This window comes from Cynocephalus volans, chromosome 2, assembly GCF_027409185.1.
Source record: "Cynocephalus volans isolate mCynVol1 chromosome 2, mCynVol1.pri, whole genome shotgun sequence".
NCBI classification, from domain to species: Eukaryota; Metazoa; Chordata; class Mammalia; order Dermoptera; family Cynocephalidae; genus Cynocephalus; species Cynocephalus volans.
Window position 1 is genome coordinate 82736971 of NC_084461.1, and position 144179 is coordinate 82881149.

Consider the following 144179-nt stretch of genomic DNA (forward strand, 5'->3'; position numbering starts at 1 on the left):
TGTCTAAACGCACACCAAGGTAAAACCCAGTTGAAATCTGCTAAGGGTTCCCCGCATTCAAAGGGGGTGGGGTGGGGCCGGGATTTTTTTTCTTTTCAAGGAAGGAACATAGGATAAGGTATTCCTTGTGATAATACCATTTCCCTACACTGCTGATTACCTGACAGCTTGAAGAGCACTTTGACAATGACCGTCTCATTTGATTCTTTAGACATAAGATTAATAGAGCCATGATATAGTTAAGAGTTATAAAATTACATAACAGATATCACTCACAAGAGGTAAGAACACTCATTTAAAAAAACCTTTGTATGTGTTAAATAGTTAATACAACAGATATGGCCATTAGGGGACAAATCATGTTACACAAATAGACCTAATGTGAAAAGAAAATAAATATTTACAGAACACCTACTGTGAGCCAGGTATGGTGTAGGGATCTTGACAAGCATTATTCCACTCGATCTTTACATAAGGTTAGTATTAATTATTTAGATAAGAAAAGGAAAAAAATAACAACCATATTCAGAGAGGAGTGGTTTTGCGGAGGGCATGTAGTAGTTGTGCCACCTGAGAGGTGAACTCACGACTATATAACTCCAAAGCCCACTGTCTTGCTATTATGCTGCCCTACCTCAGGTTACTTAGGATGAATGCTGCCCATCACGTCTTCTCTTTCCTTTTGACCTTGCTCTTCAACTGACTGTGATCACACTCTTGTCTAACAGCCCATAGCGCCTTTCATCATCATTGTCACTATCATAGCAAAGGTGACCCCATTCATTGACCCCATTTAGTGTATCTTATTATAGTTACAGATTTCTCTTCTTACTTATGTCACACCATATGTTCCTTGAAATTAGGTCTCGAGTCTTACTCATTTTTATATCTTTAGCAGCATCTTGCATATTGTTCGGCATCTATTATCTCCTCAACAAATGTTTTAAAAAGAAACTAAGTGAAGTACAGGGAGCCCATGAACTAGAGAGTTAAAAAAAAATTAATGTTCTAGCAAAAAGATGGTGGTGTAAAGTATGTTTTCTTTACCCCCTTCGATGAAACCTACCAAAATGATTTTTAAAAGTATGAAATTTTGATATTAAATAGTCCATTTACCATGAAACTAGAAAATAGCTAAAATCTCATCTCACATTATCTGCTAAACATGGTGAATCTGGACCATGTCTAGGGAGGCTCTAGAAAGTTGAAATACACCTTCTAGATTCCAATTAGGATGTAGATTTCTCAGAAAGTGAGTGATATGAGAGACCCCAGTGATACTTCTTACTGTGAACAAGGACTGAGGATATGAATGGCACACAGGAGAAATGCAGACCATCTCCCGAAGGTTGTTCTACTTCGCAAAGAAAGGATGGTTGGACAGATGGAGGGAAGTTATTGGGCAAGACATGTTTATTTTCCCTGAAAATAGAATGCTTATTTAGGAGTTGAGGCAGGAAGGATGAAAAAGCAGTAATGGCAACCAGTTTTGCAGTGGTTGATCAGATTTAAACAAGCAGCTGCAAATAAACATAAATAACCAAACAAAAGATTAGTGAGCTGGGAGTCTCCACCATGATCCTTACTGACGTCTTGCCTGGCTGGACGATCCACTCATTCAGGAGGACAAAGAATATGGAAAATATGGGTAAAAACTCTTGTGAGCAATTGGACCCAATTTGAAGCCTGAGACTGCTCTGGCTTACCCCAACTTCTCTCCATAATTTGTAAACAAATAGCAAGCCAGGACAGAACTCCACTCTTTTCAGAGCAGAGTCTGAGTTTTCACATAGACTTAGTCATTATCAATAATAACAAAAGCAAATAAAATAAAAAACAAAAACAAGTAAGGAAAGAAACTCTACAATCAAAAGGTAGGTAAAGAATTAATAATTCTTAAGAATTACTTCAGCAAATCAAAGAGTTTCAGACGCATATTTACCTACACTCTCAAATAAATTTAAAAAATATGTAAACTGTTTGTGAAAAGGATTTTAAAATGAGATATGTTTGAGAAATCAAAGAAAAATAGAGAAAAGAAGATAAAGTAAGCTAAAAGAGCGATGAGAGAAATTGAAGATAATAAAACTATCCTAGAAATGAAAATCACATTAGCACAAATATTGTTGAAAATATTTTCCGTGATGAAGGTCAGGCTAGAGAGAATAAAATAGTATTTAAAGGGAAAAATATCCAAATAAATGAAATTAAGTAGAGAGAGGATGACAGCTATCAAAGGTAGCCAACAGCCAGGCAGCATATGGATAATGTGCCCCTGAAGTACAGAACAGAATGGAGAGGGGGAAAAAAAAATCCACGTATAAAATTAAAGAAAGCTCCACTGAAATAAAGGCTGATCCAAGTCTGCAGATTCAAAGAGATTTCAGGAGGAAAATACCTGATAACAGAATGATCAACATAAGGTCACACAGTTACTGAACTTTAAGGCCAGTATAAGAATCCCATGAACATCTAGGCAGAAAAAGCTAGTTTTCTCAACAGAGATGTTCAATTAGAGAAGAAAAGTGAACACTGAAGTCTAGTTAACTAAGAGATGAATCAAAATAAGTCTCAGGAAAGGGGAAGGTTTAGTGTCAAAGGCCACTTCTAGAATGCTCTTCTGGGTACTCTGATTCACCTCTTACCCAATAGACACAGGCTAGAGGAAACATTTCTGGAAAGAGGAACTTTCAACTTTAGGTCATTGAAATTTATTATTTGTGGATGAGTGTCTAACTGGCACCAGTGATTACTTAAAAATCAGAGACTAACAGTTTTCAGCATTTGATGGTAAAGAATATGAACCCTGCAGCCAGGCTGCCTGGGTTCAAAGTCCAGTTCTGTCACTTTCTAGTTAGCTGGGTGGGCCTGAGAAAGTCACTCAACCTCTCTGTGGCCTACCCATAAAATGGGGATAGTATTCATGGTATATTATGAGGAACAGATGATTTAATTATTTTTAAAGTACTTAGAGCAGTGCCAGCGACATATAGTGAAAGCTATGTAAGTGTTTGTTAACTAAAATATTTGGATGTGTAAGAGTTTGTTTCATCTGTGTTTTTCCCCTGGGAATGCCTGGCTCTGTCATTCACAGATTGCGAACCCCTTGAGGGCAGGGACATTGTTTTGTTCACTGTGTTATCCTCAGTGCCTAGAATGGTGTGGCCACATGGTAAATACACCAAATACACCATAACTATTTCTTTCAATGAATGAATGATTCATCCCATCAAGGCAAGGGTTCTGAAGGCAAACCATCACACTCATAAAGGTCGATTACTTATTAGTTATGATTTCTCTCACATTTCTTCTTCTCCTTTATGTTTTCCCATCAGATGCCTCTGCCTGGAACAAGCTGTCAAAGGCAAAACCTTCACTAGAAGCATCATAGACTGTTACATCTTGTCCAGCTGGAAACCAACGTAACACTCAACAGTTGATAAATAGAAAGCTTTTCAGATAAAACAAGAATCCCAATTCTATTTTTTGCAAATAGGACTGTAGTCCTATTCCTGCAGGAGGTATTGCTAAAGGGAAGCTGTGGACCCAGGATAGAAATGTTATTTAACATCAGAGTTTGCACTTCTGAAATTAGGTTATAGAAGACGGTGACTTCCGTCTTGGGTGTGATCACTTGGGTTCTCTCCCTTTCTTCTCACTCTGGAAGCAGCCAGCTGCCATGTGTGAGGACAGTCAGGCAGCCTACGGAAAGTTCCACATGGTGAGGAACAGAGGGCTGCAGCCAACAACCACATGGACGAGCGTGGCAGTGGATTCTCCAGGGGCAGTCAGGTCTTCAGCTGAATGCAGCCCCAGTCAATGGCTTGATTACAACCTCTGAGAGACCCCGAACTAGAACCACCCAACCAAGCTGCTCCTAGGATCCTGATCCTTGGAAACTGTGTGAGACAATAAATATTTGTTTTAAGCTGCTAAATTCTGGGGTGATTTGTTACATAGCAATCGACATGCATTTGAAAAGTACTATATCCGACATTTAGTCTCTTACTTCAGAATTTCTCAGGTGGAGAAATACTCAGAATGAAACCAAACAGGAAACATAAGTCACATTTTCAGAAATATTAATCTTTAAGAATATATGGCCATTACAAATTTTAGATTTTTATCATAGATTTTATAGGAGGTAGGAGTTGGGACAATGGGCAGTTTTGGAGTTTTGCTTTGCAGTTCTATAATTCAACTTTTCTGAGTAGAGATTATGCAAGGCGTTTTTAGAGAGACACCTGCAGAGTTACCAACCTCTCTACTGTTTCTTTTTTTGCTTTTAAAAATCATACCAAAGCTATATATGTTTAATTTTTAAAAAGGGATTAGAAATAGGTGGCAGTAAATACTACTAAGTCATAAAACTATCAAAACAAAGATGAAATGACACTACTGACCACAGTTGTGGGGAGGTAAGAATGTACTAGGAAGCCCAAGCTAAAGCAATCAATTACAATTGAGCACAAAACTTAGTTTTAGGTTTCCCAAGCTAACAACCAAATAAGACAACACTGTTGTCCAAAATTCTCATTATCTAATTTAAAGAGATGCACTGGTTCATCAGGAGAGATATACTCCCCCCCCCCAGCATAAAACTCTAAAAAACCCTTTATTACATGAATTTATAAAGGAAGCTGTATAATAAAGAGTTGTTGAGAGTGATTGTACAAACAACAGGGATGTTCCTTATATGGCCATTTTTTACAGGGACCCTAGCTTTGGTAAAGAGATGGCTTAAGAGGTGGGTACTAGAGCATAGGCAATATGGCATTCTGGTGACCCGACTTGCTGCAGGAATAACTTTTAGCGTAAAATCTAAAGTAAGACTTCTAAAATGTGTGTTCCTTGGAATACTGATTCTAAGATACTCTGATAAAATGCATACACTGTGGTCTCCTTCTTGGAGAACATATCAGCATATCGAAGCTTGTGAAAAGTCCTTCACAAAAAGAAAAGTGTTAACTCTGTTAAATCTAGCATTTTCCAAATTTATTAGATTACAGAACTCTTTTTGGGTAATGTCTACAAACATTCCCTGGCATTTATTTGGGAGATGCCAAAGTCTTTCCCAGGACGCTGATCCTCACTTGCCACTGTTCGTTGGAATCACCTGGTGAACTTTTACAAAGCCCCTCTGCCTAGGCTCCACCCCAAGAGAGTCCGGTTGGTGGTGGTGGTGGTGGTAGGGCCCAGGGCAGTGGTATGGTTAAAAACTCCCCAGGTGATTCTAGTGAGCAGAGAAGACTGAGAACACAACTTTAACCTCAAGTCAAACTCACCCGGAGGGCTTGGTAAAGCACTGATTGCTGGGTCCACCCCAGATTAAGTAGGTTTGGGGCAGGGCCCGATAATTTTTATTTCTAACAGGTTCCGAGGTGCTGTTGCTGCTGGTCAGAGGATGCACACCGAGAACCAATGGTGAACAAGGTTGTCAGACTATTCCTATTGAGTATTAGTGTCAGTTGTTTTATAGCTGATAATTCAGAGTAAAGATCATGACTAAGGTTCAGGAATGGTGCAGATTTCCCTTTCTTCTGGGCCAAAGGGAGATCCACATGGTGCAGATGTCAGGAATGCAAGCAGCAATGACCGTACTTGGCACCATCAGGTGGAAACTTATTCTGGCTATGCTGGGTCACATCCCACCTTCAGTAGAATACAGGAAGGGGGAGGTTAGAACAGTGGATGGAAGCCTGGAGTGCCATCGGTGATCTGTGGAATGGCCTCAACTCAAGGGCAGTGTTAGCAGAAAGGGAGGCATTTCTGTTAAGTCTCTAGAACTGAGAACCTGAGTTTCAGAAAGCCCCTGCACTTCAGTTTCCTTTCTCTAAGTTTCCTTCTTCAAGGTCTCTGCTTCCCTAAGTCTCTGCTCCCACCAGCAGGCTGAGCAAGCTGTACCCACAGTGTAACATTGTAACTGTTTCCCTCTTAGCCCAAGGTTTCTGTTTCCCTAAGTCTCTGTTCCCATGAGCAAGCTGTACCTGAAATGGAATATCGTGACTGTCTTCCTAGGCGAGGCCAGATGCCAATCTTAACCCTATACAGGAAGACACCATTTTTCGGCTCAGCCCAGCAGGTCTGCTTGCCGCTTGCTAATAAAATCTTTTCTCCCTCTACCTGGCTAGCGTCTCCTTCCTCATTGACCTTACAATTTCCATAGCAGATTGAAGGGTTCACCAGGTTGAAGAAGCGGGCAACGAGGAACACCTGGCCTAGAGCACAGATAGGGCAATGGGAATTTTACTTCCTGTAGAAAGGGGTTTACTTCCACACTCAGGGGAAAAATTAAGTTTCAAGGAGGCTGAACATGAGTGGGCTGTGAGGAGACCCTGCTGGGTCCCCCAGTTACCAGGTAAATGGTGGGGATCAGCTGCTCAGGCTGACAGGAAGTGGGGTGCAGTGGACAGACATGACTTACATTCCTGTCTAGCGCTGATGCCATGTGACCCTTCTGGGCCTGCTTTTTCTTGGTGGGATGTCCCATCTCATGTTAAAAGTGGTTTAAAGGGAGGATACATTGAGAATGTCTGTGAAAATGTTTGGAAAAGGCACAAAGCGTCGTACGTTGTCAAGTGGTCTTGTAAGAAAATACACACTGGACTCCTTTCGTTTGCTCATTTTCATTCCCAGAAGGACTCCTTTTCAGCTTCTCTGACCTGTTGGCACCTTTCCCCCAGCCGTCTTGTTTCAGTTTCCTGCTTGCCCACTAGTAACCTCCTTAGAGTCACGCCACGCAGATGTTTTGCCTGGCTGCTGACAACGGACAGAGCTTGTTGGCAATTGCAGTGGTACAGATGTTATTTCTTTTCCTCAGAGAAACTGCCTCTGTGTGACAGGGCTCTCTCAATGTGTCTAGACTTCCAGCTTTCCCATGTGAGAGCTCACGGACCAGTTTGAGGTCCACTGGCCCCTAAAATGATCTCTATTTTGGAAACTTTCCTCAGAACTAATCAGCAACATGAGAAGATCACCAGACAAGAACCTCAAATACCAAAACACCTCTGATAAAACCTAAAATGCCTAAAATTCAAGGGGAATCATATCTGAGCTTCATCTCCCCATTGTAAGGGCAAAGCAGAAATTGAGAAAACAAGTTCAACAAAAAGCCAGACCGTAAATGGCTTTTGCTAATGACAAAGGATTTGGGTAAACATACATTCAGTGAGTGCGGAAGGCCTTCTTACCTCAGGGCCTTTCCAACAAGTTTCCCTGTCATCTCTCATCCAACTTGTTAGCCTCAGGATACTTCCCCAGGGAGGCTGTACCCCATTCCCTAGCTGCACTATGTCATTCTCACAGCATATAATTCACTCTCACTGCTAACCCTTCATTTTGCAGCATGTACCACAATTGGAATCAACTGGTATAATTCAGATTTGTCTTGTTCAATGCTGTATTCCCACCACCCAGCACAAAGCCTGGGTGCACACAGGTACTTGTGGAATGAACGCACAGATGTTATGGTGGGGGAACTTACAAACATATACGACAGGGTTTAACACAGGTCTTTCTGACAGCTTTGGTTGAAGTCACAAGACAATCAATGCCATCTACCTCCATAAGAGAAAGCTGGATCCTGAACCACGTATGCAGGACTTGCAGAGGGGCTAGTGAGAAAACTCAGTTTTGATCCCCTTAGCTTCCAGCTCCTCTCAGTGGTGTGAAGGGTGGAAGTTGAAAGTCAGCCAATGTTGGAAATCAGAGGGTTTCTAGAGAGGGGATAGTGTGCTTCTTCCTTACCACAAGGCTGACAGCAGCTTCACGAAGACCACTTAGAAAAACTGGTCTGTGACTCCTCAGCTTGGGGACACAGAGGGCTGGTATGTGATTGACACCTGAAAATAAGTCTACAGCAGAGTCGAGGATGGGAAGACACTCCACTCTCACAGACACCAGGCCAAAGTGCTTATTTGTTTATGGTGAGGGTGGGTGAGAGACCAGTTGGCATGTTGGCATGGTCATTTATAAGGGGGGCTAAGGTACTAGCTTCCTGCCTGAGAAGGCCAGGGGTATGCTATTGGAGGCAGATGCTGAGGGGGCACTGCCAACATCCAGAGAGGCCGGAAAACTGTCTGAGGCACCCAGGATGAGCTCTGACAGTGACCAAGGGAAACTGTATTAGTCCATTTCTGTTGCTTATAACAAAATACATGGGACTGGGTGATTTATAAAGAAAAATGAAGTTTATTGCTTACAGTTTCTGAGGCTGGGAAGTCCAAAGTCCATCTGGTGATGGTGACAGTGACCCAGAGGTTTCAAATTACAAGATGAAGGAAGCAGAAAGAGCTAAAGATAGACTCTTCTTTTAAAGCCCTCAGAACCACACCCCTGACCACCATTTCTAATCCATTCCGCTACAGCATGGTCCTACAGTCCAATCACCTCTTTAAGGCTCTACCTTTGAATTACCATAACAGGATTTCCCACCCCTTAACAGTGACAGTGAGGGCTAAGTTTCTAATACATGAAACTTGGGGGACACAATTCAAGCTCCAGTGAGTTTTGGGGGAACATAATTCAATCCACTACAGAAACCAAGGCTGGATTTAAAGGCTCCACCCAGTAAGTCCTCTTCTTCCCCTTTTCTCTCCTTACCCTCTGCTCCTTCAACCCTTAGGGAAGCAGAGTGGTGGATGGAGGGGCGACAGTAGCAAGAAGCATTCGGCTTCCAGCCTAAAGAAGGCCTATGTGGGAAGAGGACAGCAACTTTAAGTCATTTCAGCCTTTTGGCTATTACATGTGACTTGTAAGTTACTGAAATGAGATCCTGAAATGCTAAAAGTGACCACAGGATTTATCTAAGCGTAGCTGTCCTGGAGGAATCATGGGACCTGCCAGAAACTCCGGGGCCCATGTGAGAACAAATAGTGTTGGTTTATTGCCCTACGCAGTCCCTCTAGGTCAATGCAACAATCTTTATTTAATCCTCACATAACTGTGGTATGCAGGTATTATCCTAATTTATCAGAGATGACAGAAGGAAGATCCAGAGGTTTAGGAAAACTGCCCTGGGTCCCTAAATCCCAGAACTAAGACACAGACCCAGGTTGCAGGACTCCATTTTCCGTTGCTTCCCCTCAACCCACAGAGTATTTTCAGCCTTACTTCCCAAACTTTCTATGTCTTGTTTTTAGGTCCCTGTTTCTGAATTGGCCTACTCACTATCTATAAGCCAAGTCATCTTTAACCAAAGACAAGGGGGAAATGGGAAGAGGTGCAAGTTAATGGAAGGGAAGGGCCAGGATAGTTTATTCATGCAAGAATAGTGAGTTAAGAACAGGTAGCAGCAGGTGGGGTGGTGATAATTGGCTACCACAGCAATAAAGACTTGCCAACAGGGGCAGAGAGAGAGGAAGGACAGATGAGCGTGGATAGAAAGGTGGCTTTGCCAACAGTCCCCAGTGTCCCCTTACAGTTGTTCTCAGCTGCAGAGTTCTGGAGCTCAGGTGGCCACCAGACCCCTGGAGACCCTCTTGGTGCTCCTTTGAAAAGGGCGATTTTAAAGAACTCTATCCTTGGGAGGAGAAGAAAAAGCTTACAGGTACAGGGGAAAGTTGTTTCCACAGCAGCCTTTTCTCCAAAACACCTTACCTGTAACAAACCATGTCAACCCTCTCTAGTAACTAGGTGGAAAGGGCACTTAGGCTTACAGACAAAAACGCTCTTTAAAAGCTGTTCTCTTTAAAGACAACTAGAAAAGAGAATAAAGAGAACATTCAAAGTTAAGCTCAAGTTTGGAACAAACGCATTAGCACTATGTCTAAGTTACTGGTAGCCATGAGGCTAAGAGAAGCTAACGTGGACTTGAGAAGGTTCACAGAAAAAAACTTCTTTCATAGAGCAATCAGGAGCAGAGTCTTTAAAATGTTCTAGCTTGTGTCTTCCTACAATGGGAGTTCAATCACTGTTATGCAAAACTCTAAATTAACCCAATAGGGTTGTTCAGTTCTGGCTGGCTGCTTTGGCATAATTCTACAAAACTTCCCACATCCAAATAAAAGACGGAAAGATAGAATTTAAAAATATACAATAAACATACATATAGGAAAGTTATTAGGTACTTCTCTACATATGTGATGACAACCTCCTCAGGAGTGGGTATTGCTCCATTCATGGATGGGAAGCTGAGGGCTCTATAACCTTGCCCAGGGCCTGTAGCCTGTGAGGGGCAGAGCCAGGATTCTGAGAGAGGCTGTCTGGCTTGGCTCCATGCTCTGGCCTGCTGTGCCCACTGCTTGTGCCATGGTGCAGCTTGTCTGGCACTTCACCACTGCCTGTCTTTGTACAGTTTTTCAGTGGTGGCTGCTGGGCTGTTCTCAGCCCTATCTAGGAAAGATGAGTTAAGTTCCTGGGGTCGCAGCCTGCTCTGCCATACGCTGTCACTTAGATGTCTTTATTTCACCATCTAGGAAATGAAGGCAGCTGTTCCGGATGTTGTTGATGGGCTCTGCTAGTACTACCATTATAGGAATCCCAAAGTCCTTCCATTATCCTCAAAATGCCTGCCACTTGGAAGGTTGCACAAGGGCTAGGCAGAAAACAAATGTCAATAAAAACACGTGTTGAAACATCAGGCTAGAGATACTTTAATGAGGATGGAAAAACAATGCACAACACCGATTTTAGACTGCTGTCCTTTACTATGTTCTTGAGAAATAAGGGAAAGCTATTGAAATAAGTCCTATCTGCAAGTTAGGACAAATGATAAAAGTAACTTTTAAATCCATTTCATGTCCTATTCCAAACCATTAGGGATTGTCTAGACACTCAAATTCCAGACGTAACGAGACGTGTGAATGCTAATATTGAAGAGACCTCCTCTTCAAAGGTGTCCAGTTAGTTAACAATGGCGAAAAGACTCCCAAAGTCAAGTTGGTCCATCATGAGCACCAGTTTGCCATCATAAACTAATTCCTAACTCATGACTTTGGAAAGATAAAGTGGCAAGACACACAAATCTGAATGACACTGCAGATTCTTGGCAGTAATCCAAATCCTCTGGCTACACGAATTTTAAATATAACCTATATGAATAGTCTGCCTCATTCAATCTTTCAATAAATTATTACTGAGCACCTTTTATATGCCAGGCAATAAGCTAGGGGCTGGTGACACCCTGGTGAACAAGACAGTCTCTGCTGTCACAGAATTTAATAATGCAATTAGTATCCATTTATAATTATGATAAATGCCACAAAGGGAAAGCATAAACTAAAAGAGAGCATATACCAGGGTGACCTAAGTTAGTCTGGGAGGTTAGGAAAGATTTCCCAGAAGTGATGCTCAAGTGGAGATCGTAAGAATGTGGAGGACTTAACTAGGTGAGGAAGGGATGAGGGATGGGGCTGGTGGTGCAGAGCTGACTTAGTATATAAGGCTTGGGATAGGAGGAGCAAGGGTATTGGAGAACCTGCAGGAAGGCCGGTATGTCTGGTGTGCAGAGTGGAAGGAGCAGGAAATGAGACTGGCAGGGGAGATCATGTTGCCCATGCACACCACAGCGAATTTCTTTGAGCCTATGTGGAACTCATGAAGTATGGAGGGGCATTCAGCTGTGCCTCTAGAAGCACCAGCTTTAGAACTCAAACACGCTGGCTCATCATGAGGGCCCATCTTTAGGAAGCACTTTCCTACATTGCATAGACCTAGATATGAAGTTCTTTTTGCCCATCTTCAGATGCCCACATTGTACTATCTAATTACAGTATTTAAAACCAGTCTGGCCAGTCAGTTGAATCAGGTAGCCAGGAATGGAAAATGACACATCTCTACCATCACATACACAGAAGAATCATCTGACCCCCAACTTGAGCATTAAGCAATCATCAAATATTAGAGCCACCTACTGCCACTGCCAGCCTCCTGTCCTAATGTCAGAAAGGTAAAACCAGTGGAGCGGGTACGGGTAAGTCTAGCATTCAATAAAACAAACCCCAATCACCCCACCTTGAAACTTGAAGCCTCTCTCTGCCTTTGCCCACTTTGCAATTGATCAAAATGAATTCATTCTCACCTGGAAAATAATGCTTCAACAAACACTCATTGCATTTAGCAGATAATCTGTAATTTGGATAGCTATTCTTCATAGAACTCCCAAGTGCTTTACACACAATATGAAACCTCTTCCATCCCCCAGTAAGGAGATATACTTTCTTTCACTTTATAGCTGAGGACAGGGAGTCAAGCTAAAAGTCATGTCATTACAATGTCAAATGTCCAGTCGGGGAGGGACTGCGGAAGGCTGCTGACACAATTATAACATTTGGAACCTCATTCCTCATTGAGGCTACTCATAAACCTAATCAGGTCATTGATGGCACTAATTCTTGCAGATTTTTAATACCAATGATTAACTGAAGCTTTCTTCTTTTCTTCCTACAGTATTCCTTCAGAAAACTTTAAGAAACTGGAGGTTAAGGAAATTGTTAGTATCAACACATTTGAAAGTGAAGGGAACATAGGGGAAACAACCTTTTCTCAAAAAGTATTTGGCCTCCCTACAGATTCATTCTATCATTTCTGACAATCAACTCACTGAGAATAATCCACTAGACATTACCCTGACTCCCACCTTCTGGCCTCCTAGGAATCAAAAAGGTTTATCTACCCTGTGTGGTGTCACTGGAATTGTCACTTTGGGAAGATTAGTCTTACCCTATATCAATACATGAAGGGCAGTATGGAATAGTGGTTAAGAGCACAGATGCTGGCGTCAGGCTTCCTAGGCTCTGCCATTTCCTAGCCATGTGATGGGCAAATTTCTTAACTTCTCTAAGCCTCGGTTTACTCACCTGTAAAATGGAGATAACAGGTGGTGAGGAGAAATAGAATAATGCATGAAAAAAATGTGTAATAAATAGGAAACGCTCAATAAATGTTAACAGGATTAATGTTCCCCTAGTAGATGTTGCTTCTACACTTATAAAACAGATTGGGTTCTGGAACAAATACGCTGCTCCCACTTCCTAGAAGCACTGACAAGTACTATCTCTGTCCCAGGAAGATCATTTACATTAGGGCATCAGAGAACACTTTGTCCCTGGGTTGTTTTTTTGTTTGTTTGTTTTTTAAGACAAAGTTAAGAGCCTTGAAATGAGACAAAGGAATAACAAGTACAAAATTGTAAAGTTAACATTTTTATTGAACTGAAATTGATGTAGAACAGCAGGGGCCATCACAGCTGTGGAGCTCAGTAACAACTGAAAAGCCCCTGACATTTTACCTTTGAGAGTCCTAACGTGGTTTGGGTAGAACAACTGAGAAACAGCATAGATATATTTTTAACACTTGAAAGTAGTTTGAAATGAGCCTCACAGCCTTGTTCAATTTTCAGGTTACAAAGAACATTGATAACATCTTCTGTGGCCTTCATTTAGTAATGTCAGTTAATATCCTTCCCCAAAACATTCCTCTCAAAGTGCTGGCTATAATTTTTTCCCCATCCAGTACACGTAAGAAAAGGATTTAGTAACACTTGGGCAAGTAATAAACTGTTAAGAACTTTAAAAGTAGTAAAGGCATATTCCAAGCATACATACGTAACTTGACACTCACACTGCAGGAAAGACAATGAACTGGTTAGAGAGTTTCAACCAGGTTCCAGAAGCAAAGTGCACTGATGGAAAGAGTAAGGCACCCAAGCAGAGTGTCTGAAGTGATGGATCATTTTTGTTTAAACCACATCTCAACATCTTGCTTCCAATACGCAAATATGCATTTGTATTACATAATAAGGTGAAATACTTTAAGGGAAAAGAAAATTCCTATAAAGGGTATAAGATCAGAGAGGAAAGAAAATTAATACTGAATTTTTATAATCAACGCATGGAACAATGATATAAACTGACCACAATAATTACTTTTGTGAGAGCAAGTATGGAATATCTCTTACTACTTAAAGAGTTGAAAGTTAACTCCTATAAAGTGTTCCACGGGAAATCAACGAGACAGGAGAAGAAATCCCCACATTAAAAAAAAGAACACATCTAGTTAATGTTATTTTGGTTTGCTTTAAATCAGCTGCTCATTCAATCTGCCGTTGATTTATGGGTGTTGGTCCTTCAAATTACTGTAGATGAAATGTGATGGAAAAATACCACCACGACTCATTCTCTAATGTTGACAATGCTGTTTTACACTTACTATTCCTCCAAAAAAACCAAACCAAACCAACCAACCAAACAACTAAATAAATTCTTTCACCAGAGTAATCTGTACTAAGTGGCCACCCATTCCTGCAACAATCATTTGTTAAGAGTCTTGAAATCTTGCAGTAGGAGATGAAAAATGATTAGAAATATTTTAACTGGCTCATGCCCATCTTCAAAGGGGATGCAACCCAGGGTAATAGCAGATTCAGAGATTTACAACTCTCAAACTTGAAACTGATAGATACACATTTTGCAAGGATCTGTCCAATGTATACAACAAACATCTAAATTAAGGCTTTTACTGGTATGTGGTCAAGTCTATGGGTGTGCAATGCTGGATTTCCATAAAGCATCTCCAGCTTCCATTGTTACCCAACTTGTAAACCAGAAGATGTGCTGATGTAGGTGGGTAGGAGCTCCAACTGGAAGGCTTGTTTGTAAACAGGTTCTGAAATAAGAGTTGGCAGTGAAATAACTGAGAGGGCACCTCAGATCATGCAGAGGGGGAAGTGATTTGCACTTGCTGACAGGAATGGCCTTAAAAAAAAAAAAAAAAAGCCAATGGTTGACCTTCAAATCAAGATTACAAGATTTTAGAGACCTAAAAGTTTAGAGCTACAGCCGGGTCAATGGTTCTCATTCTTTGGCTTGCAAAAGTCAAACGTGAAAATGCAGTTCCCTGGACCCTACACCCAGAGGTTCTAATTTGGGAGATGCAAGTGGCTCAAGTACCTTGCTTTCGAGAAACACTGCTCATAGCAAATGGCAGCGTACAACTTTTGATTAAAAGGCCAAAGTGTCTAAGAAATAACAACAATGATGTCATTAACTATAGACAACTCCCTCAGGAGACTTGACTCTAATAATACAAGGACCAAATTTATCCCCAATTGTTTTCTTTTCTTTTTTCAACTTAAAGTTTGAAATAAATTAATATTTAATAATGATTGTACCAATTCTGAGGTAAAAGGAAGAGCACCAGGGATCTCAATGCTAAAAGAAATAGAATTCCCTAGGAGGTCCATGCTATATAGAAATCATATTTCTGCAGTAATGTTATAGAGTCATAGTACAAAAGGGTCTTGTTTCAGTCTTTGTATAATCTGTATACTTTTGTATACTTTTAATATATTATCTAATCTTTCCAGTTTATGTTTTTTAGAAGAACTCCAAAGAGAAAAGTTAATTTACATGCTTTCTCACATTTTCTAGATACCAACATTTTCTGGTTTACAGTGATATACAACAAAGTTATTTATTTATTTGGATGCTGGAGACAAACATCTTTATTAAATATACTACCAAAATTTTGGCAAACATTTCAAAACAGGTTTGTAAACATAATGCTTCCCTTTTCAACTGGCAGCACTTGAAAAGACAATACGATAAGACAACACAAGTTGAATCAACATTCGTTCAAAATCCTTATATTTCTGACCACACAACTTATGTTCCCACATGATAAAACAAGTGATAGTTTAAATCCGTGTCGACAGATAAACTCCATGAAATGAAAGTTTGTGCTGTTTGATGAATCACAGTATGTTATGGTTAAATATATCTGTTCTTTTTTATACTCCTGGCACCCAGGATGAAAAAAAATCTTTAAATATACATCTCATGTAGGTAATAGCTTCTTTGCATATCTCTCTTCAAAAAATACTTTATAGCAGTATATAAATAGGTTACCTACACATTTAATTTTATAATTTTGCCCCAAAACTATAGATCTGTTTCATTTTCATAACATATCAATTTTTGCCCAACATTAATAAAGCTGACAAACTGTTGAAATGGAAATGCTTTTTGTCTTCCACAATAGAAGTAGCAATTTGACAGAAAAAAAAAACACAATACAACCTACAGTAACACTCGTCAGTTGTTTAACCTGAGCGTTTGGCCTACTGAGAGTAGCAGCTTTGTTTCCTTCATGCACACTCACATCCACACCACCTCTGCACACATACAGGTCGAGCACACGCTTCAGACGCTGGTAGGCCGCAGTGTGCTTCCCACTGCTCTAATCACGTGGGAAGCAGTGTAGCTAATGATTAACCACACTAAGTACACAACTAGCAAACACCTTAAGGCAACCATTGCAATGGGGGTTAACTTGCAGGGTGGATTTAATGTTCTAGATCAAGTCAGCCTATATATACATTTGTGTATGTAAATCTATACACATACAAATGCTCATACACCTTTCTAGTTTTTAACCCTCCAAAACAATGTTTTAATTTTTTTTGTATTTTGTGCAAATTTCTAAATATTCTACCATTTAAGGCAAAGAGTTTGCATTAAGAAAGGTCAGAAAATAGGCTTATGTTTATCCAAAAGCATTTCACCTTGCACTTCACTACTGTTTTTTTTTTTTTAAACACACACAACTTTTAAGTGTGGACACTGGATCCCCAATATCTAAGAAAATTATCCTTAATGACAGACACAAGTTTTTGAGAAAAAAAAAATGATTTAAAGTATAGACACTGGATCCCCAATATCTAAAAAATTATTTCTATTAACAAACACAAATCTTGGGGGTGGCGGTGGGGGGGAGGAGAGGGAAGGACCAGAAAAAGCAGTTTTGAAATGCAGGGAAGCAAAGTAAAATGGGAAAAAAAAAAAAAAAAAAGTAACTAAAGTTTACTAATACTGAAACTTTCAACAGGCAAAGTTTCATCTTTTTAGAATCTAGAACAACTCATTTGGAATTTTAAATAAATAAGCTTAAGTTTATTCACATCTTCTGGTCCAAGCAGAGTTCTAGTGCCATGACTCTGCTTGCTGTTGGTCAAATTCACCTATTAGTCTTTTGATGTGAGCCAGCTTGTTATGAAGATACTCGCATCTGTATTTTTCTTCATGGTAATTGGGACTAGACTGTAGATGAAAAAACAGTAAGGAATTACGTTGCAGAATTTATAACACTTCTCAACTACAGGTCAGAAAACCAACAATGATGATACATACCTGCTTGATCTTCTGATATTCTTGTAAGACTTCTTCATGAACATTCTATAAAATTAAAAATTAGAAATCAGAAGAGACCAACTCTTTTTATTTTTGGCAATACAAATAGTTAACACACATTTGGCAAGGGTGTAGGAAATATTGATGAGGGGAATGTAACTTGGTACAATTTTTATGGAAGGCAATTTGGCAACAGCTATCAAAATAGCAAATGCAAAATTGACTCAGCAATTCTACTTATCCTACAGATGAACTTGCCCCTGAGTGCAATGACGTATATACAAGGTTATTCACTGCAGCTCTGTTTGTAGAGCAAAAGACAGTAAACAAAATGGAAATGTCCATCAGTCCATACAAAGAATAAGAACCCATTAAAAAATGGGGAAGCACAGTATGTACTGATATTAAAAAATTCTCTAAGACACATTGTATTGTTAAGTGAAAAAAGCAAAGTGCAGAACAGTTTGATACCATTTATTTAAAAGGGAAAAATAGAATACTATTATATTCCAAGAAATTCATTACTTCTACGATGAACACTTCTTCCCATTTTAATGAAACCAGAATAAACAATAATGTATCATAGTTTAAGTTTACTGGGACGTAGGGCCATGGTACATTTTACAACTGAAAAAAACTTAGATTCAATTAAATGTGGTATACACATGAACTTCCTGTGTTTATACATACGATTCATATACACACATGTTTACATACAGGCGTACACCAAGCACACACACTTCTGAAAGAATACATTGGAAATCAGTAATAGTGACTGCCTATAGGTGGGGAAATCAGGTGTCTGGGGAAAATATACCTAGATAGTCCTTATGTACCAGGTATGGATCTTAGCAGTTTATATCACCAACCTCTTGCACCCCAAACACTGATTCCTCTGGCAAAGTCTTCCATAACTCTCACCAGCTTGTTGAAAGATTAAGAGCCACTAATACAAGACATAATGAATCTCTAGGACACAAATGTTCTCAGACTATTTTTCCTGTTGTGGGAAAATTCATCCATTCTCTCCAGTCAGAACAATGGTAGGGAGCCAAAATAGAGGCACCATGCCATCATCCATGGCTATGAAGTGCGACAAAATTAATCTGGCCTATGCAAGGAGGGAAATATTCATTTCTACCAATCCTTTTGCTAAGAGCTATGAAAAATATGAGGACACAAGTCAGGCATCTATTGTTCTTTGTCAGTTGCAGTAATATTACCACTTAAAGTAGGGAAGTTGAAACAGATTAATACCTGTTAACAAACAACAGCCTCTGGAATAGCTTGAAGCACCAAACTTTCCTTCACTTAAACCCCAAATCTCTGTAGTATTAAGTCCCCTTTGTATCCTATGTTTCTATCTTCCCTATTCTATATAAGATTGAGGTTTAAAAAGTTTTTTAAAAATTTACTTGAAATAGCACAGTTTTGGGGAGACAGCACCAGACCTAGGAGCTGTAGTCTGAGTTGGCAGTGTAACCAAATATTTAAATGAATCCCAAGATCCAACTTTTTTTTCCTATTTAGTTGTGTTTGGTATTTTTCTCAAAACACTATATATTGTGTTATAGTGACACAAAAGTTTTTTTTACCAGTGGTGGAAATACAGGCTCACTGTGTATATTTATTTTTAAGAACTATTTCAAATAAAGTATTTGGTTTCCTAAAGCAGCAGAGAGGCTGGTCTGCCAGAGAACTTGCTCTAAAGGCTAGGGGGATGGATGGGGTTAGGTGTGGCAGGGAAAGAAAGAAGGTAAAATATAAAAGTCAGTCCATCTAGTAAATGAATCCATTTACCTGATACTCTTTTGAGCCTGGAGGAAGGCGCTTTCGTTGCGCGTCCAGTTTGATAAATCTTCTGGCTACAGTCTCCATTCTGGCATGCAAAGCCCTGTACTCATCATACTCAGCATTGAAGTCATCCTTGTAATTCTGGCGTTGCTCATAGGAGACGATAGCGATGTATTTTCTAAGAAGAAAAAAAGAAAAAAGACAAACAGCGTAGGTATACAATAAACATGACTGCTTAAGTCTGAAATTTAAATCAAGTATTTAGAAACTATATCCATGTATGTATCACTAGTATTTAATGCTACTCTGCCACTGGTTTGCTGCCAAATTACTCCTTCAAAGACCTTCCAGGCGAGATTATCACACAGGAGAGCTTAACAGCTTTAATGAAAGGAGTGAATGTGAAAAGGATGTGGTGGCAATGGAATTAAGAGCAACTATGTAAAAAGAAAACAATACTTACATAGGTCTAGCTTCCTGAACCTTTCTCTATCAAAAATAATTCAACACCATGCTAATGGCAGAGGCCAACCCATCAGTTACAAGTCACATTGAGACAGAAGGACTAGATGGGTAACATGACACCAGGAGAATATCATATAGTCACTAAGTGCTGAAGTCAAAGCTCTCTCTGGACCCACTGCTTTATGAGAGGAAGTCTTTCTTTCAGCTTTTCAGACCTGCTGTCCCTGCAGAAATCTTCAGCAAGGTGCCTCAGGCTTTCTGCCTCTATCCCTTTCCTCATGTTTCTGACTAGGCAAATATATGAAACACAAAAGGGGAAATGTTTATTATTTTTTAAAATAAGTTATCAAAAAAAGGTATATTTTTCTAGTTCTTCTTAAACATTTAAATGCCATACTATGTGTAACAGAAAGACAGTTATATAAAATGCCACAAATCTGTGTTTTACTTCAGGGTGTGTATATCCCTAGGGACCTGGAAAGTGAAGGCCACTTTCCCAGTGTCAATTTATTCAGTGGTAAATAAATTAAAACAGTATTTTAACATTAAAACAAACTTCTTATTATTTGTTTGCAGATCTGGGAACTGGCACCACATCGGGTTCTGGTCTTTGCACTCTGCTCCAGTCATGGAATTCAAAATTCTCTTGACTTAGTGAGATAAAACTATTTCAGGCAAGTGGCACGAGCTTCAGGATGCCCCCTGGGGGTCCACATATATTCTTCACTGTGGTAAAATCTTGGAGTTCAGCTGTTTCCAAATGGTTTTATATAATCATACCAGTTTTATCTAAATTGCTATATCACAGATGCCTAGCTGCAAATGTGAGAAAAGTGATGCAGTGAGCAAACTTAGTGTACTCATTAATATTTTTATTCATGCTGAGTTAGACAGTGCAGTGGTTTAATTTTCTAAGTGTAATTGAGACAGCCGTAGCATGCTGGTTTAAATCAGCCCTGCTGGTGTCTTAGCTGTAAGAGGAACACCACCAGCCAAGCAGTGAAGCAGTCCTCCCTAGACTTGGGCTGTCTTGACTGCGCACCAGAGGGAGCCCCGAGATAAAAAGAGGTTCCTGGGGATAAGCGTATATAAGCAAAATGGTTCAACCAATCTGGAAACTCAGATTTAATTTCTTATATATTTATCCCACTTTCTCAAAATCACACCAGCAGTATTTTATTCAATAATTTCCTTGGGGGAAACTACCAAATTGGCCAACAATTGTGTTGCTATTATAGAAAACTATGTAGTCATACTAGCATTTTAATAAAAAACATTTCACTATTTTTAACAAAAACAGTTATGGTTCTACAGTTAGCTCTTAATGCAGTGATAGAATAAAATTTTTAAAAGTATGGATAACTTACAACCACAAGTAACAAAAGTATTCTTACTACATAAAAATTAGGAATATTGTGCTTAAGTATGAATTATTCAAAAGCAGATCATTCAGGTTTGATAGCATGTCTTTTTGGTTTTCTTATGAGGCAACTGAAGTTCTGTATTTTTGGTGGTTTTTCTGAAAATTCACGCTTTCCTGTCATTTTTTGAAAACGTACTGTATTTATATAAAACTTAATTTTTGGATAAAATAAATTGCTTTACATAAACAAATTAAGCAAACAAGCAGGCAGCACTAGAAACATGACAAACATATAGAAATGCACTGAGGCAGATGCAGCAACCATCCTTAGATCAGTAACCTAAAAAAAGACTTCTAAATATAGAATTAACTAAGTTGGCATAACATAGCAACAGCCTTGAATCTATGGGGAAAAGTTTAGAATTTTTTTTTAGTCTCCCCCCACGATTCTGTCATATCTAACAAGTATATATCCCTACTATAAAAAAGAGGAATTCGAAATCCATCACAAGAGGATGAGAGCACTGTACCGGTAGCTGTTACTTGAGGGTGACGACTTTCAGAAGACTTTGAAGGAGAAGTGGGTTTGCAGATGGAGAGGTGAAGCTCCTCAGCAGTGGAGCCAAGGGCTATCCTGGGAGCCTGGCTGCAGACAACCGACCCTTCCTGGTCCAACTCAGTGTAACTGCTCTTCAAGGTCCCCCCACAGAACTCTAAAACTACACTACCTCAAAGGAGACAGTACTCAGCACGGTTTCTCGGGTTCCTGTTGGTTAAGAGATGATAACCAGCATCATGGTTTCATGCTGTATATCATTCCCTAGTAAATGTAGCTTTCACATCACTGTTAAGCAGAAGTGACACATTTTAAATCCAAAGTGTCCTCTACTCTGGAAACAAGCAGGGCTAAAAAGCATAGTTTAATGTTGTCCACCATGAGATGCTACTACTAGGAAAAAAAACAGTTCATACAGCCCATGCTCCATTCTCCATTCTAGTTATTTGCACATGTGTTCATTTTCAAAGCTATCTGCAGTCAGATCTGTTTTCTCTTTCACTCTCCGCTTTTCTAGGCTCTTGCAACTTAATTATTTTCTTCTCACAGAAGCCTTTTATTCTGTAAAAAAGCTAGAATTATGTGTCCAAGTTATAATTTTCGTGATAACCAGTTGCAAAAATGTCCCCAACTCAGCATTTAGCAACTTGTTGTCATAACAAGAAAAACATTATAACCAGTACTAAAGTAAAATGATCAAATTTTATTATTCTGTCCTCTTAAAATTGTGGGCAAAACTATATTTAAATAAAAATCAGTCTATCTCTACTTTGTATTATTAAGGGCAGAGGTTCAAGCACTTTGTCAGTAAAAAACCATCCTTTTGGGGTAACCAAGTGAGTGAATGTGCATTGATAGACTATCAACTTTGAAAAGTCAGATCCCTGAAATATTCCATAATCAAATGGTTGGCCTGGCCCTGGAACAAAGGGCAGGCTTCTCTATACTTAAAGGCCAACGAACACAGCGCAGAGCAGGAGGAAGCACAACGTGCTTATGCAGACAAGGGTGGATTTGGGACAAGCAGACTTAATGGCAACCTTTCAATTGCAGGGGTGGCTCCAGGACTCCTCTATTTCAGGAACTTCTTACTTTTCTGATTTGCAAATTATGAGAAAAGAATTAGCAAACTTTCTAAAATTAAACAGTGCTCCCCATTGGCAGACATATAAACTTACATCAAATAATCTGGGAGTTCAATTGTTGAAGGCTCCGTGGAGGCAGTGCAGCCCTCTTTAACTCCTAGGAACAAAAAATTCAGAGCATTCATCAAACAGTATGGTTATCAAATGCCTGTAATTCTAAAATAGATTAGAAACATCTGGAACCCTTTTCCTCAAATTCTATTTTTCCATCTCAATAAGCAACAGTGAGCAAGGAATACAATTGAACATGAACAATAGAGGCCCTATGACTAGCGCCAGCAGAACCAACGCCAGGCATTTAAAGCACCCTGGCTACTGCAGTGTCTGCACAATAAAGGAATTCCATCTTAACCCAAGGTCAGTCTTCTATTCTTTCAACAACAGTTGTGGCATCTGCCCAGCAATTCAAAGATTGTGGTGGCAGATGCAGCCAGACAATGGGAGATACAAACTTTACATCAACATCTACTTTTCATGGGATTCAAACAAGGCAGATGAGACAATAAAGTCAGGTAGTAGACTGATTTGGTCACTGTATTTTTACTGCCACCCTTTTTTGTATGCAGATAGTGGAACTGGGTAGGAAGTTTTCCCATCAGTTTAAAGTAATTTAAATAAATAAGGTATTATTGAGTGTTGATTTATACTCCTCCAATCTCTAGCCCTCATAATACCAAACAAATTTATTTTTTTAAGACAAAAAAATATAAAAAGGGGCCAATCACTCGGTACTATGCTGTGAAAGTGTGTAAATCTCTCAGTATTTCATTTGTTTAAACGCACCATTTCCAGAGGGCGTGTTTAAACTTTCCATTAGGGTATTCTTTATCATTCAAAGTAAAGTTAAACTAATAACTCAAATCCTAACCGTGACTGCTGGCAAAACATAGGTTTGCTATAAAAGTGAATATTTGATCATTTCTCAGTTTAATATTTTAAAGGACAAAGTATCCTAAACAAATTATACAGATTCTGTGGACTTACTGTTCATCTATATATTTGATTCAGGCTTGGATAAAAGAGCATGCTTTTTTAATAACCTGAGCCCTACAGGAAAAGTGCAGGTCACCTGACTTCCCCTCTTCCACAGATACCAGATAAGTTCCAAAACATGCAGGGGATGTGGGTCTGGATCTGTCCTCAATTTGTGATAATCCCAATTGGCTCTGAAAGGTACTATATCCTCAGTGAAGGATTCAAAGAGAATATGTCTGCTTCTCCAGGTCTCCACCTCTGAGGACACTCAAAACTCTGTTGTAGGTCTTAACATCCCAGAATCCAGTCCTATGGGCACTAGCCTCTGACTCAGGATCATCATGAGGGTGGGAAGTGTGGAGAGTGGAGTACACCCTGGAACCTCGTTTATTATCTATGGACGTGTAGTTTTACTTTTTCAAGCCTTTTCCTGACCTGACAAATTCAATACAAGAGTGTTGGAGAGAAAAAGTTTACATTTACCTCTTGAGCTGTTATATAGTATTATACTAATCTAAATATTTCAACAGATATACTTTGACATGCAATATACCCAATCCAAGTTAATAAAGGTACTGTATCATACTATTCTACAAATCTATCTTTGGAAGTACTACTAAAAGAAAACAATCAGCTAGATGATAAGCAAATACTCACTGAATGTGAAGGTCTTAATTAGCTCTAACTGATTTCAGGAAAAGAAAAAAGAAAAAAAACAATCACAGCTTGTCTCATATGGCAAAACAAAAATGGCTGGTTACATCTAAGAATTACAGACTTTCACTGTTAGGGGCAAAATACAGAAAGACAACACTTAAAACTCTATTCATTAAAGTAACTTTTCTAAAGTTGTATTTTTCTGGGGAATTTTGCCTTAGTTATTTTGGGTTTAAAATCAGCAGCAATGCTAAATGACGGACTTGGATCTTCTATGTTCTGGCATGTAAGACATTAAATTTTAGAGGACTTTTTTTTTTTTTTTTAAATAAGAAAAATGTAATTTTGTCATTAGTTTTTAAGTACACCGCAGGTAAGCACTCTTTCTACTGATTAGCTTTTCTGTAGAGATAAAGCATTATTTTAAGCTTCTTTGGGTCTCTAGATATTTGGCTTTTAAGCTCCTAAAGTCTGAAATGGTTAATTTTAGAAATAACCATCGATGTTAGTTTACTAAAACAGGACTCTCGAAACTGAGAAAAAATAAAACAAAAACTTAAGACCTACAAAACTAATAATAGCCAATAGCCTTGCAAAAGACAAATTGCTTTCACTTCAAATGAAGATGATGTTATGGATCTGCAAATGTAATTTTACCTTTCCTGTTTTATAAAGCATTTGACATTTCCTCTGTGCTAATATTAATTATGTGCTTTAGCAAGGGTGACTGTTTCTTTGTGAAAGAAGGAAATGAATATTTTTATTGCTAATTGTGTGTCTGGTTAAAACAGCTCAAGAATGGCATACAGTAGGTCATGTTGAGGTTGCACAATATCACAACAGATATGGAAAAGTGCAAAGTCTACCCTCTGAAAGTGAGTCTCTGGAGGATGACAGGGTCATTTTCAAATGACATTATCTTATTAAAAAAATATAGAAACCATGTTTAATGGTTGGGTAAAAAGAGGCTGAAAACAACTGCTGAAAATGAAAGAAAAAAATCTCGAAAGCACAATACTAAAATTAATAATTAAACAAGATCAGTTGCTTAAAAAGCACTATTAATTATAAACAGCATAATCTCAGATTCATTATAGCATGCTCTTCCAGTTCATTTTTCACATGTCATCAGTTTTTTTATAAATGTAAAATACCTTCATTGGAATTTGGACTGGAGTTATTCAGCTTGGCAATTTCCTCTTCTCTGTTAAGGTCCTCCTCGTTTTCCTCAATAGTCTCAAAGTCATGCTTTTTTATTTGGTCCTTTTCCTTGTGTTTTTTAGACTTCTTTTTGGACTTTTTGTGAGACATTGAATGGTTTTCTTCCATAGGCTTTGGACACTTTAGTAGGTTTCCAGGGGTTAAGGTTTCCAGAGAAGTCCTAGAGGTATATTTGTCTTGCTGGTCCTTGCAGATACTACCATTTTGACTAAAACTGTCAACAGGTAGGTCTTGAGTCCCCCCACCTTCTGGAGTGCTAGGGGAATTGGAGTTAGAATTTACAGTCTGAGGAGGATTTGAGATAGGCAGGTGAGTTGAAGGCAGCGGTGGGTGGGCGGGGATGGCAGCAGCTGCAGGGGGCGGTGGGAGGCCTGCAGCAGATTTTTCACTGATGGGATTCATATGACCATTTAATGTTGGCGGTACTCTATTTGTCAGGTGAGATATTCGAGCTTTTTTATTCATTAAGGGATCAATAAAATCTGAATCCAAAAGTCGTTTCTGGGAGGGGAAAAAAAAGAAAAAAATGAGCAGGTATGCACTAAAATTCAATAAATTCAATATATGTGTGACTGGTTAAATGAGTGAGTAACCTTACGCATACTGTAGTGAAGTCTGTTACCAGGGTTGTGCTTACTTTACTCCAAGCTTAAGCAGAAAACAAACCAACCCCAAAACAACAATAAAATGAAACCAAAAGTGAAATAAGGGCCAGCCCGTGGCTCACTTGGGAGAGTGAGTGCTATTAACACCAAGGCCGCGGGTTCGGATCCCATATAGGGATGGCCGGTTAGCTCACTGGGTGAGCGTGGTGCTGACAACACCAAGTCAAGGGTTAAGATTCCCTTACCAGTCATCTTTAAAAAAAAAAAAAAAAAAAGTGAAATAAATGTTTATGTCTAATGTCAAAAAGCAGAACCTGGCAAATACACGTTTCTTTCTGATCATATAGCCTCACCCTGAGTTCCTAGAGAGACTGTGCTAATTTATGTGGATTGTAACTCATGAGAGTATTAAATAGAGGCGGCTGCCCTCCACTGCTGGCCATGGTTGACCTAGTCATATTAAATGAGAGGAGAAAGCAATTTGTACCATTTAACCATGTGAGAACTAACAAGGCTAGGTAAAAGGCAATAAGCCTGCACTTATTTAATCTCTAATGTGCTAAAATGCTCCAGTTATGAATATTTTGGCTGTCATTTATCATTTCACCTGTCTTAGAGTGGGAATTGCCAGAACTTTCAGAGTAATTTCTCAAAGTACCTCTATCATTGTTGAAATGTTATTACATATCTCTTCACCAGATAGGAAGATAAGTCTTAATAACTGGTCCATTAAAATGATGTGGAAGTACTTTTTAAAAAATCATGCTAATATTAGCCCAATCCTGCATCAACGATAGTAGTATTTAAGAAAGACATTGAGACAGTTAAAAAGTACAAAACTTAAAGCCATATTTATGTTTAAATGTAATGCTGTGGCTTGTACTTGAGCTTATAAGAAAATAATAGTTAATCAATCCATTAATTTATTCTGTTTTTAATTCAGCAACATTTATTTGGCATCTGGTATATAATTTGATCAAAGTGGAAGTAGCTTCATAATAGTTGGCATTAATTACACTGATGCTTCCATAGACAATGTACATGTTAGGATAGAGTTTTTTTTTTTTTTTTTTTTGCTCCCCCACTGTTGCTCACAATAGATTTCTAACATTTTCTGACATGTGAGTAGTCTTTGGCCCAGGACATGCTTACTGCTCTCCACACATCTGTCTGCTTCTCCCTAATCCTTGAGAGTAAGGTCCAGGGAGAGAGAGGACACTTGTGTCAACAGTACTGGGGTGGGGAGGTCTGTCCCACTGTCCGTCCAAAGTACCCAGGACACAGAATTCCAAGGCTGGTCGGTCGGCTGAGAACAAGGCAGGCTGGAGCTCTAGTACCGTCCAGGACCTCCTCATCTTTTTCTAGGATGGGCTGAATATCTTGGGGGAAACTCTAAACTGGAGTGGACTCTGATGAGGAGTATTCTGATTGGGATACAATTGAAAAGGGCTTTAAGAAAACATGTATACAAATGCCATCATTTTTTGTTTAGGTACTTATTGCAAATACATTTTCCCCCAAGAGTATTTTTCTGGAACATGTTTCAGACAAAATTAAGTATCTTCAATTTTCCATATAATCTGAGAATTGTATGGGACTGGGTAAATCTTCTAGTTAGTGACCAAATTGAAAAGCAGATAATCTTACACCACATAACTTTAAAAATTTTGAGGAAAAAAAAAAGCAAGGTATACATTATGTAATCTATAAACAGTGCTGTGTAGTGGAAAGAGTCCCTGGGCTGAGACCAGAGACCTGAATTGGACATTGAGCTCAACCATGAACTAGCTGTGTGGCTTTGGGCAGGCAAACTGCACAGCTTCTCTGGGTCTCATTTCCCTCACTTATAAATCAGAGTACCTAACTAGCTGGCTCCTCAGGTCTATGTCAGGTCTAAGATTCCAAAACTTTATGAAATACCTGAGGAGAAGATGCAGCTTCTCTACTAGAACATACAGGTGATTCTGAATGGCTGGTACTGGCAGCATTCTGAGATGGATTAAGTTTTCTGTAAAAGACACACATGTTCCAGGTTATGCACAGAAATTTTAAAATGTTCATGATAGAAAGCACACCCTTGCTTTTCTTTCCCTCAACACTAAAATAACAATGACTAAAATAATTACTTATTTCTGTTATTTTGAAAGGAAAAAAGAAAAAAAGAACTTACCTAGAGAGCACAGACTCCAATGATCGTCTGTCTGTTTCACTGTATCCAGGCCAGTCTCTTTGAAGCTCTTTAAAAACATAATCCTTTAAGGTATATGAGAGGTCCTTAGGATTCAGATTGGCTACCTGGTATGAAAACAGAGCATTAGATATTTTTGCTAACTATCTCTGAACCTAAAACAGGTAACCTGTTTAGGATTTATACTGAAAATGATTACGCCATTTGTCCCCAAAGGAACTGCTAGTTTTCCATATGCCAGATCTCAATTAATGCCATTCAACTTCATTTTGAGAGTTAAAACTTTACACACGGCTAAATGTTTTTTCCCTGATGGCCACTGCATTTGTCATATTTCTAACCAAATAATAAGCCCACATTAGAAAAAAAGTGGATCCTATATATCGAACAGCCTAAAACCTCTACAAAAAAACTGTTGGAATTGATAAATGATTTCAGCACAGTAGCAGGATACAAAATCAACACACAAAAATCAGTAGCATTTCTTTTCTCCAATAGTGAACATGCAGAAGGAGAAATCAAGAAAGCCTGCCCATTTACAATAGCCACCAAAAAAATAAAATACTTAGGAATTGAGTTAACCAAGGAGGTGAAAAATCTCTATAATGAGAACTACAAACCACTGCTGAGAGAAATTAGAGAGGATACAAGAAGATGGAAAGATATTCCATGCTCTTGGATTGGAAGAATCAACATAGTGAAAATGTCCATACTACCCAAAGTGATATACAAATTCAATGCAATCCCCATCAAAATTCCAAGGACATTTTTCTCAGAAATGGAAAAAACTATTCAGACATTTATATGGAACAATAAAAGACCACGAATAGCCAAAGCAATGCTCAGCAAAAAAAATAAAGCTGGAGGCATAACACTACCTGACTTTAAGCTATACTACAAAGCTATAATAACCAAAACAGTATGGTACTGGCATAAAAACAGACACACTGACCAATGGAATAGAATAGAGAATCCAGAAATCAACCCACACACTTACTGCCATCTGATCTTTGACAAAGGCACCAAGCCTATTCACTGGGGAAGGGACTGCCTCTTCAGCAAGTGGTGTTGGGATAACTGGATATCGATATGCAGGAGAATGAAACTAGATCCATACCTCTCACCGTATACTAAAATCAACTCAAAATGGATTAAGGATTTAAATATACACCCTGAGACAATAAAACTTCTTAAAGAAAACATAGGGGAAACACTTCAGGAAATAGGACTGGGCACAGACTTCATGAATACGACCCCAAAAGCACGGGCAACCAAAGGAAAAATAAACAAATGGGATTATATCAAACTAAAAAGCTTCTGCACAGCAAAAGAAACAATTAAAAGAGTTAAAAGACAACCAACAGAGTGGGAGAAAATATTTGCAAAATATACATCTGACAAAGGATTAATATCCAGAATATATAAGGAACTCAAACAACTTTACAAGAAGAAAACAAGCAACCCAATTAAAAAATGGGCAAAAGAGCTAAGTAGGCATTTCTCTAAGGAAGATATCCAAATGGCCAACAGACATATGAAAAAATGCTCAACATCACTCAGCATCCGGGAAATGCAAATCAAAACCACATTGAGATACCATCTAACCCCAGTTAGGATGGCTAAAATCCAAAAGACTATGAACGATAAATGCTGGCGAGGCTGCGGAGAAAAAGGAACTCTCATACATTGTTGGTGGGACTGCAAAATGGTGCAGCCTCTATGGAAAATGGTATGGAGGTTCCTTAAACAATTGCAAATAGATCTACCATACGACCCAGCCATCCCACTGCTGGGAATATACCCAGAGGAATGGAAATCATCAAGTCGAAGGTATACCTGTTCCCCAATGTTCATCGCAGCACTCTTTACAATAGCCAAGAGTTGGAACCAGCCCAAATGCCCATCATCAGATGAGTGGATACGGAAAATGTGGTACATCTACACAATGGAATACTACTCAGCTATAAAAACGAATGAAATACTGCCATTTGCAACAACATGGATGGACCTTGAGAGAATTATATTAAGGTGAAACAAGTCAGGCACAGAAAGAGAAATACCACATGTTCTCACTTATTGGAGGGAGCTAAACATTAATATATAAATTCACACACACACATACACACACACACACACAAATCGGGGGGGGGGAGGGAAGAAGATATAACAACCACAATTACTTGAAGTTGATACAACAAGCAAACAGAAAGGACATTGTTGGGGGGGAGGGGGGGGAGGGAGAAGGGAGGGAGGTTTTGGTGATGGGGAGCATTAATCAGCTACAATGTATATCGACAAAATAAAATTAAAAAAAAAAAAAAAAAAAAAATTATACTGTTTTAACAACTTTAAAGTGTAAAGTATCTTTGGTTAAAAGGAAATAAAATATTTTTCACCATCATCATAAAAAAAAAAAAAAAAAAAAAAAAGAAAAAAAGTGGAGGAAGATATATTTTAAATCAATTTATTCTCGTCAAAAGAATCTAAAACAGTTATGTAATCAACATCATTATTTACTTCTGGTCATTAACTCTATTACTTTTGAGTCGCAATAAAAATCCTTGATCAATTTTATTAAGTAGAAACCAAACAGTACCCAAGTGTTGAGTTACAAATTTTCCTCTCTGTCATCAACAGAAATTGTTTTCATAACTAGTACCAATTCTGATGGCTTTGTCTTTTTTATTTTTTGGATAACCAAGCTTGCTCTTTTTTCTCCTGAAGAATCACTTATTCAAAGTCCTTGAAATTCCCCAAAACCAATAAATGCAAATATAAACCAAAGGAACTCCCAAAATACAGTTACTAGTCAGACAATTTATTCCCCAGTGTGATCTTTTCTTATCCCTTAACTACAAGTGCTAGAGTGTCCAGACCTAGAATTCATTAACTATACAAACATATGGGTTCAGGTGCCAAACCAAAAGTAATTTTTATGGCCAGGAGAAAGGTATTCCTTCCTGCTGGAATGGTCTTTTTAATAACTTGACTTCTTTCTGTGTCTTTAAAAGTACTATCAAATATAATATGAGACTTTATGCTTCTCTCACAGCTCAGCTGAATACTAATGTAACATTAATGCTGTTATAAATAGAAAATAGTAGGCTTATCTTAAATTCAAATTTCAAATAAATTAATATAGGATACAAGCAGATTTCTTGAAGAGGAATAAATACAGCAGTCCTTGGATATTCTACTACTCTGGCATATACATACTAACACTTCATCTCCACAGCAATCTCTTCTCTACGTTTCTGTAATAGGATATTCTTCTTGTTCCCTCCTCCTCCCTCAGGACCTTTGTTTCTTAGGTCTCCTCTGCTCACTCCTCTATATGCTGGAGTGCTTAGTCTTCTGCTGTTTTCATTCTCCTCATCCCCTCCCCTAAGATGATTTCATTAGGCTTGAAGGTTTTCAACACCCAGTCTATATGATGCTAATTCCTAAATTTATAACTCCAGCCTCAACAATCCTCGGAACATCAGACCCTTATATGTAATTAGCTACTGACATCTATCTCCATTTGGATATATGCTAGTAGACATTTTCCAAATATGAGGGTACTTCAGAAAGTCTGTGAAAAAATTGAATTAAAAGATAATACAAATCCTTCCATGAACTTTTGAAGACTCCCTCATAGAATCTATGTAAGACAGAATTCCTTATTCCTGCTTCTCCCCCAAAGCCTATACACCTGTTCCTTTTCCATCCCTCCCCATTTCATTCAATGGCTCAATATTAGTTGCTTAGGCCAAAAACCTAGTCATAATCACATTCCATTTTTTTTTTTCCCTCACCCTCTCCCTAGACGCAATCCATTAGTGAATTTTGTCACAAAACATATCCCCAATCTGATAAACTATCTCCATTGTTCCCAGCAGGTCAAGCCACCAACACTTTACACCTGGATTTCTGTATTAGGCTCTTTTAAGTAGTCTTTCTCTTCTACTCTTGCCCTCCTAAGCCATTCTTGCCACAAAAGTCTGGGTGATTTTAATAAAAGTATAAATCAGATTACAGCATATCGTTGCTTAAAACTCTGTAATAATTTCCCATCTCATGCAAAATAAAATCTAAACTCTAAAAATCTAAATCTAAATCTAAAATCTAAACTCTTCGCCCATGGGCTATAAAAGTTGTCAGGGATTTGGCCTCTGCCTCCCTGTTCCCTCTACTCTGGCCTTCCTCTCCCTTGCTTATCAGTTCAGCTAAAATCTGAGAAGAGATTCCCTGATCTCTTCACTCAAAGTAGCTGATCCCTCCCCCAGCTCCTCTCAGCCCCCCATTCTACCTCAAGTTGTCTCTCATGAATAAGCTCCACAAGGATGGGGATTGTCAGTTCAGGTCACTTTGGGATTCCAGCATTTAGGAAAATGTCTGGTACATCCTGAGTAATTAATAAATTGAGCTGAATGAATGAATGTTGAGCTTGAGCCAAATAACCAAAGTTAAGCTTGAGAAGAATATTATTCAGCTTTATCTAGTTGGTTTTCTGATTTTTAAAATTTATTTCTTCCAGGAAAACAGTCCTTCTAAGAAAACGCAAGTTTTATAAATATATACCAGCTTAGTAATAAACAGCATTAAACCAAATTTCATGGTGGATGTCAAACATTTTTAAATTTAGGTACAATCTTTCAAGTTTTACTGGGAGCTAACGTGTTACATTACACATTCATATCCTTTGATAAGATAAGTGACTGATCTTAGCATACCCAGTGGCAGAGAAAGGCAGAATAATAAGGGCAGTAAGGAGTATGCAGAGTAAGATATTCTGAACTATTTAGTAGACAAAAATATTCTGGCTAATATCAACCAAAGACTGATAGAATACATTGCACAACTTCATCTATACAAACCAATGAAAATTAAGACAATAGTTTAGGTGATTCCAGACTAAAAACAGACAACCAAAACTTGTTGCCTACTTTTCTATGGAATTTCAGGGTAAAATTTAACCCAAATGAAGATAATGCCCACAGTTCAACGAGTTTTTAATTAAATGCTTACAATAAGACAATTTTACCCAATATTCAGGAGGATTATTTCACATGCCATTGATCAAAGTGATCCTGAAATTTCACTCTCTCAATAATGATGATAATAACCACAACAAGGCTTCTTAAATGAACTTTGCAACAAAAAGGTAAATGGAAGGACCTCTCTCCAGCTATCCTCACCTGCTGCAGAATTGCTCCCAGTGAGTTCTTGTCTTTTTGATTGACGCCATCTTTCTGGAGTCGAGCAAGCAGCTCAGGTTTCTTATAGGCCTTCAGTGCCAGTAAGTGAATCACCCTGTCCCTATATGGCCGCTGAGAAACACTGCTGCTGACATGTGTCTTTCGAATCGTATTTGCAGGGTTCATGGGGGTTGACCTCTTTCTCTCAGGCACTGCATCTGAAACAGCTTGAGGTGCTTTCCGAATTTGCACTCTTTTCCCTAAAGTCCAGTGGAAATGACATTGTTACATGTTTGCAAATTACAATATTATGACTATCTCAATTTCCACAACTCTGATTTAGGTTCCTCTTCATTTCTGGAGGGAATAAAGGTCACTTTATTTCAGTTACTTTTGAAGACATGAAAACAGAAAGCATTCTACATAAATGGCCTAAAATATAAATTAGGAATTTTTTTTAATAGAATCATTTATTGGAATAAATATGTATTATAGATTTATTTTGGCCACTTAGCTACATGTGAATAATAATTAGTGACATAAACTGTAACAATAAACTGGAAATTTTTCGATTGTAGGTTATTAGATGTTAAATGGAAATAACGTAATTTCCATGCTCACCTAGAAATTTGAGCACGGAAACCACCAGATTTACAGAACTTAAGTCTACATATTATATGCCATTTCTGAAAAGCAGACACAAATATGGTGAACATGGTGAAATGTGAGAAATACCTGCCAGAATTCACTAAGAATACACTCTTGGCTAAGCTGGGCCATTACCTTAATTTCACAGATTCAAAAGCCACTAGGAGGCGAGTCAACATCCACTAGGCATCCACTAGGGATATTCCTTTTTGGCAGGCCAAACTTTAGACGTCAAACCCCAAACCAACCAGTAAACAAAATCAACCAACCAACCAACTAAAAAATCTCAGAGGGCCAGACAAACACATCTCTCCTCTGAGGCACTGAGCCGCCTAGGCCAGTGAGTTAAGAGGTGAGAAAAATGGTACAAGGAGGTCTTCACACCATTTCTGACAGCTAGAGGCATTCATGTAGTTAACCCATTTTCTGTTTGACTGAACACTGACACTTGGCAACTGGCTACTTCTATGGGAGCTAAAGTGACCTGGATACTGTATGCATATGCAAAACTATCCGGACATGGCTGGTCACTGATGACCCCAGTAACCATTCTTTGCTGAAGGAACAACAGAAAGTAGTGTGAAACTCTATTTTATGATTTCTGAGGTGGAAGCTTTTAGATTATTTCACACGCACTAAACTCCATCTCTATGCCCTCTGGTTAAAGTGGAGAAGAACTGGCAATGACAAACAAAGTGGAGCAACTCATTAGGAACAAGACTAGCAGCTAGAAACAACGGGTAAGTAAAAGCAGTCTCTACCAGCTCTGGTCTGGGTTTAAAACAGCTTACTGGGGCAAGAGCTTCACTGAATCATAATTCTGTCCAGGCCGGGCTCCCCAGGCCTTGCCAAAGGGCCTATTTGTTTTGACATCATTCTACCTGAATAAGGGAAAAAGATGAATGCTCTCAGGAAACCTCCACAGGCGGGTATGTTTTTTTGCTCTCTGGACATAATCAATTGCAAATACCAGATCACACTATTGGACAACAAAGGTACTCAACATTAAGGGGACTCTGTCTAATGATAAGAAAAACTATGAAATTAAGTTACAATTAGAGATTTGGGGATAGATTTAGATCTTGTTTTTGTATTTTTCTTAGAGACAGCTGGATCAATGTCAGATGGGAAGGGAACTAATATTTATCATGTACTAATTATGTGTGGGGCACTGTGCTAAGAGCTTCACACACATTATCTTATAAAGTCCCACAGTAACATGAATTGGTGAAGATTGTCCCTATTTCACAGATGAGAAAGCCGAAGCTTTTGAGCGATACACTGAAAATCTCTCAGCATTTGGAAGATTCTGTGATTAATATCCAAACTTTCCTACTTGTACTTCTTAGGGGGAAAGGTTTTATGAACAAATGCCTAATGTTTGCTTTTGCTTCATGCTAGGCTGTAAGCTCCATGAAGGCAGGGCCACCAGCAGACATGACATCAGTATTTGATGACTAAGTGAATGACAGCAGGAGAGCAAGTAAACAGAGGAAAAGGAATCAACACAGTCCATATTTTCCCACATTGCCAGGCTGCCAGAGTATGAAGACACATTGAAATTTCTAACGTGGCAGAAACAAACCTTCCCATCCACCATTACTCAGTTGTAATAGTGTTAACAAACATTACTATCCTTGAAATTTTAATAGGAATTTGTGGAAAAAAATAGGGTCAGGGTCACAAAAGTTTAGGAAATGCTATAAATTCCATACTCCTCTCCCCTGCCAAGTCTTACAAAAAGAAACCTATTTAACTCACTCTTGTTCAAACCAAGCTGATTGTGGAGTCTCTCTCTCTCAAGGTGGATGAGCATAGAATGTTTTTTAACTAAGATTGCACATACTCTGACTGGTCATTTAGAATATATTCAAGCCAGCAAGGCAAACACAAATGTGCTGCCCTACCTCTCCTGTACCTCTGATCCACCTCTGATCTTGGACTCCAAGGTCTACTGGGTTTATTCCTATCCATTCCAGGAGCGGGCACTGGGCAGACAAATAAGGGAGGCTAACTTTTTAAAAGGGGTGTAAATATGACATTTGATAAGAAATTAGAGTCTGGTCAGAGATAGTAGAGAGTTGGAGTCTTACCTGGGGCCTAGTGCTAGTTTGTCATATCCCCATGAATCTCCACCCTCAAAACACCCACTTCACCATGTACCTCACTTTTCTTTTAGACAACCAGTCATGGGATAAACCATTTCTTCGAAATGCTTGAAAGAACAGCCCAGCCACAGTGGGCCACTGAATTATACCCCCAATCACTTACTCACTGCCTTCCCATCCCTTTTGTGCCCATTCAACAAGAAAGGAGTCCTCTGGTTTTTAAAGAAAGACAGGCTATAGATGAAGAAAACATCAGTGATATAAATATTTACAGAATTGAGATGCTAAAGAAAAAAAAAGTAAAGCAGGGAAATGTTAGGTTCAAAGTGGGCACAAAAACGGCTTTATTTTTATTTTTTATATTTGCCTCAGAAAAGCTCTTTTAATAAAGCCTGTGGGAGAACCTAATTCTCCTTCCAGACTCAACTGCTAATCAGTTCCCTGGGCTCCTTATATAAACAGCACCAGTGGGTTGACAGGGTTGAGTAATCTGGGACTATATCTGAATTGTTGTTTCATAACAAAAAGTCCACTTCTAGCTTCTCCATTTAATATGAAATGATAGAAGTATTTATCCCTCGGTCTAATGGCTCTGAGTAAATAATCTAAAAGGAAGGTGTAAAACAGTCCATCAGAAAGAAAGTAGGGACTGTAGCCGTCTTCTGCAATTGTTTTTCTGTTCTGTGGAAACTGACCAGAGGCCCTGGCAACACAGATGCAAGGCTTTAAAATTTAAAAACATCAGCAAGGATGTGTCGATGATGTGACTCTGTCATGCTTAAATACATAATCCGTTGTAGTGAAACCCATCTCCACCATTTGGCATTTGTGATCACTTTTTGCAAAAGGTTTAATATCAAAATATATACATCCACCAGTCATAAAATGTTAGAACTACAAAAACATCAGATGTTATCTAGTTCAAATACTCTTTCTTTAATATTTGAGAAAATTAGGATGTTATATGATTTTTCTGGTCACTCAAACATGTGCTCATTCATGAAAAATAAGGAGGATGGGGGCAGCAGTTGGGAAAATTTGAAACAGAACCCTAAAAATTAGATTGGTTGGGTTATTTTATACACATAAGTAAATATTAGTATATATGAAAATTTGCAATTCAGTAAAATTACAGAATTAAGGTAGGAGTCAATGAGCAGACTTAAGATACTGGTAAACTGGAAGCAGTGGTGATGAGCTATTTTTTTTAAACAAAGGGGAGGGATTATAACAATACAACATGTTTACCACTGATAAAAATGTCATGACTAGAAGTGAGAAAATTACTAAATAAATCATAATATTTTCTAGGTTAAAGCCTTTCCTGCTCCTTTCTAGGCAAATAGGTTTTGGTTTTTCAACCCACAAAAGGGTTGCAGAAGCTCATATTCCTGAGTGACTAGGCGAGGTGACTCTTAGGAGCACAATCTTCATCCCCTTTAACTGGGTTTGTACTCTAGGTTCAGCTGTCAGAGGCCTGGCCTGGCATCAAGCCCATGAAACACCAAGGTGGGACTAACATTGTTCTCATTTGTCCTCCACCCAGGCTGACACTATTGAAAGACACCTTGCTCTGCAGGTACCTCTAAGCTGGCATGGGTGATCTTTTTGTGTCATTTTATATGGTATGGTCAATTATGAACTAAAGCGGTATCTCCTACTGTCTTAAGAAAAGAACTTTTTTTTTTTTTTTTTAAAGATGACCGGTAAGGAGATCTTAACACTTGACTTGGTGTTGTCAGCACCACGCTCACCCAGTGAGCTAACCGGCCATCCCTATATGGGATCCGAACCCGTGGCCTTGGTGTTATCAGCACCACACTCTCCCGAGTGAGCCACGGGCCGGCCCGAAAAGAACGCAACTTGCTAATGAGGCCATATCCCTATCATTTGCAATGTGCCGATACCAAAAACTTGATATGTAAAATGGAGAGCTAATCATAACCTACTTCATAGGGTGATTATGAGATTCAGACCAGTTACTACATGTAAGGTACTAACTGGTACCTTGTGTACAGCAAGCACTCGATAAGTGCTGGGTAATATTAATATTGAGGGGTGACTGACTAGCATTTCAAAGAATGCTACTGATACTGAAAAAAGCAGGAAGGTATAAACTGAGCACATGGGAAAGGGCTGGCAATGGATAAGGTCAAAAGAAAAAGATCAAAAGTGACAAAATGAAATACAGCAAAAAATAAAAACAGACAACGGAAAAGCCCAACAGGATACTAGAGTCTTTTGCTCCCCTGTATTGAGAATTGATCAGACTTTTATGTAGAGTAGTATGTCCAGTTTTAAATTCTGAGGGGAAGAACTGGAGGCAGTCCAAAGGAGAGCAATAAAATAATAAGAAGGTTGGGATATAGGCCATATTAAGAAAAGTTAAAAGGAGCTGGTGTTACTTGACCTAGAGAATAAAAGGCTGAGGAAGTTAATGACAAGATTTAAGACCAGAGAAGCACACAGTGCTGTGACAGTGGGCATCCAGGGCACTAAGGCAAAGCAAATAAGAAAAGGTTAAACAGAGTGCCTGCGCTGGTAGAGATCACTGCAGGGCTTTGTGGGGAAGACATACATACATGTGGAGAGAGGGTGGTCAGACCTTCTTGGAATGGTGGAGATATAATTTGGTTCCCATTAAAACTTTCATGGCCTCAAATTTCCTGTGGTCACTCTGAAAATGTATATAAATTATTTGTCGTTCCTACAAGAAACCTGCAAGTTCTAAAATTCCCAGTACCATTAGCAAGTATATGGTTTGTGGGATTTGGGGCGTTGAAAAGACTGTTGTGCAAGCTATAAACACACTGTGCCTGACCCTACCAAAACAAACAAAAACACATGAATATAGGGGACACCCAAGAATCACTCAATGGAAAAGTGCAGTCAACATGACTGATTTTAAAGCTTTGGAATAAATCAAGGTGAAGGTTTTCAGTTGGTTATGTTGGGAGGAAAAAAAGTATTTTGATGGTTTTAGTCTTCTATTCCTTTGTCAAACACACCAATTTGCCTCACTGTTTATAAAATGGTGGTATTGGACAGAGTAAAACAACACTTTCAAAGCAACAGGGACAGATAATTCATAGTTTGTACTTATATGTAAGTGTGGCAGATCTTGTACATCTTAAAAACAATTTGAGATTTAGCCTACTAGCAAAGAAAGTTAATTAAGTTACTTGTGAGGGTAAAGGAGAAAGAAAGGAGATTGGAAGTAGTTGCCTCACTTAGAGGAAAGAGAAGGTGAAAAATCTCATTGCTGGTAACTTACCGGGCAGGGAACTGGGCCCCATGGGTACAGATACCTGGGGAAGCCATGAATTGTTGTTAAACCAAACTAAATGTATCTAAGCTAAGCACCAAGTCCCAGGAGCACTGGCTTTGTTCCAAAGAAATAGTTATTAAAGATGCTAGTGGCGCTTCTCAAAGCTGAATGTATTGCAGCTGGATCAGCAATGGGAAAATACAGAAGTAGTATACCAAACCTTAGAAAGATGTTGATTAAGGCATTTGGTTTCTCAAGAGACTGTTTTTGTGAGCATTTAAATTTCCAAATATCCTTTCATCATTTACAATAGAGTTACTTGTGTTATTAAACTGACCAAGGACTCAAAGAGCTCATCCTTACTCTTGATAATTCTATTACTGTTAATAGTCACTGTGAATTGACTCCTTAAAGTTGTTAAGGTCACTGCTCACAAAAGAGAGACTCATCTGCTCGTCTGGTCTGACTTCCCTTCAATCAGGTGGATATTGGAGTGAGCTGATGATGAAGATGACACAGGGGGAGGGGCTGGCTCTTAATTAATGGATAGATGAGGATGAAGATCACAACTGAGGTACCAGAGAGGCATCACCCTAGTGCTTTCCTGTAATGCTTTGCTATAAGCATATTTCATACTTTTGCAATAGAAATTTTTTCTCGGGCAAAGATCCTCTGAAAATGTAAACAAAACCCGCAACAATGAGGTTATCAATTCATAAATCCTACAAATAGATTTTACTGTAAAAATAACCCTACAAAAGTGCAAAACAAGAACCATACTGTCCATCACTGAAATTACATCATCTAGTGACAAAATAAACACAATGGTACCACTATTACAACCTCATGTAGTAAAATGACCAGTTTCCAGTACTGTAAAATAATAATAAATAGGCAACAGAGGATTTGGGATTTAGGAAAGGCAGGAAACTTTAAAATCTGTCTTCAATTTGCCAGCAGTCTGAAGAGAACAAATGACTTTTTTTTTTTTTGGACCATGGTATCCAAAATGTTCTTCATTAAGTTGATATTACCAGTATTTACCTACAGTGATCCTGAATTACTCCAATCAATCAGCGAGAGAAGGATATCTATACAAACCTACATATGGTCCACCGGGTTTGATAACTTTTGTGCTTCGGTTGCGGGATTCCTCCTCTGCCTGGGTCATTCTTTCTCGTGTCATCTGATACGAGTCGTTTGTTGCACACACTGTAATTTTATCTTGTATAAATCCCAGGCAATTGAGCTGGGAGGCTCCAGAGCTGTCAAGTAAGACAGTGGCTTTGTTAGAGATGAGCCTCGTTTGCACAATAAAGGCAAGCAAGAACTGTATATTCCTAAAATCAGCAGCCCAAATAATGAGTTTGCAATCCTAGAATAACTAATATTAATTTTTCTATGTAAGGTTAGTTAAAATATTTAAGTTCCTCTTCTTCATTTCATATCCCTTTTTTTCCATATTCTGATTAGAATGGGTAAAATGAGCTCTTAGAGACCAAATCCGTGAAATCTGGAAAAAAATCAGTATTTGGAGTGAAGACCAGAGCCCAGATGGGCATTATAGTTGTATTTCATTTAACAGTCAACTATTTTTAAGAATGACCTACAACTGATATGAGAAATGTTAAAAAGTTTATTTTTAGTGTAACTACAATATGGATGCTTTAGGCTGACTAGATGGAACGGACCCACCTGTTCTTTTTATTTTTCATAAGCTATTAATTTTAAAGCTAAAATACTGACAAACATTAGTTTGCTTTAGCATTATTAGCTCAATTTTCCAAAAAATGTAGAATTTGTATTTACCACTTTGTTAAATCTCTATATAAGATGACCTATTTATATAGCAAATATTGGAGAAAATACAGGGCAAATAATTTTTGCAGAAATATATATATTTAAAAATTTTTATTGAAACAATCATGAATGTTAACATTAACATTAACCCAGAAGTTTCAAAGTAATATGCTAATATTAGGAGATCACAGTAACAATCATAACTGGTGTTCTAACATGAAATTATGGGGCTGGCCTGTTAGCTCAGTTAATTAGAGCACTGTGTTATAACACCAAGGTCAAGGGCTCAAATCTCTGTACTGGTCAGCTGCCAAAACTCAAAATAAAAAGAAATTACTGTAACCTTAAAACAAATTAGAATATGATAGTAATAAGAATGATACTACGGCTCAGATCCTCTATTTCCAGACTTAATTGGAAGTAACTTTGTTATGATTCTAAGAAATATGGGTTGGTAAAATTTTTGGACATTGCTAATAACTGTCTTTACGAATGCTATTTTTTAAAAATCAGTTCACTCATCTCATAAACATTTGTTGAATAGGGATTGCACACCAGGTAACGTGAGAGACACGGAGGTTGCAACAAGGTCTAAGATGTGGTCCTTCCTTCAAGGAGGTCTCTAATGGGTGACAAGAATGGGCAAAGTTACAACATAGTGTGATGAATGCCAGGGAGCAGGGGACCCCAGGAAGGGTACCTCATCTGGACTTCCCAGAGGAAGTGATGCCCAAGCTGATCTAGAAAAATGACTGGACAAGAGGGAGGACGGACAAAAGTGTTCTGGGAGGATACCCAACCTGTGCAGGCCCAGGGAAGCAAGAACGTTTTCAGATTGGTCAGAAAAAGCTGGAAAGGACAATTAGAGGTGAATCTGAAGAGGGAATAAGAAATATATCACACAGGCTTCAGGGGTCATGTTATGGATTTTGGACTTTATCCCAAGAATCACAGGGGGTAGGAAATATCTCATTTGCATTGCAGAAAGCAATCCGGATGGAGAATGGATTGGGAGGAAGGTGGACCCAAGAGTTAAAGCAGAGACCAGTTAGGAGGCTGCTGAAGGATTATAGGCAGGAAGCAATGGCTTGAACGAGAGTAGGGCAGTGAAAATAAAGAATAGATTCCAGAAAGTGAGGAGGCAGAATTGACAGGATTTGGTCAGTGATTAGCTATAGAGGGAGAGAAAGGGAGAGAAGTTAAAGATCATGCCCAGGTTACAAGGCATATGGAGCTGCCATTTATTGAGACACTAAACACACAACAAAGGGCAGGTTAGGGATAGATGGGAGAAAGAAAATGAGCTCAGTGTTGGAAATGATGACTTTGAAGGAATGAGGAGAGACAGGATCTCAGGAGGGAATCAACTGTGAAGAACACTAATATTTAAACAAGAGGAGGAAAAGAAGACCACATGAGACTGAAAAGCCGTACATACCCAAAGAAATAGGAGAGAAACCAGAAGAGTATTGTGTTATGGAAGCCAGTAGACTAGAATGCTTCAGGTAGAGAGTGGTGAACAGTGTGAAGGGCTGGCAACAAGTCCAGAGCAATGAGGAATAGTAAGGAAGAATAAGGAAGAAGCATCCACGTGATTTAGGTGCAAGGAGGTCACCGCCCCCTTGTGGGAGCAGTTTCAGTGGAATGGTGGAGGCTGAAGCCAGACTCTGATCTGGGTTAAGAAGTAATTGTAAGGGAGGTTTTTTAAAATTGTATTTTATTTTTTTATGAGACAGACGAGCATGTTTGAATGCTGAAAACCAGTGAGAGAAAGGTGAGAAGAGAGGAAGATTTAACCTCAGGGAAGCTGGATGGGGGGTGGGGAAAAGTCGGAGGAAATGACTGCAGTACAGTGAAGGTCTGATGGCAGGAAGTTTGTATTTTAACATCTCTCCCTGTTATTCACTAATTTACATAGTGAGAAGGTCAGCAAACAGATCTTTATTGGAAGACAAAATGGAGCTAAGCCCTGCAGGCAAGAAAGGTACTCTCTAGAATCTTCACTCATCCCTTCTCTACCGAGTTACCTTGGAAGTTTAAATCCTTGGACACCCATGTATAAATGTTCCCTTAGTCTGTCTCTAGACTAGCTCACTATTTCCCACACTCGAGTGTGCAATACTGTACAGTGTATGCCCCAAACTATATATTTTCACTTAGTCTGTGAATGGGTAGACTTAAGGAATTTTTGAAAAGGTAATTTTGACTATTTCCTCCATTTTTTATGTGAGAAAAGTGAGGTTCAAGGAGGTTTAAAAGATAGATAAAAGAGAAGACTATTTGATCTGTATTTGTTGAAAATCTATTTACTGAGCATCTATTTTGAGCTCAGCCAGTACTGTGAGATTAGAAAAAGGGCATAAGAAAGCCACTGACCTTGAAGAGGAGCTTGCATTATTATAGAAGAGCCAAGATCCACAGGAAAAATAAAAATTAAGTTGAATATAAAAGGTAGAGCCAGATGATTGACATGTTTGCTTGACAGGCTGAGAACTGAAAGTTTGAGTGTTTTTGTTTTCATAGTGGCAAATTTCAATCTCTACCCATACCACACCATTTTATAAAGCACCTTGAATCATACTGAAGGGATACTAATACATTTGCCCAAATTTTCTCATAATTTATCACTGTTTCTGTTCTCTTGCTGTATCATGTGTAGTTTTGTAAGTGACCTTAAATCCTTTTCCAGACAAGTAGGGTAGAAATAACACACATAGTATTTATGATGCAAGAGTGAAACCATACTACTTATGATGATGTGACTGGTTTTGAAGAGAGGATTGAGTTCTTTAATAAAATTCCTAAAGGGACATGGTTCAATTTTATGTCAAAATGTTCTCACAATAATAAAATAACTATAAAAAGACAAGTATCACAGGTGATGGCACTACAATTACAAATTATTATGCCCCGTGGCCTGTAAAGAATACTGGGCTGGGAGTTAGGAGAACTCAGATCTCATTTAGCCCAGCCACTAACTGAACAGCTACATAACTGTGGATAAGTCAGCTGTGAAATGAATGGGTTGACCTACACAATCACTAGGGATCCTTAAACTTGGTGAATCCATAATCTATAGCAGTGCTGTCCAACAGAACTTTCTGCAAGGGTGGAAATGTTCTATATCTGTGTTGTCCACTGTGATAGCAACATGTGGCTATTGAGACTGTAAAATATGGTTAGTGTAAATGATCAGTAGAGTTTTAAATATTATTTAATTTTTATCAGTTGAATGTAAATAGCCACATGTGGCTCTTGCAGTGGACAGAAAAGTCTATATTATCTATAATATATGCAGTTTATACCAAAAAATATAAGTTTGGGGTGGGCAATTTTCAGAAAGCAAAATTAATATATATTTAGGGAAAATGGAAGATTAAATAAAACAAACGAAAAGTTATTTGGTCATCTTAAATGGGAGGAGAAATTTAGAACTCTTTCAGTGAAGTGTCTTATTTTGTATTCTGCCTCCTGTGCCTGGTTGAAACACAGCTTTCCTTACTTTCCCCACATATAGCAAGTGCTTACACAGTTTCAAGTTCTGCACAGATGAGCAATAGAGATGGACTGATCCGGGTATCTTAGCCCTACACACTGAGGAAATGAAAGAGCCCCCAACCTCCCTTGTCTCTATCCAGGGACAGAACAAACTCCCCCTACTCAAGGGCCCATTCTTTAATCAGAAACAACCAAAGCAAAGAAGATTGAGACAAGTGGCTTATTGTTTACAGAGGATCTAAGTAGATAAGAGTTCCATGGTACCCTGGGGTGTTAGTGTGTGTTCCTGTCTTTCTCCCTACTTTTCCCTTTTTTTTTCAATCAGAAGAAAAGGTGACTGCTATACTGAGGTTAATTTTAGTTTCCATGATGCTGTGGAATAAAAATTCTTAAAAATCTACCTTAAAACAAGGTTTGAACAGGGAAGAAGGAAGAGGACATGCAACATGTGTAATTTTTCCTCCTTTACCCTTGATGTGAGCTTCACGTATGCTGTGAAACAGTCTTATTTAAATGCAATAAATAAAACCTTTTAAAAAATCCTCAAAATTGTCTTTAATTTTTAAAAACTCCTTATTTTATAGGTAAAATATCTTCTATAACTTAATATCTTCTTGCCTTTAAGAGCAAGAATCTCAGAATTTTTGTGATTATATCCCACTGACAAATACAACTTCTAGTACATAGTGGGTGCTTAACATTTTTCAAATAAATAAATAAGCTCTGCAATTCAATTTAATAGATATATTTATGGAATGACTACCATGTATTTCATTGTTTAATTTTTTAAAGCCCTCTTAAATAAAAATTATTTTCTCTTCAGCATACCTTGAAAAGTACTTACCTGGAAAATGTTTGCTGAATGCAGTCAAAGCTGCCCTGAGGGTTGTCTTTGCCCACATTTGACAAATAGAAGTTAAAGTTATGCACTTCATTGAGGGGATCATTTTTGGGAATTTTGACAAGCTATAAAGAGGGGAAAGAAAAAGAAATACCTCAAGTTATAAATTTGCTACAGAAGATCTTAGTGGTTTTTCAAGTGACAGTCGTTTACACACCCTCTTTGTATACATTTTTATAGCATTTAAATGGCCAAATAATTCAAGGAATCTGGCAAGCATGCCTATAACTTATCACATTCTTATTTCCATTTTCTATGCTTGAGTGTCAGTAATCACTTCCGCTCAATAATTAGTTTATAAGAGGAACCCTCTCCATTTCAAACTAACAAATGATTACAGTTCACATGGAAGCGTTGTTAGTGAATTTGCTAAAAAGTTCTTCCTCCTTTGAACTACACAAGTTTTGTCTTTGGATGACAGGATCCCTTGCTGAATAGCTTCTAAATATTTAAATGGTCTCTGAGATACAGTCCATATCCCAATCTTTTGCTCTCTTAATAAAAACACATTTCATTTTAATTCTTGCTTCTTTGAGTGGTATTTTTGAAGAAGAATAACTAGCAGCATAGGTTAATGCCTTAATTACATTCACAGGCAAAATGCAGCTGGGTGTTTCTCCTTCTGCTATGATTCCCTTGTTCATCTCCATGTTTATAGGACAGGGTCAGCAGCCTACAAAGATGATTGTTCAGGCCACTCAAATACTGACCCCCAGGCAACACTGTGCAAAAGGAGATGTGTTTTCTGTGTTCTTGCTCAAGGTCTGTTCTCCCTACTAGATGGGAAGCCCTATGAGCGAAGGGACAGGGTTGTTCCAGATGACCGAGGCTCTGCATCAGGCATATTTCCTGGCACATGGCAGGAGCTCAATAAATGCATGTGAACAAACTGGAGTCTTTTCATTGACTTTCAACTGTTCCACCTGTCCCAGCCTCTTACATCTGCAGGGGCTGCCATGATATCAGGTGATAATTTAAAAAAGGATTTGTTGGCAAGAATGTAAAATATGACTTCCTACCCTCCAGCCCCCAAACCCACAGTCTCAGTAATTTAGTAGAGAAGTAGGGAGGCAGAAATTGTTTTATAATCCTCTTTCTTCTCCCCCAAATCTGCCCTTTCTATTATTGGAAGATTAAGACCCAGAGCTAATTGGCTGCCGTGTGTGTGTGTGTGTGTGTGTGTGTGTGTGTGTGTGTGTGTGTGTGTGTGTGTGTGTGTGTGTGTGTGTGTGTGTGTAACACTCATAAATGTGCTAGTGAGTACAAGCATGTATGATCCCTGCCTTTGCTGTGCTCTTCATTCTCTGACCTGCTAAATCTAAAAGACTTCTTACCTAAGCCTTAAACTATAGGAAATAATTAGAACCAATTCCAACCCCCCCCCCCCAAACCCCTAGAAAAAATAGTAAAGAAACATAGGAGGGAAACAATTTACAGTGTCTGGCACATAGTAGACATGTAATGAATATTTGTTGAAGGAATAAATGAACAAAGAGAAGAAATAAGTCAAAGAAAAACATCTTTTCAAAGGAGATTCAGAAGAGCTTGAAAGGTCAAGTTTCAAAGATACTGAATATTAGATATTATTCCATAAAGCCTCCATCATCAATGAATTTAAACTGTCTTTGACTCCCTATTTTAAATCAGACAGAATTTCTAGAGTAAGAAGTTCCTATATTTATTATCTATTGTACTCACATTAATAATAACTTCTGGGGGCCCTACAACTAGTTACTCTTTAATTCCATCAATTTTCCCCAGTTCTAAAATGCTGTAACTTTGTGAACAAGTCTTAATTTACTCTGTAGGTACTCATCAGGCTGTCTTATTGGGTGTGCAAACTCAACACCTAGTCAGCCCCCACACATTGGTGACTTCTTAATCTTGTAGCAGAGGGGGAGCAGAAGCCAAAGGAATGCTTGCATCAGACACAAGAGGACATAAAGTCCATCTGTGTGCTGGTGCAACAGCACTCACTGATATCTGCTTTCGTTTTTCTGACAATAGGGTTTTGCTGACAGAGAAGGGATGTGCTCTATAGCCTAAACCTTCCTATGGCCTAGGAGCAGAGGTGGATAGGTAAGAAAGATGTGGACACTTCAGTGAAATTCCCTCCGAGCCATGACTCACTTAACTTCCATCCATCCTCCCCGCAACCCTCCATCTAGATCTGCAGAACCTAGCTGGGGAGATTTTCATAGTGGTTGAGGTCTCATCTCCATGTCAGGCTCTGGCTTCAATTTAGGCCTAAGGTTTTCCTTCCTGTGCCACTCAGGTTCAGGAATACAGCAGCACTTTACCCATTAGAGTATGGAAAATCATCCTGTTTGGGAGATTATAAATTGCATGCGTAAACAATAGAATCATATAGGTTATTTTCTATTTTTCAAGGGACTAGAGTTTGTACCAACTTCTGCAAATATGCAATATTCTTTTATTGAAAACTTTTAACTTCATTACTTGAGTCCTTTAGCTCAGATGTCTACTAAACAGAGTGTTACAGGAAAGCTGATAACAAACCTTCACTTTACTTAAATGTAGATTTTTCCTTTCTTATCCTCCAAACTGCCCAATCCTAAACTTCTTACGTAACATTTATATTTTTGAAAGTGAAAATATTATCTTTCTATACATTTTTTTTGTTTCTTTTTTTTTTTTTTGGTGGCTGGCTGTACAGGGATAGAACCCTTGATGTTATCAACACCATGCTCTAACTGAGCTAATCAGCCTCATTTCATTTTTTAAAACATACATACATGCAATAGAGTCCTGTTTGAGTTCAATAACAAAAATATCTTGTATGAATTAATTACTGTGTATGCCCCTCAAAGCATTAGTGTCTGACCTGATGGTAGACACAGAAGACTTTCATATTCTCATTCTTTAAAAGTCTCTTGAATAGGAAAAAAAGGTACAATCATTTAAAAAATATGAGCATGACCAGAATAGGAAAGAATCAGATGAAAAAGAAACAGTTTTTTAAAAAAGCATATATAAACCATGCTATGTACCCACTGAACTGTTTTGAAGCTTGTGTTACATACACATAGATTAGAAAAGAGATTCTCAACAAGGGGCGATTTTGTCCCCCAGGGGACAATTGGTCTGAAAGGGTGCTATTGGCAGCTAGTGGGAGAACTACCCACAACAAAGAACTACCCAGTCTGAAATGTCAGTAGGGCCAAGGTTGAGAAATTTTTGATTAGACATAGAGGTAGGCCAGTCCTTTAGAAGAGAAGTCAGAATTCTGACTTCACTGACTTTTGAAAATCAATGAAGAAGAGGAAAACATGGTGTCTTTAAAGAAGTAAAAGTACCCATTTTATTGCAAATGAAAGATGCCATTTTAACTTACTTGAAACACTTATTCCAGTTATATAACTTTCAATCAGAAGAAATTGAAAAGCAAGTAAGGTAAGTGCACATAAGCCATATTTAAAGAATATGTAGATATAGAGTGAATGTGAAGATAAGTTCTAAATGTAAATTAATTTCTGCAACCTCTCCTAAGTATCACAAAGCCAACAAATGGCTTAATGAACATTACATTAAAAAAACTTTTTTTGAGCACCTACTCTGGATACCAATTTTTTAAAAAAGGAGGTCTTGAAGAGATAATAACTTACAACACACTCAAAACGAGAAAAGATCATTTGAGGATAAAGAAAGTGAATTTTTGTAGAGTGATAGTCTCTGAGAATTCTGTTCTACGAAGTTCTAAAAACTTCATTGGCAACAACAATTAGAAAAAACTAGTATGTTTTCAGCTTAAAAAAAATACTGAGTAATTCTTATCTGGAGAATGCTTTTTACTCCCTACCATTTCTCCTTATTCTTACATATAATACACACCCCAATAAGATTCTCAGGTTTCTAACTATCAGTGACAAACCATCTCTGTCCTCAATTCTGTGGAAGAAAGGTATGGAATAGCAGGACTTGTCAACAATCTCTCCTACCCACTTATAACACTCTGTCGGTGTGTGTATGTGAGCAGTGTGCAGACGAGTGCAGGGGCAGGCAGCAGGACAAATCGTGTTCACTCTGGGATCCAAGGGTGAATCTTGGTGTCTATCATGGTATTTTTTCTGACTGTGTAGTTGAGGTGGAGGTTGGAAGTGAGGGAATGAGAGAACATGGAGCCCAGGCCAATATGACATCGCCTTTTCTAAGTGGTTTTCAGAGCAATGGCAACGCCAGGCTTTTTAAGATTGAGATATCACCAGGCAATTTACATATCTTTAAAATTTCAAAAGCTGAAATTAAACGGTCTATAGATTTAGTATATTTAATTTCCTGAAAATGGTACAAATTAGATAAAGTTGATTTGTATCAATATCCAAGTATACTCTTAAGAATGAAACAAGTATACAGTCTGGCTCATGGGCAGGAAAGCAGGAGACTTACTGGAAAGAGCAGGTTGTGCATGACATTAGAGCAGGTGAAAGAGAGGGGGGCTTCAGAACTAAACTATAGGGACCACAGGATGGGCCAGAGCCTATGGGACTGTTGAAGGCTGTAGCTAATCTAGAACCACTTCAGAGAGCTAGAATTTCAAAGGAACTTGTGGATATGCATCACTCCTCTCTCTCACACATAGGAGACTGTTTCACAGCTTGTCTAGATAGTACTTTCTTCCAAAATGGTTGCAATGCATTTTCTTAAGAGCTAGCCTTTGGATTTACGGAATATAGGGAGGGGGAGGTGAAAATGCACTGCTACTGGTGAGCCTAGGGTCAGCTTTTGACGACTGGGCTAAGCACCATGAGAAAGATCCAAGGTGTGATTTAGAAACAATCTTGGAAGAACATCCCTTTGTGAGATAGGAACTTCTCAATTTTAATAATAATATTTAAGATTTTCCTACAGGTCAGTGGGAATATCTTTACATTTAAGGATTCATGATCTATGTGAAATTTTTATCTAAATGGCTTAAGAATGAAATATTATTTAAAAAGTATTAAAAGACTGATTCCAAAGAGTTTCTTATTCAAGATGAAGGATATAAAAATATACCAGCCTGTCTGGGCAACTGAAAAGTAGATTTTAATTTTCATTCCAAAAATGAGAGACTGAAAATCAAAGGCTTAGGACCACAATCCACAAACCTTCTCCCAAACTCCAGTCTGTCTTTGATAAAAAGCTACAAAGAAAAAGTTTCAGGAAACTTTCAGACATTTATAATTAACGTAAACACTGTATACCAAGATGCATAAGTCAAAGCTTCTAATTATTCTGGCACACAAGCTCAGGCATGTGGCAATGGAATACTGTCTAAAAGGTCATTTCAACATCAAGTCACGGTCCTTCTATTTACACAAGAATCTAGGGCAGAAGCGCAATGTGCACATTGCTGCAACTCTCTCAGCTGTGTGCACTAACATCTGCTTAAAGGCCCTTGACACCTTTACTGCAGTGGTTTCCCCCCCTTAATTTCTACTCAATATTGGATTAAAACTAAAACACTAGATTAAAAATAAGACCAGTAAGGTTTTTTTACGCTTATTTAAATGCTTTGTTCTTTTGTGGGGATGTTACAAATGATTTAAACTAACAGAGCTCTTCTTTGACAGTAATTTTATGAGCATTAATATCTAACCTTTTCTGCTAATGAGATTCTTATGAACAAGTAGCACCATGGTTTGATGTGACAACCCCTGGTAAAGCAGAACCACAGGGCTGGGAGGGCCAAGATCATCTAGTTTAATTTCTTCATTTTATGGCTCAGTGACTTGCTTAAGGTTATGGCCATATTTAAAATTGCAATTCCTGTGCTGCCAGCTCCCTTACGGTGCTCCACAGTTGTCTAAAAACACTCATTACCTTGTAATACTTACATATTATGTTTATGGTTTTTCTACTCTATTGGAATATAAGCTCTGCAAGGACAGAGGCTTTTGTCTGTTGTGTTCCCTGAACACACTGACAGCACCTCAAATAGCGTGTGGTGTGAAGTAGTCATCAATATATATTTATTGAATGAATGAAAATGTTGGTTAATGCCTGAGCCAGGACTAGAACTGAAGTGTCTGCTTTCTTTCCACCAGCATTTCCAAAGCATGCCAAAAAGTTTCCTTATGTGAAAAGGGAGTTCTATCCTCAAGTAAATTTGGAAAATGTCAGGTTAAAAGAAGTGACTTTCTTTGCTATAGGTCCTTTCATACTAAACAGTAGTTTCCCAATATGTATGACCTCAGATCCCACATCCTTCATCCCTCCAGTATCTCAGGAGGCCAGCCTGTCCTCTTAATATTATTTGACTATGTGTACACATACACATATATACACACATACAGTAATGTATATTTATAACTATATATATATACACATATATAGACTTTATCTTAGCTTAGTATAAAACTTGCTGCAGTTAAGCATTAGAATTCTGTGCTGTTCTTAAATTCTTTCCATACTCTTGATGATTCTGTGATTTTTTTTTTAAACAATCTAGAAAATACAGTTTAGCTTGAAAAATGTATTTGCATGTACTATTCAGGTTCTACAGTTTAGTGTAAGAATAAATAATACAGAATCAGAACAGAAAATAGAAACCTCAACCTGAAAGCTATAAGTCCTATTTTTTCAAACTAGAGCTACAGTTATGACTTTGAACTCAACATTATGGGCTTAGAGAAGGAAAAAAAAGCTTCTCAGATCAGCCCAGATGTGCCAACAAAGGCTGGGGGATGGAGGAGTAGGAAGGGAAAGGTTTCCCTCATTGGCAATACAAAAAGTTAAGTATTAGAAAAATCAGTAAGAGCTACATATTCCTACTGACAGGGAAGGGCAATGGGTGGAGAGGATACAACACATACTAGAAACATCTGATATTTCCATGATAGATACTTTACTGAGGAGAGTGGTATGAAATGCCAAATTTATCTAGCACAAAGAGAAATATTGGCAGTTATCCAAAAAGTTCAGGTCATGTAGCAATTAACATAAATAATTCAAGACAAAATAAGTCCATTTATTTCCTTGAGTCCTTCCTCTTTAGCAAGATGTATATTAAGGAAGAAAAAAAGGAGAGTAGAATAGCTTTCCCTAGTATTATTCTTCATATGGTTTCACTAGATCCAGTATTAGAATTTCTTAAATAGTTCTGGATTAAAGAGAAGAGAAGCCCAATATTGAGTTTTCCTATTTCGGTTAATTCTGTAGGATACAGTCTTACCGAAAAAATAATTCCTTAGAATTGCATTCTCATCCCTAATGTATTCTTTTAAATTTATGACCATTTTGGAGGAAACAACATTGATGGCAACATCTCGAAACTAATTTTAATGGAAATTACAAGTAAGCGATAACATCTATGGAAGTAAAGCACTATTTTTTAAAAATCAAATACACCCAAGCTATATGACTGAAACTTAAAAAACTGTCTTGTGGGCTGGCCGGTTAGCTAAGTTGGGTAGAGTGCAGCCTTATAACACCAAGGTCACAGGTTTGGGTCCCGGTACTGGCCAGCTGCCAAAAGACAAAAAACAAACAAACAAAAAAACCCACAACAAACTGTGTTGAGTAATCTTTGGCTCTCTTAATATGGTTTCTCTATTAATATGAAACCAGCCTTCTAAATGTAGGTATGTCTGGTAAGGCGACTTTAATTAACTGATTCATTCATTTAATTAATTTATTCCACAAATATTAACTGAGCTGTACTGTGACAGGCACTGCTAAGGTTTATTTTGAAGACAGAGGCAGCACAGTTCCTAGACATATTGAATGTGATTCAAGAAATCACAGATGACCCCATTGTGTTTTGCCTGGAAGAATGGAATTGTTAGAGTGTGTGTGTGTACATACATATAAACATATACGTATATACATACATACATATATATATCTTAGTGATGATGAACACCTTAATGTAATTGAATCTATTAACTAGCTAAGTGCGCTTCTTATTTTTAAATACAATTCACCAATATTGGTTTCGTTGGCTAAAATGGGGCTTCAAAGTGAGTTTTGTTATGAGTCATTATGTAGCTTCATAGCTAAAAATTATTTAAAGAAACCAGGTGGCTGGGCATAAGTTGGTTGGTAGCTGGGTATTTCCAGGAAAAAGAAGGGGTGGGGGAGGGGTTACGACAGTTATTGGCAGGGGAAAGATGCAAATAGCAGATACTAGAGATACCGTATCAGGGAAAAGGTATACAGAGTATGGAGCATGAAAGAACAGAAAACTTGTGTTTAAAAATGAATGCAAAATTGAGCCAAATGCCAAAGTGGCTTTTGGAAGTAATGTGAGAGAGCCATCAAGAGAATCTAAGTAGTTTGTTCAAAATGTATTCATGGCTGGGCTAAGCTACAAGTTTTTTGGTGACAAAAGCTAAAATCTCCCATTGAGTTCAGCAACTCTTATCATAAAGCTGCATTTTATTTTTATTTTATTAACCAGTCCCTTCCAAAATTTAAATATACTCCATAGAATCAACGCTGATGTAGAAATGAACTACATTATCATCTCATCACATTATCTATCTCCTTGTTAATAAATACCACTCATTTAGTTCCTGAGGTTACTGGCATCCCGAGGAGTCAACCTTGACTCTTCTCTCTCTCACACCACTCCATACCCCTCTACATCCAAATAGTCATTAAGTCCTATTGCTTTTGCCTCCAAAATTATTTCCTAAATGTATGTTCTCATCTCCATCCTCTGCTTTGGCTTACACCACCTCTAGGTTAGAAAACCTGTCTTTTGGCCTCCACTTTGCTCCCTTTTTGATCTCATCCTCTAATCATTTAGCTACCATCCTCTAATCATTCACTTTTTATCAAAACTTTTCTCATAAAATGCTAATCTGACCATGTCAGTCCCAAGCATCATTTATTTTTTCATGGTTCCCTATCACTTATTAGAAGAAGGTCTAAGCTCCTTAGTTATTTTTATTTTTGGTGGCTGGCCAGTACAGGGATCTGAACCCTCGACCTTGGTATTACAACACCACGCTCCAACCAACTGAGCTATGCAGCCAGCCCTAAGCTCCCTAATAGGACAAATAAGGTTCCTTCCCAATAGACCAGCACTCTTGCTCTTAAACCACATTAACTGGACCTCACTCTCTGACTTCTATTTTATGTTCCAGCAGCAATATTGTGCCACTGAATGCCAGAACACACTGCTCTGTGCACCCACTTCTTGTCTTACCTAGTGCTAACTTATCCTTTAAGTCTCAGCTCAGGAGTCCTTCCCTCAGGGAGCCTCTGCTTCCCCAGAGAGGTGGGCTTAGAAGCCCCTTTCCTAGGTCCCCACAGTCCCTTCACCTCTAGGAGCTCACCTCTGCTGCTGCCTTCACTACACTGTATGCGAAGTGCTTGTTTATGTGTCTTTCTCTCCCATCAGACTGTGGGTTCTTTGCAGGCAAGTACAATAGTCTTACTCACTTTCATATGTATTTGGAACATAGTTGATACCTAATAAATGTGTGTTAGCTTTACCTGAAGAAAGTTAGAAACAGATTAAATTCACTCAGGAGGTGCTTTATGCCAGGGATAATAAAAAATTATAAACTCATTGGAAATAGATCACATAAGAGTCTGTGGAAAAGCAGGGCTCCCCAGAGCAGACAAAAATAAACAATAAAATAAAAGGAGGGGAGGGAAAAAAAAAAAAAAAAAAAAAAAAGCCCACAGCTGCTTTCTGTGTGGTACAAATGTCAGGATGAGAATGTTTCTGACCTCTCTTGTGCTATGTTTAGCCCCAAAACCTAGGCAAAGTGGCTTCCTGGGTTTGTGGGACTTAAATTTATAATACATGGTCTTTTTAAAAAAAGTATCGTCGTCTTTAATAAAATACTCACAGAATACTCTGACCTCACAAAATCCCATATGAAAATATAACCCAATCTCTTTAAAACCACTTTGCATTTTAAAGGACTTTGCATTTTAAAGGACTTAAAGACCACATTAAATAATTCTAAATTTAGTAATTCACTTACTAAAGTCAAGTAGGACGCAGGATTTTGTTTAAAAAATGGGTTGTTTCTTGGAAACAAAGCCCAAACCTGAATTCTACAAGGAAAACAAATCTTAAATATGAACGGCAACTTCTAATTCATTACCAATCTTCTCTCCTCTTTGCTTCCCTAGTCTTGAGGAAAGTTTTTTTTGTATGACGCCAGGAGTTAACTACTGGCAAATGTGGGTGAGCCTAGAATTTGTGCCTGGCAGTCAGCAGCAGTTGTGTAGATCTAGAGGAGAGACTGGTACTTGACAAATATAAGTCCTCAAGATTAACAGAAGTTTAGAAAAGTGGCCCGGGCCCTAGATTTTGCAAAACACATGGTTTTATCCCAGCCCAATCAATGTCACCATTAAAACTTGTAAGCTCAATAAAATAAACAATAGTTAAGTCTGAAGAATACTTTCAAATTGATTTGAAAGTATACTTGGCTCTTCACATTCTGTTTTCCAATATCAATTGCTTTCAATGCCCCCCTTTAAAAAAAAGCTACAGAATGCTTTCTTCAAAATAAATCTGATAGGGAAACCCACCGTGTATTACAAATAAGTCAAAGCCGCTCTGATTGAAGAAAGGGATGATGAGGGACTGGGACTATGGAGGCAGCCATTGTGATATATCACAGAATCCCCTGGGAACCAAATGCGCAAAGCCACAGACTACGCTAAGGAAGGAGAAACCACAACAAGACATACAGTATTCAGGAGATATTGCTTAATTAATTAAATTATAGTCACATCTTAAATGAAAATTACAAAAGAGTGCATATAAAAACATGCACATTTATGTGCCATTTTTTAATGGGAATTACTGCCAACTATTTGAAGGATACCAAAGACAGTAAATGGTGTCCTAATATCTTGTTCTCTCCTTTTGAAAATGCTTTCTTTAGTATTGGATCTCTTTGTATTTCCAGTTCTAAGTTGGTTTCTTTCAATGGTTTGAGAAGAAAAAAGTGAGAACTTCTCTTACACGAGATGAAAAAGGAGCAGCCCAACAAACCACATCTAGTGTGCTAGTTCATGGGCTCTGGAGCAAACTGCCCAGTTTCCAACTCTGGCTGCAGAAACTACCATCTGTGTTACCTTAGGCAAATAATTTAACTTCAGTAATCCTCAGTTTCCTCATCAGTAAAATGGAGATAATGATATTACCCACCTCACGTGACTGTTGTGAAGTTTAGAGAAAACCTATCTAAGGTACTTGGCACAATGCGTGGCACATAGTATGTGACAAAAAATGTTTGCTATGATGACACAAAGACAATACTGGGGCGCTCCCACTCTGATTTCCACCTGTTTGATTCAAGTACACACATGCCTTCTTTAGCTTGATTTTTGTTCTTTTGTTTGATTTTTAAAGTAACTTTCAAATGGTTAATAATAAGTACCCTGTAGATTATCAAAAGTTGCCTATATTATTCTGTGTCCTCAGTATTTACAAATGGAAGGGGCTACAAGCCTTTTAGGTCAAAGCTTAAGAGTTAGGGTAAATGGAAGCCAAAGAAGCTATCTGGGAAAACAGACAAACAACTAGCAATGTTTCTAAGTGTCCCAAACTCAAAATACAGAGAGATAAGATGCAAGAACGAATCAGTGGCTGGCCGGCTGGTCAGTTAATTCAGTTGGTTAGAGAATTGCCTTATAATATCAAGGTCAAGGATTTGGATACCAGCCAGCCACCAAAAACAAACAAACAAAAACCAAAAACCAAACCAAAAAAGAATGAATCAGCCACAACAGATGTCTGTGGAAGGCTGAAAAATTACAGATGCCTGCTGCTATTCTAGAAGGGTAGCAAACACTGCTTCCCAAGTGCCCTATCCATAAAAAAAAAAAAAAAAAAAAAAAAATGCTGCCTTTAGAGCCCCAGAGAGCCCCAGATAACTAGCTACAGCAAACAAAGAAACAAAGAAAATAGAATTAAGGGTTCTCTTGGGAACCACAACTTCGTGATTTTAAAGCATTCAATCTTCACAAATGCAAACAATATTTTTAAATTTGTGGGTTTTTTCCTTGTCTCAAAGCTACAGGTAGAATTAAAATTAAATAAAGCCTATAGTATTTTAATTTCTATACATCTCTTTCCAAACATCTACTCTATAAATATCTTCTTGAGGTAGGGTCCATCCCATAAAATTTATTTTACTGAGTCTTCATAAGTGAAATTCACTTGTTAATTTCTTATTTTCAAGCCTATAAAAGATGTAAAACTACTCTGGTTTTGCACATATAAGGCTATTGATATGCACATTATATCAAAAGTTAACTTAGAAACTACAGTTCTGATTTCTAAGAGACTTGGCAGTCTGATGTAAATAAAAGGGTGTGTCAAGTCTTCGATAAATTGATTTATGATTATAAAAAATATAGGACTGAAAAGATTTCTAAGGATGGTATGGTTGGACTATTGGCAAAGCCATCAAACCTATGCCTTTGCATAGAGAAAAAGACAAATCAACAAAGAAAGGGCAAAGATTTACATACGAATCGTTAAGGAAATTACTGTATTTGGTTAATTCATATCATAAAACTTTTGCCCGATTATCTTCTAGACAGTTTTAACTCTAGTGGGAGGTAGAACCGCATACCACAGGTTCCCTTCTAGAAGAAGGAAACTATATGAGATAGTAAAACATTTTATCTCCTTGCCAATAACTCAGTGCACTGCCCCATGAAAAAGAGACATGTATCACTAGGTTTCATGAGAAGTTTGTAATGTTCTTTTAAAGATGATAGGCATCTAAAGATGAGAGTGGAAATTCAAAAGTACTAAACTATTAGGACCATAAACAATGGTAGAGAAATGTCAAAATAGCAAAATATGTAAAAAGTTACATGAACAGTGTAATTATTTTAAAAGTTAGAGAATAAAGTAATTATTTCAAAGACAGTCTATAAACTACTAAAATAAAAACTCTCCACCATACTGGGAGAAACATGAATATAAAGAAATAAAAAATGCAAAACCTCTCCTAGCAATATCAGATGGAAACAGTAAAACATTGGATGCTACTTTGTATCTTAAAACATTGCAATATTTTACCCATGCCAGATATTATCAAGCAAATCACACTGTCAGTTTTTAAACATTATCAAATGATTAATTTTGAAGTTCAAAAAACATGTATTCAATATTGGCCAGGGGAAACACCTTGGGATAGGCACTTTCAAACAGCTGTTCAAGTACAAAGCAGCAACAGCTTTCTGGGGGTGGAGGTGGGTGGGCAATCTGCCTGTACTTATTGAAAACTTTAAAAGTGTTCATACTTTCTGACCTAGTAAATTCTTCATCTAGGAATCTATCCTGAAGAAATAATCAGAGATGGAATTAAATATTTATGTCCAAGGATGTTCATGCTACTGTACTGTTATAATAGAAACTATGTAAGCAATAGGAGAATGGCTACATAAATGGTAGTATATCCATAAAATGAAATGTTAAGCAGCTATTATTACAAGTAACTTTTATTATTTAATGAAATAGGAAAATGCTCATGATATATGCTAAATGTTGAAGCAGAATATAAAAAAGCAATAAATACTGCCAACTGCAAATTTTAAAATGTGTGAGCATGAAAAAAAACACTAGAAGAAATCCATCAAAACTAACTGGTTTTCACTATTAGGGACACTTTTTTTTATTCATCTTTAATCTTGTATGTACTTTATACAATTCTAAAATGTTCATTCACTTTGTTTTTCAATCAGAGAAATAATAAAGGCTGTGTAAAAAATAATAACCAGGTTTTAGGTTAGCACTATGACACTTGCTCTTCATGACTGAATTACCTTACATATTTTTGAAAGAAGTCAGATATATTTTTTACAGAATCAGAAGTTGTGAAATATAAGACTTCATCCAAAATTAATCCTGACTTATAATTATCATATTTTTAAGTTCTTTAAGAACACTATCCTCCTTAAAAAACAAAACAAAACAAAAAACACCAAGCATCCCTTGCAGAAAGTTTTCCTTAACAGCCAAATACAGAACATTCAAATAGCTGTGGAAATAAGTTAGCATCATCTTACTGTTCAGTGTAAGTGGAATACTCTCAAATATCTTCGTTCCTAATTCGTGAAGAGTGACATTAATGGATTACCAACACAACTAGATTAAGAGAAAACTAAAAAGCATTCAGATTAGTCATAAGAAAGAACTTCTTAGTATTAATTAGTACAGCATTACTACATTCATAAAGATGGCTATGCCTTATATTCTCACTCTAAAATAAGATAGCCCTAACATAATTTATTGAGTGATTATTAAGTACTCTAAGCTTTTTAAGTATTATAAAAGACTGCATGTTTCCTATGACTGCTTAGGTACCAACCTTCTACTGGTGTGGGCCCAATTTTGTTCTCCTTAATCAGTTCTCTATTGCATTCTAAATTTTATTACCCTAAGCCCCACTAAGAACTTCACCTTTTTAAATGCAACCCATTGCTACTTTTCATTCCCCTAATCAGTACCTTCCAGATTGAACTTTTTCCCAGGACATTTCACAATATCATTGCTCCAAAATGTCAAGTGTTAATTCAGGAAAGTAAATGGCCTCTCCTCTCACACCCTTGATAACACTAGCAACTCTGCCTGTACCTTCTTTCCACTGGGGAGAGAGATCACAGACGGGGAAAACGTTCTTTCTCCACTGATAGATGACAAAGCAACTTTTAAGTATTTGACTAGTAAGATAGTCTGGTGTCTGGCTATAGATAACTTCTCAAGACCTGCCTTCTCTATTCTCCTTGTCAACCTGTTTTTTAAACTTTAATATTCAGCTTTTCTCCTAGATTCTTGTCATATTTAAACTTGGCATCTCCAAAAATTTCTTCTATGTTTATAGAACTAGGAAATATAGATAAAAATGCCTTTTTGGCATCTATTGAAGTATGTTCTGGTTTTTCTCATTTAACCCATGAAGATGACAAATTTTACCTAAAGTTAACAATGAGGACTTTTATTTGTGTAATATTTGTTTTAACAAAATAAATACAGCTTGATAGTTATAAAGCTTGAGGATATAATGAACACCTGTAAACTTACCACTCAAGAACTAGAACATTAGAAATAACATGTCTACTCAACTGCTCCTCTCCTTTTCCCTCTGCCTGCCTTTTCCTACCAGAGGTAACGACTATTCTAATTTTCAATATTATCATTCCTTTTTTTGGTTTTTAACAATTTTATCACACAACATATTGTTAGATTTTGCCTGTTATTAAACTTTATAACAATGGTGTCAAATCATATGTAGTCTTCGGCCCACTTAAGAGTTTTTGCAGTCGTGTCGTATACAGCTATAAGTCACTGCTTTTCGCTATTGTATACTCTCCCACTGAATGAATAAAACCACAGTTCATTTCTATTAGCCTGCCATTGTTCTTAATTAGTGTGAACGAAATTTGGCAAACAGAGCTTCAAATTCTCCCTATGTTGGTAATTAAACTAGTATTCTTGGCTAAGAAAAATAACTCTTTAGCTTCACACCAGAATTCCATCTGAAAGTCCACCTTTTCTTTCTTCTCACTACTAGACTTCCAGGTATAATTAAACCCAGTAAAATGTCCTTTGGAGTGGCTTCTTGAAAATCCTTTTGGTTCCAAATCCCCAATGCTAATGCCTCCTGGATAGCTCCATCTTGATTAAGAATGAAGTTTGGAGTGTTATCGGAACATCTGATGTACAGCATGTCCCTAACCAAACACACCCAATGTCTCCTTCCTCAACAGGCTCTTTCATTTATTTCAAATCTTGAATAATGGCCTCACCATCCAACCAAATGCTTAAGTAATGAATACACAGCCATCCCTGACTCTTCCCTCTCCACCCTTCTCATATACATATGGAATGACTAAGACAGCTACTGAAAAAGCATGTTAAAATACAAACCTGACCACATGACTCCCTGGCTAAAATTTTTTAAACAGATGATAATCTGTAGTTTTTCTAAGCTATAGGTTGTGACCCACTGGAAGGTCAAGACATTAATTTAGTGGATTGTGACCAGGGTACTTTTTAAATGAAAGGGAATAGAATAGAAAATACAGTACATTGATGGAGTAAGGGTAAATATTGTTCGTGGGACTTTATTTCAGCTGTGTGAATAAGCACACCTACATGTTTAAAGGGTCACAATGTAAACTGTTTTTTTTTTACTGTGAATTATTTATTTGTAAATGTGCTCGAAAGCCATTCATCTACTAAAGCAGTTTTCTCCCATTAGAGAGGTCAGAGGTCTTACTCAGAAATTGATGAAAGTCAAGAAACTTCTCCTGCGAGAATGTATACATACCTATACGTATGTATATTCTTCTCATTCTTATGATAGTGAATCTAACTATCATAAGAAAACCTGGGGAAAATTTTTAAAGTCCAGATTCCCAGATCTCATCATAGACCTCCAGGAGATTTTATAGATAAGAAGCACTGACATCCAAGGTGAAATTCTAACTCCTCAGTGCAAACACTGCCACTTTGCTCAGGCTGCACCATAAGCCAAAAAGCATTTTCCCCTTCTCCAATCAGCTAACTCCTGGTAATCCTTCAAAGCTCAGCTCAAATATTACTTCCTCCCTGAGGCCTTCCTGACTATCCCTTTCCCCTTGCTAGTTGGGGAGGAGCTCAACAAGTGTCTACATGAATGTGAGGATGAGTGAAAATGTTCACTGAACATTTGTCACAGGGAAGTGGACCAGTAAAGTGATGAGAACAGGCTCCGGAATCAGACACCTAGATTTGAGTATAGGCTCCTTCACTCACTCACTGTGTGAGCTTCACTGACTAATATTTTCAGAGCCATAATTTATACATCAGCAAAATGGGAGCATCTGCTTCATGGTATCGCTGAGGATTAAATGAGAAAATATATGTAAAGTGCTTAGTATAGGGTTCTTAGCATATAATATTCAATAAATTTTAGCTAAAATTATTGAAAGATAATTGGAAGCTATAGAAAAATAATGGATAATAGATAATTGTGCATTTTATGCTAAATATAGTACAAATTATAAGACTTTAGAGGGATTTGAAAGTTCTTAGGCTGATAAAGTAAATTCAATAGTCTCAAAGCATATTTGTGGGCTTTTTAAGTCCTTAAGTCAGTAAAATTCTTTTCTTCTAAATTTGTCTGCAAAACAAATTATTTTTATAAGTAAACATTTTTGGATCAAATACAAATATTTTTATTTCATACTCTTGTCTCTTCCAGTATAAATCGCAATTCAAGAATGGCTATAACAATATACCTTTTCTGTAAATTCTCTAGTTTACCTAATATATTGAGCTAATAATAATCAGTAAATTAGTCAAGTGTAGAGTCAGGAAAAAAATTTTTTAAAATTATTTTATTTAGGTAAAATCTTACTGCAGCAAACAGGAACTCTCTAAATACTTCCACTGTACTGCTGGAATTCACTGAATCTAAGATGCCAGAAACTGAAACAATTCCTGATTTTATGAACCACTACATTATATAAAATACTGACACACTATGACACAAGTAGCAAGAAGTCACTGGATAGTGAGATGTATTCTAAGTTCAAAAAGAAAAAACAACACACATTGGAATCAATGACATAGTATTTTTTGTTGTTGTATTAAGTGTTGTTTGAACTAAGATCTGGGGCTTGGACATGTTCTGCTAAGTTGCTTTTTTTTTTTTCTTCCCTGCTTTAAATTTTGACTTTTTTGAAAAATAAAGCTCTTCAAAGCTCATCTTGTGTGCCTAGGATAGTGTCCTGCACACAGTAAGAGGTCTATAGATATTTAAATAATGATCATGGTTCAAATTTAAGAGATGTTTTATCTATAAGAACCACAAGGTATCACAGAATGGTAAAAGATTATTATTTTCCAAGCTTAAATGAGTGTTATTAAAGTGACATTGTCTGCAATGCAGATGACTCAATTTCACAAGTTTCAGTTTTCAATGGGAAACAAAAAAGGAAAAGCCATCAGTGGCAAATTTTATTGATAGACAATGACAGTTAGGAATAAGAGCTGGCCTTTCCAGGTCATATTTACCTTTGTCTACACAGTGTCTACCATGGTGCCTGGCACAAAATGTGTATTCATAAATGTTTGCCAAATGAAGATAGTAAGCTTAAATCACTGCTGAGAATACAATTTGTGGTATTTGTGACAGCTCAGATTTCAGTCATAGTTCCAGTGGCTGCTTTCCAAAGTGATGCAGTCTGGTGAAGAACAGAGCAAGATGGGCATCCCTGTTTGTACTCATGTTTTGGGGGGCTTGTCTTGCTGGAGCCCATGCTGGAGCCTTTGGAATGCTGTGGTCAGTGAATACTTTAAGTTAGTTTCCTCAGGCATCACAAATATACATCAAAGTCACCCTCCCACCCTTTACCATTCTGAGCTCTTTGAGGGCAGAGACTGGGCGGGGTCCTCTGTGTCACTGGTGCCTATAGGTACACAGCCACGGTATAAAGACAAGATGGTGAATTTAGCTCACTGCTCAGCTTATTTAGGAAACCTTGCAGATAGCTCTTATCCAGAAGGAAAAGGAGGTGAGAGATAAGTATCAACATAAAATAGAAAATTTGGTCAATTTACAATAGCTTCAAACTATGATTAAATTTGGATGATATTATCATAAAATTATAAATAATAAAATAATATGAGTTTCCAGAGTTTCTAGGGGCAGCCCATACCCCTGGCTAAAATGAGATTAAAAACTGTGTGTGTTATTCACACACACACACACACAAACACACACCATAGTTAATTTTTTTTAATTAGGTAATTTATTTTATTAATATCTTAGTAAATTAACATGTGGTTAAGAGTTGTAATTAATGTAAATATTAAAATAAATGCTATCTACGTGTCAACCACTGTAATATTAAAAAAATTAAAACAGAACTGCCATTACAAAAAGATATAGTTTTAACATCTTTCTAGTATTAATTACTTTCAGAGCCAAGAGTATAAAGGTAGCTGTTAGTCAGCAACCTTCTAAGCAGACAGACTAAATACAACCATTGGCAAAACCAGTGGGCTAGCCAAATCAAAAAGGGCAGGGGAAAGAAGTCAGAGGGAAGGCATACCATCTAAGAAGGAATGGCAGTGGTGGGGACTTATTTTTATCTTTGCTGCTTGTTTCAAGCTGATAGTTATCTTTGCTTCTCAGGTACCAAGTAGGGTAGCAGTCTGCGGGAAGCATTTTCCCAAGTTGAAATTGCCTACTAATTTCATGTACTGTATAATTTAGTTTTTCAGATCCAATCTTCTCCCCAGCCTCAACAAAGTAAAATAAATAATTAACAAAGTATTTTTGAATGCTTTGCTAAGTTTGGAGATTTAAAGAAAAAAAAGAAAAAAAGAAAAATCCAACCCTCTGTTCTTTAGAGTTAATGACTCTACCACAAGAGTTTTATAGCACTATCCAAGTCTTTAAAGTTACTATTTAAATGCCGATTTAATCTTCACAAGGTCACTCTGCCTTTTTGGAAGTCATACATTTAGAACTTGTTTGGCTGGCTATTCCTTGTTCATTCTTGGAAAAGTGCATGTGACTCAGTGTTTCACAGGAGACACTGCATGGTACTTATAGAAAATATTTTCTATTTTCGGTAGGGAAAATAATTTCTAAAAATTATATATGCAATACTAACTTCTATTTTCTAAAGCCTCTGGGAATGCTAAGTCTGAAAGTAAGTAATTAAATTAGAAAGAATTTTGGAACAACAGTCTCATAACAAATACTGAGTTAATTCTAGGGTCTAAAATCTCATATACTATGACAAAATTAACATTATTTCTTACTGTCCTGGGGCAATCGCTTCCTAGACTTGAGTCCCTAGGCTACAGGCAAGTGGACTCTGCAAGGCTGCCACACACCAGCAGCTATGGCCACTATTTACTGTTAAAAACTTTGCCATTTCAGATTTTATCATAATTATAAATATACCACAGATCTACCTCTGTGTGTGTGTGTGTGTGTGTGTGTGTGTGTGTGCATGTATGTGTGAGTGTGCACGTTCACAGCTCTTAATAGGCCTTCTGAAATTTTACATACTTATTGCCAAGATATAATATTTCGTATCTACTAAAACCTTTGTTTAAAAATGCTGGTTCATACCAATCAGAGATAAACACATAAGCCTAATAGTCTCCTGTTTCAATAGAAGTTCTCAGTGGAGGGTTCTGGATAAATCCTACATTATTAATTCTTCCCTAAGTATTAGTCTGTATGTGTTTATAAGTCTCTTGAGTTCCCTCAGAATGAGCCCATGTCTTACCCATCCCTGTATGTTTTCACAGTAAGTCAGAGCTGAAAGAATGTTTATGCAATGAATAAGAAACAAGCAGAACAATAAATTAACCTATTAACACATTCATTAGAGTTTATTGTTTAGAATAATTATGTTAGTTGATAACTACATCAGTAACAACTGCCATCACGTGAAAACACTGTGTTAACTTGCTTCCAGCATCTCTTCTTTCAAAGCAGATCAGTACGGCATGAAGAACTTTTCCCTAGTCAGTCGTATGAAGACTAAGACTATAGTTATAGCTCTTCCTCTATCAACTGTGTATCTTTAAACAAAAGGCTTTCAACATGTGTGAAAATAGTTTAGTTTTTAAAAATTGACTAGAACACACATCTTTGGAAAATTTTTACCTGCCACATTTTCAATATCTGGTCAAAATACAGAGATGGCACTATCCTGATTTTTATAAAGCTTGCTTGACAATAAAAATGTCACTTTTGGAAACTGGGTGCATTATACCAACATACCCCTCTGGATGTTGTAACTTAAACCTCAGTGCAATAGCCTACATGAATCTTATCAACAACCTTTTCTGTTCAAATATACTGGTCTATAGATACTTATAATCCTGATAAAATTTTATTTACAAGTATCCTAGGTATGGATTAAGAAGTGTGAGGATAATTGGTTGACCCACACTCTTCAGAAGCAACAAGGCATTTCTGGATGATTTATTTATTCAGCTCCTGATATTCATGAATTTAGAAATCAAAATCAACTGCTTCCATAAATATTTACTCATTTTTCTGAATACAGATAATGCCCTTAATGACCACCCAGTTTCCTGAGCACCCTCTTCTACTCAGAGAAAGGGTTGGGATGAACTGTGAAAGATAAATTTTTTATGCTATAGAAGCTGCTGCCCAACTGTGATGATAAAAATCCAGATAATCAACGATTCTCAGAATTTGCACTCTTTAACAGCATATTGCAATACTTAAATGTTTCACTCTGCATTTATTTAGGAGAAAACTTCAACCTCAGAAAACATGTTCAGGCACAAAAGTAAATATGCTTAAAAGCTAAGCTTCCAAGACCCAAATTCTGGCCTTCTAAAGACATTACTGAGGGAAAAAAAAATCCTATAATTAGTAAGAAGGAACAGCATAACCATGCAGTGCTTAGTATGAGCCTCATCAGGGAAGCAAAATATTTTAACACTACATGTTTACTTTAAAATGATATTTTAACAATGTTTCAAGTATATCTACACTTGCATATGACACTATCATAATAGTTAAGGTACATTTTCAATCACGTTTGATATAAAAAGACAAAATTTCTCATTAAGGAAAAGTATCTTTTGTGACAAATCTAAATTCAAGCCTTCCAATTTAAAGCTCCCAAACATTTTCCACATAGGAAAACTCTATAAGCATACTTCAGAGAGGCAATCAGGACAGGCAACGTTAAATTATCACGGCTCTTGAAAAAAACAGAGGAGCACTGTACAGAAGACCCTCACATTTGTGGCTCTGCGTATTCCCTGTGGGCTGTGCCAACCCACTCTCTCCCCTGTAATGACTCTTTGTTTTTACTAAGTCCCAAAGGGCTGGAGAGAGCTCCGTAAAGAGAAGGGGGGGAGGGGTGGGTGGAATGCAGCTGCAGGCCCTATAACAATGCTGAGTCCATATATTTTGCTCCCAGTTACAATAATAAAAAGGGTGGGGGATTGAGGAGATAGATCCAGAATAAGCAAGGTAGGGCCAAGCATCCTATAAGCTCTCAGTCTGCAGCATCTCCACCCCCATACTACAGAATCCAGTCACCATTCATTTGGGTTAAAAAGGTTATCTGTTAAAATTCAAAAACCCATTAAGATTTAAACTTATCAGTCATGTATATCTAAATTACTTTTATCGGTGAACTATATGTAGGCAAGGAACAAAGTAGGAAGAAAGTGAAGTAGGCGAAGATAAAACTGGGGGAGCTTGGAAACATGGGACAGGAAAGCTGCTGGGGAGGTCTCAGGTAGGAGAATTCGGAAAATGCCCAAGGTTTCAAATATTGCTTTGCAACGGTGCCTAGGGTCTGCGGGCAGCAACTATGCCAGAGAAAATAGTACTCCTTTGGGGACTGCTAAAAGCTGCAAGGGTCAGAATCAAGTTTGGAACCTGCGCATATTGGTTCCCTGTCATTTAATCTTTCAGCCTAACTAGGTACCTCCTAAGAAAATATCCATTACTTGGATTTACCTGGCCTCAATGTCTCAACTGGGAGAAAGAATTCAGGGAAGCAGCAGCCCCGGAACAAGGTGATTTCCCTACAGCTTCTCCTGAGAGAAAAGCAGTTCAAACCTTACTCTCCCCTCCCTTAGTTGCCCTCTGCTTCCAGATAACCTTTACTGAAAATCCAAGGAACCCTCTAGGGCTCATGGACTCAGGCATGCCTCTGGAACATCCCTTCAGATATTACTGACATCAATAAAATTTGCAGAAGAACTCAAGGAGACTTAAATAAACAACTGAACTAACTCCTCAAATATAGGATCAGAATATGCTAAAGATTACCTAAAAAGCTATACAACAAAATTCAGAAGACAGCTTGTTTTAATTAGGATCCCATTCATGAACACTCAATTACTGAAGGCGGAAAAAAAAAAAGACTTCATTGTAAAGCTGTCATGTAGAAGCAAAGCCCTGACATCCACACAAATATCTCCTTCAAGTTAGCACTGCACAACAGATTTAGTACTCTTAGTCCTCATTGAATGATATAATTAATTTACTCTAGAAATGTTTTCAAGTTATAAAGTTTAGAAAGATTATACTTATTTACATTGACGTTTTTGCATTTTGTGACATAACTAAACAAAAATTCACAAGTATGTAGACTTACAATAATCAAGAATTATAGGGCTGGCCTGTTACCTCAGTTGGGTAGAGTGTGGTGTTGATAACCACAGTGCAGGGTTTGATCCCTGCTACTGCAAAAAAAAAAAAAAAAAAAAGAATATGATTCTCCCCCAGCTTGCCTTTCTCTATAGCCCTAAAATCCATTTACAGATATTCCAAATCTCCATACTGTAGCCAGTTTATAGGGACACATACAGAAATGCACATTAATTAAGTGAGGAGGCAAAAAAGAATGACAGTCTATTTTATATTGACAGTAATAATTAAAAATAATACTAACACTATTCCTGTAAATTTTATCATGTATTATAAACACAAAATTCGTAGGTCCATTTTATTAGCAGTTTTCATTTGTTATGCTTTTAATGGCAGCAATAAAATAAAGAAAATTTTATCCTGGGTTTAATTCATTTTTTGTTTATTCTATGTACGGGAAAAGCTCAATTTCTATTTATTTCATTCCTAGTATGTACAATTAAAAAAATTAAGTGTATACACAGCACACTTTTGTTAACAGTAACAATAATCACATAAAAACTTGCCTGAAATTAATAATTCTTTATGGATGTTTAGTTGGTAAACAAAACATATTCACATAATACTTTGATGTTTGGTATACTTCAATAAAATGGTTCAAACATACAACTATCCATGATTTGGGGAAAAAACACTCGATGTCAATTCTGTATCTGAATTTTTTTTTAAATAAACTAAGAAAAGAAGACAACTCACGTGTCTTAATTGAAGATACCAGAAATCCTCATTTAGTAACAAAGTTCATAAAATATGAGTGACATTATAGTAAGAGGCTCAGATAAAAATAAACTTTTAAAAGTTTAATAGCATGTAAGAAGAATACTAGATTTTTCTAGCTAGATCAATAAGAGTACTCACCCCTTGGAGCCCTTGGAACTGAATCGAAGGTCGAAAAGGAATTAAATTCTATTGAAAGAAACATAAGAAACAAACAGGTAAACCTTTGTTACAGTGATGCAAAACTAAATGTTTAAACTTTATATCTATGCATTTGGTTAGTGCCATAGTGTGGAAAAATCTCTTTTTATTATATACTTACTTACGCATGTCATTATATCACACTGTTTACATTTCTCTGAACCACACAATCAAAAGGTATATTTTGGCAGTGAAGCTAATCATGTTTTTGAAACTGACATGATTTGACAAAAAAATGATTAGTATACTAAAAAAAAAAAAGAGAGAGAGAGAGATTAGTACACAAATTATACTAATTCGATTTTACATTAAAAAAGTTATCTTGCTTAGCCCCCTGACATTATTAATAGGAATGAGGAGAAGGAAGAGATAATTGGAGGAACTTTGCAAAACTCTTATTAGGATGCTGGAGATATAAAATTAAACTATTTTGAGAATGAACTGCAGCTTTCCATTTTCTCACATTTTATCAGAGATTAGGTTTTTCTTTGAGGGTCAAATAAATTACTAACTTTCTCACAGGATTCTCACCAGGAGAATGTAATTTCTAGAAGAATCTTTTTGTTTTATTATGAGCTTTATCTTCGTCTTAATTTCAATATTTTATTATATAGTTGTGCATGTGGAACAAAAGCTGTAATTATAAATATCTGCTATAGTCTCCAGCAGGATTTCCTGTATACAGTCACCAGTATGATTTTCTATGGGAATGCTTTTCCAAATTGCTAACAGAAATTCATGGAGAAATCAGATTTGGGTAATGTTTAACAGTAACACATCCACCTGTAAACTGTTCTTCACACTCTCGCATCTAAATCCGACGTACAAAAACAAAAACAGTGGTTTCTGGTTTCATCTCTACCCCAAATAAAAATACAGGGGCGCTCATGTGTCTTTCCCCTCAGCCAGGGCACATCACCTTCCACTTCCAGCTATGTCCCAAGACTTTTCTGCAAATTTAAAAGTTTACTAATCAGAATTATAATAAATGAAAGAGAAATGAGGAAAGGATAAGAAGTTCTTTAAATGATAGACTACTTGAATGTACAATTAAGTGGTAACATTAATCATCCTATTATTATTTACAAAAATAGATAAACATCTTCTTGGAGAAAATATTATAATGGATATTGTTATTGTTCTACCACCATAAGAAGATCATTTAACTTCAGCCTTGTCAACAGAATCAAAGTACTACTGGGTGACTAATTCATTTCTTGGTGTGGGAGAAGAGGATTTTTAGAAAAGGAAAGATAAAATGGTAGTACTTAAAATTTTAAAACCCAGTTTTTAGTAGCGATTCATTCTAATTCATTGCATTTTACAAAAACATAAAATATAGATTAACTTTCTTTAAAGGGGAAAACCCCACCTTAATTTACTCTTCTTGAAGAATGAAAGCATGCCCGCAGGAGCCTAGGAAGCCCCTCTTTATGTGGAAGTAGGATGGCCCTACAATTTATGTAACACAGATTCAGGTTTCAGCTTTCACAGTATTTCCATCAGCCCTGCCTCCTGAATCTCCCTCCAAGTTGCAAACACTGAACATCTCCTTGGAGACATCTTACACTTCCCTCTTTGACTCCTTGCAACCCGGAGTCTATCTTCAATTCACCAGTGGAATTTGAAATTCTCTCTCCATCAAGTTCATCGATTCTTCTTGGTCAAATAAATGTAAACATTTACTCAGTTTTCAAATTGCTGACTTTTCCACTAGATATTAGCTTGTCTTCTACTTAGGGACACCAGTCATCTCAGCTCTTTGATCAAGCTTTTCATTTAAAAAACTAGTGCCCTTCCTTTCCTCATTCTAGATGCACTTTTTCCTGAAGGCTCACTGTACCTGTTTGGTGATGACTGAATCTCTTCTCCATTCCTCAACTCACATCTCTCCATAGCCTGCCCCTTACTACTGCCTATAGAACATTTTGCATTAGAAACTCTCAATGACAGGCAAACTCTAAACTAACTCCCTCCACCGCCAGCCTCCCCAATCAAACTGGCACCTCTTTCCTACATTTCTGGCAATGACTTCTATCTTCTTGGTTTTCCAGGCTCACAACCTTAGAATTAAAGTCTCTTCTCTCTCCTCCCCACCAAAAAAAAAACCCCATTAGTCAATTACGTGTCACTAGACTCAAAGCATTCCAAATTCAGAAGAGGCCTTAGAAATAATATAGTTGATATCCATCCCCCACAGATCGTGTCCCAATAATAACTAAGCTGACAGCAGAACTCAGGACTCAATCTTCCTATTTTGCTATGTTGCTTTTCTTCTACTACCCTTGTGTTCCACACATATCGGCTACGGGAGACACGGAGACACGAGGGTGGATGCCTAATCCCTCATGCCAGAGTTCACATTGTAGTTGGAGAAAATTCAAGTAGTAGGCAAAGTACTATCAGGAAGTGCAGTAAGAATTCTCAAAAAGGAGAGGAGTATATGTGTTAGAAGAGAGACTAGAAAAGTCCAAGAGTTTATGGAAAAGGTGGATTTTGAATAGCAGTAGAAAAAATAAACTCCAGGGAGAGGAAGTGCGCTGAGAAGAAAGGCGAGAAGATAGGAATGGTCACTGGGTAGGCACAGGCCAGGTCTGTGTGTGTACAGAATTCTTCTGCACTTGAAATACAATATAAAGAATGAGAACTGGACCTGGTGATTCCTGCCTAATCTTTCCCTGTCTTCCAAATTTGTCTTCATTTTTAGTTTCTATCTGCTTCATAATAAATAGGACAATAATTTAAATTTCAGACCTCAGGATGTCTGTTCAAAAGGTGAAATAACCCTGCTGTAATCCCCTCCTTACCCCCTCACTGATGGTCTTTAAGGCACTTTGACATGAGTCTCTTCCAATTTTTTGAATAAGAAAGAGAATTGCTGAAAGAATTGTTTTGGGGGATGGCAGCTCTTCCAGTCATGTATAAAATAGACGGACAGAGATGGATTGGGGCAGGGCAGGGCTAGGGAAATGGATTAGAGAACAGCTCCAGCAGATGCTTTAGAAATACTCTGGAAGTGGTGATAAAGGCCTAAGTTAGTAAGACTGCATCTGGAGCCAACAGGAGATGGTGGGCGGAGCAGATATTTCCAAGGAAGACTGATAAGATGTGCTGAAAGCACCAAAGAAAAATGATGCCAAGGTGGCTCCGGGGCTCCTAATCATCAGCTCCAGACTCCCTCAAATTAAGCTTCCAGTCTCTGCTTTGAAAGCCCCTGGCCCATTTCAGTCCCTTATCACTTAGCACCTAGATAAAGGCCTTCCTCCTTTCCTTCAAGTCCTTCCAAATGCTCAAATAGCTAGCAGAACCTCTCTCAAACACCACTCTCAGCAGGTCACACAGTCAGCTGTGGGTTCCTTCCCACTGTCTATCAAAGCAAAGCAAATTCTTCCACAGAAAACATACCCTCAATTATAGGACCAACCAATTTCACCTTCCATTTCCTCCCAACAGTGGCTCAGCCATGTTAACCTTTTTTAGTTTTACAAACACTTTCCTCTCTATTTCTACCTTTTTCTTATTCCTTCAACCTGGCATAACTTCCCAAACACTATTTTGCCAGTCCATACTTACTGCTTACTTAACATTCAAATTCAAGATTAATATCCTCAGCAAGGCCTTTCTTTGGATAAACCAGGAGTCAAAGACTCAGTGTCTTCAAGGAGCCAAGGCAGACACATGTGGAATAGATGTGTAAAGCAACAATGAGTGGTAGGTACCTGGTGCATGAATGCCCAAAGGAAAAAATTCAAATTTAAAAATGTCAAATCTTGGGCCGAGCCCGTGGCGCACTCGGTAGAGTGCTGCGCTGGGAGCGCGGCGACGCTCCTGCCGCGGGTTCGGATCCTATATAGGAATGACCGGTGCACTCACTGGCTGAGTGCCGGTCACGAAAAAAAAAAAAAACGACAAAAAATAAAATAAAATAAAATAAAAAAATAACATGTATCTTTGTGAACTCTTTAAAAAAAAAAAAAATGTCAAATCTTTTTCTAACCAAACAAAACTCTGCTGCCACATTATGCCCATTTTCACTTAAATTGTTTTTCTAGATACTAGTGCCTACTGTTACACTACATTGGGGTGTATTTTTTCATAGTTTGTCTTACTCCTAGTTGTTATGATACAGAGGACTCATGCATATTTAACGTACAAGTATTTATCTGCATTGTGCTCAGCTAAAAAAAGTACTGTAAATCATTTTGGATAAGTTCACTTTATATATATAGTACTCCACTATAAACATTATACACTTATACAGATTACTGTTCAGGGTTGTATACACAAAACAATATGTATTGTGCATTACATCAATTTAGAGACTTTCAAGAACAAATTTGACTTTATGCAACTTTTTATCTCATTCCCTGAATTTAGAACCTACCCTCTTGATATACTTATAGTTCGACCTATATTGCTTGACACCTCAACTAATATGATCATTTTTATTTACATAGTTTTGTAATGTACAGAACATTTTTATATCCATTGTCTCAAGTGAGCTTCCTCAACCAGTCCTGGGTGGTAGACGGCATCATGATCCCCCATTTCGGAGAGAGAATAAAAATAATGAGTCTCTAAGAGGTGACTCTAAGAGTGCATTTCTCAGAGTCACAGAACTAGTGATTAGCAGGGATGGACTTTAAACCCAATCCTCTGAATCCCAAGTACAGTACTTTTTCCTTCTCTTGACTCTGAAATAGGTTATCCATAGTGATAAACATTTAAAAGACCATAAATGCTCATTCAGTTCTTTTGCATTTTGTTTCCAAAGGAAATGAATTTCATAAACTCATTACAATTTCCAATTCTGTTTCTGATTAAATAAAAACTAAAAAAATTTAGTTTTTGTTTTTGTTTTTTGCTATAAGGGCCATGTATAATAAAGGAACATATGTAAATACTTGTTATCATTTTCACTTAAAAAAACAATGAAACCTTCACCTATGGGATAGCTGTGTGTATGCATCTAAACAAGCAAACTAAGCTTACTGTTACTGAAAAACTCCTTTAAGATATCTGACAACCTAGAAAAATACTTAAGAGTATCTCAAATGCTTTACTGATTTTAATCTCAATTTTAGACAAGAAGATGTTACTAAGCTATAACTCTTGAGTGTTTTAAAAAATGCCACAGGAGAAAACAGCTAAAACTCTGTACCAGTTATTATGCATTTGAACACTGTTAATAGGATAGCTACCAGGAATAATAAGTTCTAAAAGTCAATACCATTATGAGCAAATATCTCAAGCATGTTAGTTTTTTGTCCAAATGTTTTTTAGCCTAAGTTTAACTGTACAAACAAAACTTCAACTCATTGTATCTTAAAGAATTTATTAAGGGGAGTTCTGGTCAAGATGGCAGAATAGACGGTTCCCAGCGTCACTCTCGCCCACAAATCAATGAATTTACAACTATAAAAATGTAACATCAGCCAAGCTGGGGCCGCTGGAGCTCAGGTGAAGAGGAGGAGAGACGTATGGAACTCATGAGGGTAGGAGAAACCATGATGAGAGACAGAAAAAACTGCTCTAAGTGTTTCGGGCCATTGCCACTTTAAGGTTCAAGCTGATAAGTGCATGGTGCAGGAACCGGCAGCTGCAGCTGTGCCTTTTAGATGGAGTTACTTGGATGTGGAAGGGGAAAAGAGGACTTTGGCGGCCCCCAGGACAGCAAGACCACTAATAGAGTTCCCATGGACCCACACAGGAGCGAGGAGCCGGAATAGCTGAAAAAGGGGAGCCATTCAGATGCCAGTGAGTCAACACAAGGAACTGGCGCAGGGCCCATCCCATGTGTTTGGAAGATGGGCGGTGGGGGAGAAAGGCCCACTGGGAGAGAACTGGGACACAGCAAAGACAGCCGATGCACCCCACAATCAGCGCAGGACCACTCAGAAGAGACTGGTCGGGAATGCAGAATTGAGTGGGGTACAGTTTGATGAAAAAACTGAGGTCCAGATCAAAGTTTCTACACAACCCAGGTGCACCGACTATCTGGAGAGCTGGAAGTACCTATAAGGTCAACCATTAAACCCTAAGCTGCACAAAAAGCCTTCCCTAGGGAAACAGCAGCAAAGCAGAAATGTAGCTCAACCACACAGCTCAAGTACTGGTTCCCACAGGAAGTTCTCTGGTGTTAGAAATAAGCAAAGGACAAAAAATCGGTTCTGGCCCAGGCACACCACCAATGCCTTGGGGCCCACCAGGGGACATGAGGCATGGAGCCAGGGGCAGGACCCCTGCCCACAACCACTCACACTGCCAGCACCTCAGGGGGCTCCACCCAGGAACCTGAGGATTGGATCCAGGGACCGAACTCCACTCCCACATCTAGGCACACTACCAGTGCCTAGAGGCCTGCCCGGGGACCTGGGGCTAGCAGCTGGGGACCGAACCAGCTTCCCACACCAGGCACACCACACCAGCACCTTTGGGCCCACCCAGGGACCCAGGGCATGGATAAGGGGACCAGACCACCCTCCCACAACCAGGCACACCATGCCAGTACCTTGGGGCCCACCTGGGGACCCGGAGCATGGAAAAAGGAACCAGACCCCCCCTCTTACAACCAGGCACACTGTGCCAGTGCCTTGGGGCCCACATGGGGACTCGTGGCATGAAGTGGACTGGACCCCCCTCCCACAACTAGGCACACCATGCCAGTGCCTTGGGGCCCTCCTGGGGATCCAGGGTATGGGCCCAGGGACTGGACCCCTCCTCCCACAACCAGACACACCTTGCCAGTGCCTTGGGGTCTGCCCTGGGACCCGGGGCATGGAGTAGGGGATCAGAACCCCCTCCACAACCAGGCACACCTTGCCAGCATCTCAGGAACCACTCAGGGACCCAGGGCATGGAGCTCGGGATCAGACACTCTCTACAACCACGCACACTGCCAGCACCAAGGAGCAGGCCAAAAACATCTCCCTGTGGGTGGTCCAACACAGCCACCATGATAACCATGGCCAAAGTGAAGGCAGCTAGATGCCATAGCCACGACACAGATGGCCCACCAACCACTGGAGTGCGTTGACACGAGACTCACCAGCAGAGATAAAGAAAGGAGGAGGATGTCTCTCTCCACAGAGCCCATTTCAGAGTGACAGAAGAAGCATCTGCTCTATGATAGTATTGGGGGACCTGATCATGTCTCTCAGCATTGGACGATCATTTGGGCAGCAAATCAGAGTAACCATTATTCTTTCAGAGGGAGAGAAGAAATCTAGGGTGATTAGAGGGGGGGAAGAAAAGGGGAATGGGGAGGGATTGGACAAGGGGCATAAAGAGTAATTATGATTTGTAACAATACATATGCTAATAATACTGATTTGATCAACATATCTCAATGTTGAACCCCCAAAATATGTATAACCAATTTTGATTCAATAAAAATAAAAAAACCCAAAAAACAACAACAAAATGTATTAAGTACATTCCAATTAGAAATGAGTTTTGGTAGGCCTTCAACTTTAACTTTTGCTTCTTAGCTGTAATTAAATATTTGCACCAAGTACTTCTTTTGAAAATCAAGTAACTCTACTGAATATTTGAGCTATAGGTAAGATTATGATCTGGCATCTACATCCTGCGGAGAAACACAACTGTAGAAACTTGTTAGGAGAAAAAAAAAAAAAAAAAGAAATTCACAAGGGAAACTCCTTTTTACAAATGTTTCAACACCCTGATAAAGGTAATGGTTTGCAGTCAAGAGATTCTGTTAAACTCTTAGTAGTTGCACAGTTCTTAGAGCTCCTTGAATTAACCCTCTATACCTTTTATGAAATGTACGGCATTCTTAAGCATAGAACTGTAGGCCATAATAAAATGCTGATAAGTTTGGTTATACTCTTGACATCTGCAATTAGCAGCCAATGCTACTGCAACAAAAATTGCTCTATGACCAGAGAGATGGATGTCCACTTATTTCCAGGAACTATTCCTCATAATACGTTAGAACTATAAAAGTAACATATAATTTACTAAGTAATACTAATTTCTGGCATGATTCCTTTAGGGTGGGAGAGAAATAGTAAAGGTCAGGTTTCTCTGGAGTTGAAGAAAAGGTTATTTATCCTATGAAAGTCATTTATAATCATCTCTTGATTATTTACATATTGCCTATCCATGTAAACAAATTAAATCTATAGTTACTTTTACTTCACTAAACATCATTGGTTTTGTGAATATACAAACATAAGAAATGGCATTCTGGGCCTAGAGAAGAGTAATTTCTCTAAGAAAAAGAGATGTTTCCATCTTTATTCTCTAAGGTGAGAGATGTACTTGAAATACCTTTAGCTTCCCTTCTGAGTCCATCACAGAACTTTGAATTAACTCACAGTTAACTCTTGAATTATTTAATTAAATTATTTAATTCAAGAATTCTTGAATTATTTAAAATCAACCAACAATTATTTCTCAAATACTTGATATTTACCTGGGTAACTAAGATGCGTTATAAGTCATGATAAAGGTACTGCAAAAAAAATTCCAAAGTCAAATATAATTTTGGAATCCACCCCAAACAAAAAAACTTTCTATAAATGGTAATATTAGGTTCAGGTGACTGCTTTAAGTGGGATGATTTTAAGCAACAATTATAGCCAACCAGTTACTATTAATTGAGTGCTTAAAATGTGTCAGGCACTATAACCATTTTTACTGCCACCTCCAGGAATTCTCAGAAACACCCCTGTGGGGTACACACTATTATTCTCATTTCTGAGTCCTATGAATTACCTAAGACTACACAGCTAATAAGTGACCTGGGACTCAAACTCAGTAATACTTTAAGAACTATGTTCTTATCCACTATTGTCTCACTTTAAGAACTGTGCTCTTACCCACCACTTTATATAGCTAGCCTTTTCTTGCCCCTCTCCAACAATAGTTACATAAAATTAGAAACATCTGAAAGCTACAGAATTAAGAACTGATAGCAAATCACTTTTTTGTTTTTGTACTCTGGCTTAAGGAAAATATGAGGCAATTAAAAGAATTTGTTTTCACTTGTGCAAGTAAATAGTAAAAAAGTAGACATGATTTTCCCTGGGATACAACTTGCATAAAATAGATCATCTTTCTTTCCTAACAAAGTCATCATACCATTTAAGAACCTGTGTTTATGATTTTTTATTTCAAGAGTCATTTTAGGAGGCTGTCCTATTAGCTCAGTTGGTTTGAGTATGGTGTTATAACACCAAGGTGAAGGGCTCAAATCCCTGACCAGCCAGATGCCAAAAAAAAAAAGTCATTTTATTCTTTGTTTTTTACAATGTCACCTGATTAGAGAATCCAAAGACCATCTAATAATTATATTTTAACCACTGTAATAAAAAATAGGCAAGGAGAGGGGAGGAAGAAAGAAATGGAGCTAAAACCATAAATAGCACAGGAAATCGGACAGTTGGTCCTGAAGAAATCAAATATACTCATCTCTTGTCAAAAGCCAGTAATATGCTTAGAATGAAACATGATGTGAAATTTAGAAATAATCCAAAACTACTTTTATAAACGGATCTCCTTCTTTACTTCAAACCTTTTATTAGATGCCAAAAAGAGATTCATTAAGCTTCACAGAACCAATCTAGTATTTTGCCTTGTGAATCAATCCAACATTAGATTAAGACAAACACCTTTTCTGCATATTTGGAAGAACCAGATTAAAGAGCATATGGAGTAAAGAATAATTTATTTCTAGCATTACAGCATATAAAAGAGTGAAATATAGAAGGGATTACTAAAACAGTAAGAGCGCAAAAATCTAATTTTAACAGAATCCTTGTTTTGAAAGATAACTTCTGAAAAACTGTAGCTATCTGATGCAGGCCAAATTAAAAACAAAATTATTGTTATCTTAAATCTCAGGATTCCGAACAGCTCTTAAAGGATCATGGAAGGCAAAAATATAAATGAATAATCAGCAAAAAAGTTAGGTACTGTGAACCAGCCTTTAAATCAACAACACTTGTGGCATAATATCCTATCAGTTTCTCCCCAAGAGCTTACTATAGGCCTTATAATTGTATAATAAACTTTTATGTCTAATCTGACTATAAATGCAAATAGAGATCTGTTCCCTGGGATCATGATCTCTAGAGGAGAAGTATAAGAAGTGGTAAGAATAAGCTTAGATTGGAAATGGAAGGTATTTATTTTTGGGGGGCAGCTGGCCAGTATAGGGATCCAAACACTTGACCTTGGTGTTATAACACTGTGGTCTGAGCAATATTTTTAAAAAAACTAGAAACTGATAAAACGTAACCTCAAAAACACTTTTTTACAAAAGGAACCATTAGGGGACTTTAAACTGAGAAACTACATGATTATACTTAATGTTTTAAAAAGATCACTCTGGCTGCTGTGTGGAATGGGTTACGGTGGGGAGGGGTGGAGTAGAAACTTAGAGGCTAACTGGGAGTCCATGGCAGTGGTCCTGAAGAGAGATGATGGTGGCTGGGACTGGAATAGTGGTAATGGCTAAGGTTAGATTCCAAATATTTTGAAGATTGACAGGATTTGCTGATGGACCAAATATGTAAAGAAAAGATGAGACAAATAAGAGGTTACTGGTCAATTTCTAGGCAGCTGATGGAGAGTGATGCCACTGACTGACAGAGATGGGGAGCACTCAGGTAGATGAAGGCTTGAGGTGTGAAGTCAAGAGTTATGTTTGTGTATGTTAAGTTTCAGTCTCCTATTAAACTTTGATGAGGTGATAATGTGTTGGAAATAAGTGCCTGGAGTTGGAGAAAGGTCAGATCTGGAGATAAGTATTTGGGAGTCATTAACATACAGACAGCATTTAAATCCATAGAACTAGATGAGCTCACCTAGGGAGCATGAAAAAAGAGAAGAGAGCTGGGATCTCCACCATTCAGAGGCCAGACAAGCAGAGACCGGCCAGCAAGGGAGATGGAGACAGAATGGTCAGGGAGGTAGGAGGAAAATCAAGAGAGTGTCTCTAATAGGAAGAAGTGGTCAATAGGATGTAATGCTGCTTCTGAGGCCTGTTAAGACAGAAACAGAGTTGACCATGGGACTTGGCCACACAGCACCTTGTGAGTTGCAATCTCAGGGGTTTGGTGGGGACAGTCGGCTGAGCAAGGATGGCAGGTGAAGAAGACAACACTATTTCTCAGACACCTCTTCAAACATAACCTCTCTTTCTTTTGATGTTCCCCTTAAACACAGACTTATTGCATTTGTGTTTTGTACATCTTTGCCTGCTTCTACTAAATGACAAGCACTTTCTTGAAGGCAGGCACCATCCATGACTTATTCGGCTTTATATCTCCAATGCCTAGTTTTATGACTGGCACGTAAGAAGATGAATAAATGTTTGCTGAGAACAAATGAATATTTGGCAGCTGTAACTCTGCCAAATATCCTACCTCTTAATCTTTTTTTCCATCCTCTTAATCTTTTATTAAAGAAAAAAAAACATCTTAAGGTACTTAACTGAGATTTTACTACATGAACAAGTTTTCTGGTCCTCTGAGGCATCATGGTTTCTAATAATGGAGCCAAAAGCAATGATACTAAGTAAACATTATCTTAAAATATGTTAACACTTAAGTTTCCAGGTAAGCAAATTTAAGTCTTAAAGTATTTCAGTGAGTCTTATAAGAAAGTTCAAGCCTGGTTCCTCCCTTGAATAAGCTCACTTGTTCAGTGAAAAAAAACCTTCCAGCCAAGGTTACCTCCATGGATCATGAACCAAGCACCCATATTATTAATCCATTACAATGTACAATGTATAACAAAAGCTTTATGTATTCTTGATTCTTTTGTTTTGTTTTGCATAGGGAACTGTTGACCAAAAAAAAAAGAAAAAGAAAAGAAAAGGGGAATCCAAATACCAAAATAATCTGGAAGAAGTGAAAACATCGACCCTTTCAACACCTTTAGGAATTATGCTATTTTGAAATGGTATTTGAAATGTAAATCTAGGCACATTATACAGTTACTTATATTCCAATAATCACTAGGGGCAGAAAAACCATAGAAAGTCTGATTTTCATGTTAAAATCAAATTAGATTTTCATATTATCTGTGTTCTATGATGGTCTTAAGAGCAATTTATAGAGCAGGATATTCAATGAAGGAAGTCATTAAAAATACAAACAATTTTAAAAGTCCTGCTCAAAACAAAATTTTTCCCAAACAATGTCAACTTCCCCCAAATTATCAACAATCTCCAATATTTCCATCCAAATGGAAGTTTATGTAAGACATGGAAGCAGGACTGGGTTGATAACACTAAGGGTTTGGAATCCCTTACCAGCCAGCTGCCCCCCTCACGACAAGTAAGCAATATAGGATTTTTTAATGTCTGTCTCTACCTCAGACTCCCAAATATAATTCTCAAATATAAAACATCTAATCAAACCCAAGTGACTGAACATCTTAACCTTCATCATCAACATCTTTATCTCCCCCACCTCCACCCTTCTCCCTCCCAACTGCTTCTGATTTTCCTTTTTTTTTTTTTCACTAAGGTTACCCCTCCTAAGGCCAATGGCTAGAAATCTCAATTCAATCCTCTTTCTTTAAAATATGTTGTTAAATTCCATAGATTCTATACATCTCTAATGTCTCCTATCAGCATTCTAGTGTAGACCCCAATCATCTCTGGCCTGGATCACATATTTCTTCCTAACTTACCTACTTCCTTCCAGATTCACATTATAGTCATCCTGCACACCAAGACCAGAATAATCCTAAAGTATAGCTCAAATCACCTTAAATTTCTATTCAGTGTTGACAGAATAAAATCCAAACTTCTTAGTAAGATAATCAACCTGCTCCAACCTGCTTTTCCTCTTTTAAACCCTACTGTATTTTTCTCCTGCACTCCAGGTTAAGTGGAACAGAGTCTTGACCACAATTCTCAGAGCCTACCCAGCTTTTCCACCACTGTTCTTTCCTTACCTATGCTGGAGATGTGGTCCCTCTTAGTCTCTGTCTGCTAAAATCCTTTAAGACCCAAAGATCTTTTTTAGACCAATATAAGATCCTCAAGAAGAAAAGAAAGTCATACCATTTGCCCAATAATCTAGTTACTGTGAAACTAGTAGCTAAATGCTTTGATTGTAGAGGTCAATTCAAGGTGTTAATTTGATTCATGAATCTTTAAGGAGCTTATAGCTTAATTAATAAGATTCTCTCTTCTAATAGCTTATACTGCCAGCCATGGAAATGCTACGTTTGGCCTTGCTGGCAAAATATTATTGGAGATCCTTAAACCAGTTCTTCCTCAAGATTCAGCATGGCTCTCAAGAACCTAACACCAAAAGAGAAATCACAAATGGATAAACAGGAAGGAAGGAAGGAAAAAAGGAAAGAAGGAAAGAAAGAGACAGCAATTCTCTATTGTAAATCTGACCTGAATTACGCCATGTTTTTCAGCTTTCATTTGGATATGAAGACATGGCCATTAATTTATTGTATTCTATTCCAGACCTGCTTTTCTAGATTTTTGCATAAGTCATAGGAAGTGTTATATGGAGCTGAGGCATGCAGGAGAGTCAAATGTGGGGTTATATACATGCTGTTTCCTTTATTGTAAAACTTAGCTCATCTTAAATGCAGAAATGCCCATAATATCACATTTTAGGAACAACATCTCAAATAGTCCAAATACATTTGGCCCAAACTGGCAAATAGATGGACTGTACTACAGTGCCAGGCTCCTGGGCCTCTTTGTGGCAAAGAAAAGGGTCACCACAAATTATTAAAAATGACCCAGTGCTGGTTCAGCTGAAATTCTCATTTTCCTCCCTCTGCTGGCTTTATCACCAATTACTAATAAGCTCTATGAGCACAGCTTCTGTAATTTTTTACAAGTGCAAATGGAGCAAATGGAAAGCTGAATCTGGTGATTGCCTTTGGTAAGCTTTCCTGTAAATCACTCCAAGAATTCTACACCCCTTTCCTTTTAAATTCTGTTCTTGAATATGTTCCAACCCTTCACATATGTTCTTTCTTTCTCCTCCCAATTCTGGTGCCAAGGTTCCTTGTCTATCTTTTGAGGCAATCTGGCTACTACTTTTCTCAGGGAGGAGCACACTCCTTTGCATTGAGCAAATGAGCACTTGAATAAACTTTTTAAACACTGCAGCATGGGGCACATACTAGACTTTACTTGATAAAAAGCATTTTAAGATCAAGTGTGGACTGTAGATGGGTCTAAGTTAAAAGTCAGTAGGATGAATTTATTCAATTTAAACCTGGTTACATTTTTAAAGTAGAACAAATGGAATCTGCTAAAGCAAACCTCCTTGTTTTAACTAATAAACATGTTTAACAGTGGCGGTAGTGCTGTGCTGGCAGGTCTGGATGCTCAAGTGGTGCCTTAAGGAGAAGATTATTGAAAACAAACACACACAATTGTTTGGGGGCAGGCAGAAAAAAAAAGAGATAAGGAAAAAGCAGAGTATGAGTTTTTTCTTAAACCATAATGAATCAAATGCTGAAAAGTTTACCTGGTAGAAAGAAAGGTCAAGGTGAAGAAATCACCTACTCCATGACTGGTGGAAGCAGTGATTAAAAAAAGATCAAATAACACATTTAAAAACAGCGACTATGAAGGACAATAACTTTGAAGGCTTAAATAAGACCTTATGTTTTTTAATACTGAGAGAGATGAGTGCTTAAGGCAAAATTAAACAGAAGAATATCTGTACAAATTTTTTAAAACACCATCATTTTCCTAGAAGACACTAATTAAGGCCGGAATTTATTTCAAGCCAACAGAGTTGACAGAGAATGTGTTAACAGAATCCTACTTAAACGCATCTGTTTTCTGATCTTCAGGGATAGAAAATGAACAGCCCCTGCCCCCAAACACAACCATGAAACACTCTTTATGTAATAGTTGGGTAAACATGATAATATTATTTGAGCCACCACCTTTGAAACTTTGTGTAAACATTAAAAAACAAAAAACAAAACCTAAATTGACAGGTTCAGCAAGGACAAAATCTGAAAATAATACTTTGGTAAGATTTTTATTATACAAATGAATTACTAAAATGTCAAAATATAATCAGCTACATTACTGAGGAAATTAGATAAAATATTTTTTAAATGTTGAATTTTAATTTTAAATACCATTTTATATTTAGAAATATGTAATTATAGTAATACATGCTCATTTCAACTATGCAGAGCTTGTTCAGACCACACAATCACAGACACCAATTTAGAATGACTATAAAGTTGTAAGTTGTAACTTATGATTTTATTTATTAAATAACTTGTCCCCTCGTTCAAAATAAACTGTATTTTTAAAAAAGCTCGATATCTTAGATGTCTGTATTAGCATGTCTAAATTTTCCTGAAAATTATGAAAATAACTTTCCAGTTAACACTTCATACAATCAATCTGTAACTGTTTCTGTATTCAAAGTGAGTGGAAAACAACTTTTAGGAGATATTTACTACAACAATAACATCCCATTCCTGAACACACAATGTCCTCCCTTGCCCACTAGGAAAGCTTCTTCTCTGTTCTGCCTAAATCATAGCTTCCTAAAATTCCTAAATTCACTTCTCTGAAACCTTAGGTCAAATGGATTAATTTAGAAGAGCAAATCCAATGGACAAAATAATCTAGACAAAAAAGAACTCTCTGATGCTTAATTTAGCAAATTAACCTGATGAAATTTCTGGCTCTTAGAAAGTCATTACAAGAAAAGGCATAATAGTCATCACTCTGCATAGGCCAAAGCTGCTTGAAAGCCACCTGTCATCAAGAGAATCCTGCAGTAAGTACCAACAGTGCATACAGTCACCCAAAAGGTCCCTCATTTCTTCAGTCTCTTCTCATTTTTTATCCAACTAGGGTTGACAGTTTTACCCCAATTCCCTTGAATAGCGTTTCCATGGCTGAAGTGACAGTGTGGCCTGAGGACAGGAGCTGATTAAGTCAGAAACAAGACAGTGTCCAATTGAAAAGGCCAAGTCAACTTATTCCTCCCCCTTCTCCCGCACCCCTTCATGCTATTGCTTCTACCACCAGTTTTTCAAGAGAAAAAGAAATCCTAGGAGTAACTTAGTCTACCTGGCTCCATACTTAGAAAGGTAGAGGGACTTGGAAAAAGTCTTCTCCCTTTCCCTTTGCTGCCTCTGTACAGATTGACCAGACCCATTAATTGGCATTCACAGAGATGGAAAAAGACAGTAACGATATTAATGGGCAATACAACCAGTCAGGAGCAAACAAAACCATTTTCGGTACCTTTAACTAAAAAAGTAAAATTAGGGCTGGCTGGTTAGAACATGGCGTTATACCACCAAAGTCCAGGGTTCAATTCCTATACTGTCCAGCTGCTGAACAGAAGAAAAAAGTTAAAAAAAAAAAATCAACTAAGTGGTGGGTTGAGAGAGAAAGGGAATCTTTTCTTTCTTTCTTTTTTCTTTTTCTTTTTGTCTTTTTCGTGACCGGTACTCAGCCAATGAGCGCAACGGCCATTCCTATACAGGATCCGAACCTGCGGCGGGAGCGTCGCTGCGCTCCCAGCGCTGCACTCTCCCGAGTGCGCCACGGGGTCGGCCCAGAGAAAGGGAATCTTGATCTCCTGTCTCCTGCAATACACTGGTACAGACACGTAGGGGCTTTTGAAGCATTCTAAGCTTAATCACAAGCATGAAAACATAGGGCATAGGAGGCAGAAATGAAGGCTACACAAAGGTAGGAAAACGAATAGCACTCTTCCTGGGCCCACAGCACTCATGCAGATCATTGGGCACTGTGGGGGCATCTCTTGTCAGGTCACTCTCCCTGGGCACTACCATCCCCCTTCCCTGAGTGGTCCTCCTCACCCCTCCCCTCCTGGACAAGTGCACAGTATCAATCTTGCTGTAATCAACTGTACAGTTTGCCTGTTGTTTCCCCAAGGGGACTGACTGATCAACCGTCCCCAGAGATGCCTCTCCCCTCTCACTGTGTCAGTCTTTCTCTGCTTCCTGGGTCTGTTTCTGACTACAGGCTGGCTTCCTCCTTCTGGCTTCTTTCTCTGGGTCTCTGTATGTTTTTCTCTTTACATCCCTGACCTACCTTTTCCCCACTGTCATTCCTTCCCACGCCCTTCTCTTGGAACAAGCAAGCTTATCTCTGCATCTTGCAAGGCCAAGTTTCTCTCCACTGTCTGCCTCTGTCCCTCTGCCTGTGTATCTGGCTTCCCCCATGTGGGCCTCCCACTCCATTCTGGTGCTGGTCTCTTCACTGCAGGTGCACCTGTCTGAAAGTAGCTACCTGGCACCCGCAGTTTCATATTTCTTGTATCTCTCTGCATCCCTATTGCTGGGTGAATACCGACCTCCCAGCCATACCTGAGCCTTTCTCCCTGGGATTTCATTATGTATAGGAAGTTATCTTTCTCCCTGTGCATGCACACACCCCTCCCCCTCTCCCCCCCAGGTTTGTGAGTGTTTTTCACCATATGCTTTTCTGGTGGGTAACAGGTGCATCCTGGCTTGTGCATCAATATGTCCACCCAATTCTGTGAGTGTCCTCCTGAGAGTATGCTCACCTCTATGAGTCTCTCCTGTTTTGTTAACACATACCCTACAATGTGAGTTCACATACTTCCCAAGGTGTGCATAACTGCGTGCCTCTCCCTCTGTGCACGCTCATGTGGAAGGCCTCTGTGAACAGGAGTCTCAGTTGGTCCAGGTTCACACCTCTCCCGCAGCTCTGCCTGGGTTCTATCTTCCATTGACGCATTTAAAGTGCCCGGCACTAGTACGAACTCAACAGAAGTTAATTCTTTTCTTCGCTTTTATCTGAACAACTATGTAAGTCTGTGTCTGGGTGTCCCTATGTGCCTGTTTTGTGAGATCGGTTGAAGGAGGCTGTGCTATTTGTCAGGATGTCCTTTGGTTATGTCTCCCTCTGACTCTCTCTCTCCTCGCAGAGTAACATGTTACGGGTCCCCCATATGGTATATTCTCCCTCGTGCAATGTGTCCACTCCTGTCTCCCTCATCCACACACAGTCCTGCATGTCCCATAAACGGCTTCCCCATGCACTCTGGTTGCCGCGTTTCTTCTCAGTACCCCCTTCCGTCCCACTCCTTTTCAACGCGAACGCGTTCCTGGATCTGAACTCCAACTGCGGTGTTAAGTGCGTCTATCTGAGGCTCTCCCTGTCCTCGAGATGTGTGTCCGTGGGTTTCTCTCCAGAACGCTGGGTGGGAGGTGGGAGTCTCTGCCGGGGAAGAGTGTATCCTCCCCCCACCTTCAAGCTCGCCCCCCTGTCTTTATGTCCACGACTCAGCCCGAGATGCGGCGCGTCTTTCGGTACGCGGAGCGTCGGTGAATCTCTCCCCAGTGCCCGATGTCTCGCTCTCGGGTGAGCGGTAGATGTGTGAGTCCTCGGGTCTCTCTCCAGGACGCGGTGTCGGTTTGTGTCCACCCCCAACGTGACTTCTCCGGGAACACGAAGCACCTGTGTCCCTGAGAGTACAAGGTGTATCCCCCCTCCCCGGTACGCGGAGCGCTTGGGTTCCAGCCTTTGAGAGTACATGATGTGCGTCCCCTCCCCCATATGCGGAGCGCCTGAGTCCTCAAGTCCCTGGGAGTACAAGGTGTGTCCCACCGCCACACGCGGAGCTCCTGTGTCCCTGTCTCTACGGGTCCACAGCGCCTGTATGTTACCCCGAAAACGCGGACAGCTTGTGCCAGCGGGCTCTCCCTGGTTTTTACCGGTAAGCTGCCCACCCTCTCCCCCGCCGTGGGCAGCGTGGTCATTTCACTTCTCTCCCCGGGGCGTCTCTCCCTCATTGGGACCGAACAAGCCAGGAAACCCGCGGACGCCGTCGGAAAGTCCCGCAGCGGCGACGCACCCGAGCCAGGGCTGCGGCTGCCTCGGCCCCGCCGCCAGGGGCCGCCCGCCTCCCGACGCCCCAGCGCCGGGCCAGCCAGGGACCGCGGCGTCAGCGACCCTGCCCGGCCCTGCCCTGCCCTGCCCTGCCGCCGCGGACGCTGACGGCTGCGGCGGCGAGCCACAGCTCCGCCGGCCCCGCACTCGGTGCCCCGGGCAGGGAGAGGCGCGGCCGGACGGCGAGGGTGCCCTCTCCCTCCCTGAGCCCGGCGGGTCTGCCGGCTGTCCCCGCTCACCTTGTGGCTCTGGTAAGTCTCGAGCGCCCGGATCGCCGTCTCGGTGAGCTTCACATGCAGTACGGTGATGTTGTCCTGCCCCAGCCGCCCGCACGACAGTCCGTAGCGCTGCTCCTCCCGCAGGCCCGCCGCCCCCCCTGCCGCCATCTTAAACTCCCCGAGGTGCCGCCGCCGACGCCACTCGGGCTCCAGCCTCCACTGCGGCCGCGGCTGCTCGGGCTTCTGCAGCCGCCGCCACAGCTACGGCCATCCCGCTGCTGACGTACTGTCATGTACTGCGCGCAGCCAGACCTCGAGCTGCCACCGCAGCCGTCCGCCCCACCCTCCGGCCCCGCGCCCCGCCCTGCTCTCGTCTCATTGGCCTCGTTCCCCTCAGAGCCGCCCTCATTGGCCGCCCTCCACTCTTCACGGGGGCGGGGCCCAAAGTCGCTGGAGTTTTGCTCTCGGGACGGGACGTCCGAGAGGTGAGATGCTGACGCCGAGGTGACGCGCCGGCTTAATCACATCTGACGTCACGTCTGGTCGTCTTGGCTCGTCGGCCGCGATTGGCCAGGCTGGCTTGGGGTCCCTTGCTAATTGGGTGTTCAGGGTGCCTGGTTTGGTTACCTCGGGCCGGAGGCCATCCCCTTGGGAGGATAGTAGTGGAAAGTCAGGAGAGAAGAGGAGGAACCTCACCCCAAATGTGTGAGTGAGGGCATGACTGTGGCCAAGTAGGCTGCGGAAGCTTGTGGAGCTTGATGTGTGTCTGTAAAGGAGGATGCAGAAGGCGCAGTCACTGGAGACCCTCTCCTCAAAACTCACTTTTTGTACTGGAGTCGAGCAGATGGGATTGGGAAGACGTCCTTCTTCGTCATTTCACTCTCAACTTGAAATTAGGGAGTCGACTCTAGGCTTTAGATGTGTTAGGTGCTGAAGATTTAAATCCCTTTTGTGTGGTGAGAGTAGTATAAGAGAATCTCAAACTTTATGGCCTTTCCCATGCCATGCCTGGTTTTGATCCCAGAGGAAAGGAATACATTCCTCTGAATATGGCTGTATGGGCAGGGTTGTGCATTTTTATGAAATATGGAGAGGCACCCCTGGTTGGGGTGGTATCTCCTTTCAAAGGACCTTAGAAGGAGAGTAGAATCCCTTAAATTAAAAGAAACATCGACACCTCATTCTCTGGTTCTATTTGAGTTCTGTTTTACTTGATAGGGCTGTGGGAAAACCTAGCTAGGGCTTAAGGCTAGGAGATAGGCTATTGAGATTAAGTGGAGGAGATAGGGGCACGAGGGGTGTGCCGAGGCTTGCCATACTTTCCATTCCTTGGGATGCTCCGTGTGTAGGCGTGGCTAAAGGAGGGAGCCTAATTTAAAGTCTTCTTCAGGCTGTGTGTGGATAGACTGGCAAATAGGCTTCCTGGAAGACAGGATGCATTCATTGGTGATCAGAAACACCAGATAGAAACAAACCATTGAAAGGTTTGAAACTGTCGAAAGACAGTTAAAAAATTACTTTTTTTTTTTTTTTTTAAATTTGTTGTTGTTACCCTCGGATTGTAAAACCTTATTGCGTTTTACTGGGATTCCACAGGAAAATTTACAGATATTTAATCAGTACTTCCCATCCATTTACATAGGATTAGGGCTATGATATTCCATAATTTCACCCCCCTCCCGAATAAATCCCTTCCCCACCCTGCAGGTACATCCCTTTTGATTCAGACCCTTGTCAAACATTATATGTGTACAATGTGAATTACAGAATGAATTCTCTCCATAGTATATGGATTAAGTGGAAACACCTGTATTAAGAATTTATTTCATCACAGGAGAGCAGTTTGTAAACTGCCTTAATTTCAATGAACTAGAATTGGCTAGCTGTTAAGACATGATTAACACTTGTTAATTTAGTTTACTTGAGTGTTAATTATCTTAAATTCACTGAATAGGGAAATTAAGGCAATCACAAAAAATTGAATTAAGAATTTTACTTTTAGAAGGGAAATAGAGGCTTTACTACCTAGTTTTCTTTGCTTTCCAAAAGTAAAAACCTTGCTCAAATAGTTCACATCTAAGTGAACTATAATCTAGAAAGAATTCTATGCTTGAATTATTCTTTTCTCTTATTTGCTTTAGTTGGATAGGGAAGGGCTGACCACATATCTAAAGGCTTAATTATTTGGGGGCGGGGGGTGGGGGTGGGGGGGTGGATGTGACCAGAACAAGTAAAACCTGTATCCAATTGCTTTTCCAGTGAAGATGGGTAAATCCCCACCCACATGACATCTTAACTTGGCCTCCACTTACTCAGAACTTCCGGTGACATCCAAGAGGTGGGGAAGGAGCAAGGGTGGTTTTCACTATAGTTTGCAGATATCTGACCTACAGCCCCTTACTAGTACAGTAATTGATTTTTTTTTCTTAATTGTGGTAAAACATTTTTTTCTCATGTCCTATTTTAGTGGGTAACACATCTTTAATGGGTAATATATTATTGTAGTGAGTTAATGTTTCTATTTTTCCCCTTTTGAGCTTTTTATCTATGGAAGAAAGCTGTGATCATGTACAAAGTAATATGGTAATCTAGTAGTGTCTCTTCATTGATGTCTCACAGGCCCATTACACATTAAGCCTGTCTGAATCAGATGGTCTAGTTGTGATGCTGATAAAGATAATTAATTTTGAGGGGGATGATGAAAATAACGCTTTGGAAAGTTTGTCATTTTTCACATATTTTTTGTAACTTTATTCAGTTTAAATAATTAACAAATAAATGATTCAATGCCAGCTAAGTGTAACATGCTGTGGAGGATCCAAAAATTAAACTGTATCATCTCTAAATGAATATTCAGTTTAAATGTGGTGAAAGAACCAATATACTCAAAGCAAAGAAATTAGAGAATTAGTAAATACTAATTTTGATGGTATGAGTGATAAGCTGAAAAATTCAAAAACAGGGCAAGTCTGAAGAGTTTTTGAGGAGGTGATGGAACTTGAGCATCTCTTGAGGGCTAAGTGGATAAGTGGAGGTATATAGATGGAGAGAGGATGACTAAAAATTATCTTAATGATCATTCTAGCTGTCCATTCATATTATGAATGAGGAAACAGATCCTGTTAATTTGAAAACCTTCTAACCTACTAGATCCAGAGTCTGAATTAGCTCGTGTCTTTCTAGTCCGTATATACACTGAGTAGCTATTGTTTGGATTTTATAACTGAGAAGAAATCTGGCTTATAAAATAGTTCAATCCAGGGAAAAGCAAAAAGGAAGTAATCTGATGCAGGGCCTGCTCTATCTCTGATGTCTAGTGCAGGCAGAGTATGTGTGAACATAAGGACTTTTCTGGCCTTCAAGTGCTAGGCCACCCCTCATTCCTGCTTGCTATAGATTTAATGAACATTTTGCACGTTTTTGGTGCTGAGGTCACCAGTTTAGATGCCTTCAGGGACAGCTGGTTACCCAAAATGAGTGAAACAATCCAGACACAGTGCCACAGAGACTAAAGGTGCTGAACTGTGGTGAGCTGGGGATGTTTAAGGGGCTCATGGTTTCTTGGTCCAGCTGATTGTTTCCAGGTGGACATTCAGGGACCCTGTGTTTGCCAGATCTTTTAATTTTTTAAGAAAAGGTGGAAAACAAAGATTTTTATGTGAACCTCCTGATTTTTACATGTTAGCATGTAACTCAAATTTTGAATAATCATTTTCTGGACATTATAAAAAGTCTTTGGGCCAGAGTTAGCCCACAAATTTCTAGTTTTCAATATGTGCCTTAGTGGTTTCCAATGCAGAAGGCCATTCTGTCATATACATATTTTAGCAGTTTTGTGAGTTATTTCTTTAAACTCACCTATGCAAAAAGTTAATGCATACTAGTACCTTAATACAAGGCAATGGCTTCTGTCATGAAAAGAGAAGATAGAAACTTATAGAGTTATAGCAGAGAAAGTCTCTGGATGGAAAATTTTCAAGTGGAAATTATTTCCCCTTGGAATTCTCTCTCCCGGATGCCTTCTGCCCCCATTGTGTTTAATCCTGCACCATTGCACTGCTCTCCTTTAAAGACTTTGCCCAGCCCTGTACAAAAATCTTTCCTTGGACACAACTGGAGTAGGAGCTTGATGGTTTCAAAAGAACTTCTCTAGTTCCCCAACTGCAGAAGCACCAGGAGGGTCTCTGAGTAGCTGTCACATGGCCCTTCTGTGTATTTAATGCTATTCACTTTGCTCCTGGTTTCTGTACTTAGTCTCATTTCTGATTGGTGAGAGATTGCTTGTGCCTTGTGTATGATATACCAAACTGTTAACGCTGCAGGCTTTTGGTGTATGTTTTTATTTGACACTAAAGGAACAATATGAAGATTAAAATATTTATGTGAATTTTAAAAAAAAACAAACAAAAAACAAAAAAAACAAAAAAACAAAAGAACTTCTCTAAATGTTTATAGAGAATGAAGGTGAAATGCCTACAGGAAGGGCATAAATATTTGTTGTGAAACACAGGTTTTAAGCTGAACAATTGTTATTATATCATGTATGCATATTCTTTAATCCACTCCATTTAAGTATAAGCAATGTCTCCTTATATTATTATTATTATCATTACTATCATTGTCATCTTGCTAAATCTGGCTCTGAGTACCCCCATCTCACTGAGTGGTAGAACAATAAATTCATAGGTCATGCACAAGTTCCAGGACATATGGGAAGGACTCTCTGGTCTGCGTCCATTACTGCTGGTATAATCCATTAGAAGCTCAAGAATTTTTCTTTAGAAAGAGTTTGGGATGGAGCACAAACTAGATAGAAGGTACCACCATGGGACCTGAATTGAAGCTGCATTTGCATAGCAAGTATACTGTTTTTACTTACATTGTGTATTTATTTGGAGGTAGAGTTAAGAGTGGCTCTGATGGGGATTATGAGAAGGTAGGCTGAAGCTCTCTGTGGCTATGTATATGATGATGCTCCAAGTCTACATGAATCACTGAAAGGGACAGATCATCTGGAACTTTGCTGAGACTGGTAGCCTTGGGGTACCAGGTCCAGCCTCCCTCTGCAGGTGTGAATTTTCCTGGGGTGCTGAAATGACACTGGACTTCAGCTGTACCATTCCTGGAATTGGCAGCCTCTGTTTTCTTCCCAGTCTTGGGAGAATCTATCTCAGCTCCGGACATCTACCTCTACCTTCTCTTAGTCTCCAAAGTTCCTTCCTCTTTCTAGGATAGTCTGTTCTCAAAAATTGTGATCTGGGAGTAAAGAAAGTCCCTCTCCCTCCCCCACTGCCATCCTCCCCTCCAGTTCAGATTCCTTCTTCACTCTTGGTTGGTCTGAGTAGAAGGTTAGGTAGGCAGGGCTATCTTTCATTCTTTCAGATATGTCAAAAACACAACACACACTAACTTCCACAAATGGAGATACTCAGTCTTCACTAGCACCTTTCTGAGTTTCTCTCTCTCTGTTCCTTGCCTTTCTCCACTTGAAGAGGGTCTCTAGAAAGCTGTATGTCCTTTGGAGGCAAAAAGACTCAGATTTTATTTTCCTGCACACACACAAAAACTCTTTCCTTCTTTCTTGATTGAGGGAAATGTCCTGTCCACAGAGTTGTGCAATACAGTGACCAAAGTATTCCTTTTTCCCAGCATGGTAATTCTTTTATGGCTTTCCAGCATAGTACAAAGTACCCAAGATGTCAGATAAGCTCTGAGAGGAGGAAAGTGATAAATAGTGACCTAACAACTCTTACCATTTCCGTGCTCTTTTGTACTGAGAAGGAGCACATGGATTTCTGAGTAAACTGAGGAGTTAGGAAGAATAGAGGGGATGGGGAAGGAATGTCTCTTCAGCTAATAGTGGACCAAGTGTCATCAACATCAAGAACAATATGATAATTAAGAATAGCTTATTCTTGATGGGGCTTTGCAGTTTAAAAGCAATTAAGTTACACTATCTCTGAATTTTCTCTATAACTCTGTGATTAGCCATTGTCTTATATTCCTGTTACCTTTGAGTTATCTGAGGCTCAGAGAGGCTGTGTATCACCTAATTGATAAGTGACAGAGCTGGGCCAGAACCTAAAATTTCCTTTTCCAAATCTAACACATCTATGTTTGAACATGGCTCTTAGAGCTGAGGAATTATTCCAAATATCAGGTTGTCACAGTGAAAAAATAAAGAGAAAATGGTTGGTTCTACTTCATTGGGCAGGTTGGGAGTGGTTTTGTTGTTGTCTGGAAAGCAAGACTTAAGTTTTTGTTTTTTTTTTTAATCACCTCCTTTACACAAACACCAAATATCCTTCTAAATAGTGGAGGCTATTTACTAAATTTAATAGTAAATTTATAATTTTAAATTATTATAAAGATTTATAGTTGTTATACCTTAGCTTTTATTGCATGTTCATATCTATGATTTATTTGATAACGAGTCTCTGATCAAAAGTACATCCCTAGTAATATCCTTGTCCTCATGGGAAAATATCACTTACTTTATGACATGGTTTCCAGAACATATGGCAAAAAGTAGAGAATAAATATAAATAAATATATATGAACACAGAGGACTTTACTGTTTTGACTTAGAGAGTTAGAATTGCAGTTGTAGCTGATCCTATTTTGTTTTCAATCAACCATTTATTCAAGTACATATTTATCATCTTTGATCTTTGGATCTCTTATCACCTATTTTGGGAGCTTTTGCTGTTGCTTCAAATTTTGGAAAATTAAGAATCACATGACCCTTATAGGTTAGACTATATACAGAATTAGGAACAAGTCAGTATAGTACAGTAGAAGATGTAAAGTATGAGCAGAAGACGTCTTAGGTGAGAAGAACCATACATGCACTAATTCAGTGATGTAGGAGTTTGGGATTGCTAGAACACATTCAGCTCAGGGTTTGGGTAAAAGTTTCAAGGAAGAGTTAGCACTGGAAAGTCAAAGGTTTGTAACTGTGATAATGGCAATTTTAAAACATTCTAAGTTTAAGGATCTTATGAGCTATATCATAAGGTGTCTTGGGGGAAAAACAGTAATGTAGCTTATTTGGCATATGGGGCACATAAAGGTGACAGATGGAGCCAGAAAGATGGGTGACAGATTGTGAAGAGAGCTTTCAATATTGGGTTAAAAAATATGGATTTCTATCTGTGAACAATGGGGAACCATCGGAGGCTTCCGACGGGGAGGTAGCATGAGCTAATCCATATGTTAGGATTATCCCGGTGACAGTAGTATGAGTAATGGATTGGGATGGGGGCATACTGGGAAAAGGTTGCTGAGTTAGAAAGCAAACAGTAATGAGGCCCTGTGTTAGGTATTTATAATGGGAATAGAGAAGAGGAGGACGTGAAAGTTTCTATGAAGGTAGCGGTGACTGATTTGGCAGGTTTATTTGGGGATGAGAGGTGAGTGAGCATGAGGAATCAAAAATAACCACTAGCCTCAAGCTTGTTTTACCAGAAGGTAATATGATGTGAATATAAATAAGGAAACTAGGAGAAGGAGCTGGTTTAGGTCAGAGGTACTGGTGGATTGAATTTTTGGCGAGCATTTGAAAATGTGGATCTTAAGCCTCAGAGACAACACCATTGAGTAATAGTAAGAGTTGTGGAATTGAACGAGTTTTCTGAGGGAAGTTATGAAAAAAGAGAATGAGAAAGGAAAGAACTGGGCAGTATTCCCAAATCTTACACTCACTCTAAGGGCTATATACCTCCTTCCCATTTAGAATTCTGGCTATTGTGGGCCACTCTTACTGATATGGGTATCTTATGCCTAAGTGGTAGAGGGGTGTGTATGTGTGTCTGTGTTCCTGTGCATATTTCCATGATTTTCCTAGTAGTAATATTACTTTCAGTCACTTGCATTCAGACATGTTTTTTTGGAGTGTGAGGAAAAAGGAGTATAATTAATTGCTCCTTAGGCATTGCACTTATTTGTTGCACACCCATGAAGATGCGTTTACCTCATACATCTCATCCATTGAGTATGTTATGGCAAAAAGTAGGTGGCCATTCACTGTTGTTGACAGTAATTGGGGAGAATGAGGGCACTTTGACCTGGAAAGTACAGGAAACAGAAGAGATTATTGAGGAGAAAGTAAGCAGGGAGACCAATGATCGGAGGAGGCTTGATATCATTTGGGAGTTTGAAATAGGGTATGACCAATGGAAATAGTGAACAGTGTGAAGCTCAAGTGATAATTTGCAAAAAGCATTTAGTAAAAGATCATTGCTATTGGTAGTAGCCATATACTTACTGGATAAAGTTTGCTAGGTGTACACTGAATGTTTTTTGTTCTAAGTAGATCAAAATTGCAGTTCAATCTTAAGGAATATTATACAACTGGATGAGGAAATGAATACATTTATCTCTAAGTGCTGGTATTGTTGCATAGTACTAAAAGTGATAAAATTCTTATAGCAAATTAATTTTAATGATGATTAATTAACAGAAATGTGTTTGATAATCTGTAATCTGATCTGGAAGCAGGACCATTAACTGAGAGTAAGGAAAACTGCTCTCTGTTTCTGATTCTATCCATCTAATCCTTGCCTTGAATAAATCACTTCTCTTATGTATAAAATGATTCTGGGTGATTTAAAAACTTTGGGTATTTAAATTGTGACATTTCTCTTTAATATTTCTCAATGGAACCAACATAAAAAAATGCAAAAAAGAATGATATGATTTGATTTACCTGTAAAAAGACCATTAGCCTCTAACAGGAATATCCACATTTCTTAAAAACGACAGCAGTCCGGAATGACGATGATCTATTTATTATGACTCTGACCTCTGGTGAAAATGCTGAGACGAGTCAGCAAATTGTGTTAAACTTCAGTAGTATAGAAAGCCAAGCAGCATGATTTAGCTTTGTCAAATGATGAAAAATCTTGTATTTGCATGGAGGAGGAAGTCTGTCCTAAATAGATTTTGACTTGGCAAGTATCTTTGCCTCATTTTTAGGCTCTGGAATCTTTTTTTTTTTAAATGTTTCTATTTTGTGGTTTAGAACTTAACCTATTTTTTACATATTTACTCTGACCATATAGGTTTGAACAAATGGATTGAATGCTATTTTTAAAAAAAAATTTTCATAATATCATGTACTTGGGAATCAATGCTATTTTTGAATATTTGCCAAAATACAAATATGGCATTGAAAATTTACAGAACAATCTAAAGGCATTTTTGAGTTTGCACTGAAAATAATTCGAGAAAGCTTACTATAAAGTACTCAAATATTAGCTCAGAATAGACTTTTTAAAATTCATTTTTAATTTACATAAGAGTAAAATTTACTCTTTTTGTTATATAGTTTTATACATCTGACAAACAAAAGGTTCTAGCACCCCCCAAAAACTTCTTGAAAATACACTGTTCTTTGTGGTCAGATCTTCCTCTCATCCACTCTTAACCCCTGGCAACCACTGAAATGTTCTCCATCACTGTAGTTTTGCCTTCTCCAGGATGTCCTATAAATTAAATCATACAGTAGGCAGACTTTTAAGTCTGGCTTCATTCTCTTAGCATAATACATTTGAGATTCATCCATGTTGTTGCATGTACCACAGTTTGTTTCTTTTTATTGCTGAATAGTATTTCATTTTATAGATGCTCCAAAGCTGAGTCACCAGTTAAAGGATATTTATATTGTATCCAGTTTTTGGCGATTATAAATAAAGCTGCTATAAACATTCACAAAAAGATGGCTTTTGTGTGAACATAAATTCTATTTCTTTAGGGCAAATACCTTAGAGTGGGATTATTGTGTGTGCGTATTGATGTGTGCGTGTGTGTGTGTGTATGTATATATACATAATATACACGTGTGTGTGTGTATATATATATATACATATATGTATGTGTATTTATAACTTTAAATAAACTGCTAAACTATTTTCCAAAAGAGCTGTACCATGTTGCATTTGAGAATTCAAGTTTTTCTGCATACTTGCCAGCACTTGGTATTGTTTTTTTTAAAAATTTAATAACTCTGAGGGTCAATAATAATATCTCATTGTGGTTTTAATTTGCATTTCCCTAATGACTAATGATATAGAGCAAGTTTTCATGTGCTTGTTTGCCATACATATATCTTTTTTGTTGAAGTGTCTTTTCAGATCTTTTGTCCTTTTGAAAAATTGGGTTGTTTTCACATTGTTAAGGTTTGATAATTCTTTATATAATCTGGATATGAGTTCTTTGTTGGATATGTGATTTGCAAAAATTTCCCCTCATCTGTGACTTGTTTTTTCATTCTGTGAAAGTGTTTTTTGCAGAGCAAAACAAGTCTTTATTTTTGATGAAGTCCAATTTATCAATTTTTTCCTCTTATGGATAGTGCTTTTGATGTTGTATCTAAAAACTATTTGCCTGGCTCAAGGTCATAAAAATTTTCTCAGTTTTTCTCTTAATGTTTTACAGTTTTACATTTACATTTAAGTCTACGGCACATTTTGAGTTCATTTTTTATTAGCACAAACACATTAATTTACTAACCAAAGAGATGATCCTAATTAAAACAGCACTTTGAAATAGTAGCCTGTAAAATGTTTGTGATAAAGATAATTAAACACAGTAATGAAAAAAAAGGAGCAGTATGGCAGATTTGCTCATTGAACTGAGCTTGTTCATTCTCTCAGCTAATTCCCATCCAACGTGATCATGGAATTTTTATTCTACTTTTTTCATAGACCCGAGTATAGGTGACATTGTTCATGATGCAGTCCACCACTAATTTCCCATCTTTCGATTTTCTTGATATCATATTTTCCTTCCCATCCCATTCCTAATGTTGAACCAATGTACCATTTGTAAAGTCACAGACAGTCTGAGTTTTTCTGCCATCAGCTGTAGTTTCTTCAAGCTTTTCTCCCAGGGTACAAGAAAACTGTGTTGTTTTCAAAATGCTCTTTGTTTTTTATGATGAAGTTTTTGTAGTCACAAGAAATGATACAATCTGGTTTGGCCATTGCATCCATTTTTCACTGAGCTATTCACACTCCTTGTTCCTTCGTGTATTAATCAAAGCCTTTGCTGTCCACCAGGCATCTTCTTCCTTCCAGCTGCTGAACCATGGCCATAGTGGACATGGGGACTGTGCTTTGACAAGTTAATTTTTATATAAGGTGTGAAGTATGTGTCTAGGTTCATTTTTTGGCATTTGGATTTGCACCATTTGTTAAAAACAACAGTCTTTTCCCCAATGAATTGCCTTTACACCTATGTTAAAAGTCAATCTACTGTAATTATTTGTGCATCTATTCTTGGACTCTATTCTTTATTGATCTACGTGTCTGTCCTTTCACCAATACCACACTGTCATGATTATTGTAGCTTTATAGTAGAATTAACTTTTGAACATCTCTGCTATACAGAAACAAGTTCTCTGAAGCACTCTAGTCAATTTCCTTTTCCATTTTCTTATCCAAGCAATGGATTTTTTCTCAACAATTTTAATGTCTTTAATCTTCATTCTGTTTATATGTTGATTATAAACTCAGAATAGGTTATAGCCTTACTTCCCTTCCCTGGATTAAAAAAAAGATCCTGGTGCACTATGACATTTAACTTGAGCTTTCTCTGTATCAAAATCAAAATGCAAAAATTTGCAAAAGAATTATCTACTAAGCTACCATCTGCAGACCTTCCCTTGAGGGGTTTCCCAGGGAGCCACCACCTCTTCCAGGCCCCACCACTCTGCCTGAGTTGCCTGAGCAGTGGTGACATTTTACCACTCATTGATAACCAGCTTCCTGTCTGGTGGAGTGGCAGTTGGTGGGAACCAGCTGTTATGATTCATCCCATTTAAGATTTCTGCGTTTTGAGAAGTGACGCTAATAGAGCCAGGCTGAATAGTGTCTGATTGGGAGAATTTTCTTTATAAAAGCGGTTTGATTTCTCGTGTCTCTGCAATTGAACTTTTTATTTTTTTAACAGGTATGCTTCAGTTTCCAGTTTCTGAGTGAGCTTAGTAGATAGGTAAGTGTTGTTTTCATCAAGTGTTTGTACCAGCTGTTATTTCTTCCTGAAAAACAAACAAGCATAGCAACTTCTGTAAAAAAAAAAAAAAAAAAAAAAGGAAAAAAAGATTCTTGCATTATCAATTCTTTAATAGTTTTATAAGCTTTTTGGCTTTTGATATTTTCCAAAAGGCAAAAATGTCCTATCTAAGGTATGACTTGTTACATCTGGATTTGGTGAAAGAGTTCTTGATATGCCTGGAGAGACAGCTTCACGTACCCTGAGGGCAAGGCCTTTCTCTTGGGTTGCTGAAGCCACTTTCAACCCATTTTGTTTTGTTTTTGTCATTTTCTTAGCTGTGATAGACTTATGAATATTATTTAAAAATAGAATGTTTGTTAGGGGATTGAAGCAGTTTACAACCATAGGGTCAAGCTGCTATAAATACACCGAACAATATAACAACAATAAAATTTAAAATATTGATAAGGGAAAGGTGTACTGGTTTTTATGAGTTACCCCAGATTAACAATATCCTTACTTTAGACAAGATGAGAGAACATGCCAACAAAGGAGAATGAGTGTGATTAAGTTTGGGAAATACCAATCGTGGTACCTGTAGCATCCATGGAGGGAAGGGTAGCCTATTGCCAGCAGCCTTGTACAGGATGGGCCGGATTTCTTCAGTATCCCTCCAGAAATCTTTGCTATATAGAGACTCACACCCCCAAATATGAGAAAGTCAAATTGTGGCTGGAATTTTTCTAATACTGAGAAGTGCCGGTTTCCTATAGCCAACTAAAGTTGAGCTAGAAGTTCAACATTTTATAACACTTGGTAGTAACTAGTGATTTTTAGCTTTGGGTGGGTGATGCCCTAGGGCAGAAGTTCTCATGCTTTAGTGTACATAAGAATCGTCTGGGGAGCTTGTTAAAATTTAGGTCCTTGGGATCTAGCCTTCAGAGGTTTGGATTTAGTAGGTTTGGGGAGTGGCCAAGAATCTGCATTTTAACAATACTGCACTCTGTTTGGCAACCTGAGTCAGTTCTGAAAAGATTGCAAAATTCTACTAACGAAAACTATTGCCCTTCTACTGAATTTTTTAAATACTATTTCATTTAGCACAGGTAAGTGTTATGATTAAGAAACTTAATGATGATCAAGCTTCAGAGTTCCATAGAGGCTAGCAATAACTAGTTTAGAATCCCTAGATGTGAATTAAGATGAAACATGCAATGAGCAGGATACATAGACTTAGGTTAGATTTCTTTCAATTAGAAGTTATTAGTTACACAATTTCCATTTCCAGGTCATCTGTGCATCCACAGATGGTATTAAATAAGGGAGGCAGACCTAGGGATACCTAGGGAATTTCACAAGTTTCTTTTATAATCATTTATTGCCTACTGTGCTGTTAATGATGTTACTCATGATCCCATTAAGTTAGCTGTGAAAATAGTAATTGGTCCCCTGACAATAGCTAGGGGGAGTCAAACCTTGTGGCTCCACTCCATTCTGGTCATGTTGGAGACAAGATAGATATTGTTGCTTGTAATCTTCAAGGGCACTTCCCTTTCTGGGGATAAGATGTGAAGTGCTCCAAAGGACATTTCTGAAAACACAGCAGGAGTCCCAAGAGAATCCTCCTCCTCTAATTCAGGCAGGCACTTATGACCTACTTTTAAAAGTAATTTGAAAATTCCATCAAACACAAGCAATCAAAATCCAGATTCTCCACTAGCTATTCCATAGACCTAGCACTGCAATATTTCCATCTGGTCACAACAACAGCTTAAATTTGTTTTGAACAGGATATTTCCCTACCTTTGTTGATACTTGGGTGAAATGGAGTATTTTTATTGTTTGTACTCAAAGCAACTGCACAAATTAGTATGATGTAAGTTAATTCTTTCTGTACATAGCAAAGGGAATCAGATTTGCTGACCTGGTGTTCATAATCAGACAAAATACTACAGTTTTCAGAATTAGAATCCCAATACCTCTACTCCAATGTTTATTACAGCATGTGGTGCTACGGCAAATGTTGGAATCCTGCCGACAATACCAATTGTTGAGCTCTTTTACCTGCCCCTAATCCTGCACTGACTGGGCCAATTGTTGAGCTAGGGCTGGGCTGGGTCTGGAGCTCACAGACCCCTCAAGCCTGTTAACAGACTGGGTCACAAACCCTTCACATGCCAGGCTGGGTCCCTAGACCCCTCACATGCAGGTCTATGAGCTAGGTAACTGGCCAACAGGTCCTTGGAAGCTGTAGGCTGGAAAGCATGGCTGCGCGGGCAGATGCCCAAGGCAGACACCAGCCAAGGTGGTGGTGCCGCACATGCTCACTAACTTCACCCACACACAACTTGCTTACAAAGAATGTTGCACCACCCCCAACCTGCCCCAAGGGGAAGGAGCCTGACCAAACTATTCTGTTTTCCCAACACAGCACTATTTACAATAGCCAAGAGTTGGAACCAGCCCAAATGTCCATCATCAGATGAGTGGATAAGGAAACTGTGGTATATCTACACAATGGAATACTACTCTACTATAAAAAAGAATGAAATACTACCATTTGCAACAACATGGATGGTCTTAGAGAAAATTATATTAAGTGAAACAAGTCAGGCACAGACAGAGAAATACCACATGTTCTCACTTATTTGTGGGATCTAAAAATAAATAAATAAACACACAAACAAATAAAGGGTGTGTGGGGGAAGAAGACACAACAATCACAATAATTCCTTGAACTTGTTAAGACAAGTGAACAAATATGATGTAGTGGGGGGGGAGGGAGGAGAGAGAAGGAAGGGGCGAAAGAGGAATGGGTAAAGGGTCATGAAAATAAACTACTGTGTATAATGAAAAGTTAAAATTAAAAAAAAAAAAATTAGAATCTCAACCCAGAGGTAATTTCTCTCCTGTTGGAATGAATCCCTGTGCTTGTTGTGTTTCATGTATGTACCTGGATTATGAAGTTTTTCTCACTTTTCATAGCAAAATTTGACAAAGCAAACATTTATAGAATCTTCCAGATATGGCGGATACTTTAAAGACCATCCAATCCTTAGCTAAATTTTGAATCTCATCTTGCTTCTACTTTAACTCTCCCACTAATCTGTCAGCTTCTTAAGGGGGAAGTTTCTATGTCATATGTATTTTTAATCACCATGAGATTATATTAATATTCAAGTTTAGCTTCTTGAGGAAGAAGAGTTAATTTTGCACAACTGGTTTGAATAAATATTTGTGAATTTGATCATTAGGTTGATAGATGTCTTTTCTTATTCCTTATTTTCCAGTTGCGTGGGTTTGGCTGCCACATTTCCTCAATTCAGATCCCTACCCTATCACTTACAAATGTGTGACCCAGGGCAAGGTATTTACCCACTCTGTGCCTTAGTTTGCTTTTCTGTAAAATGGTGCTGCATAAATAGTAGCATGATGATGATGATAACTATTGTCTTTGAGAATGATATTATTGAACATGATTAATATTTATTTGTGTGTCTAGATTAAATAGACACCAGTAATAATAACTGTGACATTCTGAAGACTGTCTTAGTGCGTTTATGCTGTGATAACAAAATACCACAGACTGAATAATTTATAAACAATAGAAATTTATTTCTCACAGTTCTGGAGGTTGGGAAGTCCAGGGTCACAGCACAAGCAGATTCAGTGTCTGATGAGGATCTGTTCCATAGATGCAGTTTTCTCTTGGTGTTGTCACATGGTAGAAAAAGTAGAAGGGCAAAAGGGCAGAAGGGAACAAACCTACTCTCTCAAGCCCTTTTATAAGGCCCTAATCCCATCCATGAGGGCTCTGTCATCACGACTTAATCACTTGCTAAAGGCCCTAGCTCTTAATACCATCACATTAATTATTAAGTTTCAACATATGAATTTTGGGGGACATTCAGACCTTATCAAGGACTTATGTGCCCCAAAATAAGATTTAACCTCATAAAAACTCTATGAGGTAGTTGTTATCCCCATTTGGCAGAGAGGGAAAGCAAGGTTTAGAGAATTTAAGTATCCAAGCTCCTAGAGCTGGTAATGGAGACTTGATTCAAATCCAGATTTGTCTATTCTACTTCCATTGCTCCCTCCACAAAGATTCTCTTGTCATCTGTGACCTGAGAGCAGAAAACACAGTAGGGGATGGTGGAAAACTAGAGAGGTTATGCTCCATCTGAAAGGAGCTGCTACCATGCAGGAAACCATGGGTTGCCTGATTTTCCCATTTTTCAAGAAAAAGTGGGAACCTGGATTTTAATGTTTTTTATGTGTATGTGTATATATATATATATATACACACACACATATATGTATATTTATATAATTTATACTTATAACATATTTATATTTATAAAATATAAATATATTTATGTGTATATTTTATATTGACAATTTAAAACATTTTAAAGTATTGGGTGGGCCAAATAAAAACTATAAGAGATGGCTGGATTTGACTGTGGGACCCCAGGTTGCATCCTTTAACAGAGTCTTTCAGTCTTATGGCCTAAAGGACATCTTGTTTCAGCTGAGTACTCTTTCCTGATTACCACCAGCCAAACAGTGCTGTACTGAGTTTAATTGTTTTAAGATGTCTTTTACACAATTCTGTCATCTATCCTATTTGTACTGGTGGCTTTAGCTCTCCCTAAAATCAGTCTACATTTTCTGCATTTATTTATCTCTGGCTATATTTCATCCAGCAGAATTCTGCAGTACCAAGAATTATATGGTGTTCTGTGGGTTCTGAGAAGATGGTCTGAAGGGTTGTGAGAATGGATAGCATAACCCAGGCCATAATAGAGCCTGTGTGTGATCCTGGTTCTGCTGCTTACTTTATTGTCTGACTGGGCCAAGTCAATTTACTTTGATAAGCCTCACTTTATCACAGGTACAGTGGAGGTGATGATAGTACCTGTGTCACAGGGTGAACTATTAAATGATTGGATATATCTAAAAGCACTCATAATGGTGACTAGCCCATAAAATAGATACCATTCCCAAGCCCCATCTGAGATTTTGATCAAATTGATCTGGGCATCTGTATATTTAAAAAACTCTCCAGGTGACTTTATTATTATTATTTTTTTTAAATTTTATTTTGTCGATATACATTGTAGCTGATTAATGCTCCCCATCACCAAAACCTCCCTCCCTTCTCCCTCCCCCCCTCCCCCCCAACAATGTCCTTTCTGTTTGTTTGTTGTATCAACTTCAAATAATTGTGGTTGTTATATCTTCTTCCTCCCCCCCCCCCCGGTTTGTCTGTGTATGTGTGTATGTGTGTGTGTGAATTTATATATTAATTTTTAGCTCCCTCCAATAAGTGAGAACATGTGGTATTTCTCTTTCTGTGCCTGACTTGTTTCACTTAATATAATTCTCTCAAGGTCCATCCATGTTGTTGCAAATGGCAGTATTTCATTCGTTTTTATAGCTGAGTAGTATTCCATTGTGTAGATGTACCACATTTTCCGTATCCACTCATCTGATGATGGGCATTTGGGCTGGTTCCAACTCATGGCTATTGTAAAGAGTGCTGCGATGAACATTGGGGAACAGGTATACCTTCGACTTGATGATTTCCATTCCTCTGGGTATATTCCCAACAGTGGGATGGCTGGGTCGTATGGTAGATCTATTTGCAATTGTTTAAGGAACCTCCATACCATTTTCCATAGAGGCTGCACCATTTTGCAGTCCCACCAACAATGTATGAGAGTTCCTTTTTCTCCGCAGCCTCGCCAGCATTTATCGTTCATAGTCTTTTGGATTTTAGCCATCCTAACTGGGGTTAGATGGTATCTCAAACAACTTTACAAGAAGAAAACAAGCAACCCAATTAAAAAATGGGCAAAAGTGCTAAGTAGGCATTTCTCTAAGGAAGATATCCAAATGGCCAACAGACATATGAAAAAATGCTCAACATCACTCAGCATCCGGGAAATGCAAATCTCCAGGTGACTTTAATGTGCAGCTAGGCTTGAGAGTCACTGGACTAAGTGATTCTCAAAGTCTAGCCTCATTAGCATTGGTATAGGCTCCCATGCTTATGCTTCCCATCCTTTCATTTATAGCCAAAGTTCTGTCTAGAAAATACTATGGGAAAACAGAAGTTATTTGAAAGCTGTTGAAAGTATGACACATTAACAGTTAAAATTATTTAGTAAGTACATACTGGGTTCACTTTGTTCTGTTAGATTCCCCATGGTTCTAAGTCAAGCTATTTTTCAATTGAAAATATAACAAAGTGTTTTTAGGCTGCTTCTACTCACTGTCCTACAGCATAATATGGAAATCATTGTCCTACAACATAACATGTTAAAAAAAAAAAAAGACTTCATGATTTGGTTAACAAAGACAAGATATTTATGCTCGTGTAGAACAGAAGAGTAAATTATTTGGGTATTTGGAGTCTGAAGAGTTGTAATGAATTGGGTTATCAGGTGGTGACTTCATTGTGCTATTGAATGAGTTAACTTTCCTTAAATGTGGGAAATTCGCACACAGCTTTATCACTCCTGTCAGTGAACTGGTGGCAGTCTCCAAAAGATCAAAATATATTTCTAAAAAAAATCCAAGTAGTTCACATTAAAGAATTATAAATATCAGCAGCAGTAGGGCCCTATCATGCAATGTTGCTAATGTTCCCTATAATATTCACTGAAGACAAACTGGGAAAATGCAGAGAAACAGAAAAAAGAAAACTGAAATCACCTGTAATCCCATACCCTAAAACAACCATTACTGAGAACTTTATATACCAATTCATTCCAGCCACAATTATATATTCACATGTATATGTACATATAATTATATATATGTATAATTCAAAAAGTTCTTGGAAAAATGAAATTAAAAGATAATGCAAATCTTTCTGTGAACTTTTTGAAGACCCCTCGTGTGTGTGTGTGTGTGTGTGTGTGTGTGTGAGTGAGTGAGATTAAATTGGGGTCATACTATAGACAAAGATTTGCATTTGTCCTATTAAACAAGCTCACGGAGAACACCTTGCAAGACAAAATAACTTGTAAGCTTTTGCCTTCTCTTCAGTTATACATGACATATGCTAAATAATAATATTATCTGTTCAAGATAAAGGGTGTAAGTAAAGTGAGTAATTATTGTATGAATGAACTTGAGAAAAGCTAAACATATAAGAATATAAACATAGTCCCTAAAACCTTAAATCCTTTTTCTCTTGCTCTTCCAAGACTCATTCCAAATTCCCACTTTTTTCTATATTTTCTGCTGCATAGGAATTTTAATTTTTAAGAAAGAAGTAGAGTTACTGCTAATTACTTCCTTTGTAGATATAAGTAGAAAATATGGATGTGCATTTGGGTACTAGCAGGTGCAAATATAAAGAAATAGGAGATCTGTGTTTACAGTTCTTGGTGCTGGCTTACATTTTCCATGGTTGAAAGTCCCCTTTATTTATTATTATTATTATTATTTTAAATTTTATTTTGTCGATATACATTGTGGCTGATTATTGTTGCCCATCACCAAAACCACCCTCCCTCCTCCCTCCCCCCTCCCCCCACCAATGTCCCCTCTGTTTGCTTGTCATGTCAACTTCAAGTAATTGTGGTTGTTATACCTTCTTCCCCCCCCCAGTTTTTTTTTTTTGTGTGTGTGTGTGTGTGTGAATTTATATATTAATTTTTAGCTCCCACCAATAAGTGAGAACATGTGGTATTTCTCTTTCTGTGTACCACATTTTCCGTATCCACTCATCTGATGATGGGCATTTAGGCTGGTTCCAACTCTTGGCTATTGTAAAGAGTGCTGCGATGGGGCCGAGCCCGTGGCGCACTTGGTAGAGTGCTGCGCTGGCAGCGTGGCGACGCTCCCGCCGCGGGTTCGGATCCTATATAGGACTGACCGGTGCACTCACTGGCTGAGTGCCGGTCACGAAAAAACGACCAAAAAAAAAAAAAAAAAACATATTAAGAAAAAAGAGTGCTGCGATGAACATTGGGGAACAGGTATACCTTCGACTTGATGATTTCCATTCCTCTGGGTATATTCTCAACAGTGGGATAGCTGGGTTGTATGGTAGATCTATCTGCAATTGTTTGAGGAACCTCCATACCATTTTCCATAGAGGCTGCACCATTTTGCAGTCCCACCAACAACGTATGAGAGTTCCTTTTTCTCTGCAACTTCGCCAGCATTTATCGTTCAGAGTCTTTTGGATTTTAGCCATCCTAACTGGGGTTAGATGGTATCTCAATGTGGTTTTGATTTGCATTTCCTGGGTGCTGAGTGATGTTGAGCATTTTTTCATATGTCTGTTGGCCATTTGTATATCTTCCTTAGAGAAATGCCTACTTAGCTCTTTTGCCCATTTTTTAATTGGGTTGCTTGTTTTCTTCTTGTAAAGTTGTTTGAGTTCCTTATATATTCTGGATATTAATCCTTTGTCAGATGTATATTTTGCAAATATTTTCTCCCACTCTGTTGGTTGTCTTTTAACTCTGTTAATTGTTTCTTTTCTTTTGCTGTGCAGAAGCTTTTTAGTTTGATATAATCCCATTTGTTTATTTTTCCTTTGGTTGCCCGTGCTTTTGGGGTCGTATTCCTGAAGTCTGTGTCCAGTCCTATTTCCTGAAGTGTTTCTCCTATGTTTTCTTTAAGAAGTTTTATTGTTTCAGGGTGTATATTTAAATCCTTAATCAATTTTGAGTTGATTTTAGTATATGGTGAGAGGTATGGATCTAGTTTCATTCTCCTGCATATGGATATCCAGTTATCCCAGCACCATTTGCTGAAGAGGCAGTCCCTTCCCCAGTGAATAGGCTTGGTGCCTTTGTCAAAGATCAGATGGCAGTAAGTGTGTGGGTTGATTTCTGGATTCTCTATTCTATTCCATTGATCAGTGTGTCTGTTTTTATGCCAGTACCATACTGTTTTGGTTATTATAGCTTTGTAGTATAGCTTAAAGTCAGGTAGTGTTATACCTCCAGCTTTATTTTTTTTGCTCAGCATTGCTTTGGCTATGTGTGGTCTTTTATTATTCCATATAAATGTCTGGATAGTTCTTTCCATTTCTGAGAAAAATGTCTTTGGAATTTTGATGGGGATTGCATTGAATTTGGGTAGTATGGACATTTTCTCTATGTTGATTCTTCCAATCCAAGAGCATGGGATATCTTCCCATCTTCTTGTATCCTCTCTAATTTCTCTCAGCAGTGGTTTGTAGTTCTCATTATAGAGATTTTTCACCTCCTTGGTTAACTCAATTCCTAAGTATTTTATTTTTTTGGTGGCTATTGTAAATGGGCAGGCTTTCTTGATTTCTCATTCTGCATGTTCACTATTGGAGAAAAGAAATGCTACTGATTTTTGTGTGTTGATTTTGTATCCTGCTACTGTGCTGAAATCATTTATCAATTCCAAGAGTTTTTTTGTAGAGGTTTTAGGCTGTTCGATATATAGGATCATGTCATCTGCAAACAGGGACAGTTTGACTTCCTCTTTTCCAATCTGGATGCCCTTTATTTCCTTCTCTTCTCTGATTGCTCTGGCTAGTACTTCCAACACTATGTTGAATAGGAGTGGTGAGAGTGGGCATCCTTGTCTAGTTCTTGTTCTTAAAGGAAAAGCTTTCAGCTTTTCCCCATTCAGGATGATATTGGCAGTGGGTTTGTCATATATGGCTTTAATTATGTTGAGATACTTTCCCTCTATACCTAACTTATAGAGGGTCTTTGTCATGAATGAGTGCTGAACTTTATCAAATGCTTTTTCAGCATCTTTAGAGATGATCATATGGTCCTTGTGTTTGAGTTTATTAATATGGTGTATCACATTTATTGATTTGCGTATGTTGAACCAACCTTGCATCCCTGGGATGAATCCCACTTGATCGTGGTGAAAGTCCCCTTTAAAGAGAGGGACAAACACTCCTTATCTTGCTGAAGGATTCCTGGAGCCATCTTGTAATGAAGGCTGCTTTGGGCGCCCACTGGAGTTCACCATTGGGACCATGCACCTGCTAAGCACATGCTGGAAGTTCATCTTTTGATTCCCAGTGACTTCTGCAGTGCTGGCCACATAATTTGTGGGATTCAGTGCAAAATGAAATGTGGATCCCTTGCTTAAAAAGCAAGAAAATTAAAATATGAACCTTTTCTTTTCTTCGACAGTCTTTTTCTCAACTTGTCATGGCATTTTTATTTGCTATTTAATATTGTGTGTCCTTGGACATAGGGATACCTGCTGGGCAAATGCAGATTCTCACAGGGCCTCACCCTGGAACTACCCACCCACAAGTGCTTGTTTCCCCTCCCACCATCCACTGGCTGGTAGCAGAGGAGGTGTGTCAGGCATCTCCCCTCTGTCTGTGCCCATCACCTATGGAAACCCACAGTGGCTAGGGACCACAGAGGATAGTACAGCCTCCATGGCAAATGTGCTAGGTATATGGATCAGAGGTGGGTAAGAGACTCTCACACCTACCAATAGGTATGAATATGCCATGGTGCTGGCAGTCTGGGACAGGGATGACTGCCACTGTGCCTTGCCCTGAGATGTCACAGAAAGCAAGACAACCTCTTACTGGGGCTGGACTTCAGCAACAATGGCTGGGTGAGAATGGGGAGGAAGAGGAATAGGGTTCCCGAAGTGCCAGGGTGTAGGCAAGAGGGCAGCTGAGAACCTATGCCAGCCAGGTGGGAGGTGGGTGGTGGGTGAGCTGAGGCTCCAAGCTCCCTGTGCATGCTCTGTTGTCCCACTGGATTTCACTTACAAAATACAAACTGAAAAATAAGATGATTGAGAATTTTAAGACAGAGTATTAAACGTCACGGGGAAAGGGAGTCTCTAAGGTCAGTAACTGGTGCAACTGAACTAGTTAAATACCAATGAGCAGGCCCCGGGCCTCTGTAATAACCTTTCTGCCATTGATGAGATCGGGCGCGTTCAGGGTGGTATGGCTGTAGACCCTTTCTGCCATTGAAATGAAGAAATTGTTATTATTATTATGTTTTGACGTAATGAGAAATACTTGAATATCACTTTTATTTCGTATATAGCAGTGCTTCTAAATGTCAATGTGCATATGAATCATCAGGGATTTTTTTAAGATGCAGATTCTAGTTTAGCGGGTCTGGGGTGGGGCCTGAGATTCTGCATTTCTCACAGGTTCCCAGCTGATGCCAAAGCTGGTCCTGAACCTCTGTCCCCTACCCCTTTAAAAATATTGTATTTGGAAATAATTACAGACTTACAAGAGATTGCAAAAATAGTACATCGATTCCCATGTACCCTTTAACCAACTCCCAATGGTGACATCTTATATGTCATATAAAACAATATGTCATACAACTGTAATACAATATCAAAACTAATAAATTGACATTGGTCCAATACTGTTAACTAGACTACAGACCTGATTTTATTTTTACCAGTTTTACATGTATTCATTAGTGTGTGTGTGTGTGTGTGTGTGTGTGTGTGTCTGTCTGTCTGTGTGTGTGTGTGTGTAGTTATATGCGATTTTAACCCATGTATAAATTTGTGTAACTGCCACAATCAAGATAGGGAACCATGCTATCACCACAGAGAACTCCCTTGTTCTACTCCATTATTCAAGATTATACAATATCTTGGGAATTCCTAATAATTCATTCAATATTCCAAACAATGCCTATTCTCTCATAATGAGAGTAGTCTCTAGAACCCAGCAAACCATGAGCTTGGCAGTTCCAACTGCATGAAAGTAGTGAGGTGAGATGAAGCGTGGGGCAAAAATAACACTTGGCCTTGGAAAGAAATACAACATTCTTTGTCCTACTTCCACCTACTCATCCTGGAGCATCCCTTGCATGGCCAAACTCAAATGTAAATTTTGGGGAATCTTTCAACTCAAAGGAGCCACGATGAAAATAAGAAACAGACACACACAGTCCATCACCATGACTCAGTGTGGAAAATAAGACCTTTTAACCTAAGAAATGCCATGTAAAAAGGCAAAACATATCAGAACTTTGGTAGATATGACTCATAATTATCAACATCTTTTGCCTCTTTGTATTCTAGTGGTATAGCCTGGGGGTTAAGTGCATTACTCTTATCAGTGTGTGTGACCTTGGCTAAGTGACTTAACATCTCTATGTAAGTTTCCTTATCTGTAAATTGGACATGATTATAGGATCTAACTCATAGAGTTGCACATGTAAAGCACACAGTAAATTGAAAAACAAAAACAAGGAGTTGATGACTCTGAAAGTCAGGATAGTGGAAACCTTTGAGAAGGAAGATGGGAGGGGTTAGTGACTGGGAGGAGTCATGAGGACGGCTTCTAGAGGACTGGCAATGTTACACTCTTTAATCTGGGTGATGATTGCAAGGGAGTTCACTGCCATTTTGTTCATTTACCTACTTGTGTATTAGATTTCACGATAAAAACCATTTGAAAGCATATTTCATAACTGTGTTAGCCATATTCTATATATATTCATAGAAAATTTGACAAAGAATCTATATATGCAAAAATGAAGAACTGTGGACATTTGGGTAGTAAGAATGTGGGGTGGGAAAAATTTTACTTTGCATTTTACAATTTGCATTTTCTCCACAATCATGTGTTACTTTATTTAAAAATACTCCCTCAAATATCATATATGAATATAGATTGCTCCACTTTTACATGCTTCTGTATTATTTGGATTTTCTTTCTTTCCTTCCTTCCTTCCTTCCTTCCTTCCTTCCTTCCTTCCTTCCTTCCTTCCTTCCTTCAAATTTTATTGGATTTTCTTTATAATCACATGTTACTTTAAGAATATTCTCTTGGGCTGGCCAGTTAGTTCAGTTGGTTAGAACATGGTGCTGATAACACCAAGGTACAGGGTCTGATCCTTGTACTGGCCAGCTGCCAAAACAAAACAAAAAAACAAACAAAAAAGCTTCTCAAAATTTTGTATATATTTTTATGTGTGTACATATTTATATATACTTGGAGAATTCTGGAATAACACTTTAACAGTGGTTACTTTTAAGGGGGGCACCTGGAGATGATGAAGGAGAGAGACTTTTTATTTTATAGACTTCTGGTTTCTTTCAATATTTTCTTTTATAATAAACATGTGCCACTTTAAGATTTGTAGCATACACCAGAAGTGGTATATAGCACATTTCAGCATACTTTGTCTTCTAGGCAGAATAGATTTGGAAAGATAGATTTGGAAGGGGTCCTTTTAAAACTGTGACAGATTTAGGGGGAAGACTTTTCAGGAAAAGATACCCTGTAATACAAACCTATATCTCTGCCCAACACACACATGCCAGAGCCTCTGATAATGGGCAAATCTGAAGTTAAACAATCAAGGTATCAGACAGGAATCCTTCACACTAAGCACAGTTGCTGGTCTATGGAAGGTATTCAAGAGATATTTGCTAAACTTTTTGAAAAACAGTGCAGTGTTTAAATGATATTTAACTTACTAAACTTTCACTGCTTGTTGTTGTGTTAGGTGTTTCATTTTGTTTTGTTTGTTGCTTTTTAGTGAGAGGGATAAGAGGCACAGAACATGATTAATAGGATGCAAGTGGGTGATTTCTGGAAAAAATGAAGTAAAATGTTAGCCCTTTAGGTCAGCTAATATTTTAGTCTGTTTTCTACAAGCATAGGATACTTTGCAAATTGTGAGTTAACAATGATACTGTATCCTAATTGTTCTGTGAAGCTCAGAGTAAATGACCTAAAATTCAATAGGAATGACTCAGCCAGACAAAAACAAAAACAACAAAAACAAAAACAAAAAAAACCCACTTGAAGACCAAATGCATTACAGAAAAATAGCTCTGGTATTAATCAAAGGTGTGATACTGAAACTCTCTGAGTAATCTAAGTAGATTCTATAGTTTGTTCCTGATAATTAGACATTGCCAACAATGTCTAATAGACCAACAATCAATAGTAATGTGGTTTTTTTTTTTTTTTCTTTGTAGAAGAGGCAATCAAGTATAGAAATGCAGAAGTGAGCTACTCACAACAATAGACCTTCTTTGGAACGATGTCCAACACTAATATAAAACTGTACTGCCCCAAACAGTAGTGACTAGCCACATTTGGTTACTGAGTACTTGAAATATGGCTAGTCTGAATTGAGATGTCTTGGGTCAAATACACATCAGATTTTGAAGGCCTAGTTTGAAAAATAGAAGGGAAACTGCTAATAATATTATCAAAATATTAATAATGTGTTTATATTGATTACTTGTTGAAATGATAATATTTTGAATATACTGGGATGAATAAAGAACATTATTAAAATTATTTTTACCCATTTCTATATATTTTTTAAAAAGTGGTTACTAAAAACTTTAAAATTACCTATGCGGCTCGCTTATGTTTCTGTTAGTGCCTTAAAAGAAGGTTTGAATTAGGGGCAAACTAAGAATCAGTGCCAAACTGAGAATCAGCAGCTTCACCTTCCTTACTTTCCAGAAAAGAGAAAAGCACTGGGCATGTATTAATATTAAGACAGAAGAAAAAGAGGCCTGGGGGAGCAAGGGAAGCAGAGAGATAAGAGTCAAAAGAAACCATGGTTTGAAATTCAAGTCTGGAGATATTTGAAGTGGCTTTTTCTACCATTATCTTCGTTCACATCTTTAAACACCCTCAGCTAATTCTTCCAGTTCTCTTTGTTTTTTTTTTTTTTTTTTTTACTTTTTACATTACTAAAGCAAAATCAACTGGTACAAACTAATTTTTGAATCTGCAGCTGTAGCTCAAAAAACCTATGTTTTCCCTACTTTGGTAAGCAGCAGGCCTTCTAAGAATGATTGGTGATTTAGTTTTAAGAGAATTCAAGTCCTGCCTTCTAAAGGGTGCTTGCCAATAGACTAGAAGTTTCTATTTGAAGCCATTTGCTACATCATCCTTGTTTTTTTGTGAATGGCTTTGTGAGCTGTTACTTCTAAAGGCAGATGCTAAGAACACAGGTTCATTTGGCTTCAGGACATACACAGGCGCCACATTGTAGCAGCTGTGCTGAGTTCCTGAATGGAGAGATGATTTCCACAGTACATTTTATAGCCATGCGTCAGTGCTAAGGATAATCTAAGACACAAATTATTTTTATTTTTATTCCTTTATTGTACGAGAGAAAGAAATATGTGGCTATCCTGAGGGGTAGCATTTACAGCAGCATTTTCTATTTTTGTGGCAGTTTCCTTCAAGTACTTACTTTCTCAACCCCCTGACCTCAACTTAGTGGTCTCCTAACCTAAGACAGAGACAAATGCAGGTTGCCTATACTTAACAGGACTCTTGGAGTATGTATGGATGTGGTATAAATTCCTTCATTTAACTTTTTGTCAGTATTCTCATTTTCTTTTCTTATTGCATCACTTTTCAGCGCCTGAAACAAATAATAAGCCTGTCCTAGAGACTAATGTCATCTCTAATCACTTTTGTGAGACAAGTGCAAAGGCTCTGAAGGGAGTTTTTAATATGATTTTTAAAGAGTTATTTATCAAATACGTAGTCAGATATCTGTACCCTCTAGAAGCTGAGTAATCCCAGTCTCTTAAATTCCAAAATGTGCTTTCATTTCACAGTCATAATTTTAAGCACCTACTTTGTAACAGGGTGGGGTTACATCCATTGAAAGTAACCTTGGCAGAGTGAAAAATGCTGCACAGGGGCCCTTGGATCCCTCCTAAAGACCTTTGGAGTAGCAGGAGGAGGGGATGGAGAGGATGAAGCTGACAAGCTAGGAGAGCTGAGTGTTTCTACCTCTAGAAATAGTGAAGTGCTACACAGTCAAAGCTTGTGTCTGCCCTTGGGCTTCTGATTGCTGCCTGGGGCTTTAAATCACTGAGCTGAGCTTTCCCGACCTTTGGCCCCTTGCTGCCCCCACAGCTCCAGAAGCTGGAGCATTTACCTGTAGGCCCTGGTCTTAGCTCTATCACAAACACCAGCTCTGTGACCTCACCTTAGCTCAGAGTAGCTGCTCTAGACTTCATACTCTGATGTGCAAAACGAAATGGCTTTTTTTTTTTTTTAGCGTTAAACTGTTAGCCATGCTTAACAGAGGAGGTAAGGGTAGAACTTCATCACAGCTCCCTTTTGGAAATGGTTTCCTACTGCTAGAGTAGGGGACCTCAGTCATACTGGTGGTGTTGCACAGTGGGGATTTCAGAGATGCACATGCCTGGGCCCTGCCCCAAACCAATTAAATAAAACTTTCTGGAAATGAGTATTTTTGAAAATCACACCAGCCAATATGCAGCCAGTGTTTGAACCACTAGTAGTGGAAGCTTCAAACCTTGAGAGGGGTAGACATAGGTAGACAAAGTGCAGAATTTACCATTTATTAGCTGTATGTCCATGGGAAAGTCACTTGATCTCTCTGTGCTTTAGTTTCCTTATCTGTAAAATGAGGACAAAATTGTACCTTCCTCAAAGGTAGCTATGCAGCACATTGTAGATACTCAACGAATAGTAGCTGAGATGAGTCTATTGCCGTTCTGTCCAATACCATAGCCACTAGCCCCATGTGACTATTTAAATTAAAACTAGATAAAGTTAAATGTTTGGCTTCCAACTTGCACTGCCAACATTTCAAGTGCTCAGCAGCCACATGTGGCTTGTAGCTACCATACTGGTCAGCCGAGATGCCAAATGTTTCCTTCATCATAGCAAGTTCTATAGACTGAAAAGCACTAGTCTATAAAATCTACTTTACTAAGACCCAAGTTTATTCAGAGAAAATTAATTTTAACTCTATTCTGGAAAGTCCTGTACATTAGCTTCTGTTAGGTAAACAGGAGGCCTTTTGGCTTGGGAGAGAAATGAAGGAAATCCAGGAACCACCCCTTGTGTGGAAACTTTTTTTTCTTGTTCCCATATATCTATGAATGAGTTTACCTAGAACAAGCAAGTGGGAACATCAAATCGATTGTACAAATAATGATTTCTCCTCTCCTCCCCACCCCTCCAGTTCTCAGGCCACTCTCACCACTTAGTCCATTTGTTGAAATAGAACATTAACTTGTTTCCATTTGTTACTACCACAGGCACTATACAGTGAAGCTGCTGGTGTGTGTGTGTGTGTGTGTGTGTGTGTGTGTGTGTGTGCGTGTGCGTGTGTGTGTGTGTATGTGTGTATGTGTGGGTATCGTGGAAAGTGGAAGAGGAAAGGGCAGAAGGGGGAAGAAGGAGATGGCACTGACAAGGGAAGTCACTAAATAAATATCTGTCAGTGGGAAAGGAAAGTCCATAGATAGAATGTGTTTTATGATTTTATTATGTGTAATGTTTATTTCAGGTATTTTCATAGCTCTTCTATTCTAAAAAACCTATAGTGTCATTTTGATTTTCCCATAGTGGGTAAGAACACAAGCTCTGGAGTCAGACAGCCTAAGTTCAAGTCATGCTCCAGTATTTACTAGCTGAGTGACCTTGGGCAGTTTACCTAACTTTTCTAAGTCTCAGTTTCTCCATTTGCAAAATGGGGATAAATGTTGGTCTCTACACCTCACAAGATTATTGTAAGGATTAAATGACAAAATATATTGAAGTCCTTCATACAGAGTCTAACATCACATAAATGTTCATTGAACTTAAAAAAATTATTTAGAGATAAGAAAGAATATTTTATTGTCAGTAAACAAATGATGTGATACTTTTAACTCTATCAAGTGTAAGATATATATATATATGGAATATATATATATGGAATATATATATATATATATTCCTCCCAGGAGTTTTAAATCTACTTTAAAATGTAGCGCTCTTATCCCTTTGTCCTATCTTTTAGAATGAGTAAGCCTGTTTCTCAAAGAACATTTATAGTTCCTGTGTTACATAAATGTTCCACTTGTGCTACTGTACTTGTTTAGTTAAGCACAGGCTTAGCAGCTGGAGAAGTGTCAAAGTCTGAAGAGCAAGTGGATTATTGATTTGAGCTACTGTGAGTTAAAAATTGCAAACATAACCAAACAGTCTTAAAAGCAAGGAAGGCTGTGATTCTTGATGGAAACAACCTACCTCTTAAATTCACTTTATATGTGTTTTGTCTTCCTGAAATAATGTTTCTGTTGGCAAAGTTGCTTTATTATTTTTTTAAAGTTGAAAACATGGCATATCTTTGGGGTTTTTAATTATTCAGATGCTTCATAGTCCTTTATTTTGTTATGCAGTGTGACAGTGTGACATACTTGAAGGCCTAAAAACTAACTCCCCAGTAAGTGGAAAGTGCTATCATTTATTTTTAGTAGGGAAGCTGTATTGGTTCATATATCTGCTTTCCCAGCTGAAATAACATAGCAGATTGGTGCTGTTTGAACACTGTTAATTGCTGAACATTCTTAAACTAGTAAATAGGTCTGATTAGCTGGAATCCAAACAATAACCCAAATAGACCAGACCACTTTTGATAAGATAAACACTCTACTACCCTTTAACATTCCCATTGCATTATCTGCCAGTGATGTGAAAAGTTAACCTAAAAATGTGCTGTTGTTGTTTTTAATTTAGAAAGACTTTAGGAAAATTTGAGATATTTGAAACTAAATTAAAGGTCATTATGTCCAATGTATGATTTAGTAGATAATTATCAGCAGTACTGTACTATACAATTAGCTCATGAGTGTTGAACAGTAAAGATGGACCAGTTTGTAACAGAAAGTTCTAATTTACAAGATCATGTTGTACCCTGTCATTTTTGTTTGTGTAAATGCAAACAGTAATAACTCTAACTAGGGAACAATGAGCTTTTAATAAATAAAATATAATATGGGTTCTTTATTAGGTAACTTAAATGTCAGAACTGGAAAGTTTTCTAGAATAAAACTCCACTTTTACTAAGCCTTTCAAATATTCATTGGAAACACAACTCTAAGATTCCTTCCATTTTCCAGGTTCTAGAGAATTCGTGTTAAATTAAGTTTGAGACATTTTATTTAGTAATTTTAAAATTATTTTAATTAAATATTGCTGATGTGAACCATGCCCATCCCCTTAAGTCTAGAAATGGCAACTGGAAAATAACAAAAATGACCAGAATATGGTGTCATGTCCAGAGTCAGAAAATGTCAGTTTTAGAGTACTATCAATAAGCTTTGTGGGCTTGGACAAATATTTTGAAACTCTCTGTGCCTCCGATTGATAAGGAAATTTTCTTATCAATAAAGTACAGGGGTGAACTAGTTTTCTAAAGTTTTTTCTGGCTCAGAAATTCAATAATAACGCAAGTTTTTACAAAGTTAGAAAAAATTATTTTCTTGGCTCACTATTAAAAAATAGCACATAAGAAAAAGGAAAAAAAAAATTATAGTCCCACCAGCCACCATTAAAATTATGGTATATTATCTTATAGTCTCATACTTTAAAAAAAATTAGAGTTGAGTTTAGATAGCATATACTTGTAAATATACTTGTAAGCATATACGTGCTTAATGTTATAACGTTGTTAAAAGCTTTTCATAAACATTTAAAAATGACTGCGTGAATACAAGCATTTATTTTCGTATGGGACATTACAGAATATCTTTTTTTTTTTTTTGTCTTTTTGTGACCAGTAAGGGGATCACAACCCTTGGCTCGGTGAGGTCCGCACCGCGCTCAGCCAGTGAGCACACCGGCCATTCCTATATAGGATCCGAACCCACGGTGGGAGCCTCGCTGCGCTCCCAAGTGCTGCACTCTCCCAAGTGCGCCATGGGGCCGGCCCTACAGAATATCTTTTTAAAAATATTATAAACAATGGTTTAGTGAAAATATATGTGCATAAGGGTCATTCTCCTCTCTGACTCTATGTAACATTTTTTATTTCGATAGTATAGAATTCCAGAAGTGGAATTAGTAGGTCAAAGATACGAATAATTTTAAGGCTCTTGTGCATTTGCTTTCCAAACTGTATTACCATAAAAAATTTATTACTCTTCAGAAAGATGCCCATTTTACCACTATCTGGACAAAATTGAATAATTGAATGATTTTGCCAATAATTAAATATATAATTTTCCTATGTTTGGTCTTTTAAGATTTGAAATTTTAACCAAACGTGAAGCCACCAATTCCTTGTAGTCAATTCATTTCACACAGAGAAAAGCTCTGTTTCATGATCACAGACTATGTCTACCAAATGTTGATAAACTTTAAGATTGTAGGTTGGCTTAGCACAGATTGTGATTATGACCATACTTATTTTAGGGATAATAATATAAATTTGTCTTTGTTTTTCTGTTTACCTTTAAAACATATTTGAAGCAATGTTGGGTTCCATTCCCAGTAATGGCTGAGTTAGATCTCACTGAACTGACATTTTCCAGATAATAACTATAGGCTCTAGGATATTATACTCCTACTAATGATAATAATAATAATAATCATCATCATTTGCTTGAAGATACAGGAGAGTAAACAGAAGCATACAGATCCTGGTGAGAAATCCATGCTTGAAGAAGGTGAGGGAAATTAAAAAAGACCTAAATAAGTATAGAGACATACCGTGTTTATGAACTGGAAAACTCCATGTTATTAAGATGGCAGTTCTCCCAACTGATATATAGAATCATTGCTATTTCAGTCAAAATTCAGGCAGGCTTTTTAAAAAGAAATTGACTTCAAGTTAACATTATCAGTGACGCAATGTAGATCTCAAGTACCCTCTGGTATTATGTGATGAGAGGGGCACTTCATTCTTTCTGAAAACTCATGAGCTCAGTCTAATCAAGAGAAAAACATTAGATAAACCAAGTTGGGGGACCTTTCACAAAATGTCTGACCACTTCTCTTTAAGACTGTTTAGGTCATGCCTAAAAAACAAGGAAAGTCTGAGAACTATCACAGACCAGAAGAGATTGGGGAGACCAGATGACTAAATGCAATGTGGTATTCTAAATCAGATCTTGGAACAGAAAGAGGACATTAATTGAAAAACTGGTGAAATCTAAACGAAGTCTTGAGTCTAGTTAATAACAATATACCAGTGTTGGTTTCTTAGTTTTGACAGATGTACCACAGTAATGTGAGATGGTAAGATTAGGGGACACTGAAAATGGTGAGTGGTTTACAGGAACTGTGCTGTCTTTGCAACTTTATTGCAAGTCTAAAATTATTCCAAAATAAAAAATTTATTTAAAAAAAGAAATTGAAAAGTTTACTCTAAAATTTATAGGAAGGCAAAGTATCTAGAGTGGCCAAAATAATTTTGAAAAAGAACAAGGCATTTAGATTACCTGATTTCATGCTTATTATGAAGCTACAGTAATCAAGACCATGTGTTATTGGCATAAGGACAGACATATAGCAATGGAAAAGAATAGAGTGCTCAGAAATAGATCCTCTCTTATATGATCAACTGATTTTCAACAAAAGTATCAATGTAATTCAATGGGGGAAAGGATAGTCTTTGTAACAAGTGGCTGTAGAACAACTGAATATCTGTATGGAAAAAAAAATGAACTTTGATCCTTACCTCACTCCTTACACAGAAATTAACTCAATATGGATTGTAGATCTAAGTGTAAGAGCTAAAGCTATAACCCTTCTAGAAAAAAAAAACAAAAGAAAATATATGCGGCATAATTTCTTAATAGATCACAAAAATCATGAATCATATAAGAAAACAATCAAAAAAGTGGACTTCATCAAATTTAAAGCTTTTGCTGTAAAAGACATATTAAGAAAATGAAAAGGCAAGCCACAGACTGGGAGAAAATATTTGCAAAACATTTATCTGGCAAAAGTCTTGGATTTAGAATATATAAAGAGGTCTTATAACCAATAATAAGAAAACAACTTTGAGCAAAGGATTTAAACAGACACTTTTATTTTTTTTTCTTTTTTCCCTGACCAGTAAGGGGATCGCAACCCTCCGCACGCTGTGGTCCGCACCACGCTCAGCCAGTGAGTGCACCGGCCATCCCTATATAGGATCCGAACCCACGGCCTTGGCGCTGTCACAACACCGCACTCTCTTGAGTGAGACACGGGGCCAGCCCTAAACAGACACTTTTAAAAAAGAGCACATAAGTATGCCCAGTAAGCACACGAAAAGATGCTGAACATCACTAGTCATCAGGGAAATGCAAATTAAAACCACAATAAGAATCCATTACACACTCACTAGAATGGCTAAAATTAAAAAGGCTGCTGACATCGAGTGTTGACAGAGATGTGGAACAACTGGATCTCTTGTACTTTGCTAGTGGGATTGCAAAATTGTTCAGCTATTTTGGAAAACAACCTGGCACTGTCTTGTATGGTAAGCACACACTTACCACATGACCCATCATTTCTACTTTGAAGATATTTGCCCAAGAGAAATGAAAATATGTGTCCATACAAAGGGTTGTATGTGAGTGTTTATAACCACGTTATTCATAATAGCCTCAAACTAAACAATCCAGTTATTCATCAACTGGTTAATGGATAAACAAATTGTGGTATAATCACACTATGGAATACTATTTAGCAATAAAAAAGGAATAAAATATTGATACACAACAAGAACATGGATGAATTTCAAAAACTTTATGCTAAGTGAAAGAAGTAACAACATTTTATACTGTATGATTCCATTTATATGAAATTTTAGAAAAGGTAAAATTATAGTGACAGAAAGTAGACCAGTGGTTGCCTGAAGCTGGGTTTTGGGGTGGTGGGGGAGGATCAACTGCAAAGTGGGAATTTTTTAGAGTGATGGAAATATTCTATAAGTTGATTGTGGTGATGGTTACAAGATGATCCAATTGCGATAACTAATGAAACTACATATTTCAAATAAGCAAGTTTTATTTTATGTTAAATTTAACTCAGAAACATAAATTGAGAAAAAAATTTGAGACTAAAATTGATAGCACATTATTAAAAGAATATGAACCAAATAATAGAGGAAAAAACTTAATTGTACCTAAAAAACAGCTAAATGTAATTATTGCAATTCACTACTAAATTTAGCTTCAAGTCTGGTAGATAATAGAAAAATGAAAACTGTGTGTGCTGTATACTTTTCATTATGTCATAAATGAAAGAGTATTTGCTTTTCAGAAGACTATACATTCTGACAAGCAGGAAAGAGTAATTTGCTGTGAGAATTTTCACATAAGAACATTAAATACCATACTGGGCAATGTTTTCTAAAGGACGTTAAAAAATTTAGAAATATTCTTTGCATGGCTGAGTCTTACACTGACCATGATAAACCATTTGTTCCTGAGGAGCTAAAGTACATAGCTTCCTATGGTTCCACCCTGGGAGCAGCTTTTCAGATGTCAATAACCTGAGCAAGATGATCAATGTGAGCTCAAGAACAAAGGAGATGTGGTCGAGGGCTGAGGAGAAAGACTGAGGTATGATTTAAAATTAGGTTTGTACCTGTTAACCGATCTTTATTCATTACTCTTCCTACCTTTTCAGCTTCTGGTAAACACTATTCTATTGTAAACCTCCATGAGATTGACTTTTTTTTAGCTCCCACATATGAGTGAGAACACGTGATATTTCTCTTTCTGTGCCCAGCTTATTTCACTTAATGTAATGCCTTCCAGGCTCATCCATGTTGCGGCAAATGAAAGGATTTCTTTTTTTTTATGGCTGAATAATATTGCATTGTGTATATGTACCACATTTTCTTTATCCATTCACCTGTTGATGGACACTTGGGTTGATTCCACATCTTGGCTATTGTGAATAGTGCTACAATAAATATGGGGGCACAGATATCTCTTCGATATACCAGTTTCCTTTTCTTTGGATATATACCCACCAGTGGGATTGATGGATCATATGGTATTCTAAGTTTTTTGAGGACCTTCCATTCTGTTTTCCATAATGACTGTACTAGTTTAAATTCTCATCAACAGTGTACAAAAATACAATTAGATAGAAGGGATAAGTTCTAATGTTTGAGAGCATAGTAGAGTGATTACAGTTAACTATAATTTATTGTACATTTCAAAATAGAAAAAATTTGGAATGTTCCCAACACAAGGAAATTATAAATGTATAGGAATAGATATTCCAATTACCCTGATTTGATCATTATACATCATATACATGTATCAAATTATCACATATATCCCCTAAATATGTACAATTATATATCAATAAAAACATTTAAAAAAAATAAAAATGAGACTTGTAGGTGTTAACATTTTCATAAGAATAAAATAACCTGACCCCAGTGGAGTTCATCCTACTCTGCTGGGGTTTATCTGCTTGAATGTTTAGACAAGCATTCTGTTGAATTCCTAGTTTTATATTATAAGCAGAGAAGAAAATGCTTTGACATGACAAATTCCATTGATGAGAATCAATAGTTACTTGCTTCTTCTATCAAGCTTTAATATGGTTCAGATATAATGTTTTGATTTGAGCTGGTCTGCAGCCTGGTAAGCTTGCCAAGTTATCTTTAAGATAAAAGCTCAAATAATTACATTAGCTGATCTATTGAATTATTTACTATTTTTCATGTGAATACTGCTGAAATTTGTATGTGGACAATGAAGATCTGGGTCCTGGCATACATGATGTTGTATTGTCATTGATTTTGGAAGCAACTGATCAACAGATTCAGTTATTTCATGTGGTCTCAGGTCATTAGCAGAGGAGAAGATTCTTGCATTCCCATCTACAGTGCCTGGATCTGTTCAGACTGTCTAGGAATGGTAGGGAGTGAGCTTTGAAAACAGTTATATAAATCCCTTTGGGGGATAGAATTTGCTTTATGAAGTGCTCAACTCTTTCCACTCCAAACACCTCCTACGTCCTAGCATGACCCAGATCTGGTCAATTAAAATACTGTATACCCCTGGCTGCAGTAAGAAGCAGTGGAGCAGAGTAGCTAAAAGTCTAGACTCTAGAGATAGACTGCGTGTTAGACACATGATATTATAGCAGCACCAGATTTTTTGACTACACACTGCATGTTTTCGTAGTTCCCTGCATTATGAATTTCACCTTCCCACGATAACATAAAACAAAAACAAAAACAAAAAGCTATGTTTTCCTGTCTCCGCATAGCTAGTGTCCAGTTATGTGATCTAAGTGACACTGGTCTGATGCACCAGGGAAGACTTTGACTCAGAAGTGAGATATGGGAAGAAAAAGGCTGGTCACAAGGCATCACTTTGCTGGCTCCAGAGTGGATGGCAGAAGCCAACTGATTTTAGAATTAGCAGTGGCAGCAACTTCTTCATTCAGCCAGTTCTTCAGTGTGATACTGAGAGAATCCTGACTAAGACGTGCCTCAAAACTGCCTGACTGGGCTTAAAGCTTTAGCTATAAGGCTCAACTCAAGTATTTCCTCTATGATAACTTTCCTGACTCTGGTGAGTCAGCCTCATCCTCCTTTGTGCCTTCCTTTAACAGTAATAATTATTTTCATGATACTGATAATTTTATAGTAGTTTCTTTGGAGACTCTTTTTTTCTAGAAGCTTGTACATAAAAACTATCAGCACTGAGAATGTTATACAAGAGCACTCTGGCATATAATTACCACTGAACCAAATAAAGGTGTCTATTATTATACCGTGTGACACTTGTTTGTGATGAGTCTCTCCTACCAAAGCAATGATTCTCAAACTCAGTGTACATAAGAATCAGCTATAGAACTTGTTAAGATGTATATTCCTGGGTTGTCCACAAGGATTCTGATTCGTCTGGGATGGGGTGGGGCCCAGGAATCTGCATTTTAATAACTTTTCAGATGATTCAGGTACAGGTGGATCATAGATCACTTTTTTAAAGAAAATGTGTATGTGTCTTTTAAAAATTTTATTTTATTTTTGTACTGGTGTGTGTGGGGGGGTGGGGGTGGGGGCTGGTGGGTATGGGGGTCCAAAATCTTGACCTTGGTGTTTTTAGCAACATGCTCTAACTGAGTGAGCTAATCGGCTAGCCTCATAGGTCACACTTTTATAAACATTGGACTATCTTTAACTCCTTATGCATCTTTTGTCCTTATTTTTTCTTATTCATCAGTGTTAGTCCAGTACCTGGCACATGGTTAAGTATTTGCTTAATGGCCAAATTTGTCCTTTGCATGATAAATTGTAAGGAAATATTAAAGACAGTGACACTTTACATATTCACATTGCTCAAAAATCTTAGAATGCTTTGGAACCAAGGAAGCAAATTTAGCAGTTCCTTTTTATACAGTGATTCAGCAGATCTGTAAGGGTCAGGCTTCCTGGGTCAGTGGGTTTCCCACTAAAGCCGGGATTCATTTTTTTGCATGGTCAAACTTAAGATACTACATAGTGATTTTTGATTCACATATTTATCAGGGGAAACTGTACCCATCTGGCTGACATGTTTATCACTAAAGAGGATGTCATTTTCCAGAGCTTTAGTGCTTGGGTTCTGGCAGGACTTCCCCTACTGTTCTTCTAGCCCTCTTCTCTGGGACATTATCTCTGGGTGTCAGGAGCTTAAATTTGAGAAAAACATCATTTGTGAAATAGTACCTTCTAAGACACAATTATGCATTGATGATGTGGAGATAACTTAATCACAGGGCTCCAGATGAAAGACCATTTACATCTCCAGCTTCTGCTCTTTGTGTGCCCAAGTTTGTTTGAGTAGCCAGGTATGATAACAGAGCTAACAGCAGGTGAACAGGGTTTGGCAAGAGAAGAGAAAGATCAGGAACAAAGATCGGTAGCTGAATGCACTCAGAACAGATGTATCCACACACTGGCCCTGGTTAGGGAGGTTTGTATCACTCATTTCCACTGTGGGCATTCTGACTGTCATGAACTGTCTTGTTCAGATGACATTTCCTTCAGGAAGACTTTCTTGGTCTTTCCCCACCTGCATCCAGTAGGATCTTGCCATCCACAGGACCTCTGTTTCATAGTTATTTCTCTGAATCCATCTCTTCTGTTAAACTGTCAGCATTCTGAGGGCAAGTTACTTGGACTGAATAAGGACTCCTTAAAAATGCGAATGAGCTGCTGTCAAGGTGCCCGCGTCTGTCTGCTATGAATGAAAGGACTGGAACAAATATGTTAAAATATACTATAAGCTTTTGAAAGATTTTTTTTTAAGGGGGTTGGGTAGGGAGAGTAAGAATCTTAAGGAGAGGAGAGAGCTTCTGGAAATTGGTAAAATGTCCATATACTGGAATACTGAATGACAATAAAGAGAAGGGTCTTCTTAAGGGGTATAAGTTGGCAATAATTTATTAACCTATTTTTTAAAAAACAATTCTAGTGAGGTATATTTTACATATTATAAAATTCACTCATTTCAAGTGTACAATTCTATGACTTTTAATAAATTTACTGAGTGGTGCACCATAAATCAGTTTTAGAACATTTTCATCCTTCCAGTAAGACCCCTCATGCCCATTTCAGTTATTCCCATTCCCACACTCAGGCTGGGGCAACTACTAACCTACTTTCTGTCGATAAATTTGCCTTTTTTGGACATTTACTATAAATGAAATTATATAGTATATGGTCTCTTGTGTCTGGTTTCTATCTCTTTGCATAATGTTTTTGAGGTTCATGTGTCATGTATTATTTGTTGCTGAATAGTATTTTATTGTGTGGATATGCCACATTTAGTAAATCCATTCACTGGTTGATTGACATTCCAATTGTTTATAGTTTGGGGCTATTCTGGATAATGCTGCCATGAATATTCCTGTGCTAGTTTTGGTATAGACATCAGTTTTTATGTCTCTCGTGCATATACCTAGGAGTGGAATTACTAGGTCATTTGGTAGTTTTATGTTTAACTTTTTGAGAAACTTCCAAATTGTTTTTCAAAGTGGCTGCACCATTTTTTATTCCCACTAGCAATATATGAGGGTTTCCATTTCTCCACATTCTCACTAACACTTGTTATTGTCTGCCTCATTTTATATAGTCATGTTAGTGGGTGTAATATTGTATCTCATTCTTGTTTTAATTTGCAATTTCTTCAATTAAATGGTGTTGAACAGCTTTTTATATCTTTATTAGCTATTAACCATTTGTGTATCTTCTTTAGTGAGATTTCTGCTCATATATTTTGCCTACTTTTTGATTGGATCATTTGTCTTTTTTGTGTGTGTGTGTTGTAAGAGTTCTTTGTATATTGTTGATACAAATTGTTGGTGTTCATCAGAGTTGTGCTTTGCAAACATATTCTTGCAGTCTATTGCTTCTCTTTTTATTTTCTTCATGGTGTCTTTTATAGTGCAAAAGTTTTAAATTTTGATGAGATCCAATTTATTGTATTTTTTCTTTTATGAAATGTATTTTTGGTGGTTTATCTAAAAAAATCTTTGTCTAATTTAAGGTCTCAAGGATTTTTTTCTATGTTTTTTTCTATTTAGCTCTTACATTTAAGTCTATGCTCCATTTTGAGTTAATTGTTGTATATAGGGTGAAGTAAGGGTTTAAGTCAATATTTTTGCATGTGGTTATCTAATTGTCCTCACTCATCTCATAAACTGACATCTGGTGAGTGCTTGGCTTTGTTTTAGGCACTGAAGATAGAAAGGTGAATGATACAATTTCCAGATTCAGGTACAGTCTGGGGAGATATATGTTTGTAACCAAAGAGAGTAGAACACAGGGATAGACCAACTCAGAATCTGGTGACTTCAAGAAGAATGAATCTGGAGTAGAATCAAGGTGAGTGCCTTTGGCGTCTCAGGGAAAAGATCTGTAAATGTTATCCTCATCTGGTATAACGGTCTCAGGTTCTTTGGTCCCTTAAAACACTAATTTGTCACCATCTGTTTTAAGGTATATTTTAAAAATTTTATGATTAATAAAGAGTTCAAATATTGATGTTTGCTAATGATTATTTTTTAATAAAACACCTGATATGCTTAGAGTGGGGACTGTAGTGATATCTTGGAATTGATACCCCAGATTATATCTTTTTTTTTTTTTTTTTTGTCGTTTTTTCACGACCGGCACTCACGTGCACCGGTCAGTCCTATATAGGATCCGAACCCGCGCCACGGGCTCGGCCCTATATCTTTTTTTTTAGAGGCTGGCTGGTAGAGGAATTGAACCCTGGACTTAGGTATTCCAGGTTATATCTTGAGAACATGTCTCCCTTGTGGACATTATAAAAAATGGCTAAAAACTCTGGTCTAGTTAATGAGCATTGGATTAGGAATTAAGAGACTTAGTTTTGGGATGGCCACTAATTAGCTTTGTGTTCTTGGCATATCACCTAACTTCTGAGACCCTCACTTTGCTCCCAGTGTAAGGTGGCAGTTCTTTCCAAGACCCTTTCCAGATTGAATATTCTATTCTTTCGTTCAGTTAACATTTACTGAGTATTCATTTTGTGCAGGCACTGTGAGGCTGCTAAGCAAAGGTAAGACAAAGATATCAGATATCTTTTATAGAAAGACATGTGGAAACAAATCATTAGAAGATGTCACACATTTTGTGCTAATTCTATGATTCCCTGGGTCTAGAAATGTACATCTCTTCTGACTAAGGAATTAATCAGAGAAGAAGCTGCAAGAAGGAAAATGATCCCAAAGATCAGCTTACAGAATATGCCTGCAGAAGAGAATTCACATGTCAGACGTGTGACAGAGGAATTCCAGCTTGTGTAGCCGTGTCCAACCTTTGGACAATGAGCTTTCCTCTCACTGTGGCAAAAAAGTGTATTTACTTCCCTAAGAAAAGTAAAAGGGAAAGGTATATAACACTTTGGACTCTATGAAGAACTTGGCAGATACTGGGTGTCCAATTCTCTTTATTAAACTGAAAATCAGAATGAATATTTCAGGCTTTCCCAAGGAATAAACCTACCGCATAATATATTTTGTTGAGAATAAGAAGTGTGTTTTTAATATATTGTAAGAATCTGAATCTGGTATAAATGAACTTCACATCTCCCTTCCCAAGACTTGTGATTCAGATTCTGAGGCACATTCCTGAATACATTTTCTGAACTACCTTTTATAACTATGGCACCTTCAAACTTGAATCTGCAAGTCTTTTGTGTAATATATAGACACTGAACCTATGACTTTTGAAAGCTTTTCAGACCAGTGGAGTCTGTGCTCTTTTGGCTTGAGTTTCCCCTCTAATTCTGCTGTATTTTCCTATACATACACATACATTTTCTCTTCCTGGCAGTAGACTGTCTGGGGCTGCTTTTATGTGAGTGGTGGAACTGTTTGCAAAGTTATAAAAAAAATAAGCTTACATTACACTCATATAACTTTATAATCTTTATTTGGCAAATGTACCATTTAGGATCAACCATTGTTTAAGTGTACTTATATATGCCTTAATTATACATTGTGTTTTGAAAAGGTCTTGCGTTGATCTATTAGTCAGGATGCTTGGTTGCAAGTGACAAAAATTCAACTCAAAGGAGCTCAAGCAAAAAAGAGAGTTTATTGGCTCTTTTAACTAAGAAGTCTAGGTGTAGAACTGGCTTTAATGTGACTGAATCCAAGGGCTCAACAGGATTCCTTGCTCTCTTGCCCTTTGTCACTCAATTCAGCATTTCTCTGGGTATTATAGTCATTCTCAGGTAGGTTCTCTACATGTGGTAGTCAAAGATGGCCACTGGCAGCTCCAGACTGACCTGGTTTTTATAAGTCAAGATCAGAGGAAGAGAGACTCTTTGGAGTTCATATACTGGATCTTATCAGGGGACTCTGATTGGTCCAGCTTGTAGGCTCGCCCCTTGTCACCAACCTTTGTGAACAGCAGAAGAAAGTATAATGATTGACTGGCTCAGGGGCTGTCCCAGCTCTTAAAGCCAGCGGAGAGTAAGGCCCTCTGACTGACAAATTCTCCATATTCACATGGGGCAAAAGAGGAGCACATCCCTAGGTGATTTGGGCAGACACAAACAACAGACGTCCACTACATTTGGGAAGGTGTTAGTGCACACCTTTTAGTGAATGGAACACTAGCTTTCATTTGCCACAAAAATGTGAAGCTGCTATTAATAATATTGCAATATTTATTTTGAAACCATCTCAGATATTCTTGAGACCTATTTAACTCATTCTCTCTTGAGCATTCTTATGGTAATATACTATCTTTTTACTGAATTGACATTCATTTTCTTAATATTAATTTTCAAATTTTATCAAATTTTTATAAGTATTCTCATTGTGATTCTGTGTACAAACCATGTTTATTTCACAGTAAAAATCACAAGTATCCTAGTTGAGAGAGATCATTTAAAAACTAGTTCCTCTTTGATAAGTTAGATGGGTTTGGTTACTTAGGATTAAGAAAAATGTTGTAGTGGAATTTATCTAAAATCCTTCCCAAGGACTAGAAAAGAATTTTTAAGTAACTATGGTTATAAGCTTTAGGTAAACCACATTTCCCTTGTATACAACTTTTGTGATTCTCGATTCCCTGATGAACTTGGTGATAGGGGAAAATTCCGAAACACATATGAAGGAGAGAATTAAATTCAGGTGTTTTAAATAGCAGTCAAAATACAGTAAACTTTTTTTCATATTTATAAATCAGGATAGACTCCAGCATTTAACACAGAGTAAGAAGAAGGGGTGACATACATACAGAACAAACCAACATTTCGAAATAGCACATTAGAAGTCTTTGCATATCAAAGACTGGTAATAAAATGTAAGTTGATTTTGGCTTTAGAAAACATTCTGGATGTTGGCTGGTCATACTATGGGCCATGCTCTAGAACTTTATGGGGCCTCTGTCTTAGGATGAAAGAAGAGGTACAGCCATATTATAAAAAGACCCTGCTCTATTGTTATCATTACATCTCTTTGGACCATGTCTGGTGAGATACATTATGTACAGAATTACTGTGCTTATGGTTAATTTTAGCAAGCGCATATCTTGTTCCTTCAGTCTTCTCCTTGTAAAATTAGAAGCATTATGTGAGAGGATGACTTGTTCCTAGGAGATACACACTAAAATGTTTAATAGTAAAGGTCATGGCATCTCCAACTTACTCTCAAATTGTTTAGAACAATGATTAATAATAACACAATATTCTATTATATAAATGTTCCATAGTTTATTTAACAAGTCCTGTGCCAGTAATTATATGTGGAGGCAGATGAGAAAACTGGATTACTTCAACTCAGGTGATTAGGTTTTCTTCAAGTGGCTTTATTATTTGGCTTGAAATGCTATACATTTCAAAGTTTCAGACCATATTTCAAAGTCACTATGCATGCCATTAGTGTTAATGATTGAGTTGACTATACAATATTGAGTTAATATTTTAATGATTGAGTCCTTAAAATATTACCTTAAAGGACTTCTGGTAAAGTGTAGAAATGAAGACCTTAACAGATGAGCTATTTCAACAAAATTTTAGAAAGTAGAAAGCAGAGAGGAAGATGCTAGGACACAACTCTCCAGTTTGAAAGAGCCCACTGAATGCCTAGCACAGTGTATGAAGAGACACTTGTAAAGCAAGTCTTCATAAAATTTCAGCACCCTAGGATTAAAGAGAAAGTGCTGAAAGCTTCCAGAGAGGCCAGGTCACATACAACAGGTAATAGACTGGCAAGGATGTCCCAGTAGAAACACTGAAGATAGAAGACAATGGAGCAATGCCACCAGAAGCTGAGAGAAAATAGTTTCCAATCTGGCATTCTGTACTCAGCCAAACTATCAATCCTTTGTGAGGGCAAAATAAAGACAGTTTGAGATAAGGAAAGCTTTAAAAAAAAATCACCTCCCTTGAGTCTTTTCTTAGGAAGCTACTGAAACATCTTTTCTAACAAAACGAGGACACAACCCAAGAAGGATGAAGTCCTGAGACCTAAGGGGCAGGTGATTCAACACAAAAAATTGGTGAAGGAAATCTCGGGCATAAAGCCTAGAGAGCCACCAGTTGCAGACCAGAGCCAGAGTATGGAAGCTCCAGAAGGGAAATTGAGGGAAGAAATGAAATGGATGGATTATTTGGTAACACTAGACTGCTCAGATTTAGTAATCACTAGACTGTGTGATAGATCTGATGGAGCATTTGGAAAAAAATGATCAGAACTTCTAATACAGTCATGTGCTACACGATGATGTTTGTTCAACAACAGACCACATGTATGAAGGTGGTTCCATAAGATTATAGTACCGTATTTTTATTGTATCTTTGCTATGTTTAGACACACAAGTACTGCTCATTGTGTTACAATTGCCTACAGCATTCAGTACAGTAACTTGCTGTACAGGTTTTGTAGCCTAGGAGCCACAGGCTATACTGTATAGCCCAGGTGTGTAGTAAGCTATACCATCTAGGTTTGGGTAGGTACACTGTGATATTTACATGACAAAATCACCTAACAACACACTTCTCAGAACATATTTCTATTGTTAAGCAATGTGTGACTGTACTGATAAATTAAAGAATTTCAATATAAATGTTATTTAGAAACAGAGATTAAATAACTGGAAGAAATAGCTATACAGATGAAAGTGATTACTCAATGAGAAGAGTGCAGCAGAGACTGATGAATTTGATTATCAGCTTTTTAGTACTATTTGATTATATTATTAAGTATATCAATTATGTTGATTAAAAATAAAAAGTCAAGTAAAAATAAAAACAGTCCAAACTAAAACAAGCCATTTAAATATGTTAATAATAGGGGAAACTGGGTGTGGGGTATATGGGAACTTTATCTTCACAATTTTTATGTAAATCTAAAACTTAAAAAAAAAAATCTTTTAAAAAAATTTAATTGGAGAAACAAGAAAAATGAAAGAGAAGAGTATAATATAATGCATAATAGAGAGCATATTAAACATAGTACAATAAACTTAACATCAAAATGTATAGAAAATTAAATCAATTTTATTACTGATTTCCAAAACAAAATAAACTATTAAAATAAAGTATTGCATCATTGCTAATAAATATCTTCTATACATATACTGTATGTCCTATATTTTGAATTTTACCAATGTTGGTTAATTCTTTTTCACAGAAACTTATGATTTTAAAAATAATGAATGAATACCTATATTTAAGTGGTTGACAGATACATTTTTTCTATTAATGGATCAATATAGTAATGGATTATGACTATCCCCTCTTCACCCTTGTTTAAGTATCCTGAGCCACATTAGAAGTTATGCAGGACTGGTCGGGGACAGGGTGGTCAGTGAGTATATCATATCTGACTAGGCCACATCTTCAAAATGTTATACTCTCTGTTGTTGAGCATGACTGCCTCACTGTCCCTCTTCATCAGTTTGGCTAAATGGTGGTCCTGTTTCACAGGGATTAAGTGATTTATCTGCTGACCTAGTCATAGAGTGGGGCTTAGAAATTAAGCCTTCTGATGCCTGGGGAAGGAGTGTAGCTTTGTCCTGGGGCACCAGAGATACGTTTCTACTGTTGCTGTCATCGGAATAGGCCCTAAACTTAAAAACTCCAGGACAGTGGGACTGACCTTGAAGCAAAACCATGGTGAATATATGGTGCTTGGATTGAGTTCCATAGTATGTTTTAAGGCAGGCTTATTTATTTCTTTATTACTTTCTATTCTTTTAAATCTCTTTTTCAATTTTAAGGACTAGACATTACAGGAAACTCCTTTCATACGCTGTTTTCACTCTGTGGATCCAGCAAATGAAAATGACAGCCCTGCAATAGCTAAATATCTAAGCTTTAAAAACATATTTTAAAAGCCCTAATTGGCATAATAACCTGTAATTTTCTTTTCTTTTTTGGCATTACCCATTTTATATCTTGTACTTCCAGTTTTCCTCAATCACATAATTATCAGATATTCTTGTGGATTTTAAAAGGTGGTTTTAATGTCGTATTCTTCAATTAATTGACCAGTTTGCTTCCATTAAGTGTAATCTCTTGTGCTTGGACTTCCTGCCTATGGGACATAGTTTAGTTCAGTAGTACCCTTTGAGGCTTTTTTCTTTATTTGTCGACTTTAATACTTGTTCCAGGTCAAAGAGAGAAATCTCGGAGGTGGTATAGAGAATGTTCTTCTCATTGTACCGCATGCAGACCATGCTTCTCTAAGAATAATGCTATTTCTTGGTGTAAGACCGCATAGACCATCTTTGGTTCTGTTGGTTTTCACTGTGTGAATAATGGCTAAATGTGATTCCTTTGGCTATTCCCTTGACTTTTGGTATAGCTCTTTTGCAGACCAAGTTACGAACTGAATGTTTGTCTCCCCAACATTCATATATTGAAGCCCCAAACCCTAGTGTGATGGTATTTGGAAGTGAGGCTGTTGGGAGGTAATTAGGTTGATATGAGGTCATGGGGGTGGGACCCTGAAGATGGAATTAGTGTCCTTATAAGAAGAAGAGATACACAACAGCTCTCTCTCTCTCCACATGCAGGCACTGAAGAAAGGCCATGTGAGTACACAGTGAGAAGGTAGTGGCTGTCTACCAGTCAGGAAAAGGGTCCTCATCAAGAACTGAATCTGCTGGCACCTCGATCTTAGACTACCTAACCTCTAGACCTATAAGAAATAATTGTCTGTTGTTTAAGCCACCAGTCTGTGGTATTTTGTTATAGCAGCATGACCTGACTGAGACACAGGCCTTCTCCAACTTCTCCAGTTTTTTGGTTCAATATAAATAGAATAAGACAATTATCAAACTGCAACCAGTATTGAGCATATGGAGGTGATATTATCCTAAATCCATTAGATCTAATGCCCATTCATTTTTCCTGTTATTATAATCTAAAACCAAATCTAAAAATATATGATTTTTCGAGACAATATCTTTATGTTCATAAGCTCCTTATTTATCCTTTCATTTAGCCATACCCAGAATTTTTTGTCAACAATCTAGATGAGTGGTGTGTGTATATGTCATTTTTCTTTTCTCTTGTGTCTATTCCCCTTACAACCTGGTTACAATGCCTCGTTTTCCTTGGGAAGTTACCTTTCCCCTTTCTCACTTCTCAGTTCATGTGGTTGAAGGGAGGCTTACCCCATCAATGGATCCAGGGATGAGCATCCTATTCAAACCAGGACAATCAGAGAAATACATTTTAACTACACTGACTGGTTCTAAGATAAACCAAGTGGTGCAATTCAGGCCAATAATAGACAGGCATAAATTTTACTGAAATTATTCAGACAAAAGGTTGAAGCCCATACATAGGAAAACAATGCTGAGAGATGCAGAGAGCAAGAGAATCCAGGTGATATTATTTCATTACCTGAAGCTAGTTGTATCTGTTACACTTGACTTTTTGATCATATGAGCTCATAAATTTCCTTTTTGGCTTAGGTCAGTTTAAACTGAGCAGTTGTTAATTACAACTGACAGAGTGCTAAATTACGTGATTACCAAATTCACCGATTTTAAGAAGAATAAAGAGATAGAGAATATATTAAAGGACAGAGTCAAAATCCCAAAAGATCTTGGCTTAAAAGAAGGGCAACAACCAATAAGATAAAATGCAATAGTGATTAAGTGTAAAGTCTCATACTTGGCAAAATGGGCATCATCAACTGGGCAAAATGAAGAGGAGGCTGACGTGGATAAATAGTTGCCCATATGAGAAAGATTTAGTGGTTTTAGTGAATTTAGCCCAATCACAATTGTTAGGGCAATGAGGTTGCCAAGAATATGTTGTATTCTCTTCCATTAACTTATTCTCCTTTCCTTGTTCTCATATCACACTGTCTTGATTACTATAGCTATATTGCAAGTCTCAAAAATTAGGGAGTGTAACTCTGCCAACTTTTCATATGAATGAATATTGTGAATTTTTCCAAATTAAAAAGAATTAAATAAGAATTGCATAATTTTTCAAGCTGGTGGGACTAGTAAATTGTAAGGTGTTTTCAATGCCATCGCCACATTAGCTGGTTAAAAAAAAAATACTTGTTATGGGAAAATAAGTATTAAATTATTCCAGATCTTTAGAAATACATCTTTAGGATAAGATGTTATTACCCTGTATATTTATCAATATAAACCAAGGAAGCATAGCACATTTATGAAATAACACATAAGAAACTGGTAATAGTATTCTGCTTGGAGGGGGTACTGGCTGTCTGGTATAGGAGAAAAATTGTACTTTTCTGCATGCCATTGAAATCTTTTAAGTTAAAAAAACTCATTAAAAATTTCAAAATAAAAATGTAATATACGCTATTATTATTCACATATGTTTGAGATCTATCTCTAACTCAGAATTTCTTTATACATTTGAAATCTGTCCTGATATATGACCATGGGTGCCGTCTGTAGTTAATGTCATTGCTGTTCTTCGTCTTTATTTCCCAGGTCAGCACATTACCTGGACTCTAAGGAAACTTTAATCAATCTTTTACATCCTGCCTTTAACAAATTCTTATGATGTACTTCCTAAGTTTTAAATGACTGCTCTTTACCCCAAATAAATAATTATGCTTGAGGGGTTACAGCTCTTTTTTCGTCCTTGTTGTTGCTCAACTTAACTTAGTTTCTTGTTTATCTTAACTTAATTTATCCAGGCCTCAGTTGCCTCATCTGTAAAAGGCATTGGGTAAAGTGTGGTCCAGACTTCTTCTCAGTCCTATGAGTTCATAAGTCTGTATTCCATTTCATTCCATTCCATTCATGATCCATATTGACAGCGACGACACAACTCTTCAAGATAAGATGTGACATTCATAGAGTGCTCAAGTTTTAGAAAAGTTAGGCCTACTCTTCACTACTCCTTAGACCTATGATGCACAGTTCTCATTTTAGAATATTTCTGATTTCTACAGTTATCAGCAGCTGTGGTGGATTGAATCATTGGCCCCTCCCTGCATCCACACTTTTGCCATGGGTTTGTTGTGGGCAGAGTGTACCTCCTCAGCCTTTGACTTGCTTTGCCTAATGGCATATAAGCAGCAATTATGCCATTTTTTAGCCTGGGACTTAAGAGACCTTGCATGCATCCACTCACATCCACTTGTGACTGTGTTTCTGCTGGTCCAAGGAGAATAAGAGACATGGGGAGCAGACCCGCAGATTTGAGTGAGAGGCAGAGACACCTCAGGCACTGAAGCTCGAAGCAGAGCCTGTCAGTTGAGCCCAGCTTGGGTCAGTTGAGCCCAGCTTGGGTCAGTTGAGTTTTAGCTGACTTGTAGATCTTTAAGAATAAATAATTATTAAGTCTTGGCATGGTCCATGACAGCGTGTTTGTGACAACTAACTGATACAACAGACACTGTTGAATTACTTATCTCAAAATATTTTTAAAATAGAAAACACATTCACTCAATTCAAAAGAAAAATATAAAAAGGTATAAAGTAAAATGTTTTGCTCCGAGTCCTGTTCCCCATTCAGCCAGATCCATTCCAATGTTCTACCACCACATGTTGCCCACTTTATTGGTTTCTTTTGTATCTTTCTAGAGTTTCTTTACACAAATGCAAACAGATATGTATATTTAATGGTGTGTATGTGTGTGTGTGTGTGTATATATAGAAAATACATATAATGAATATATAGCCCCCACCCCACCCTTTTACATACTGTTTTAGTCTTTGCTTTTTTTCATTTAATATATCTTGGATATATTTACATATTAGTATATAGAAACCTTCCTTATTCCTTTTTACAGCTACATAGTATTCCATTATATACCATAATAAAAGAGAATACAGTCCTCTGTTGATGGTCACCTGGTTTGTTTTCTATCTTTTTCTGTAATGAAATTATATATACAAATATATGCCAGTGTATCTTTAGAATAAATTCCCAGAGGAAAAATATGTGCAAATAGATTTTTGATAGCTATTGCCAAAGTTTCCTTCAAAGGAAACAAAGGAATTTTAATTTGGAAGAGGTATTGTAACATCTAACGGTCTTTTTATTTTCTTTATTCTTATTTTATTTTTTTGAAATTTAAGTTTCTCTTTTAAGAATACTTTTTATATTCTGGAAGTTAACTCAATTGCATAACACATTTTAAAAATTAGTTAAGAGGATGATTTTTTCTTTTTTTAATTAGTTAATTATTATTACTTTTTTACATTTTAAGATGTTGTTGCAGAGCAGTTGGGGAGGAGGGGGAGCGGGATAGGGTGGGAGGAGGACAAAGTGGGGGGAAGTGGTCAAAGCCTGTGGTCAAGACCTCTCATTCTGGCAGGAGAGCCCAGGGGCTTCCGGCAGTAGCTTGGTGGTCATCACTGGGCTGGATGCAGACAATGTGGGGCATGGCTAAGGCCCTTGGATCCCCATTGTCTCCCCCATATCCCAGCTCAGGAGCCCAGTGTGCTTTTAGTGGCGGCTCTGTGGTTGTTGCTGGGCTGGATGCTGACATGGGGGTGTGTGGCTGAGACCCTCAGCCCCCCCACCCCAGCTTGGGAGCACAGGGGGCTTCTGGTCCTTCTAGGTTTTATAGGTGTTCTTTGGTGATGGTAGACCTTTACTGGTTAATATCAGAACTTTGTCTCTAATCTGTGGGGTTTTTGTTTTATCTTTCATTTCTGTGTTGGATTATTCACTATTCCCACCATTTAATCTGCACTGGAACTAATTTGTTGTACTTTGCTTACTTCTAAAATGGGGGAACGTCCTGTGGGAACCAGCACTTGAGCCCTGTGGTTGAGCTAAATTGCTGTTTTGCTGCTGATTCTTTGGGGAAGGCTTTTTGTGCAGCTCAGATTTTAATGGTTGACTTTGTAAGCATTGCTGGGTCTTATGAGGTCTGATACACCTGGGTTGTGTGGAAACTCTGGTCTAGACCTTAGTCTTTTCAGCAGACTGCACCCCTGCAGTTCTATGTTCCTGACCAGTCTCCACTGAGAGGTCCTGTGCTGATTGGAGGGCAGGTCAGCTGTCCATGCTGTGCCTCAGTGTTCCCCCAGTGGGCGCATCTCCCCCACCGCCCACACTCCAAACACTTCCCATGGGATGGGCCTGTGCTGGTCCCTTGCAATGACTCACTGGCCTGTGAGTTGCTTCTTTTTTTCAGTTGTCTGTGGCCTCTTGCTCCTATGTAGGTCCACTGGAACCCTGTTAGTGGTCTTGCTGGCCTGGGGACCTCCGAGGTCCTCTTCTCCCTGCATCCTCCAAGCAACTTCATACAAAGGGCACAGCTGTGGCTTTTGCCAGCTCTTGCTCTGTGTGCTCATCAGCACCAGCTTTGAAGTGGCTGGGGCTCCAAATGGTCACAGAGGTCCTTTTTTTCTTTCATCATGGCTTCTCCAGACTTCAGGAACTCTGTAGGTCTCTCCTCCTCTTCCCTTGAGCTCTAGCAGCTCCAGTTGGGCAATCATTGCTTTTTAATAGTTGTAAATTGGTTGATTGTGGGACAGGGTGACACTGGGTACCGTCTGTTCTACCATCTTGATTGGAAGTCTCCAGTCTTTTTAACGTGGAGGAGAAGTATAATATTTCACATAGGAAGCCATTCAATTGACTTTCCAGGAAGATATCTAATGATCTTTTCAGACAGCTGAAACCCTATATACTGGGAGATTCTCAGCACTTAACAGTGTCAGCTTTTTAAATCCTTGCAATACCCTGTGAAGTAGGTACTGTTATTACCCTCATGTTAAAGATGGGAAGATTTAATGTTGAACCTTTAGAAGGAGAGAAAAGAATTGTCGTTACTAGAGTTGGAAAAGGAGAGGGGGGAAAGAAAGGGGGGTTAATGAGAAATTGGTTAGTGGACACAAAGAATAATTACATGCTGCAGTGATGAATAAGCTAACTATCCTGATCTAAGCTAACCATAACACATTGTAAACAACATTGAAAATCAAATTTGTCCTTGAACTTGTTAAGACAAGTGAACGGATATGATATAGTGGGTGGGGAGGGGAGAGAGAGAGGGGTGAAAGAGGAATGGGTAAAGGGACATGAAAATCAACTACAATGTATATTGAGACGTTAAAATAAAAAAATAAAAAAATAAAAATATCCTCCCCCAGAAAAAGAAAATCAAATTTGTACCCCACATGTAAATAAATTATCTTTTAAAAAAAGATGGGAAGATTTATATGAAGGGAAGCTAAGTAACCTGAGCTCACTTTTGCCTGAGTTCTCTCAGCTACAAAACAATGGAGCTAGGATTTGAACTTATGTAGACTTATTCCCAGGCTAAGACAGCTAAGCCATGACTTCTAAAATCATGTTAAAAATAAAGTTAAAATTAAACTAATATTGGTATAATATCCTAAAGTATTTTTCCTAATGTGTCCTGTGTTGATAATAGCTTTATCTTTTATTATTAAAAATAATCCACAAATTCTATTATAAATGTATATACATGTGTATGTATATATATATACACACACACATATGTATGTATATAGATGCTATGTGACTGTACGTATAGGACACCAGAGAATTTTCACTTATAAAACTGAAGTCAATAAAGGGACATGAAAATCACCTACATTGTATATTGATAAATAAAAATAAAAATAAAAAATAAAAATAAATAAAACTGAAGTCAAGATATATAAGAAACCATTATCAACTGGACTCACCTTTAAAATTCTGTGATTATAATTGTGAGCTAAATTTTTAGGAAGTGTGTTTCCTAAAATGTGTTTTAGAAAATGTGTATAATTGTCTGCAATTTCATAGTGGCTAACTCACCTTTGGCACAATTAAAAAAAAGCATCTCCAACATATATTAATTTAACACTCACATCAGTCCCGTTAGTTGTAGGTATTAATACGCTGATTTTACAGATGAGGAAATTAAATCTCAGACAAAGGGATTGATTTGCCCAACATCACCCAGATAGTGAAGATGATGATGGTGACAATGGGTAATATTTACCGAGTATTTACTATATTTACCGAGTATTTACTATTTGCCATGCACATTGCTAAGCCCCTTTGCATGGATTATCTTGTTTAATCTTCGCAACAATCCTGTGAGATAGTTACTCCTACTATCCGGATTTTACAGATGAGAAAATAAGGATTTAAAGAAATTTAGAAACTTTCTCAAGGCCATACAGCTAAGAAGTGGTAGTGTTGGTTACATCCATGTTTGTTACGATGGTCAGTTTGGCTAGACTGCAGTCCCTCCATAGTATTCAGTCAAACACTAGTCTCGGTTTTGCTGTGAAGGTATTTTGCAGATGTGATTCAAGTCCATAATCAGTTGGCTTTAAGTAAGGGAGATCATCCTAGATAATCTGGGTGGCTTGACTCAGTCAGTTGAAAGGCCAGAAAAGCAGAGCTGAAGCTTCCCTGAAGAAGAAATTCTTTCTAAGGACCGCAGCTTCAGCTGCCTGCGAGTTCTAGCCTGCCCTTCCTTATGGCCTGCCTCACAATCATGTAAGCATTCTTTGTAATAAATCTCTTAATATAGCTCTCCTACTGGTTCTGTTTCTCTGGTTGAACCTCAACTGACACATTTATTTAAGTCCAAAGCTCTAGCACTAACCAGAATGCTGTACTCACTCTTCGTATATGGCAAATTAGGAATTTGAACCCAAGTCCAGAGTTCTGTGCACAATGCCTCTGAATCACACATTATATTTACCATGTCCTGCCTCATACTATTAGCTTTTTAAAAATTTTGGACCCTCCAACTTGATAAACATTTTGAAGTCAGACACCAGATTGTATCTCCTTTTTCATGTACTGTATCACGCATACAGCTATGTTGTCAAAATGACTTCTATCCCACCTGCACACAACCACATATCATTTACCTTCTTGCTTTTATACTTTCTCAAATATGGGGGCCAACATTATTTTATCTTTTCAAATTTTTCTTTCACCTTTTTGTTTTAATTCTTAACTTACTGCCTTTTAAGAGCTTAGAACTTTAGTCGGTGTTGCTGTCCCCTGTCTTAGCAATTATTAGAAATTGTCCTGGATAATGTAAAATCTTAATGGGAGAAAGGGGTGACATTCTCTGAGTGTTGGGTGGTAATTTGGTTAGCTGTTTTAATCTGTGCTACAGTCTTTCCAGGGCTGAAACTTTGATAAATACTGATAAGTAAAATTAGAAAATTTTCAGTTCCCTGATGAGTACAGTTGGAATTAGAGGAACACGTGACTTTGTACAGATGAACTCCAATTCTAAGGTCAAAATGTTATCAAAGAGGAGATCCTAGGGGTTAAGTGACAAGGTCCCAAAAGACAACACTTTCCTGTTTTTCTCCTCTATTTGTATTTAATTTCTTAAGTAAGACCTTTCTTTAACATTTTCTAATCTCACATCAATTAGGCTCAAAGTAAATCCTCTGCTAAGAGGACAGGAGGTCCTCCTCAGATCTTCTTATAACTCAAAAGGCCCATTTTCACTTGTTATAAGTTCTAGTTAACTTTTATATACTGTGATCACGTGTCTTTCATAATTCTTGGAGATATGGCTGATATTAAAAATCAAATAACAATTGGTAGTTTTATAACGCTTGACATTATTATTATGAGTCAATAAATCTTTGTTTCCGGACACCAGAAAAAGATATTTGTGTTTGTTGCTACTGTAAAGACTAAGAAAACAAGCTGTGAAAAGGCCCCCTCTTAGCATTTGCATCAGTCATAATCAGAATTAAGATTAAAATTAAAATTTTTGAATACGATTAGGGATTAAGAAATTAACTTCATCTGTTTAGATGGATCAAGACTATGTGAGCTGAGCTACAA

The 144179-nt window shown here is 37.9% G+C and overlaps 1 protein-coding gene, 1 non-coding gene and 1 pseudogene across 3 annotated transcripts; 1 reads left to right on the forward strand and 2 right to left on the reverse strand.

Moving 5' to 3' along the window:
• Positions 1–13126: 13126 nt before the first annotated feature.
• Positions 13127–88960, reverse strand: ELL2 (elongation factor for RNA polymerase II 2). 2 transcript variants are annotated; one of them, XM_063085822.1, is made up of 13 exons: positions 88698–88960; positions 69510–69557; positions 45442–45563; positions 40401–40564; positions 33276–33535; positions 28078–28202; positions 27828–27915; positions 25236–25803; positions 22483–22546; positions 18927–19098; positions 17127–17171; positions 16958–17036; positions 13127–14693 (listed from the first exon to the last, which is right to left on the reverse strand). In XM_063085822.1, exons 1-13 carry the CDS (start codon positions 88842–88844, stop codon positions 14650–14652), a joined length of 1926 nt encoding a protein of 641 aa, XP_062941892.1. In that variant the 5' UTR covers positions 88845–88960; the 3' UTR covers positions 13127–14649. The 2 variants fall into 2 exon arrangements, with proteins under 2 accessions (XP_062941892.1, XP_062941893.1); XM_063085823.1 differs by lacking the exon at positions 13127–14693 and having other exon boundaries at positions 15408–17036.
• LOC134371375 (small nucleolar RNA SNORD44) lies at positions 24058–24115 on the forward strand. The gene has a single exon (XR_010022801.1). It is a non-coding gene; the product is annotated as a small nucleolar RNA SNORD44 (small nucleolar RNA).
• Positions 88961–99351: 10391 nt separating the features above from the next.
• On the reverse strand, positions 99352–99772 carry LOC134370535 (fatty acid-binding protein 5-like; annotated as a pseudogene).
• Between the last annotated feature and the right edge of the window lie 44407 nt (positions 99773–144179).

What these genes read in the sequence shown, in the direction of transcription:
- ELL2 (XM_063085822.1), bottom strand. Translation starts at nt 88,844, where the DNA reads ATGGCGGCAGGGGGGGCGGCGGGCCTGCGGGAGGAGCAGCGCTACGGA. An exon ending in ATTCAGCAAACATTTTCCAG is followed by an intron (nt 40,565 to 45,441) that starts GTAAGTACTTTT and finishes CTTACTTGACAG; the next exon opens with CTCTGGAGCCTCCCAGCTCA. An exon ending in AAGCTGCATCTTCTCCTCAG is followed by an intron (nt 25,804 to 27,827) that starts GTATTTCATAAA and finishes TTCCCCTCCCAG; the next exon opens with AAACGACTTTTGGATTCAGA.